The 122500-nt window shown below is 45.3% G+C and overlaps 1 protein-coding gene across 2 annotated transcripts; it reads left to right on the top strand.

Annotated features, from left to right (window-relative positions):
• The first annotated feature begins 5329 nt into the window (after window positions 1–5329).
• LOC117256539 (EMILIN-1-A-like) lies at window positions 5330–63773 on the top strand. Of its 2 annotated transcripts, none has more exons than XM_078172909.1 (14): window positions 5330–5847; window positions 27473–27598; window positions 37927–38150; window positions 38940–39181; window positions 39413–39586; window positions 39699–40676; window positions 41211–41517; window positions 43486–43728; window positions 43812–44060; window positions 51541–51732; window positions 60507–60623; window positions 60804–60821; window positions 61191–61325; window positions 61715–63773. In XM_078172909.1, the coding sequence occupies exons 1-14, from the start codon at window positions 5711–5713 to the stop codon at window positions 62035–62037; spliced, it is 3465 nt and encodes a 1154-aa protein (XP_078029035.1). In that variant the 5' UTR covers window positions 5330–5710; the 3' UTR covers window positions 62038–63773. The 2 variants fall into 2 exon arrangements, with proteins under 2 accessions (XP_078029035.1, XP_033481898.1); XM_033626007.2 differs by having other exon boundaries at window positions 5331–5847; window positions 41211–41544.
• Window positions 63774–122500: the final 58727 nt, after the last annotated feature.

Here is a 122500-nt window from a genome sequence, read left to right as displayed (position 1 = left end):
GGTGATGGTGGTGGTGATGATGATGATGATGATGATGATGATGATGATGATGATGGTGATGGTGGTGATGATGGTGATGATGATGGTGGTGATGATGGTGATGATGATGATGATGATGATGATGATGATGGTGGTGGTGATGATGATGGTGATGGTGGTGATGATGGTGATGATGATGGTGATGATGGTGATGATGATGGTGATGATGATGGTGGTGATGATGGTGATGATGATGATGATGATGGTGGTGGTGATGATGATGGTGATGGTGGTGATGATGGTGATGATGATGGTGATGATGGTGATGATGATGGTGATGATGATGATGATGATGATGATGATGGTGATGATGATGGTGATGATGATGATGATGATGATGGTGGTGGTGGTGGTGGTGATGATGGTGATGATGGTGGTGATGATGATGGTGATGATGATGGTGGTGATGATGGTGATGATGATGATGATGATGATGATGATGGTGGTGATGATGATGGTGATGATGGTGATGATGGTGATGATGATGGTGGTGATGATGGTGATGATGATGATGATGATGATGATGATGGTGGTGATGATGATGGTGATGATGATGATGATGGTGATGATGGTGATGGTGATGATGGTTCAGACTCTGTTGTCTTTCAGGATTTCCTTCAGCAGCAGCAGCAGTGGTTCTCTGTGTGTCTGTGGAAGAATATAAACAGAGAGAAGGGACGGGGTCACAGAGCAGCTGAGTGTAAGAAGCAGAACAGGGTTAACTGGGCTCTCAGGTATGTTCTCCTCCCCCCGCTCAGACTAAACATGAAGCTGTTTCTGTTTAAAGAACATCAACATGTGAACCTTCATAAATACTGCCGCCAGTTTTCCATCAGTCTGCTGAGAACAAAAACTGCATAATGCCGTCTCTCAGAACATGGTCTCTCAGAACGTCATCTCTCAGAACGTCATCTCTCAGGGTGTCTTAACTGTTATGATCCAAAGCAGCACAGACCACAACACGTTCTCATGTACAGCACGTCAGGAGGAAGAACTCTCTTCTTTAACTTCATGAAGGACTTGTCTGTCGCTCTAGTACTTGTATCATTAATACTTTTATTAGTTCTGATTATTGTTCTTTTTACTCCACTGATAAAACTGAAGGTGTGACATATAGAACGTTCAGAACCACGTGTGTTAAACATTAGAAACACAGTAAAATACTTCAGTTATACACACTGTCAGAACGCCTTCACGCATCTGAGTTCTTTCTCCTCCACTGCTGTTCTGTCCTCCTGCAGCTGACCACGTTCATGTTGTCACCTCCTCTTTCACTCCGTCACTTCCTCCTCATCCTCTTCCTGCTGCTGAAGATTGTCTGTCAGTCAGACACAAACGTTTCCTCCTCCGCTGATGAAATTCGGTTCATTTGAGGAGCTTGTGTTTTTGGTAAAGTCTGGAATTCCTGACCCACTTTTTCACTGCTGCAGGTTCCCAAACATTCCCAAACATTCCTGAAAACCATGACAGATATCAGACGGAGTTCACTCTGAACTAACGCTGCACACTGAAAATGTTCCACTGATGCATCAGTTCAGATTCAGTCTGTTTTCCTGTAGAACATAAACATCATGATGTCACTGAGACAGAAGAAAGAACGCCAGTCTCCTCTTCATCGATACACCTTCATCTTTTCTTTTTCAAATAAGAGATTACAGGGTTCTGCACATATCAGGTTCCATCGTTCTCCAGCCTGACAGAAAAAAGAACTGGACTGTCAGAAAGGAACCAGGCTAATGGAAAAAGGATCAGGACTAGAACTAGAATCAGGATGTGGAACCAAGATGTAGAACTAGAGCCATGCTGCTGGAGAGGACTGCTGTGTGTGCGTGAAGCTCTGTGGTGATCTACACACATGAACAATCCTGAAGAACGTCTGGCACCACGGTGCAGTTAGAACCTGGTCAGGTGGAAAATCAGGTCTCATAGTCACAAAGATTCCTCATACTCAGAGTCATCACCAGGGGTGACTCTGTTGTTCTCTGTGACCTTTGACCCCTCTGACGGCAGTCATAACACACAAATCAAGAGGAAGAGAACCTCCTGTCTTCCTCTGTGGTTTTACAACAGACTGTAGGAAACTTTATTGATCCTGCTGAGAGAAACAGGAAGTGAAATCATCACCATCATCATCATCAACTGCTGCATTCAGGGGCACCTGGATCATCCTGACTGTTTCACTTCCGGTTCCAGGTGACATCTCACCTGAGGCTCTGACTGAGGAATGTGAGTCTGGATTAAATAACAGTCTCATAAAACTGGGACCAGAGGAGAGTGTGTGTGTGGTCGGCCCCTCCTCCCCCCGGGCAGGGGGCGGGGCCACGTGATTTATGGGATGTGGTAAAGAATGTTTCCACTGCAGTGGCGGCGGCTTGTTCTCAACCTGCTGTTCAGATAAAAACATCAGAGTTTGTTCAGCCGGCGACAAGTCGGATGTTTCCAACAAAACAGACGTGTTATTACATCGTCTGTTATTATTATAGGTCGTGTGTGGAGGCCCCGCCCCTTCCTGTGTGTGGAGACTGAGGGATGTCTCATTAATGTCCTCACTGTCTCTCCAGAGAGACTGTTTTAGACGGGGGTCTGAGTGGGTCCACACACACACACACACACACACACACACACAGACCAACCTCTCTCGCTCTCCCTGTGCCATTTTCCACACGCTGCTTTTGAAATCTTCGGCAATCACCTGCCCCTCACATTACTCGTAGTTCACCTACTTGACTGGCTCGTGGAGTGATTAGAGGAGAGGAGGGGAGGGGGCAGTATTGCGCATGTGTGGCTTCCGGTTGCATTTGATTTGCAACACAAGACAACAAGAGTAAACTGACAAAAAGTGCATAATCGTTTTTATGTTTTTCATAATCGTTGAAAGCCCCAATTGTAATCTAGATTAAACTTCGATTAATTGAGCGGCCGTGGTCTGAGGAGGTCTGAGGGGGTCTTAGCTGGTCTGAAGGGGGTGTGAGGGGGTCTGATGGGGTCTGAGGTGGTCTAAGGGGGTCTGAGGGGGTCTGAGGTGGTCTGAAGGGGGTGTGAGGGGGTCTGATGGGGTCTGAGGTGGTCTGAGGGGGTCTGAGGTGGTCTGAAGGGGGTCTGAGGGGGTCTGATGGAGTCTGAGGTGGTCTGAAGGGGTCTAAGGTGGTCTGAAGGGGTCTTGTGGGACCCAGTTCTGAGTCTGTGGCCAGACCAAAATGAAGACCACATAGTGATGTACAGGAGGATCACTTCATGGTGAAGGTGGTTTTTATTTAGAGTCAAACTGAATCAGGGTTTAAAGCTCCGCCCAGTGAGCACGCTCAGTGACACAAAGCAAACACACCCTGAGAACAAGAGACCGAAACGGTTTGTTCTGTTGTTATCTTCATCAGAGAGGAAGAGGAAGAGCAGCCACTCGTCTTATCTACTGTGTGTGTGTGTGTGTGTGTGTGTGTGTTGGAGATCCTTCAGACCGGTTTATTTTCGGACTCTCAGATATGAAACTTCCTCTACAGGATGTTTTGTCCTCTTTGTCTATGAGACGTTTCAAGGTTTCAGATTCATCAATGTGAATAAACCTCACCTGTAACTGCTCACCTGTAGCTGTTCACCTGTAGCTATTCACCTGTAACTGCTCACCTGTAGCTGTTCACCTGTAGCTATTCACCTGTAACTGCTCACCTGTAGCTGCTCACCTGTAACTGCTCACCTGTAGCTGTTCATCTGTAGCTATTCACCTGTAACTGCTCACCTGTAGCTGTTCACCTGTAGCTGCTCACCTGTAACTGCTCACCTGTAGCTGTTCACCTATAGCTGTTCACCTGTAACTACTCACCTGTAGCTGCTCACCTGTAGCTGTTCACCTGTAGCTGCTCACCTGTAGCTGTTCACCTGTAGCTGTTCACCTGTAGCTGCTCAGCTGTAACTGCTCACCTGTAGCTGTTCACTTGTAGCTGTTCACCTGTAGCTGCTCACCTGCAACTGCTCACCTGTAACTGTTCACCTGTAGCTGTTCACCTGCAACTGCTCACCTGTAGCCGTTCACCTGTAGCTGTTAACCTGTAGCTGCTCACCTGTAGCTGTTCACCTGTAACTGTTCACCTGTAGCTGTTCATCTGTAGCTGCTCACCTGTAGCTGTTCATCTGTAGCTGCTCACCTGTAGTCGTTCACCTGTAGCTATTAACCTGTAGCTGCTCACCTGTAGCTGTTCACCTGTAGCTGCTCACCTGTAACTGCTCACCTATAGCTGTTCACCTGTAACTGCTCACCTGTAACTGCTCACCTGTAATTGTTCACCTGTAACTGTTCACCTGTAGCTGCTCACCTGTAACTGCTCACCTATAGCTGTTCACCTGTAACTGCTCACCTGTAACTGCTCACCTGTAATTGTTCACCTGTAACTGTTCACCTGTAGCCGTTCACCTGTAACTGCTCACCTGTAACTGTTCACCTGTAACTGCTCACCTGTAGCTGTTCACCTGTAGCTGCTCACCTGTAACTGCTCACCTGTAACTGTTCACCTGTAACTGTTCACCTGTAGCCGTTCACCTGTAACTGCTCATCTGTAGCCGTTCACCTGTAACTGCTCAGCTGTAGCCGTTCACCTGTAACTGCTCACCTGTAGCCGTTCACCTGTAACTGCTCACCTGTAGCCGTTCACCTGTAACTGCTCACCTGTAAGTTAAGATAAAGTTTTAATTTTAAAAAGTGCAACAGAATAAACAGGTTTTTATTTAACATGAGATGAAGATGATGATGATGATGATGAAGCAGCTGGGAGCTGAACTGGGAGCTTCTGATTGGTCGAACACTGTGGCACTGCGTCACACAGATGTTGATCCACAGATTCTGAATTTTACATTTAGTTTGAAAACTGTTCATAAAGTGTCTCTGAGGTAAAAAACTTAATAATAAATTAACTCAGGATTCTGTTCTTTTAAAATGTATTTGTGATTTCTTTCTGATAAAAAAGATTTCACTCTTAAAACAACATTAAAACTGATTTTGTATTTGAACCTAATTAAAGTGAAACACGGATCTGACGTCACAGAGATTCAACCACTGAACAAACTTTAAATAAACTTCAAAATTATTAAAAACTTCTTTCTTCTTATTAATGAGTGAAACAAACAGAAATAAATCTGCGGACTACTCTTTTATTCCACATCTCAGACTCAAACTGGGACCCAGTCAGACCAGTAAGGGTCATAGTGTGTTGCAGGTGTGGGCGCGGAGCCGCACGTGTCTGGTTTCTCCTCGGGGAGGGGCGGGGCCAGTGAGGAGGCGGTGATGAAGAGGAGGAGCAGCAGCTGGTCTCGGTTCAGTCTGTCGCAACGGTTTTCTTCTTCTTCTCTTTGTTTAACTGAGAAGTTCTGATCAACAAACTGCGGCTGCTGCAGGCGGATTAAACCCGGATTAAATCCGAATTAAAGGCTGAGGAGCAGCAGGAGCGGGACCTGAAGACCCGGGACCTGGAGACCTGGGACCCGGAGCGGATCAGAGGGGAGAGGAGTGTTTGGACCAGAATCCGGATCATGGTTCGGTAGGACGGACGGACGGACCGACGGACTCTGTGGAAACTTTTTTCTTTGTCTCCATGGAGACGGGAGTTTTTCCTGGCAATTAAGGAGTTGATCACACTGTGATCAGGTATTGATACCCTGTATTGATCGTGTATTGATCGGCGGGATGGGCGCGCTCCTCCTCCTGCTGCTGCTCGCGCTCTTGACCTGCGGACACGCCAAGAGCGCGTTCACGCAGCGACCATCCTACAGCCTGTACGCCGGCGGGCACGCGCACGGAGCTCGAGCTGCCAGCAGACACAGGTAGGCTGACACGTGCACGGAAAGATGATGAAGATGATGGTGGACATGAAGGAGGAGAGGGTGACGTCAGCATTTGATGACCTCACCACAGAGGTGTTTCTCTGTGTGTGTGTGTGTGTTACTGTGTGTGTATGTGTGTGTATGTATGTGTGTGTTACTGTGTGTGTGTATGTATGTGTGTGTGTTACTGTGTGTGTATGTGTGTGTATGTGTGAGTGTGTTACTGTGTGTGTATGTATGTGTGTGTGTGTTACTGTGTGTTATGTGTGTGTGTGTGTGTATTGATGTGTGTGTGTGTGTGTGTTACTGTGTGTGTGTGTCCTCTGAGGCCGACGCCCTCTCACAGTTCCAGTTGTGAAATAATAAACTTCCTGTTGTTGTTTTTGTCTCAGTTTAAACTTTAAACCTTAAAATTCACAGTTCAGATTTTTTCCATATTTTTGAGGTTTATTTCCACTTAAGCAGCAAAAAAACGAAAATACAAAATATTTTTATTTGTTTAGAAAACTGTTGGATGGACGAGACGAGATGTTCTTCAATGGGTGCGGTTACAATGATGGCTTCTCATTCAGAATGAAATAAATCTGAATGAAATCATTCTGAATTAAAGTCTTTCCAGGTAGTTTACAAGAGAAATATTCATTCTGAATGAGGATTTACACGGAGATCATTGTAATCGCCTTTATTTGGGTCTGTGCAAGGTTTGGGGCAGGGAAGGTTTCTGATTGGATAGGGGGCGGGGCGGATGGTATGTGTACCGGAAGAAAACACTGTAGTCCTCGCTCCGGATAACAAGATGCTTGACGACGCCGTTCTTAGTGCCTTTTTCGGGCTTGTTTTGCTTATATTCTTGAAGCAGCAGTTACGACCTTGTTCTGCTAATACTTAGTTTGTTGAGGAGGAGAAGGGGGGTATAAGGTTGAAGAAGGGAGACAGAAGACCGTGCTGTGGGGAATGGAAACCGGTGAGTGCAACGAGTCCGACTGCTCTATCTCAGCCCGTTGCTATGCACGCTGTATACGTCATCATGCCAGAAGGGCAAGGAAATGAGCATGCGCAGAAAGAACAGAATGGCAGGAATCGGGTAGGAGGTGTATACAAGATCAAAAAAATTCTTCCATTTGGGTTCTGAAAAGGAATATTCCACCCCTGTGCACCCGATTAGATCTTTCGGGTTGGCTGTTTTCATTCGGGTTGAGGTGTTTACAAGGAGAATTTCTATTCGGGTAGGGCTTCCAACCCGAATGCAAAAGAAATACATGGCTCCATGTAAACGCATGTATTGAGACTGTTAGAGAGACACAAACACGTTCTCGGTGTCAGAGCAGGAAGAGTCTGTTTATTTACAGCACAGACGCACAGACAGCACAGACAGCACAGACGCACAGACAGCATAGACGCACAGACAGTACAGACAGCACAGACGCACAGACAGTATAGATACAGACAGTATAGATGCACAGACAGTACAGACACACAGACAGTACAGACGCACAGACAGTATAGGCGCAGACAGCACAAACGCACAGATGCACAGACAGTACAAGTACATACAGTACAGATGCACAGACAGCACAGACAGTACAGACAGCACAGACAGTACAGACGCACAGACAACACAAATGCACAGACAGTACAGACAGCACAAATGCACAGACAGCACAGACGCACAGACAGCATAAACACACGGACTGCACAAGCAGCACAGACGCACAGACAGCACAGACAGCACAGACAGCACAAACGCACAGACAGCACAGATGCACAGACAGCACAAACGCACAGACAGCACAGACGCACAGATGCACAGACAGCACAGACACACAGACAGACAGTACAGATGCACAAACAGCACAGACACACAGACAGTACAGATGCATAGACGCACAGACAGCACAGACGCACAGACAGCACAGACAGTACAGATGCACAGACAGTACAGACGCACAGACAGCACAGACAGTACAGACACACAGACAGCACAGACAGTACAGATGCACAGACAGTACAGACGCACAGACGCACAGACAGTACAGACGCACAGATGCACAGACAGTACAGATGCACAGACAGCACAGACGCACAGACAGCACAAATGCACAGACAGTACAGACGCACAGACAGTATAGACGCACAGACAGTACAGACACACAGACAGTACAGACGCACAGACGCACAGACAGTATAGGCGCAGACAGCACAAACGCACAGATGCAGAGACAGTACAAGTACAGACAGTACAGATGCACAGACAGCACAGACAGTACAGACAGCACAGACAGTACAGACGCACAGACAGCACAAACGCACAGATGCAGAGACAGTACAAGTACAGACAGTACAGATGCACAGACAGCACAGACAGTACAGACAGCACAGACAGTACAGACGCACAGACAACACAAACACACAGACGCATAGACAGCACAAATGCACAGACGCACAGACAGCACAAATGCACAGACAGTACAGACAGCACAAACGCACAGACAGCACAGACGCACAGACAGCATAAACACACGGACTGCGCAAGCAGCACAGATGCACAGACAGCACAGACGCACAGACAGCACAGACAGCACAAACACACAGACAGCACCGACGCACAGATAGCACAAACGCACAGACAGCACAGACGCACAGACGCACAGACAGCACAGACGCACAGACAGACAGTACAGATGCACAAACAGCACAGACACACAGACAGTACAGATGCATAGACGCACAGACAGTACAGATGCACAGATAGCACAGACGCACAGACAGCACAGACAGTACAGACACACAGACAGCACAGACAGTACAGATGCACAGACAGCAAAAACGCACAGACAGCACAGACGCACAGATGCACAGACAGCACAGACACACAGACAGACAGTACAGATGCACAAACAGCACAGACACACAGACAGTACAGATGCATAGACGCACAGACAGTACAGATGCACAGACAGCACAGACGCACAGACAGCACAGACAGTACAGACACACAGACAGCACAGACAGTACAGATGCACAGACAGTACAGACGCACAGACGCACAGACAGTACAGACGCACAGATGCACAGACAGTACAGATGCACAGACAGCACAGACGCACAGACAGCACAAATGCACAGACAGTACAGACACACAGACAGTATAGACGCACAGACAGTACAGACACACAGACAGTACAGACGCACAGACGCACAGACAGTATAGGCGCAGACAGCACAAACGCACAGATGCAGAGACAGTACAAGTACAGACAGTACAGATGCACAGACAGCACAGACAGTACAGACAGCACAGACAGTACAGACGCACAGACAGCACAAACGCACAGATGCAGAGACAGTACAAGTACAGACAGTACAGATGCACAGACAGCACAGACAGTACAGACAGCACAGACAGTACAGACGCACAGACAACACAAACACACAGACGCATAGACAGCACAAATGCACAGACGCACAGACAGCACAAATGCACAGACAGTACAGACAGCACAAACGCACAGACAGCACAGACGCACAGACAGCATAAACACACGGACTGCGCAAGCAGCACAGATGCACAGACAGCACAGACGCACAGACAGCACAGACAGCACAAACACACAGACAGCACAGACGCACAGACAGCACAGACGCACAGACAGACAGTACAGATGCACAAACAGCACAGACACACAGACAGTACAGATGCATAGACGCACAGATAGTACAGATGCGCAGACAGTACAGACGCACAGACAGCACAGACAGTACAGATGCACAGACAGTACAGACGCACAGACAGTACAGACTCACAGACAGTACAGATGCACAGACAGCACAGACAGTACAGATGCACAGACAGTACAGACGCACAGACAGTACAGACTCACAGACAGTACAGATGCACAGACAGCACAGACAGTACAGATGCACAGACAGTACAGACGCACAGACGCACAGACAGTACAGACTCACAGACAGTACAGATGCACAGACGCACAGACAGCACAGATGCACAGACAGCACAGACAGTACAGACAGCACAGACAGTACAGACGCACAGACAGCACAAATGCACAGACAGCACAGACGCACACAGCATAAACACACAGACTGCACAAGCAGCACAGACAGCACAGACAGCACAAACGTACAGACAGCACAGATGCACAGACAGCACAGACGCACAGACTGACAGTACAGATGCACAAACAGCACAGACACACAGACAGTACAGATGCATAGACGCACAGACAGTACAGATGCACAGACAGTACAGACGCACAGACAGTACAGATGCACAGACAGCACAGACAGTACAGATGCACAGACAGCACAGACAGTACAGATGCACAGACAGTACAGACGCACAGATGCACAGACAGTACAGACGCACAGACAGTACAGATGCACAGACAGCACAGACGCACAGACAGCACAGACAGCACAAACGCACAGACAGCACAGATGCACAGACAGTATAGACGCACAGACAGTACAGACACACAGACAGTACAGACGCACAGACAGTATAGGCGCAGACAGCACAAACGCACAGATGCACAGACAGTACAGACAGCACAAATGCACAGACAGTACAGACAGCACAAACGCACAGACAGCACAGACGCACAGACAGCATAAACACACGGACTGCACAAGCAGCACAGACGCACAGACAGCACAGATGCACAGACAGCACAGACAGCACAAACACACAGACAGCACAGATGCACAGACAGCACAGACGCACAGACAGTACAGATGCACAAACAGCACAGACACACTGACAGTACAGATGCATAGACGCACAGACAGCACAGATGCACAGACAGCACAGACAGTACAGATGCACAGACAGTACAGACGCACAGACGCACAGACAGTACAGACTCACAGACAGCACAAACACACAGACAGCACAGACGCACGGACAGCACAGACAGCACAAACGCACAGACAGCACAAACGCACAGACAGTACAGATGCACAGACAGCACAGACGCACAGACAGTACAGACAGTACAGATGCACAGACAGCACAGACGCACAGACAGTACAGACAGTACAGATGCACAGACAGCACAGACGCACAGACAGTACAGACAGTACAGATGCACAGACAGCACAGACGCACAGACAGTACAGACGCACAGATGCACAGACAGTACAGACGCACAGACAGCACAAATGCACAGACAGCAGTCGACACAGGAGAACCATGATAAACTACACCCAAATGTAAAACAATAAGCTAACAGCTAACAGTTACAGATAACAGCTAATTTAGTTATTATTTATTTATTTTGAACATTTAAAAAAAATCTTGTAGAAACAAAAACATACAAAACAGAGACAAAATACTTAATAATTAAGAAACTCACAATGACAAACATAAGATAATATTTCCTGTCCAAAAAGGAGTAGGAAGAAGCAACATGCTTGTCTAGTCCTAGCCCTGCTCTCACACTATAGGCTACTAATCTATCACTAATCAAACTGTTTCGTACATACCCGCTCCTTTGCATTAACAACCCCACATTTACATCACTTCAGTTCTTTATACTTTATAGCCAATATTACCCCATACATGATACAAATACGGGAATATAAGATGAAAAAACCAACAATAGGATCACCCTGAGTGTGTTTTACCTCCCCTCTAATCATTTTTGTACCTTACAAAAATACTGTCTTTGTATCTCTTTTTAAAGTGTCTGATATCTTTACTTTGTTTGATTTCTTTACTCAGTGCATTCCACAAAATCACCCCACAAATTGATATGCACAGAGTGGTGCGAAAACGACCTTGTTTCAGATTTTATTTTCCTCTTAAGTTATACCCCCCTCTCTGTCCAACCACATGTTTTATATGGTGCCAGGTAGTAAATTACTCCTTGCTTTGTACATGATTTGAGCAGTTAAAGCCCACTAGATCTGTGTGTTACAGTTACAGCTAATAGTTACAGCTCACAGTGACAGCTAACAGTTACAGCTAACAGTGACAGAGAACAGATACAGCTAACACTGACAGCTAACGGATACAGCTAACTGACAGCTAACAGTTACAGCTAACAGTGACAGCTAACAGTTACAGCTAACAGTGACAGCTAACAGTTGCAGCTAACAGATACAGCTAACAGTGACAGCTAACAGTGACAGAGAATAGATACAGCTAACAGTGACAGCTAACAAATACAGCTAACTGACAGCTAACAGTTACAGCTAACAGTTACAGCTAACAGATACAGCTAACAGATACAGCTAACAGTTACAGCTAAGATACAGCGGGAACTGCCCATTGGTTCGACAGCCCATTGGTTCGACATCCCATTGTTCCGACCATATTGTAGCATCCCTTCACAGTGAAGCTAAGAGGCATGAACTCGTTTCGTTGCTCTTTATTCTCAAACTCAATACAGGCTACTGTGGGCCATAGCCAACGCCAAAAAAAACCCAAACCTGTCTGCTCGCAGTGTGCTCTTAACATTAGCGGCTCACTTCAACATCTCCCGCTCGTCCCCAACCAAACTACACACACCCTCCCAACTAGCAGAAACAACAACAACCCTCCCTCTTAGAGCCTCTGCCAATCACAAGTGGCTATCTCTCACAAATCACTGTCATAGGTAGCTGACATGACTGACAGGCTTCACAGCCTCTAAACACACACAACTTCACTGGCAATGACACGTTCAGTAACATCATGGAAAACTCAGTAACTGCAATCGCAGACCTTTTTAACTAGATGAACATAACATGTCTTACGGTGACAGCATAACGTAACATAACAGTTAACACCACGTCACCCAGTCCGTTACAATATTAAACTCATTGTTCCGAAGTCCATTCCGAAATCATCATGATGCCCTGTGGTTAAGATCTGGTTAGGTTTAGGCACAAAAACCACTTGGTTAGGGTCAGGAAAAGATCATGGTGTGGGTTAAAATGAAAAAGAAAGTGAAAACACATAAGCCGTGGGCCTGATCTGCCTCAAGCCGGTTGCGGCGGGCGTATGGTGAGCCGTTCAGCACCACGGACAGTCGGACTAATGGGATGTCGAACCAATGGGCTGTCGAACCAATGACATGGACCCAGATACAGCTAACTGACAGCTAACAGTTACAGCTAACAGATACAGCTAACAGTGACAGAGAACAGATACAGCTAACAGATACAGCTAAGTGACAGCTAACAGATACAGCTAACAGTGACAGCTAACAGATACAGCTCACAGTGACAGCTAACAGATACAGCTCACAGTGACCGCTAACAGTTACAGCTAACAGATACAGCTAACAGTGACAGCTAACAGATACAGCTAACAGTGACAGAGAACAGATACAGCTAACAGATACAGCTAATAGTGACAGCTAACAGATACAGCTAACAGTTACAACTAACAGATACAGCTAACAGTGACAGCTAACAGATACAGCTAACAATTACAGCTAACAGATACAGCTAACAGTGACAGCTAACAGTTACAGCTAACAGATACAGCTAACAGTGACAGCTAACAGTTACAGCTAACAGATACAGCTAACAGTGACAGCTAACAGATACAGCTCACAGTGACAGCTCACAGTTACAGCTAACAGATACAGCTAACAGTGACAGCTAACAGATACAGCTAACAGTTGCAGCTAACAGATACAGCTAATAGTGACAGCTAACAGATACAGCTAACAGTTACAACTAACAGATACAGCTAACAGTGACAGCTAACAGATACAGCTAACAATTACAGCTAACAGATACAGCTAACAGTGACAGCTAACAGATACAGCTCACAGTGACAGCTAACAGTTACAGCTAACAGATACAGCTCACAGTGACCGCTAACAGTGACAGCTAACAGTTACAGCTAACAGATACAGCTAACAGTGACAGCTTACAGATACAGCTAACAGTGACAGCTAACAGATACAGCTAACAGTTAGTCTACAGCTCACAGTGACAGCTAATAGTTACAGCTAACAGTTAGTCTACAGCTAACAGATACAGCTAACAGTTAGTCTACAGCTCACAGTGACAGCTAATAGTTACAGCTAACAGTTAGTCTACAGCTAACAGATACAGCTAACAGTTACAACTAACAGTGACAGCTAAATGTTACAGCTAACAGATACAGCTAACAGTTACAGCTAACACGGCCGTAAAGTATACCCCCGCACCCCCCACGAGGCGGGAGGGCCACGGAGTCCCTCCACCACTCGGTAAGAGTGACAGCTAACAGATAAAGAGCCAGTAACGTCGAAGCTTCCAGAGCACATTCGTTCATAACTTAGCGCTGCGGCTCGTGTACTGCTGGCGAGATTAACGGAAATAAAGCCTCACACATCCATAGAACAAACCAACCTGATCTCACAAAAATACGTGAAATGACCACGACCTCTTAACACCGAATTCTGTGGTGGCAGCACGTCATGGGTTGAAATTACGTGCCGGTACCACGGAAACAAATGCCAATATAAAGTCAGTGAGGATCCTCTCCCGTGGTGGACACACAAATTCCCTGATTCAACAACATCCTGTTGTGTTCTTCAAGTGTTCTTGATATTAAAACGGCAAATATATTCCTCTGTTATAATTTCCCAATAATAATAATAATAATAATAACATGATATTTCGGCTGTACTAGACATTTGATATATTCAAATATTCAGTCCCAAAAACGCTGTTTCTAGAGAACTTGCTAAAATATCTGAAATTAACCATCATCCTTGCTTTTTCTTGACATATTTCATCTAGGTGCAGTGTCATTACTAGTTTGGCTTTACTAGACATTTGATATATTGGGTAGATATATCTTTTTACAACCCTATTTAGAACCCTACTTTGCAAATCAGAAGAACTACAACTATGTTTCTGATATGAATCAAGCTGAATGGCGCGGTCCCAGGGAATTGTAGTTTTTAAAAAATATAAGTGTTTTTCCTAGATTTGGAAGTTGTAAATACTGAATTGAGAGCACACTGTGGACTTTAAGGGGATGGTAAACACATTTGTGAAATCAGATTTTAAATATCTAATTTCTAAATGGGTGGAAATGAATTGTATCCATATTTTACCCATATCTGACAGCACCCTCAGTTGTTGACTACACTCACATGATAGCTGAGGTCAAGAGCTCTCTATAACAGTTGGTCCCATGTCTGTACCCGCTTTAGTTGCTGAGTTATAAGCCCTCAAACATGCACTGAGGTCAAGGTTCAAAGGTCAATGGCTGAAAGCAGGAGCCATGTAGAATCTTCATACTGACATATGTTACTCTCCAGGTTGAGACCTTTCCAATGATGTATTTGGTTTAGCTCTACGACAAAGTTTAGATTTTTTCATTTTCTGGACACAAGCCATGCCAGGTGTAGTTTCAGAGAGCACTTTGAAGGCCCCGTGTATAAAATGAGTTTTGTTTGTTTCTTTTTACTGTAGATAGTTACTAACATGAGTCATCCTCAGACAATACAATACTACTAAAAAGTAAATCAATAATAACAATAATGAAATAAGCAAAAATAATATTAAAATCATATTGAAATGTTAAAATCTATTTACAGAGTGGAATGGTAGCCTAATAGATAACTTAGACACAATTTATTATTGTTTAGACACTTTATTATTGCTTAGATACTATTTAGCCTATTATTGTATTTACTTTTAGCATGTTCTACTTTTATCTACTGTGGGCTATATGTTTTAATTTATTTAATAACAAATTTATTTTATGTTAGGCCTACATCTTAATATTTTATGTTATTTATCATATTTTAGTTCTTAACTCCAGTGTTTCCTCAGTGGGAGCCGTGTGCGCTGGGGGGGGGGGGGGGGCTGGTTCTGTGGCGCTGGCTTGGGGTCCACTCTCCCCTGGTGGAGTGGAGGGTGGCCCGGGTTGCCAGGGGCGGACAGATCCATGTGATGGTGTTTCCTCTCTGGTTCTTTGTACTCAGCCTTATTTTTTTCTTCTTATTTATTTATTTATTTATTTATTAGTGCCGTTTGGATTCAGCCACAGCAGACGGATGGCAATCTGAAATGGAATGAAGCCCACAGACGGCGGACAGCAGCTACAAAACAGTAGTGGAACGTGCCCCATCCGCCAACAGCACAATGCTCTTAAAGCCTTACGCTATCAAAAGCTGGCAAAATACATTTATTTTATTTTATGGCCTTGACATTAATCATATTTAGTCATATTGTTGAGTTATCAAGGACACCTCCATGTTTTTGTGTGTGTACAGGAATGTTAAAGATATCATTGAGGAAAACAAGGTTGACGTGACGTTGTTGAATCAGGGAATCTGTGTGTCCACAAGGATCCCAAATGACTTTACATTGGCATTGTTTCCATGGTACCTGCACGTAATTTCAACCCATTACGTGCTGCCACCATGGAATGCGGTGTTAAGAGGTCGTGGTCATTTCACGTATTTCTGTGAGATCAGGTTGTGTTCATTAAAATATTGATCTTTGATTTTATGAATCAATATTTGGTCATTCCAATGAAGATCGATTTGAATTTGATGAATCAATTAACCCTAACCCTAACCCAGCCCTAGAGTTGTTCTTCTTCGTCTTCTCCTTCTTTGTCTTCTTCTCCTTCTTCTTCTTCTTGACGGCTTCTGCTGCCGACGTCTCCGACCTCCACCTGTGGGTCAGTGTGTGATGACCTGAAGTATGCGTTACATCGAACATGTGTGTTTGTAAGGACAGAAACACACATAGTGATGTCACTCTCTCTACAGGAAATGAGTCATTCGGGCGTTTGTTTCAATTTGCTGCTGGTGACATCAGGGCTGCTTCACTGCCAAGTTACAAGTAGCCTACAGTTATTTTAGAAGATATCTGAGTGTTTCTGTTGGTGAGGGTGAGGCATAGTGATGGAACAGGAGGAGGTGGAGGAGCAGGAGGTGGAGGAGCAGGTGGAGGTGGAGGAGGAGCAGGAGGTGGAGGAGCAGTTGGAGGTGAAGGAGGTTTGGCCGAGACCGTCCTCAGTTTGCAGACATCATTCTAACTTTAATAAGGAGATGTGAGTTTTTCTTTTCCACCCTGTGACGTAAACGTTTTTGTTGCCGACTCAATAAAATTTTATCTGTTGGATTAAAACTAAAATATAAAGATAAATATGTTCAAACTTTGAGGCAGCGTCAGACAGCGCCACCTAGCTGCACAGGTTCTTAATATAAAACAGAGGTGAGCTAAAAAAACTCACAACTGAGTGTGATTATTATTTTTATTACATAAAATAATTTAAGTATTATAGATAATTGATTAGTTCGCATCTAATTCAACGATAAAAAACAATCCAAGTAAAAACACTCAAAAGATAAAAGTCACGACAAAAACACTCTTAAAAACAAACAAACAAACAAATACAAAAACATGCAACAAAGAAAAAACACATACATGACAATCGGGTCAGTAACGTCGTCCATTTTATGGATTCCATTAAAATTAAATGAATACAATTGAATTTCAAGACAAAGAGACTCAGTCTGATCCAACATGGCTGACACACAGACACATTCATCATCATGATAACATCAGCAGCACGCGCTCAACATTTATCACACACACACACACACACACACACACACACACACACTCAGTATATACAACACAATGAGTGTGTGTGAAGCTGTCACGTGATCTGCATCATGTTTACAAACTGAGTAAATAAAGTGAATATATATAAACTGAAATATAAACTAAATATGAGCAGAATGAAAAAGTTTAAAGTTAAAAATAAAGTTTAAAGACACAGTTTAAAGACAGTTTAAAGTTTAAAGACACAGTTTAAGACAGTTTAAAGTTTAAAGGCAGTTTACAGACAGTTTAAAGTTTAAAGATGGTTTAAAGACACAGTTTAAAGTTTAAAGACACAGTTTAAAGACAATTTAAAGACACAGTTTAAAGTTTAAAGACACAGTTTAAAGACAGTTTAAAGACACAGTTTAAAGTTTAAAGACACAGTTTAAAGACAGTTTAAAGTTTAAAGACAGTTTAAAGACACAGTTTAAAGTTTAGACAGTTTAAAGACAGTTTAAAGTTTAAAGACAGTTTAAAGACAGTTTAAAGTTTAAAGGCAGTTTACAGACAGTTTAAAGTTTAAAGATGGTTTAAAGACACAGTTTAAAGTTTAAAGACACAGTTTAAAGACAATTTAAAGACACAGTTTAAAGTTTAAAGACACAGTTTAAAGACAGTTTAAAGACACAGTTTAAAGTTTAAAGACACAGTTTAAAGACAGTTTCAAGTTTAAAGACAGTTTAAAGACAGTTTAAAGTTTAAAGGCAGTTTACAGACAGTTTAAAGTTTAAAGATGGTTTAAAGACACAGTTTAAAGTTTAAAGACACAGTTTAAAGACAATTTAAAGACACAGTTTAAAGTTTAAAGACACAGTTTAAAGACAGTTTAAAGACACAGTTTAAAGTTTAAAGACAGTTTAAAGACAGTTTAAAGTTTAGACAGTTTAAAGACACAGTTTAAAGACAGTTTAAAGACACAGTTTAAAGTTTAAAGACAGTTTAAAGACAGTTTAAAGTTTAGACAGTTTAAAAACACAGTTTAAAGACAGTTTAAAGACACAGTTTAAAGTTTAAAGACAGTTTAAAGACAGTTTAAAGTTTAGACAGTTTAAAGACACAGTTTAAAGTTTAAAGACAGTTTAAAGACAGTTTAAAGTTTAAAGACAGTTTAAAGACAGTTTAAAGTTTAGACAGTTTAAAGACACAGTTTAAAGACAGTTTAAAGACACAGTTTAAAGTTTAAGGACAGTTTAAAGACAGTTTAAAGTTTAGACAGTTTAAAGACAGTTTAAAGTTGATAGACAGTTTAAAGACACAGTTTAAAGTTTAAAGATAGTTTAAAGACAGTTTAAGGTCTAGACAGTTTAAAGAAACAGTTTAAAGACAGTTTAAAGACACAGTTTAAAGTTTAGACAGTTTAAAATTTAAAGACAGTTTAAAGACACAGTTTAAAGACAGTTTAAAGACACAGTTTAAAGTTTAGACAGTTTAAAGTTTAAAGACAGTTTAAAGACAGTTTAAAGACAGGTTAAAGTTGAAAGATAGTTTAAAGACACAGTTTAAAGTTTAAAGACAGTTTAAAGACAGTTTAAAGTTTAGACAGTTTAAAGACACAGTTTAAAGTTTAAAGACAGGTTAAAGTTTAAAGACATAGTTTAAAGTTTAAAGACAGTTTAAAGACAGTTTAAAGTTTAGACAGTTTAAAGACACAGTTTAAAGTTTAGACAGTTTAAAGACACAGTTTAAAGTTTAAAGACAGTTTAAAGACACAGTTTAAAGTTTAAAGACAGTTTAAAGACAGTTTAAAGTTTAGACAGTTTAAAGACACAGTTTAAAGACAGTTTAAAGACACAGTTTAAAGTTTAAAGACAGTTTAAAGACAGTTTAAAGTTTAGACAGTTTAAAGACACAGTTTAAAGTTTAAAAACAGTTTAAAGACAGTTTAAAGTTGATAGACAGTTTAAAGACACAGTTTAAAGTTTAAAGACAGTTTAAAGACAGTTTAAAGTTTAAAGACAATTTAAAGACACAGTTTAAAGTTTAAAGACAGTTTAAAGACAGTTTAAAGTTTAGACAGTTTAAAGACACAATTTAAAGACAGTTTAAAGACACAGTTTAAAGTTTAAAGACAGTTTAAAGACAGTTTAAAGTTTAGACAGTTTAAAGACACAGTTTAAAGTTTAAAGACAGTTTAAAGACAGTTTAAAGTTTAGACAGTTTAAAGACACAGTTTAAAGTTGATAGACAGTTTAAAGACAGTTTAAAGTTTAAAGATAGTTTAAAGACAGTTTAAGGTTTAAACAGTTTAAAGAAACAGTTTAAAGACACAGTTTAAAGTTTAGACAGTTTAAAATTTAAAGACAGTTTAAAGACACAGTTTAAAGACAGTTTAAGGTTTAGACAGTTTAAAGAAACAGTTTAAAGACACAGTTTAAAGTTTAGACAGTTTAAAATTTAAATACAGTTTAAAGACAGTTTAAAGACAGTTTAAAGACAGGTTAAAGTTGAAAGATAGTTTAAAGACACAGTTTAAAGTTTAAAGACAGTTTAAAGACAGTTTAAAGTTTAGACAGTTTAAAGACACAGTTTAAAGTTTAAAGACAGTTTAAAGACAGTTTAAAGTTTAGACAGTTTAAAGACAGTTTAAAGACACAGTTTAAAGTTTAAAGACAGTTTAAAGACAGTTTAAAGTTTAGACAGTTTAAAGACACAGTTTAAAGACAGTTTAAAGACAGTTTAAAGTTTAGACAGTTTAAAGACAGTTTAAAGTTGATAGACAGTTTAAAGACACAGTTTAAAGTTTAAAGATAGTTTAAAGACAGTTTAAGGTTTAGACAGTTTAAAGAAACAGTTTAAAGACAGTTTAAAGACACAGTTTAAAGTTTAGACAGTTTAAAATTTAAAGACAGCTTAAAGACACAGTTTAAAGACAGTTTAAAGACACAGTTTAAAGTTTAGACAGTTTCAAGTTTAAAGACAGTTTAAAGACAGTTTAAAGTTTAAAGACAGTTTAAAGTTTAAAGACAGTTTAAAGTTTAGACAGTTTAAAGACAGTTTAAAGTTTAAAGACAGTTTAAAGTTTAAAGACAGTTTAAAGTTTAGACAGTTTAAAGACAGTTTAAAGTTTAAAGACAGTTTAAAGACAGTTTAAAGTTTAAAGACAGTTTAAAGACAGTTTAAAGTTTAGACAGTTTAAAGACACAGTTTAAAGTTTAGACAGTTTAAAGACAGTTTAAAGACACAGTTTAAAGTTTAGACAGTTTAAAGGCAGTTTAAAGACAGTTTAAAGACAGTTTAAAGTTTAGACAGTTTAAAGACACAGTTTAAAGTTTAAAGACAGTTTAAAGACAGTTTAAAGTTTAAAGGCAGTTTAAAGACAGTTTAAAGACAGTTTAAAGACAGTTTAAAGTTTAAAGACAGTTTAAAGACAGTTTAAAGACAGTTTAAAGTTTAGACAGTTTAAAGACACAGTTTAAAGTTTAAAGACAGTTTAAAGACAGTTTAAAGTTTAAAGACAGTTTAAAGACAGTTTAAAGACAGTTTAAAGTTTAGACAGTTTAAAGACACAGTTTAAAGTTTAAAGGCAGTTTAAAGACAGTTTAAAGACACAGTTTAAAGACAGTTTAAAGACAGTTTAAAGACAGTTTAAAGTTTAGACAGTTTAAAGACACAGTTTAAAGTTTAAAGACAGTTTAAAGACAGTTTAAAGTTTAGACAGTTTAAAGACAGTTTAAAGTTTAGACAGTTTAAAGACAGTTTAAAGACAGTTTAAAGTTTAGACAGTTTAAAGACACAGTTTAAAGTTTAAAGACAGTGTAAAGACAGTTTAAAGTTTAAAGACAGTTTAAAGACAGTTTAAAGACAGTTTAAAGTTTAGACAGTTTAAAGACACAGTTTAAAGTTTAAAGGCAGTTTAAAGACAGTTTAAAGACACAGTTTAAAGACAGTTTAAAGACAGTTTAAAGACAGTTTAAAGTTTAGACAGTTTAAAGACACAGTTTAAAGTTTAAAGACAGTTTAAAGACAGTTTAAAGTTTAAAGGCAGTTTAAAGACAGTTTAAAGTTTAAAGGCAGTTTAAAGACAGTTTAAAGTTTAGACAGTTTAAAGACACAGTTTAAAGTTTAAAGACAGTTTAAAGACAGTTTAAAGTTTAAAGGCAGTTTAAAGACAGTTTAAAGTTTAAAGGCAGTTTAAAGACAGTTTAAAGTTTAAAGGCAGTTTAAAGACAGTTTAAAGTTTAGACAGTTTAAAGACACAGTTTAAAGTTTAAAGACAGGTTAAAGTTTAAAGACACAGTTTAAAGTTTAAAGACAGTTTAAAGACAGTTTAAAGTTTAAAGACAGTTTAAAGACACAGTTTAACATTTAAAGACACAGTTTAAAGTTTAAAGACAGTTTGAAGACAGTTTAAAGTTTAAAGACACAGTTTAAAGTTTAAAGACAGTTTAAAGACAGTTTAAAGTTTAAAGACAGTTTAAAGACACAGTTTAAACTTTAAAGACAGTTTAAAGACAGTTTAAAGTTGAAAGATAGTTTAAAGACACAGTTTAAAGTTTAAAGACAGTTTAAAGACAGTTTAAAGTTGAAAGATAGTTTAAAGACACAGTTTAAAGTTTAAAGACAGTTTAAAGACAGTTTAAAGTTTAGACAGTTTAAAGACACAGTTTAAAGTTTAAAGACAGGTTAAAGTTTAAAGACACAGTTTAAAGTTTAAAGACAGTTTAAAAACAGTTTAAAGACAGTTTAAAGACACAGTTTAAAGTTTAAAGACACAGTTTAAAGTTTAAAGACAGTTTGAAGACAGTTTAAAGTTTAAAGACAGTTTAAAGACACAGTTTAAAGTTTAAAGACACAGTTTAAAGTTTAAAGACAGTTTAAAGACACAGTTTAAAGTTTAAAGACACAGTTTAAAGTTTAAAGACAGTTTAAAGACAGTTTAAAGTTTAAAGACACAGTTTAAAGACAGTTTAAAGACACAGTTTAAAGTTTAAAGACAGTTTAAAGACAGTTTAAAGTTAAAAGACACAGTTTAAAGTTTAAAGACAGTTTGAAGACAGTTTAAAGTTTAAAGACAGTTTAAAGACAGTTTAAAGACACAGTTTAAAGACAGTTCAAAGTTTAAAGACAGTTTAAATACAGTTTAAAGTTGAAAGACCGTTTAAAGACACAGTTTAAAGTATAAAGACAGTTTGAAGACAGTTTAAAGTTTAAAGACACAGTTTAAAGACAGTTTAAAGTTTAAAGACAGTTTAAATATAGTTTAAAGTTGAAAGACAGTTTAAAGACACAGTTTAAAGACAGTTTAAAGACACAGTTTAAAGACAGTTTAAAGTTTAAAGATAGTTTAAATACAGTTTAAAGTTGAAAGAGTTTAAAGACACAGTTTAAAGTTTAAAGACAGTTTAAAGACAGTTTAAAGTTTAGACAGTTTAAAGACACAGTTTAAAGACAGTTTAAAGACACAATTTAAAGTTTAGACAGTTTAAAGACAGTTTAAAGTTTAAAGATAGTTTAAAGACAGTTTAAAGTTTAGACAGTTTAAAGAAACAGTTTAGAGACAGTTTAAAGGCAGTTTAAAGTTTAGACAGTTTAAAATTTAACAACAGTTTAAAGACACAGTTTAAAGACAGTTTAAAGACAGTTTAAAGTTTAGACAGTTTAAAGACAGTTTAAAGTTTAGACAGTTTAAAGACACAGTTTAAAGTTTAGACAGTTTAAAGACACAGTTTAAAGACAGTTTAAAGACACAGTTTAAAGTTTAGACAGTTTAAAGACACAGTTTAAAGTTTAAAGACAGTTTAATGACAGTTTAAAGTTTAGACAGTTTAAAGACACAGTTTAAAGTTTAAAGACAGTTTAAAGACAGTTTAAAGTTAAAAGACACAGTTTAAAGTTTAAAGACAGTTTGAAGACAGTTTAAAGACACAGTTTAAAGACAGTTCAAAGTTTAAAGACAGTTTAAATACAGTTTAAAGTTGAAAGACCGTTTAAAGACACAGTTTAAAGTATAAAGACAGTTTGAAGACAGTTTAAAGTTTAAAGACACAGTTTAAAGACAGTTTAAAGTTTAAAGACAGTTTAAATATAGTTTAAAGTTGAAAGACAGTTTAAAGACACAGTTTAAAGCCAGTTTAAAGACACAGTTTAAAGTTTAAAGACAGTTTGAAGACAGTTTAAAGTTTAAAGACACAGTTTAAAGACAGTTTAAAGACACAGTTTAAAGACAGTTTAAAGTTTAAAGATAGTTTAAATACAGTTTAAAGTTGAAAGAGTTTAAAGACACAGTTTAAAGTTTAAAGACAGTTTAAAGACAGTTTAAAGTTTAGACAGTTTAAAGACACAGTTTAAAGACACTTTAAAGACACAATTTAAAGTTTAGACAGTTTAAAGACAGTTTAAAGTTTCAAAACACAGTTTAAAGACAGTTTAAAGTTTAAAGATAGTTTAAAGACAGTTTAAAATTTAGACAGTTTAAAATTTAACAACAGTTTAAAGACACAGTTTAAAGACAGTTTAAAGACAGTTTAAAGTTTAGACAGTTTAAAGACACAGTTTAAAGTTTAGACAGTTTAAAGACACAGTTTAAAGTTTAAAGACAGTTTAACGACAGTTTAAAGTTTAGACAGTTTAAAGACACAGTTTAAAGTTTAAAGACAGTTTAAAGACAGTTTAAAGTTTTGACAGTTTAAAGACACAGTTTAAAGTTTAGACAGTTTAAAGACACAGTTTAAAGACAGTTTAAAGACACAGTTGAAAGTTTAGACAGTTTAAAGACACAGTTTAAAGTTTAGACAGTTTAAAGACACAGTTTAAAATTTAAAGACAGTTTAACGACAGTTTAAAGTTTAGACAGTTTAAAGACACAGTTTAAAGTTTAAAGACAGTTTAAAGACAGTTTAAAGTTTTGACAGTTTAAAGACACAGTTTAAAGTTTAGACAGTTTAAAGACACAGTTTAAAGACAGTTTAAAGACACAGTTTAAAGTTTAGACAGTTTAAAGACACAGTTTAAAGTTTAGACAGTTTAAAGACACAGTTTAAAGACAGTTTAAAGACACAGTTTAAAGTTTAGACAGTTTAAAGTTTAGACAGTTTAAAGACACAGTTTAAAGTTTAAAGACAGTTTAAAGACAGTTTAAAGTTTAGACAGTTTAAAGACACAGTTTAAAGTTTAGACAGTTTAAAGACAGTTTAAAGTTTAGACAGTTTAAAGACACAGTTTAAAGACAGTTTAAAGACACAGTTTAAAGTTTAGAGAGTTTAAAGACACAGTTTAAAGACGGTTTAAAGACACAGTTTAAAGTTTAGACAGTTTAAAGACACAGTTTAAAGACAGTTTAAAGACACAGTTTAAAGACACAGTTTAAAGTTTAGACAGTTTAAAGACAGTTTAAAGACACAGTTTAAAGTTTAAAGACAGTTTAAAGACACAGTTTAAAGTTTAAAGACACAGTTTAAATACACAGTTTAAAGTTTCAAGACAGTTAAAAATTTAAAGACAGTTTAAAGACATAGTTTAAAGTTTAAAGACACAGTTTAAAGACACAGTTTAAAGTTTAAAGACACTTTAAAGTTTAAAGACACAGTTTAAAGACACAGTTTAAAGTTTAAACACACAGTTTAAAGTTTAAAGACAGTTTAAAGACACAGTTTAAAGACACAGTTTAACCCTATGGGTCCGAACGACGCATAGTGCATCCAAATTCACACCTGTTCTTCTCTTTCGACCGACCGTTTGTCATAGCGAGAAGCCACGCATATCATGTGAAACAGTGGAACCGTAGCTTTCGGACAAGACCAAGCACTTGTCGGTAGTCCAATGTTTTCACAGTGAAAAGAAATGAAAAAATTAGCCTTAAATTATGTATAACAAAGCTTTCATACAGCTTTGCACACACATTACTCTTGGATGGATTACTTGCGAATGCACAGAAATGCCACGCGTATCACATGAAAGTGCAGGACCAGAGCTTTCCAGTGATACCAAACATCATTGTGTTGTCATCCCATCACGCTGTAAATACAGATCAGATATCTACAAAATAAAAACCTGACGAATTTCTTTACAATCCATTATACAGATCTTATCAGTCACTTCATATAGTGAGGAATAATATTATTACTATTTTTCTATTATCTTAGATGTAAATATTTCATGTTTCTTTCAGATAAAACACATTTTTGACTTTTGAATGAGTCAATGGACTTTGTTGCAATAATGAAAAAATACTGGCAATCATGTCCACCTGGCACAAACCACATGTTTTGGACAGCTGTGAAGTGACAGAATTTCCCACCATCATGGTTCTTATATTGCCAGATTCCAGAGAGTCTCCCCTCTTCATATATGGCAGAATATGTCAAGTTTCAACTTGCTATGGTGAGATACAGATAAAAATGTAAGAATTAGTAACACGGATTTGTTTGTTTTTTTCATTGATATAAAAATTAATATAAAATACAGGCACATAGAAGGACATGAAGTGATGGCAAATCTGGGTAGCCCAGATTGTACTGAAAAAAAAAACAAAAACAAGATATAGCATGTGTATTTTATACACACTTTATAATGACTGTGATATGAGCTTAAAAGTAAAAGCAGGAAAAATACCCCAAAAAGGCCTAGGGCCCAAAGGGTGAAAGACACAGTTTAAAGTTTGAAGACACAATTAAAAATGTAAAGATACAGTTTAAAGACACAGCTTAAAGTTTAAAGACACATTTGAAGTTTGAAGAAGTCATCCGGAGTCCTGAAACATCAGCTGCATATTTAAACCACTGGAAACATCTGCACATGCTCAGTTGTGACCTCATTGGACCCAAACACATGTTTGTCATTAACGTGGTGGAGCTGCAGCTGACCGACAGAAAACATCAGGAAACGTGACCGACAAACATCTATTAACCCTTCATATCATACGTGACCATCCGTAACCCTTTATTAACACTTTATTAACCCTTTTTAACCCTTTACATGCACATAATATTTTGTTATTATTGACTTTATTTTTTAAAACCTCTCATATTAAAAAAAAAGAAAAAAAGGATGCCTTTCTTTTTGACTGAAGCACCTGACCCACAAAATGTCTGCACTGTGTGGGCAGGGCTTTACCTGGCCTCACCTGTGAACAAAGATGGATGACCCCTTCCACTGCCAACTCTTTATCCAAAACAAAACAGGAGGTACATTTTTTCGTAGACATTTAATTGTAGAAATCAGTGGAGCAGATGAAAGGCTCAGTACTTCATACATTCATAGGACTGAACTGAATCATCTGAAGAATACATTGATCACAGTGGGTCAGCTCAGGTTTTTACTCCTTCTAACAGTTTTTAAACAAGTTTTATTCACCTGTTAGTTTCTTTAAAAGTTTGATCATGAAATAAAAACTTTTGATTTTATTGTAGCTGAGATTCTGCTCAATAAAAAAAAAAAGTCATGTGACTGAAAATACTGACATTTGTTCAAACTTTACAAAAACATCACCGTTATCGTGCTCTGAGATGCCCTTGGCCCATAGATGGTTAAATTTAACATAAAGGAAACAAACTTAAACATGGTTTAGGTGGATGGTGAAGTCACTGATGAGTAGAAACTTTCTTTGTCAGAGATCTACAGATAGATATTAAATTAAAAATATTGAAGATAAATATTAAATATAAATAATAAAGATAAATATTAAAGATAATATCAAAGATAAATATTAAAGATGAATGTTTCTGTGAACCTACACAGAGAAACACCAGTTCATACAGCAAGCTGATTGGCTGAGTCCTGTCAGAGGGTGGAGCTGTATGTACATGAAGGATCCATCAGACAAATCAGATCGATCAGAACTCCTGTCTGAGGCACACTGTTCTGTTTCCATTGATCACATGATTAATCATTGATCACGTGATTAATCATTGATCACATGATCATTGATCACCTAATCAATCAACACTCTAGTAAACCACAAACATTCTTTTCTATCAGATCTTTACTGATCTGGGATGTTTGTTGTTTGTTGTTGTGTAGCCGAACCTTTAATGTCTTCAACTGTCTTTTTACAGTTGTCATGTGACAAAATCCTCTGTGTGTGTGTGTGTGTGTGTGTGGTAACCAGAAACTGGTGTGCATTTGTGGTGACGAAGACGGTGAGCTGTGTGGTCGAGGACGGAGTAGAGACCTACGTGAAGCCTGATTATCATCCATGCAGCTGGGGGAGCGGACAGTGCAGCAGAGTGGTGGTGTGAGTACACACAATGAAACGCACACACTGACACCCACTGTAACATACACACACACTGTAAAGCTGCAAACACACTGGCGCACCACGTGATGCCTCAAGCACACACTGGACACCTTATGCTGCAGCTCGTCAACAGATGACCACACGAAGTTCATCTGACTTTTACTGACAGATGTGTGGCTTCATTGCTGCATTGTTAACACCTTTAATTAAAGTTGATGTCTCACCTGAAGAGCCAATCTCCTCAGCTGTGACTCAACAAGAAGTGTCTTTTTGACCATAGTCGCTATAATGACGGCACTGTGGGTCATTTAGCTCGGGATATTTCTCACCTCAACAATGCGTCTCTCCTCATCCATTCTTCATCACACACACAAGACTCAGCAACAGGTACAGAGTTCTGTTTATATGGTGAGGAAAGGAGTCGAGCTGCTACGGGAGCAGAGAAGAAGAGCTGCTACAGGAGCTCTTCTTCTAAGGGACCAGAGAAGAAGAGCTGCTACAGGAGCAGAGAAGAAGAGCTGCTACAGGAGCAGAGAAGAAGAGCTGTTACAGGAGCTCTTCTTCTAAGGGACCAGAGAAGAAGAGCTTCTATGGGAGCAGAGAAGAAGAGCTGCTACAGGAGCAGAGAAGAAGAGCTTCTACGGGAGCAGAGAAGAAGAGCTGCTACAGGAGCTCTTCTTCTACGGGAGCAGAGAAAAAGAGCTGCTACAGGAGCAGAGAAGAAGAGCCTCTACAGGAGCAGAGAAGAAGAGCTGCTACAGGAGCAGAGAAGAAGAGCTACTACGGGAGCAGAGAAGAAGAGCTGCTACAGGAGCAAAGAAGAAGAGCTGATATGGGAGCTGATTTGTACAAGTACAGCTCGAGTGGAGGGAAAGTGCCTTGTATTCAGGGGCTGTTGCGTCCTGGAACACTGACACATCTTACTGCCGTCAGTGTGGGGTTGTATGCTGAAAATAATGGGGGTGTATTTTTTGTCGTGCGGCGTCAGGTGTGTTCTGACCTTAACACACACACTGCATCTCTCTGTCTCAATTTCGCTCTCTCACTGTTAATTTATCATGTTGATCTGTACGGCATCTATTGCATGTCTGTCTGTCCTGGAAGAGGGATCCCTCCTAGGGCTGTGCAGTTGCTGTTTGGTAAAATTATTGGGACTAAGTTTATGGGTTTCAGTAATGTGACTGATAAAAAAAAATGTACATAATTGTTGATCTGCTGTAGCCACATCTTTAAAGGGTTAATTGTGGGTGCGTGCCACAGGTATTCTTGTGTTCACGGCGACAGCTTGTTATATTCAGACCTTCGACAGGCGCACACAGCCTGTTGGTGTGTAGCAACTGCAAGCTGCAGTCAGCCTGCTAACGATGTTTGAATCATAAATAAATGGTCGTGTGTTGCCGTTTACCACACTATCCCGATGTACTTAGTTAAATTATAATTTGTGGTTTATAGGCGTTCAGCCTCTAACGTGAGTGTTACGTAGCACTCTCGGCTAGCTCCCGGTAGCATTCTCAGTAATCGATATTAGCTGAGACTTACCGGTAGTTAAATACTACTGTAAGCTAACGTGAACGATAGCGTGGTAAACGGCGACTTTACTCCATAATCTGTTGCAGAACATTGCGTTGTGTTGTGTTTGTTGTGTTTCGTGACTTTTATGTCTTATAAGCGGCACGTGTAGTAAGTAAACACGGGCTATGTCTTAACAACTCCGCAATGCCGTCTAGGGACTGCTTTGCGCATGCTCCTAGAGCGCTAAGCTTTCTGGGAAATGTAGTTACTGTGGTTACTTTGAGTTTGCTGTGTTATGTTTAAGACATTATTACTTATAAATTCATGTTATACAGTACAGACCAAAAGTTTGGACACACCTTCTCATTCAATGCGTTTTCTTTATTTTCATGACTATTTACATTGTAGATTCTCACTGAAGGCATCAAAACTACGAATGAACACATGTGGAGTTATGTACTTAACAAAAAAAGGTGAAATAACTGAAAACATGTTTTATATTCTAGTTTCTTCAAAATAGCCACCCTTTGCTCTGATTACTGCTTTGCACACTCTTGGCATTCTCTCCATGAGCTTCAAGAGGTAGTCACCTGAAATGGTTTTCCAACAGTCTTGAAGGAGTTCCCAGAGGTGTTTAGCACTTGTTGGCCCCTTTGCCTTCACTCTGCGGTCCAGCTCACCCCAAACCATCTCGACTGGGTTCAGGTCCGGTGACTGTGGAGGCCAGGTCATCTGCCGCAGCACTCCACGCTCCTTCTTGGTCAAATAGCCCTTACACAGCCTGGAGGTGTGTTTGGGGTCATTGTCCTGTTGAAAAATAAATGATCGTCCAACTAAACGCAAACCGGATGGGATGGCATGTCGCTGCAGGATGCTGTGGTAGCCATGCTGGTTCAGTGTGCCTTCAATTTTGAATAAATCCCCAACAGTGTCACCAGCAAAACACCCCCACACCATCACACCTCCTCCTCCATGCTTCACAGTGGGAACCAGGCATGTGGAATCCATCCGTTCACCTTTTCTGCGTCTCACAAAGACACGGCGGTTGGAACCAAAGATCTCAAATTTGGACTCATCAGACCAAAGCACAGATTTCCACTGGTCTAATGTCCATTCCTTGTGTTTCTTGGTCCAAACAAATCTCTTCTGCTTGTTGCCTCTCCTTAGCAGTGGTTTCCTAGCAGCTATTTGACCATGAAGGCCTGATTGGCACAGTCTCCTCTTAACAGTTGTTCTAGAGATGGGTCTGCTGCTAGAACTCTGTGTGGCATTCATCTGGTCTCTGATCTGAGCTGCTGTTAACTTGCGATTTCTGAGGCTGGTGACTCGGATGAACTTATCCTCAGAAGCAGAGGTGACTCTTGGTCTTCCTTTCCTGGGTCGGTCCCCATGCGTGCCAGTTTCGTTGTAGCGCTTGATGGTTTTTGCGACTCCACTTGGGGACACATTTAAAGTTTTTGCAATTTTCCGGACTGACTGACCTTCATTTCTTAAAGTAATGATGGCCACTGGTTTTTCTTTAGTTAGCTGATTGGTTCTTGCCATAATATGAATTTTAACAGTTGTCCAATAGGGCTGTCGGCTGTGTATTAACCTGACTTCTGCACAACACAACTGATGGTCCCAACCCCATTGATAAAGCAAGAAATTCCACTAATTAACCCTGATAAGGCACACCTGTGAAGTGGAAACCATTTCAGGTGACTACCTCTTGAAGCTCATGGAGAGAATGCCAAGAGTGTGCAAAGCAGTAATCAGAGCAAAGGGTGGCTATTTTGAAGAAACTAGAATATAAAACATGTTTTCAGTTATTTCACCTTTTTTTGTTAAGGACATAACTCCACATGTGTTCATTCATAGTTTTGATGCCTTCAGTGAGAATCTACTATGTAAATAGTCATGAAAATAAAGAAAACGCATTGAATGAGAAGGTGTGTCCAAACTTTTGGCCTGTACTGTATGTAAAACAACATTTTTGTTTGCTTATATATTTAAAGGAATAGTTTACATACTTTTATTTATTTTCCTAAACAGATACAGAATGATAGTTAATGGAAGAAATAATTAACCAGCTTAAAGAAATCCATGTTCTGTTTATTGAAAAAATGAAAGCTGCTATTTAGTAGTCACAGGTTTACTGATATGACATTACATGTAACCTTTTGCATCTGTTTCTGATTGTTTCAGATTTATGACCTGTGGTCATTTTGATATTAAAATAAAGAAGACAAAAGAGTGAGTTATAACATTTTGTGTGCTGCCTGTCAAGCTTTTTCGGAGGGCTAAAATTTAAAAGATCTGAACAATTGTCTCTAAATTTCATATTGTGGATTGGCATTGCTCTAGATTGCTAAAACACGATTAAATCACTAGGGGGGGGTTTCGTCCTTGGCACGTGTCTGACGTCGATCGCTACCACGTTATTTTAATATTTTGCATCACATGCAAAAGTGAGTGTCTCCGGCTTGTCAGCACACCGACACCGCTGCGCTGACAATCTGGAGACGTGTTGCTCCTCCTCACTTCAAGTCGCTGTCATTAACTTTTAACCTGCAAAGGCGGCAGTGCCACAACATTGTGGGAATTTATGAAAGCCCTTGTGAACATTTCAATAGTTACACATTAAAACAATATTTAATTGTAAATACTCTATTGAACTCCGAAGCATGAGCAAACGGGCTGTGTCACTTCGGATCAAAGAGATGCGCCCTGTCACTGTCAGTGCAGGGCTGACAGGTCACCCTCTGCTGAGAAGAGAGAGAGGAGAGGAGATGGATTGTAGGTCTGTTTGTAAATGGGGCTTCTCTGACAGTCATGTATTTCTCCAAAAAACATCTCTTAATGCACGGTAGAGTGCCATTTTTTTCTTTTTTCTTTTTTTTCTCAAAATTGCCTTGATATCCAGCAAATCGTCTGGCAACCCTCCAATCGCCAATATACAATTTGATCGCTGATCGTCCCAGGCCTAATCCCTCCTCAGTTGCTCTGTCTGAGCTTTCTACCATATGTTTCCCCGTTAAAGGGTTTTTTTGGGGGAGTCTTTCCTGATTAGCTGTGAGGGTCCAAAGGACAGAGGACAAAGAGACACTGGGACAGGGGACAGAGGGTAAGAGGGCAGAAGGAAAGGGGGCAGAGGGTAAGATGACAGAGGGACAGGGGACAGAGGGACGGGGGAAAGAGGACAGAGGGTAAGAGGGACAGAGGGATGGGAAAGACAGAGGGACAGGGGAAGAGGACAAAGGGTAAGAGAGACAGAGGGATGGGAGAAAGTGGACAGAGGGACAGAGGGACGGGGGAAAGAGGACAGAGGGATGTCTTATGCTGTAAAGCCTCTGAGGCAAACTGTGATTTGTGATATTGGGCATTATAAATAAAATTGAAATTGACATTGGTAACACACTGACACACACACACACACACACTGTGACACACTCTGTGACACAATTTCAATTTGATTTATTTCTCAAGGGGGCAGTCTACATTAATGAACATTTTCATAAATTAAAACGGAAATGCATCCAATTGCAGCTAAGGGCTGGTTTCCATTGCTAGTCCCCCCACCAGATGGTGCAGGCAAAAGTTCCTAAAAAAGTGAATACATTAACCATAATATAGATGAAGCAATTACAGTAAATAAAAACATGATCACAATTTCACAGTTTCACAGTCATATTACACATTATGCCTGTAAGCTTATGTCCTGCTTTTAAGTGCAACCGAGTAATAGTCAGATGGGGGAGAAGGGACTGTTTGGGGTGTAAAGATGGAGTGTGAGACACCCTAGCTGCAGCTGTTGTTAAGGATGGCCTGATTGATATGAAATTACAGAGATTGAATATAATTTTTTTTTGAGATTTCTTTAATGTGGGTCTTGAAGGTGAGGGTGTAGTCTAGGGTGACTCTTAGGTACTTGAATTCATTTACTAATTCAAGCTCCTCTCTTCCCAAAAAGACACCAGAATGTGTGAGATCCGTAGTTTTTTTGGAGAAGTACATGTAGACAGTCTTTTTTGTGTTTAATAGCAAACATGATTTCTTAGAGCCATTAATGAATGTGAGTCAATTCCATTGTAAGTGTATGAGCAGTCTCTTGAGCAGTTTTTGCTGATGTTAAATATAACTGCGTCATCTGCATACATTTGTGGGTATTTTTGCATGCATTCGACGAATCATTGAGGATTGAACCTTGCGGGACCCCTACAGGGCAGTTGAGGAATGATGACTTAACCCCCTCAACAACAATAACACTGTTTTCTGTCAGTTAGGTATGAACTTATCCACTTGGTAGCCTGTGCTGAGAAATTAAAAAGAGAAAGTTTGTTTAATAGAACTGTATGATCAACTGTGTTGAATGCCCTTTTTGAATCCAAGAATACTGCACCAACACACGCTGCCTTATCAAGATACTGTTTAGTTTTTTCTAAAAATAAAGTAATGGCTGTCTCCGTCGAATGATGTGCCCGGAAGCCAAATTGCACAGGATGTAATGGAGTATGGCCGAGGTTTAGGTGCTCACTCAGTTGTGTCAGTACCCACTTCTCAATTATTTTGGAGGTAACTGGAAGGATGTGAATTGGCCTATAGTTATTCATGTCTGTCCTGCATCCAGACTTGAAGATGGGATTAACTATGGCCATCTTCCAAGATGATGGAACAACTGAGTGTCTGATGGATAAGTAAATCAGGTGTGTGATCAGGCATACAAGGTAATCTTTGTGTGCTTTTAAAAACACGGTGTCAAGTCCGTGCATGTCCTTGGCCTTGGAATTACTTAGAGTATTGATGATGTTTGCAATTTCAATTTCTGTGATCAGCTCTATGTTAAATACAGGCAGGGCATGATTGATAGAATGGTAGCCACACTCCGGAGAGGAAAAAAGCTTGGAGATCTCTTCTACTGATTTTATGAAGAAGGTGTTTAATTCTGTGGCCAGGACATCTGGACTTCTCACCAGTTTATTGTCAGTATTAAGTTCCAGTTCTGTGTCATTTTGTTTATTCTGTTTACCTGTAAGCTTATTGATGTTTTGACAGATTTTTTCCCATTACCTTTTGCACTTTTGATCACAGCTATGAAGAAGTTTGCTTTGGCCTTTCACATTGTCTGAGTTACTTTATTTCTTGTAGAAGTGAATTTAAGTCGGTCTATAGTTAAACCAGATTTCAGAAAATTCGTAAGTAGATGATCTCGCTCTTTCGTCAGCTTTAGAAAGTCGGGGGTTAGCCATGGCAGTGTCCACTTTATTTTCTTTTGGCTCACTCTTCTGGAGAAAGACTCAATAACACATTTTAAAAATGAATCTGTGCTGTTGTTAATTTCCTCACAGGAGGTGATCTTGTTCCAGTTCAGGCCATCAAGGTCAATTTAAGATTTTCTTGTTGGCTCTGTGGTATGATATTAAAATTAATTTTATTACTGAAAAAATATTGTGACGAGTTTGTAAAACATGATTTGGTGAGCTTTCAGGAAATGGCATTATGGTCTGATTGTCCAGTCAGGAGGTTATGGGTTTTGACAATTCGTTCCGGTTTGTTAGAGAAGAGCAGATTAATTCTGGTTCTGGATCGAGTGGTAATTCTGGTAGGTTTCTCTATGAGTTGAGACAGATTAAAGTGCTCAGTCAACTGTTTCAAATTTTTCCTGTCTGCTGTACTATCCCAGTTTATGTTGAAATCGCCAAATATTAGTATTTCTTTTTTGTGATCACAGCTTTAAGTTGTTCATAGAAATCTATGTTGGCTGTGGGTTTTCTGTACATATAACTGTAAAAGACATCTCAGAAGAGAGTGTAATATTTACCCCAACACATTCAATAGTGTTATCGGTGGGCCATGTAATCTGTTCACATTTCAGGGTGTTTCTAACATACAATAAAACTCCACATCCCTGCTCCTGGTTCCTTTCTTTCCTAAAAACATTGTAACCAGGCAGGATTACAGCAGCTTTTGGTGATGAGTGAGTTAGCCACGTTTCAGAGAAACCCATAAAATCAATATTAGAGTCAGACAGTAAACACTCTAGTTGCTCTCTTTATGGAACTGAGCTATAATAATAATAATAATAATAATAGTAATAGTAATACAATGTATTTTTATTGCATTTTACATTCCAAGGAATCTCAAAGTGCTATAAAACAAATGATAACAACAACAGTGTAGTACAATCAACTACAATTAAAACAGAAAAGCTATGGCTAAGCCACACCCCCCTCCACTCACCCAGACAAAATATCAACATTCAGTGACCGGCGCTATGGCAGGTGTCACAGTACATGGCATTTCGCAGGAGGCAATTGATGATTTTTCAATCAATTCAATCAATTTTATTTATAAAGCCCAATATCACAAATCACAATTTGCCTCACAGGGCTTTACAACATATGACATCCCTCTGTCCTTAGGACCCTCACAGGTTTTGGAGAAATAACGATCAGATGTCATTGAGAAGTAACCAAAAGGGCCTAAACTACGCACTGGATATATTCATCATTTTATTGTTGAGAAGGTCGATGAAAAGCTGAAATTATAAGCCAAAATTTACAGGTCCCAGTGTAAGCGTGATAAACCGCATATGGACACATTAATAACTCCTGGTTCAACTTTGTTTATCTCTTTTGTCACTCTATAAGTCAGAAAATAGTCTACACACAACAGTAATAGAGAAAATCTTCACCATGTAGTTAGGAATAAAAAGATATAGGCTATCAGGCTTTGAATTATTGTGAACAAGCTTTTGGAAACTGGAAATTTTGGTGCATCAAAGTGCCACTGAAGTTAAGGTTTTTGGCTCAGAATATGACAAAAGGATAACAGCCTTTTTACCATCTTTACCAAGAGTGTCTCTCCGTTAGTTTGGTGCTACAGTATTTACACTGAATCATTCAGCACAACGTTTACCAACCTTTGTTATCTCTGCCATTACAGATAAGTTAATGAAGCTAAGCTCCAGAAGTTAACGTTAGCTTAACTAGAGCCCTTTGGACAACAGCTAACAATGATGTACAATCACCAAAGTACAAAACTAGAACAAAATAGGCTAATGAACTCCCAGCAAACAAGGTGACATGATGAACAATGCAGCTAGGAGCTAACATTAGGCTAACTTTAGCTAACGTTAGCTAGAGATGTTAAAGATAACTTTATATTTCTTTCCAGCAAAGTGACAATATGTTGCCTCAAACACAATGTTGACTTACCGTAATGCATTTCAATGGATGTCCAGGCAGAGAATGTCAGAGTGTATGGGAATGGCTATATGCACTGTGATTGGCTCATCGCATTTGAGGGCAGGGCTCAGCCATAGGTCAATTATACTCCAGATATTGATTATTTATAAATAAAATTGATTGATTGATTGATTGATTAATATTGAGGTGCCCACCGAGGAGCCCTTTTTTACAGTGTGGATCCCAAATTATTTTAGCTTGATTCAATGTAGAAAAAATGTTTGTTAACCCGTGTTTTTTAGTCACTGAATTCCTATCAGGAGTTTTGATGTTATACATGTGATTGAGTATACATCTTGAGACGGTACCGTAGTTAACTGCTGGGCTTGTAGCCAACCACGCGGCTCCATTGAGAGCCGCAGGTGGTGTTGATTCCTCGGGTAGCACTGGTGGTGGAGGAGGCCTCTCAGCTGATGGGGTATTAACCGTTCGCGTGACCCCACTGAGGGCCGCTGGTGGTGGTGTTAGCTCCCCAGCTAGCACCGATGGTGGAGGGGGCCTCTCAGCTGCTGGGCTAATAGCTGTTAGCACATACACTGTAACACACACTGGTTTCACTTACCGTGACTGAAGACGTTTGACACCAGATGACGTTTGACACCAACAGACGTTTGACACCAGCAGACATTGGACACCAGCGGAGGTTCGACACCAGAAGACATTTGACACCAGCAGACGTTTGACACCAGCAGACATTTGACGCCAGAGGTTTGACACCAGCATATGTTTGACACCAGATGACATTTGACACCAGATGACGTTTGACACCAGATGACGTTTGACACCGGAAGACGTTTGACAGAAGCAGAGGTTCGACACCAGCAGACGTTTGACACCAGATGACATTTGACACCAGATGACGTTTGACACCAGCACATGTTTCACACCAGATGACATCTGACACCAGATGACGTTTGACACCGGAAGACGTTTGACAGAAGCAGAGGTTCGACACCAGCAGACATTTAACGCCAGAGGTTTGACACCGGCATACGTTTGACACCAGCAGAGGTTCGACGCCATTCAATTTTTCATTTTTTTTTTCTGCAAGTGATTTAGCACCAGGTTCTCCACAAACATGCAGTGTGTGATAGGAGAGGGGCGACCATCGACCGGCTGCACCCCAGCCCTGTCACGAACGGCTCTGCTCACCAACTGAGCCCGGTTATCCGGGGCCAACCAAAGATCCGCGGCGCTGAGGTATCATTACGGCTAGGTGGGATTCTGTCTTAGAGGCGATCAGTCATAATCCCACAGATGGTAGCTTCGCACCATTGGCTCCTCAGCCAAGCACATACACCAAATGTCTGAACCTGCGGTTCCTCTCATACTGAGCAAGTTAACTATTGCAACAACACATCGTTAGTAGGGTAAAACTAACCTGTCTCACGACGGTCTAACCTGTCTCACCAGAGGACGTTTGACACCAGCAGACGTTTGACACCACAAGAGGTCTGACACCAGAGGACATTCAGATCAGTTATTTTATTTTATTCTTTGATAAAGACTCACAGTGACTGAAGAGGTCTCACTGAATGAAGACGTCTTTGTCCTATAGGTCATCAGTTATGTCTCATGTCTCTGCAGGTACCGCACCTACATGAGACCCCGCTACAAAGTGGCCTACAAAATGGTAACAGAGATGGAGTGGAAGTGTTGCCACGGTTACAGTGGAGAGGACTGCAACGATGGTCCAGTTGGAGGAGCAGGAACTCAGCCCAGACTGGGACAAGGAGGACAGAGGGGAGAGACGAACTATGGACAGGGGGGAGGAGGAGGATATGGACCTGGACAGAGTGGAGGACACAGTGGTGAGTGGATTCTTGTGTGTGTGTGTGTGTGTGTGTGTGTGTGTGTGTCTGTCTGTCTGTCTGTCTGTTCTGATTGAAGGACGAACACAAACAGCTGCTGGTTGTTCTTTAAGTGTGAACTGTTTGGTGTCTGTGTCTCTGCATGTCTATATTTACAGTGTCTTCCGTCTCGCCCTCTCAGTGATCATCGACAGACACTTTACTCACATGACCAAAAGAGAGAGAGATCAACATGTTTTTAAATTACAATGAAACAAATAAATGCTCAGTGCATTTAATCACATATGAATTTAAACATGTTAAATACTCATGTAAATAATTAGTATTTTATTCTGAGTACCTTCTTCAGTCATCAGAGAAATCATCATCATCATCATCATCATCATCCTCTCATTGATCGCAGTGCAGACCGAGCGATGCAGCTTTGACATTAAAAGAAAAAACACTGTGACCTCAAAAGCGACAAAAACGTTAAACCATACAAAGATTCTTTAAACATTAACAGAAACCATCGTTGAACGGACTGACTGAGGTGAAACATTTCAGTTACTGCTCAGGACCAGGATGTTGGGCTGAACCCATGTGATCCAAAACTTAAATAAACTGGTACTGGTTCTTATTCATCTCAGTGGTCCGACTCTTCTGTATAAAAGAAACAGGAAGTAATCTGACCTCTACTGGAGACCAGCATGAATGATGGTACTCATGTGTAGCCCCACCTTCCTCTCCATGTGACTGTAGAAGCTTCTGTGATTGGAGCTCTGAAGTTGCTGCCTCCTTTTTTTCCAGGACGAGTTGAGAATGAGAAGATGAGGCAGCTGGAGGAGAAGATCCAGAGTTTGACCAAAAACCTCCAGGACCTTCAGTCCACCCTGAGCAACATGAACAGACTGGGCGTCAGTGCAGGAGGAGGAGGAGGAGGAGGTACCTCCTCAGGAGGAAGAAACCCCGCTGATGCAGCTCAGCCGGAGATTAAAGAGACGATTCACAGCATTCAGACCAAACTGGACCAGCTGGACAACCGTACACAGGTGAGTCCTACTTCCTGCTTTGTCTCAGTACCGTTACATTATTTAAATAGGAATACTCGCTGTACTCTGAGCGTGAATTATAATCTTTATTTTCCTGTACGTCAAGCTGTCGGAGACAATCAGCTTCACCTCACATCTGATAATGGGTGGACAGGTCCATTTAATGGGCTGGTGGTAAAGACGGTTTGTCTTCCTTCTGGGACAGTTAAAACTGTGTCTCTGCTCCAACAGGCTCATGATAAAACTCTGGTCAGCATCAACAACCACCTGGTGAATGGGAAAGGGAATGACCTGGATGGAGGTCTGTCTGGAGGAGGACTGAGCGGAGGGAGGCTGAATTCACTGAAGGAGGAGATCCTGAGGGAGTTGGAGAGGAGGGTGTCGCTATCCTGCTCCTCCTGTCAGGTATTGTTAATGGTTAATCTCTCTCTGTGTATTCTGACTGAAGTGTGTGAAGAAGAAATAAAACATGAAAAGCTGAAGTCAAACGTTTTCGGGTTTATGGTGTCTTTTCCAGGCTGGTGTGGAGGATCTGCGCCGGCAGCAGCAGGAGGACAGGGAGAGTATCCGAGGTCTGCAGAAGCAGTTGAATGCCATGGATGTTCGGTATCGGCAGGGCTTGGACGGGCTGCGACGGGAAGTGATGGATCTGAAAGGATGCTGTGATACTCTTGATGACCTCCAAAACCGCATCACTGATGCTGAGCGCAAGATCAGCTCGGCCTCAGAGAACTTTGATGTTCTGCAGAACCGTGTGGACAAAGAGCTCAGTGGAGGAGGCAGCAGCAGCAACAGGGAGAATGGTGGCTTCAGAGGAGGAGGATTTACTGGTGGCGATGGAATCAGGGAAAGAGGGAGGGATGTTGTGGTGACGGAGGACAGACTGGACAATCAGCTAAAGGACCTGGAACAGCGGATCAACAACACTGTGCAGCGGACAGAGCAGAGCTGCTCACACCTGGAAAACGATCTGAAGGACTACATTCACAGAGAACTGGGGGACCTGAGAACGGTCTTCCTGGACCGCTTCGATGACCAGGCCTTCAGGATCGCAGACGTGGAGCTGGACGTGGGGCTGGTGAAGGACAGGGTGAGCGACCATGACAACCGGCTGTCCAACCTGGAAAACAAGACATCCCTCCTGAGCTGGAGTCTGGAGGAGTGCGGCTGTGGAGGGTCTGAGGGAGGAGGAGGAGAAGGGGGAAGAGGAGGGGGTGACTGGGTAGGTGGAGGAGGACGTTCAGAAGAACGTCCAGGAGGAGGATCTACAAGTGGAGGGTCAACAAGTAGAGGGTCAACAGGTGGAGGGTCTACAGGTGGAGGGTCTACAGGTGGAGGATCTACAGGTGGAGGGTTACCTGGTTCAGGAGGAGACAGAGAGAGTGCAACAGAGAAATCACTGGAGTGGAGAGTGATCGCCAACGAGGATCAGATTCGACACTTTAACACTCGACTCAAAGACCTGTCGGTTTCTGGAGACTCTCTGCTCGACAAGGTGAGATTTAACGTTCGCAGATTTTTTATAACGTGACAAATTAAAGTTTCACTGAAGAACGAACCTGAAAATACACGAACAAGGATTTTTTTTTTTCCAAAGTGAAACTGCAGCGACGAATCAAAGACAACATAGAAGAGAAGGTCAAAAAGAGAAATTCTTATTGGTTAAATCTAACCATGTGAACATATTAAAATCAGCATGTGGTTATTTACTTTAATATTTAACGATTGTACAAGAAGACAAAAAGTGACTAATTTTTCATCTTCATCCTGAGCGGATATTTTTATATCACAAATGTTAAATCAGTCCTGAACAGAAACTGTCTTTAAACTGATGTAAATTTAAACTATAAAAAACTCTCTACTATTTATATACGATTTTGAGCACAATAACTGTGACCATTAATATCATTAATAATAATGATAATAATAATAATAGTGAACTGTGATCATTATTATTATCATTATCATTATTACTGATAAACTGTGATCATGATTAATAACAATCATATTGTTAATAATGGTCACGCAGGTGGTGGACCTGAGCCATGACGTCCGTAAGATCAAAGCTCTGACTGGAGATCATGGCGAACACTTTAACCGGATCGTGACGGAGGTGGAGCTGCTGGGACACGACTGTGAGCTGTGCAGGAAGGTGGAGGATGAGCTTCGGAGGCTGAAGAATCATTCCCAAGATGCACTGGGGCACGTGCAGAGCCACATCAACAGACTCCAGATCAGATTGGACTCAGGGAGGGACAGCTGTTTCCAGATGTGTTCACAGCTGGAGGACGACGTCCGCCTGCTAAGAGATGATGTTAGGAGGTGCACCGGCCAATGTAAGACCAGCTCGGACACGCCCACAGGTCAGATCAACCAATCACATGACTGCCAATTAGACCCCTGCCCCCAGAGTTAATCGGCAATGACAGCAGCAGATTTATTGTGTCAATCTGAATTTACCATATTGACCGTTCAGCAGTGTTAGGGTTACGACTGTAACCACACGAGCTCCATCTATGGTCATGTGATGCCCACGCTGACGCTGACTTCATTACCATTGTGTTTTTTTTGTTTGTTTTTTACAGGATCACATCTGATGTGTGATATGAAATTTAATAAAGACAATAATTATTGATTATAAATATTGATTATAATTATTGATTAGTCATCTCCATTGATTGTTGACTGAATCAGACGAGTCTTTTACTCACACGTCTCATGCAGAAGGTCAGATGTCAATCTGTCCAGTTGTCTGCAGTGTTTTTCTGCAGCGTCGTGTCTCACAGTTGTCTCATGGGTGTCTCAGCTGTGTCTCACCATCTGAAGTGTTTATTTACGCTTCCAGTCTGTTTTTTTTTCACCAATGTGTGAACAGGAGGTTGAAAATATCGTGAATTAGATTTCAGGTTTTTCTAAAATCCTGGAGCATTTTCTTAAAATGTAAGTTCAGATTTTGGCCTTTAAACTTCCAGCTCAGTTAAACAGATTTATCTCGTCTCTCTGTTTAATTCTTCTTCTTTTTCTGTAAATTCAAATGTCTTTTTTTACAGAAACTTTATTAACCTGGATCAAATATGTCTCTGGGCCTTTGGTTCCCTAGGGCTTGTCTTGTCAGGCTCAGTTCAATCATCAATCTCCACCAGTTCAAATCTCAGTAGCAGGGCCGCCCCTCCCTAAACACAGAACATGCGCTGTGCGTAGGGCCTCATCTTCCATGGGGGGCCACATTTTGTGCGAGGGGACGCAATTGCGCTATGCGCAATGGATGCACACATGCGGTACCGTGAGGTGCGCGTAGAATCAGCTTGAGGAAGGAGAGAAGAGTCCTGACTGCCCATGCGTCGCTGCAATGATTGACAGCACTCGACATCTGAACAATAAGAGGGGTGCGCTGGCAGGCACTTGCAGAGCTGCAGCAGGTGAAGAGTTGTCGACATGTCGTCCAAAAGAGCCTCAGGAGTATGTGCGGGGTTGGGAGGGTGGGCGGGCTCCACGGAGGGGGAGACCCGAGCTTCGGGGGTATGTGCGGGGCCAGGAGGTCGGATGCTCCCAGAGAGGGGAGAGGGAGAAATATAGCTAAATAAGATGAAAATAGAAAAGAATGTCTCTGTATTTTATTTCTGTTTTCAGTGTTTAATTAAGGTGGGAGAGGCGGAGGGCTGAGGGAGATTGGACACCTCCAGAGAGGGGAGAGGGAGAAATATAACAAAATAAGATTAAATAGGAACAACCTGTCTCCCTCTTTTATTTTATTTTCAGTGTTTAATCAAGGGTGGGGGATTGAGGTGGTGGAAGTTACTTTATTTTGATGAGTAATTGATGGCTATTTGTGACTCAGATTTGTTTATTTATTTATTTCAGTTTGAAGTTATTTTTATTTAGTATTTATTTATTTCAGGTTGAATTTTTTATTTTATTTGACTCATACAGCCAAACTACTGTATCTACAGTACATTTGTTATTGCCAGTAAAGGTTGTCAAGTTAAATGGCAAGTTGTTGTTTGGTCATTTTGTACCTATGATACATTTGGGATGGGGGCCTCCAAATAAAATTTTGCTTAGGGTCCCAATTTGGTCAGGGGCAGCCCTGCTCAGTAGTATAAATCCAGCCTGCTCTTCTTTGGTTCACTCATTAAAAATAGATGCCGTTAATGATTCTGGTTTTTAAACAGCTTTTAATTCATAAAAATGTTCTCCCTGTGATTTTGAGCTGAAGACGAGCTGATAAAAGTTTTAATGTAAGCTCATGTTTTTTTCTGTATGAAAAGGTCATTAAGGTTCTTTGCAAACTAAACTCCCATTAGGTGGTGGAACTGGTGGCACTGGTGGCGCTGGTGCTGGTGGTAGCAGTGGACGTGGACCTGGGTTGGATGCTGAGAAGCCTCTAGATGGCCACAGCGTGATCGGAGGCTCCATCAACAACAACCAGCTGAAGACGCTGCAGGGTGAACTGTCTGAGGTCATCCTCACCTTCAGCTCCATCAACGACACCCTTAAGGGACTCGAACACACGGTACAGAAACACGGCAGCGTCATCACCGACCTTGGTGAGTCCAACTCGGTAACACAGACTGTCTGAATTCATGACTTCACGTGTCCTGGCTGACGGTCATCGTTTGATCTCTGACAGGAAACACAAAGGATAAGATCATTTCTGAGCTGGACAAAATCCAGCAGGAGGTGACGGAGCACATCGAGGACAGCCGCGACCGTCTGGACGGGATGGATGGGGACGTGCGGCGGTTTGAGAACACGCTCTTGGTGGAGATGGGAGACTGTAAGAGGTCTGGAGACGGTCTGGAGAAGAGGCTTTCGAAGCTGGAGGGAGTCTGTGGGCGGCTGGATGGCGTCTCTGATTCCATTCTGAAAATTAAAGAAGGTAAAGTTTTATTTTATTTAAAACGTCACGATAAAACTTAAAATGTTCGTCCACGTACACAGACTGGATTCATTGTGAGAGATGGATACCAGAGGACAGAGTCAGATCAGAGGGTTGGCGGGGAACACAAAGTTCTCAGCATCACAAAGATTTGTGTCATGTGACGTGTCTCTTGTTGTGACGTGTCTCTTGTGATGTGTCTCTTGTTGTGAAGTGTCTCATGTTGTGACATGTCGCTTGTGACGTGTCTCTTGTTGTGACTTGTCTCATGCTGGGACGTGTCTCTTGTTATGAAGTGTCTTTTCTTGTGACGGAACTCTTGTTGTGACGTGTCTGATGTTGTGAAGTATCTCTTGTGACGGAACTCTTGTTGTGACGTGTCTCATGTTGTGACGGAACTCTTGTTGTGACGTGTCTCATGCTGTGATGTGTCTCTTGTTGTGACGTGTCTCTTCTTGTGACGGAACTCTTGTTGTGACTTGTCTCATGTTGTGACATGTCACAGGCAGGAATGATTTCCTGTGGCGCTCAGTTGTACATCTTAGTGGTATGAGTCTCCCACTGAAAGTACTCTTGTGCCTGACCAGCACATGGTGGAGTGGGTGTGAGACATTGTCCAAGACAGTTCGTAGCTTAGACAGCATCCTCCTCTCTGACATCACCATCAGAGAGTCACACTCCGTTCCCACAACGTCACTGGCCTTGCGGATCAGTTTGTTGAGTCTTTTGGCGTCCGCCACCCTCAGCCTGCTGCCCCAGCACACAACAGCATAGAGGATAGCACTGGCCACCACAGACTCATAGAAAATCCTCAGCATAGTCCGGCAGATGTTGAAGGACCTCAGTCGCCTCAGAAAATAGAGACGGCTCTGGCCCTTCCTGTAGAGAGCGTTAGTGTTCTTAACCCAGTCCAGTTTATTGTCAATGTGTACCTCCAGGTACTTATAGTCCTCTACAATGTCCACACTGACCCCCTGGATGGAAACAGGGATCACCGGTGTCTTGGTCCTCCTCAGATCCACAGCCAGTTCCTTTGTCTTTGCCACGTTGAGCTGCAGTTGGTTCTGCTCACACCATGTGACAAAGTTATCCACAGCTGCCCTGTACTCATCCTCATCACCCTTGGTGATACATCCAACTATAGCAGAGTCATCAGAAAACTTCTGAAGATGGCAGGTCTCAGTGCAATAGCTGAAGTCTGTGGTGTAGAGGGTGAAGAGGAAGGGAGAGAGGACAGTCCCCTGCGGGGCCCCGGTATTGCTGACCACTCTGTCTGACTCACAGCGCTGCAAGCGCACATACTGTGGTCTGCCAGTCAAGTAGTCTACAATCCAGGACACCAGGGGGGCATCCACCTGCATTGCTGTCAGCTTGTCATTCAGTAGAGCTGGACGTATGGTGTTGAACGCACTAGAGAAGTCAAAAAACATGACCCTCACAGTGCTCGCCGGATGATCCAAATGGGCGTAGACACGGTTGAGCAGGTAGATGATGGCGTCCTCAACTCCAAGTCGGGGCTGATAGGCGAACTGGAGGGGGTCCAAAAGTGGCTTGACCATGGGCCGGAGCTGCTCCAAGACGAGTCTCTCCACGGTCTTCATGATGTGGGAGGTCAATGCCACGGGTCTGTAGTCCTTGGAGCCACTGGAATGCGACGTCTTTGGCACAGGAACGAGGCAGGATGTCTTCCACAGCAAGGGGACCCTCTGGAGACTCAGGCTCATGTTGAAGACATGCTGAAGTACTCCACATAGCTGGGGGGCACAGGCTTTGAGCACCCTGGGGCTGACACCATCAGGGCCTGCAGCCTTATTTGAGTGGAGTCTCATCAGCTGTCTTCTCACATGGTCAGCAGTGAAGCACAGTGTCAATCAATCAATCAATCAATTTTATTTATAAAGCCCAATATCACAAATCACAATTTGCCTCACAGAGCTTTACAGCATACGACATCCCTCTGTCCTTATGACCCTCGCAGCGGATAAGGAAAAACTCCCCAAAAAAACCCCTTTAACAGGGGAAAAAAACAGTAGAAACCTCAGGAAGAGCAACTGAGGAGGGATCCCTCTTCCAGGACGGACAGACGTGCAATAGATGTCGTACAGAACAGATCAGCATAATAAATTAACAGTAATCCGTATGACACAATGAGACAGAGAGAGAGACAGAGAGAGAGATGCAGGTAATGACAGTAACTTACAACAACATTATTGAAAGTAATAATATTATAGTTATAGTTCTGGCTACTGTGGTACAATATGTTGAAAGTATGTATTAATATCTGGCAGTATACATGTGTGACAGTAGTCATATGTGTATAATAACAGTAGAAGTATGACTAATGACTAATGATGGCAGCAGCAGCAGGAGGCATCTGGCAGGACCACGGCAGCAGCACAACCACACACGTCACGCTGTCCAGGCACCGCTGCGATATGAGTTAACCTGAGAGACAGTGGAGCACAAAGGCTCCGGAGAAGAAGCCGAGTTAGTGACATCCAGAATGGCCGAGTTAGCAAGATGCAGTAATAGAATACGAGAAAGAGAGAGAGAGGAGAGAAGGTGCCCGGTGTATTATAGGGGGGTCCTCCGGCAGACTAGGTCTAAGTCAGCCTAACTAGGGGCTGGTACAGGGCAAGCCTGAGCCAGCCCTAACTATAAGCTTTATCGAAGAGGAAAGTCTTAAGTCTAGTCTTAAATGTGGAGACGGTGTCTGCCTCCCGGACCATAACAGGAAGATGATTCCACAGGAGAGGAGCCTGATAGCTGAAGGCTCTGGCTCCTGATCTACTTTTGGAGACTTTAGGGACCACGAGTAACCCTGCGTTCTCAGAGCGCAGTGTTGTGGTGGGATAATATGGCACTATGAGCTCACTAAGATATGACGGAGCTTGACCATTTAGAGCTTTATAAGTTAACAGTAGGATTTTAAATTCAATTCTGGATTTTACAGGGAGCTAGTGCAGAGAAGCTAAAACAGGAGAAATATGATCTCATTTCTGAGTTCCTGTTAGTACACGTGCTGCTGCATTCTGAATTAGCTGGAGAGTTTTTAAGGACTTACTAGAGCTACCTGATAATAGAGAGTTACAGTAATCCAGCCTTGAGGTAACAAAAGTGTGGACCAATTTTTCTGCATCTTTTTGGGTCAGGATAGGCCTAATTTTCGCAATATTACGCACATGAAAAAATGCAGTCCGTGGGGTTTGTTTCAAATGAGAATTAAAAGACAAATCTTGATCAAATGTTACTCCGAGGATTCTGACAGTAGTGCTAGAGGCCAGAGCAATGCCATCTAGAGAAACTATGTCATCAGATAAAGAGTCTCTGAGTTGTTTGGGGCCAAGAACAATAACTTCAGTTTTGTCTGAATTTAACATCAGGAAATTGGTGCTCATCCAGGTTTTTATGTCTTTAAGGCAGTTATGGAGTTTAATTAATTGATTACTTTCTTCTGGCTTCATCGATAAATACAACTGTGTATCATCCGCATAACAGTGGAAATTTATAGAGTGATTTCTGATGATGTTACCTAAAGGAAGCATATATAGAGTAAATAGGATTGGTCCGAGCACAGAACCTTGCGGAACTCCAAAACAAACTTTGGTATGTAAGGATGATTCATTATGAACGTCAACAAACTGAAAACGATCAGATCAATAAGATTTAAACCAGCTTAGTGCAGAACCTTTTAGGCCAATTAAGTGATCCAGTCTCTGCAGCAGACCTTGATGGTCAGTTGTGTCAAACACCGCAGTAAGGTCTAATAAAACAAGTACAGAGACGAGTCCTTTGTCTGGAGCAATCAGAAGGTCATTTGTAATTTTAACTAATGCTGTCTCAATGCTATGATGCACTCTAAATCCTGACTGAAATTTCTCAAATAAATTATTATCATGGAGAAAATCACACAGCTGGTCTGCGACTACTTTCTCAAGGATCTTTGACATAAAGGGAAGATTAGATATTGGTCTATAGTTGGCTAACACCTCTGGATCCAGGGTGGGCTTTTTTAGTAGAGGTTTAATTACAGCTACCTTAAAAGACTGTGGTACATAGCCTGTTAATAAGGATATATTGATCATATCTAATATATGAGTGTTAACTAAAGGAAAGACCTCCTTAAGTAGCCTAGTTGGGATGGGGTCTAAGAGACACGTTGATGATTTAGATGAAGAAATCACTGCGGTCAATTCTTGAAGAGAAATTTGGGAGAAGCAATCCAAATATATATTAGGTCTTACAGCTGTGTTTGAGGTTAGATAGGTACTATCTGAGGACAGGAGGTCATGAATTTTGCCTCTAATAGTTAGAATTTTGTCATTAAAAAAGCTCATAAAATCATTACTGCTAAGGGCTAAAGGAATACAAGGCTCAATAGAGCTTTGACTCTCAGTCAGCCTGTCTACAGTGCTGAAAAGAAACCTGGGGTTGTTCTTGTTTTCTTCTATTAATGCTGAGTAATAGTTTGCTCTGGCATTGCGGAGGCCCCTCTTATAAGTTTTGAGACTGTCTGTCCAGATTAAACGAGATTCTTCCAGTTTGGTCAATCGCCAGTTCCTTTCAAATTTTCGCGATATTTGTTTTAACTTACGGGTTTGCGAGTTATACCAAGGAGCAAACTTTCTTTGCTTTTTTAACTTCTTTTTAAGAGGAGCTACAGAGTCAAGTGTTGTTCGCAGCGAGCCTATGGCGCTATCCAAAAAATGATCAAAGTTGGTACAGGAAACCTCTGTTACTGAGGGACTTGGTATTGAATTTAACCACGGAGTAATCTTTTTCTTAAATTTTGCGACAGCACTATCTGATAAACATCTAGCATAGTAACTGTTGCTGAGTGGCGTGTAATCGAGTAAAAAGAAATCAAAAGTAATCAGATAATGATCCGATAGCGAGGGATTCTGTGGAAAGACTTTTAGATTATCAATTTCAATTCCATACGTCAGAACTAGATCGAGGGTATGGTTAAAACAATGAGTGGGTTCATGTACACCCTGACTGAAGCCAGTGGAGTCTAATAATGAGATAAACGCGGTAGCCAGGGAGTCATTATCAACGTCGACATGAATGTTAAAATTGCCTACAATAATAACTTTACCTGATTTAAGAACTAAACTGGATAAAAACTCTGAGAATTGAGATACAAATTCAGAATACGGGCCAGGAGCACGGTACACTATAACAAATAAAAGTGGCTGCGAGGTTTTCCAGGTCGGATGTAAAAGACTAAGAACGAGGCTTTCAAATGAATTATAATCTAGTTTAGGTTTAGGGCTGATTAACAGACTAGAGTTAAAAATGGCTGCAACTCCCCCTCCTCGGCCACTGCCTCGAGGAATGTGGGTATTATTATGACTGGGAGGAGTGGATTCATTGAGACAATTGTGGAGGTGACGACATGTGGGGGAGGGGTGTAGTCCTCATGATGGAGAGAGCAGTCAGTCTGACCACGGGGGGAGGAGGTGTGAGGAGGAGGAGGAGGAGGGGGGGTCAAGCAGGAGGGTGTTGAGGTGTGAGAGGGAGGAGTGGGGGAGGAGGGCAGAGTGGGAGATGGTTGACCAAGACAGACAGCAGAAGAGTCGGGGGGGGATGGGCAGGTCCAGCAGTGTCAAATCTGTTAAAAAACAGATTCAGTTCATTGGTCCTGTCCATGCTGCCTTCAACTCCTCTGTGGTTGTTGGTCCTGAAGCCAGTGATGGTCCTCATTCCACTCCAGACCTCTGTCATGTTGTTCTGCTGGAGTTTCCTCTCCAGTTTCCTCCTGTACCTCTCCTTAGCCTCCCTGATCTTCATCTTCAGCTCCCCCTGTATTGTTTTCACCTCCTCCCTGTTACCAGCTCTGAAGGCCCTCTTCTTTGCATTGAGGATGGTTTTGATGTCCTTTGTTACCCACGGTTTGTTATTTGGGTAACAATGGACAGTCCTGGCTGGGACAGTGGAGTCCACACAGAAACTGATGTAGTCTGTGATGCATTCTGTGAGCCCGTCGATGTCCTCCCCATGTGGCTCACAGAGTGCCTGCCAGTCTGTCGCACCAAAACAGCCCTGCAGTGTCTCATAAGTCTCCTCCGACCATCTCCTCACTGTCCTCATGGTTGCAGGCTGGCTCTTGACTAGTGGTACATAGCAGGGGTTGAGGTGCACCAGGTTGTGGTCTGACCTACCCAGAGGGGCGAGGGGGAAGCAGCTGTATGCATCTTTGGCGTTTGCATACAGCAAGTCTAGTGTTCTCTCCTGTCTGGTAGGTTACGTCTCTTGTGATGTGTCTCATGCTGTGACATGTCTCTTGTTGTGATGTTTCTCATGTTGTGACTTGTCTCATGTTGTGACGTGTCTCTTGTTGTGATGTGTGTCTTGTGATGTGTGTCATGTTGTTACGTGTCTCTGGTTGTGACGTGTCTCTTGTGACTTGTCTCATGTTGTGACGTGTCTCTTGTTGTGACATGTCTCTTGTTGTGACTTGTCTCTTCTTTTGACAGAACTCTTGTTGTAACGTGTCTCATGCTGTGATGTTTCTCATGTTGTGACATGTCTCTTCTTGTGACGGAACTCTTGTTGTGACTTGTCTCATGTTGTGACGTGTCTCTTGTTGTGATGTGTCTCATGCTGTGACGTGTCTCTTGTGATGTTTCCTATGCTGTGACGTCTCTTCTTGTGACTTGTCTCTTGTTGTGACTTGTCTCATGTTGTGACGTGTCTCTTGTTGTGATGTGTCTCTTGTGACTTGTCTCTTGTTGTGACGTGTCTCTTGTTGTGATGTGTCTCATGCTGTGATGTGTCTCTTGTTGTGACGTGTCTCATGTTGTGACCTGTCTCTTGTTGTGACGTGTCTCATGTTGTGACGTGTCTCTTGTTGTGACGCGTCTCATGTTGTGACGTGTCTCATGCTGTGACGTGTCTCCTGTTGTTATGTGTCTCATGCTGTGACGTGTCTCATGTTGTTACGTGTTTCATGCTGTGACGTGTCTCATGCTGTGACGTGTCTCATGTTGTTACGTGTTTCATGCTGTGACGTGTCTCCTGTTGTTACGTGTCTCATGCTGTGACGTGTCTCATGTTGTTACGTGTTTCATGCTGTGACGTGTCTCATGCTGTGACGTGTCTCATGTTGTTACGTGTTTCATGCTGTGACGTGTCTCCTGTTGTTACGTGTCTCATGCTGTGATGTGTCTCTTGTTGTGACATGTCTCATGTTGTGATGTTTTTGTTGTGACGTGTCTCATGCTGTGACGTGTCTCATGTTGTTACATGTCTCATGCTGTGATGTGTCTCATGCTGTGACATAAGTACAAAGTCCCTGATTGGATGATCTGAGATCTGGGATTCGTAATTACCTTCTCTGGTCAACTTTAGAGTAAACTTTAATCAGCGGTCCTTGAACACATGAACATATGAGTCACTGACCACATGTCATATGTCCTGTGTCCTCTTGTGGACTGTCTCATAATGTGTTCCATGTTTTCATGTGTCCTGTTCTCAGGACTGAACCACCACGTGTCGAGTTTGTGGACATGTGTCTCTGGTCTGAATGATTCAGTAGTTCATCATGGAGGAATCATGGACGTCATTCAGAAGAACCAGGATGATGTCTACGGCAGGATGAAGAACCTGAACTCGAGCCTGAACCAGGTCCTCAAAGACCTTCAGACTTTTTCTGAACACGAAATGACAGGTGAGCTAGACGGTTTGATTTTTGTCTTCTGTTCCTCAGCCTCACACTGATACTCTGATACAACTGTCTAAATACAAACATTGGTTTACAATAATAATAATAATAATAATAATAATACTAGTAACAATAATAAATTTTATTTGAAGGTGCCTTTCTTGGCACTCAAGGACACTGTACAGATACACAAAATGACATTAAAAAGAGATTAAAAAGAAACAACAACAAATTAAAATACAACAACAAAACAATAGAAAGTGACAGAGCAATTGGCATCAGATGGAATGGGCAGTTTTAAACAGATGTGTTCTATGAATCCTGGATGACCAGCAGTGGCGGTGCATAAGCACCAAATGTGTTCGTCTCGCGCATGCACAGGTTAAGAAGCTATAACAACAAAGTCACCTGTGACCCCCTGATGACCCCGGACAGCTATATCATCAATCAGTTCAATCAATTTTATGTATAAAGCCCAATATCACAAATCACAATTTGCCTCACAGGGCTTTACAGCATACGACATCCCTCTGTCCTTTGGACCCTCACAGCTGATCAGGAAAAACTCCCCAAAAAACCCTTTAACGGGGAAAAAATGGTAGAAACCTCAGGAAGAGCAACTGAGGAGGGATCCCTCTTCCAGGACGGACAGACGTGCAATAGATGTCGTACAGAACAGATCAACATGATAAATTAACAGTAAACCGTATGACACAATGAGACAGAAAGAGAGACAGAGAGAGACAGAGACAGAGAGAGATGCAGGACAGATGGTAATGACAGTAGCTTACAACAACATTAATGAAAGTAATATTATAATTATAGTTCTGGCTACTGTGGTGCAATATGTTGAAAGTATATATTAATATCTGATAGTATACATATGTGACAATAATCATATGTCTATAATAACAGTAGAAGTATGACTAATGACTAATGATGGCAGCAGCAGCAGGAGGCATCTGGCAGGACCCCGGCAGCAGCACAACCACACACGTCACGCTGTCCAGGCACTGCTGTGATATGAGTTAATCTGAGAGACAGTGGAGCACAAAGGCTCCGGAGAAGAAGCCGAGTTAGTGACATCCAGAATGGCCGAGTTAGCAAGATGCAGTAATAGGATACGAGAGAGAGAGAGAGAGAGAAGGAGAGAAGGTGCCCGGTGTATTATAGGGGGGTCCTCTGGCAGACTAGGCCTAAGTCAGCCTAACTAGGGGCTGGTAAAAGGCAAGCCTGAGCCAGCCCTAACTATAAGCTTTATCAAAGAGGAAAGTCTTAAGTCTAGTCTTAAATGTGGAGACGGTGTCTGCCTCCCGGACCGTAACAGGAAGATGATTCCACAGGAGAGGAGCCTGATAGCTGAAGGCTCTGGCTCCTGATCTACTTTTGGAGACTTTAGGGACCACGAGTAACCCTGCGTTCTCAGAGCGCAGTGTTCTGGTGGGATAATATGGCACTATGAGCTCTCTAAGATATGACGGAGCCTGACCATTTAGAGCTTTATAAGTTAACAGTAGGATTTTAAATTCAATTCTGGATTTTACAGGGAGCCAGTGCAGAGAAGCTAAAACAGGAGAAATATGATCTCATTTCTGAGTTCCTGTTAGTACACGTGCTGCTGCATTCTGAATTAGCTGGAGAGTTTTTAAGGACTTACTAGAGCTACCTGATAATAGAGAGTTACAGTAATCCAGCCTTGAGGTAACAAAAGCGTGGACCAATTTTTCTGCATCTTTTCGGGTAAGGATAGGCCTAATTTTCGCAATATTACGCAGATGAAAAAATGCAGTCCATGAGGTTTGTTTCAAATGAGAATTAAAAGACAAATCTTGATCAAATGTTACACTGAGGTTTCTTACAGTAGTGCTAGAAGCCAGAGCAATGCCATCTAGAGAAACTATGTCATCAGATAAAGAGTCTCTGAGTTGTTTGGGGCCAAGAACAATAACTTCAGTTTTGTCTGAATTTAACATCAGGTAATTGGTGCTCATCCAGGTTTTTATGTCTTTAAGGCAGTTATGAAGTTTAGTTAATTGATTACTTTCTTCTGGCTTCATCGATAAATACAACTGTGTATCATCCGCATAACAGTGGAATAAATAAGATTAAATAAGATTTAAACCAGCTTAATGCAGAACCTTTTAGGCCAATTAAGTGTTCCAGTCTCTGCAGCAGACTTTGATGGTCAGTTGTGTCAAACACCGCAGTAAGGTCTAATAAAACAAGTACAGAGACGAGTCCTTTGTCTGGAGCAATCAGAAGGTCATTTGTAATTTTAACTAGTGCTGTCTCAATGCTATGATGCACTCTAAATCCTGACTGAAATTGCTCAAATAAATTATTATCATGGAGAAAATCACACAGCTGGTCTGCGACTACTTTCTCAAGGATCTTTGACATAAAGGGAAGATTAGATATTGGTCTATAGTTGGCTAACACCTCTGGATCCAGGGTGGGCTTTTTTAGTAGAGGTTTAATTACAGCTACCTTAAAAGACTGTGGTACATAGCCTGTTAATAAGGATATATTGATCATATCTAATATATGAGTGTTAACTAAAGGTAAGACCTTCTTAAGTAGCCTAGTTGGGATGGGGTCTAAGAGACATGTTGCTGATTTAGATGAAGAAATCACTGCGGTCAATTCTTGAAGAGAAATCAGGGAGAAGCAATCCAAATATATATTAGGTCTTACAGCTGTGTTTGAGGTTAGATAGATACTGAGGACAGGAGGTCATGAATTTTGCCTCTAATAGTTAGAATTTTGTCATTAAAAAAGCTCATAAAATCATTACTGCTAAGGGCTAAAGAAATACAAGGCTCAATAGAGCTGTGACTCTCAGTCAGCCTGGCTACAGTGCTGAAAAGAAACCTGGGGTTATTTTTGTTTTCTTCTATTAAAGCTGAGTAATAGTTTGCTCTGGCATTGCGGAGGCCCCTCTTATATGTGTTGAGACTGTCTGTCCAGATTAAACGAGATTCTTCCAGTTTGGTTAAAAGCCAATTCCTTTCAGATTTTCGCGATATTTGTTTTAACTCACGGGTTTGCGAGTTATAGCAAGGAGCAAACTTTCTTCACTTTGTTAACTTCTTTTTAAGAGGAGCTACAGAGTCGAGTGTTGTTCGCAGTGAGCCTATGGCGTTATCAACAAGATGATCAATTCGGGAGAGGTTAAAGTCGGTACGGGAAACCTCTGTTACTGAAGGACTTGGTATTGAATTTAACCACGGAGTAATCATTTCCTTAAATTTTGCGAAGGCAGTATCTGATAAACATCTAGTATAGTAACTGTTGCTGAGTGGCATGTAATCGAGTAAAAAGAAATCAAAAGTAAACAGATAATGATCCGATAGCGAGGGATCCTGTGGAAAGACTGTTAGGTTATCAATTTCAATTCTATATGTCAGAACTCGATCAAAGGTATGGTTAAAACAATGAGTGGGTTCATGTACACCCTGACTGAAGCCAGTGGAGTCTAATAATGAGATAAACGCGGTAGCCAGAGAGTCATTATCAACGTCGACATGAATGTTAAAATCGCCTACAATAATAACTTTATCTGATTTAAGAACTAAACTGGATAAAAACTCTGAGAATTCAGAAACACATTCAGAATACGGGCCAGGAGCACGGTACACTATAACAAATAAAAGTGGCTGCGTAGTTTTCCAGGTCGGATGTAAAAGACTAAGAATGAGGCTTTCAAATGAATTATAATCTAGTTTAGGTTTAGGGCTGATTAACAGACTAGAGTTAAAAATGGCTGCAACTCCCCCTCCTCGGCCGCTGCCTCGAGGAATGTGAGTATTATTATGACTGGGAGGAGTGGACTCATTTAGACTAACATATTCATCTGGACACAGCCAGGTTTCAGTGAGACTGAGTAAATCAGTATGATTATGTGATATTAATTTGTCTACTAACACTGCTTTAGACGATAGAGACCTGATATTTAACAGTCTGCATTTAATTCTCCTGTTTTGTCTTTCTGTCACAGAAGAGGTTGTAATTTTTATGAGGTTGTTATGCACAACTCGTCTTTGTTTAATTGTAGATTTAAATAATTTAGGTGGACGGGGGACAGACACTGTATAAAACTATGGGTGAGTCACTGCACTAGAAGCTCAGAGAAGTGTATAGGACTGCGACTCCGAGTCCTGATCTCAACTCTGGGTTGTCAGGGATTTGAATTACTAATAAAATTTGCCAGGTTTCTAGAAATGAGAGCAGTTCCATCCAAAGCGGGATGAATGCCGTCTCTCCCATTAAGACCAGATTTTCCCCAGAAAGTTTGCCAATGATTAACGAAACCCACATCTTGCAGTGTCTTCAGAGGATCTGTTTCTGCTCAATCTTCTTGTAAGGCAAAGAGAATTCTGAGTGACTGAATGCACTGGCGGTCATCCAGGATTCATAGAACCGTAGTTACATACGTAACTGTTGTTCTATTTCATCCTTCCTGACAGCCAGAGGTGGTGCATGAGCCCTGGATGACCCATACCAACAGAGTCACAAGGAATCTGAAGCACATACCTCATTGAATGGAAACAGAGGATCTTGGTAGGAGGACAACGCCCAGTGGGTGAAGAGTGGCAATATTCACTGGTTAAAACCTGGCGAAGGTGACGCCCACGAGGCTGCAGCACATATGGCCTCCAGGTGCACCCCTCTCAGGGCCGCCCATGATGTGGAGGCACTCTTCACAGAGTGGCACCTCACCCCAGATGGCAGGGGGCTACCATCTGCCTTATATGCGTAGGTGATGACGTCCACCATCCAGTGGGACAATGCTGTTTGGAGAGAGCACAACCTTTCTTAGGACCATCATGACACGCGACTTGTTGTCCTCTTCTCCCTCTGGCGGGTCAAACGGTGCCAGCTGGATAGGCTGACTGAGGTGCGAACTCGACAAAACCCTGGGCAGGAATGCAGTATTTGGCTATAAGGTGACCCCTGAACCATCCGAGTTCCATCTCAGACATGAATTATTGACTGACAAGGCATGAAGCTCCCCTACATGCTTTGCTGAGATGATGGCGAGGAGGAAGGCAGTCTTTGCTGACAACCATCTCAGTTCAGCCTGTGCCATTGGCTCAAAGGGAGTCAAGGATAGAGCATTCTGCAACAAGGGCAGGTCCCATGCTGGAGCTCTCTGCGTTTGTGGGGGAAGTAGTCTCAGAGCTCCTTTTAAAAAGAGGGACACCAGCCAGTGACACCCCACCTTGTTGTTATCGACTCAAACGTGTCAAGACGAAATGTGGCTACGTACACCTTCAGGGTAGAGAAGGACCGACCGCCATCCAGGAGAAATTGTAACAACTCCAGAATAGTAGGCACAGAGCAGTGCCCCCTGTTCTCATACTGCGCCCGGGTAGATGGTGCCCTGGTTTTCTGAACAGTGTTACGGATGGTGTCTATACACTTACTGAGCAGCGGGTCAGACCCTGTAGAGACCAAATCCACAGTTGAAGGCAGCAAGGGTTGTGATGCCAAACCTGTCCCCCTAGCTGGGACAGGGGGTCTTTCCTGTTGGGGAGGCGCCATGGCGAGCTGCAACACAGCCTGTGAAGCAGAAGAAACCATGTCCTTCCCGACCAGAAGGGGGCCACAAGAAGCAGTCTGTGGCCCTGTTGAAGAACTCTCTGAAGTGTTGCCATAATCAGAGGGACCGGCTGGAAAGCATAGAGGAGTCTCTCTGGCTGCTCATGTGTGAGGGCATCCTGCCCCAGAGGGCTGGTCTCCTCTGTCCAGGGGAACCAGAGGGGACAATTGGTCATCTCTGCAGAGGCGAAAAGATCCACTTTTGCCCTACGAAAGAGGTGAAGCTGCTGCTCCCCAGTGGTAGGCTTGTAGTGGGAGAGGAAGTCTGCTACCTCATTCTACTTCCCTGGAAGATACATTGGACTCAGGCTGGCTAGGTGGGGGCTGGCCAATTTAGAAGAACCCAGGTCACCTGTAGCAACTGCGCGCACCTGGTGCTCCTTTAGTGATTTACATGGGAGATGATCGCGATGTTGTTCGACCGAACAAGTACATGCCTCCTCCTCAGGTATGGGAGAAAGTGCTTGAGCGCTAGGTGCACAGCCCGTAGCTCTAGCACATTGACATGGTCCGTGCAGACTGAAGCAGACCACTGCCCTCAAGCTGTTCTGTTCTGCCACACTGCACCCCACCGTGAGAGGGAGGCATTTGTTGTGACGGTCTCCCGACAGGACGGAGCAGAGCCCATGGGCATGCCCTGCAGCACCCACCGCTGAGACGATGGACAGGTCTTCATGGTGACAGTGTCCAGAGCCAAACCTAGGAAGGTGGTGCTCTGGGAGGGGACTACACAGCTTATCTTGAGGTTCACCGTGAGACCCAGCCGGGCCATGTGAGTTAAAAAAGCGCAGCTGTATCCTGAGCAGCCTGAGACTGGGATGGTGCACACACCAGTCAGTGCCATATGGGACAATTTTTATGCCCCACGACTGCAGGGGCGAGAGGGCTGCAGCCACACATCTGGTGAACACCTGTGGGGAGAGGGAGAAGCCAAAGGGAAGCACCCTGAAGTGAAAGTGGTGGCCTTGAAATGCAAAACGAAGGAATTGCCTGTGCTGAGGTATGATGGGGACATGAAAATAGGCATCTTTCAGGTCAATGGATGTAAACTACTCCCCTCTGGCAGTCTCACGCAGGACCTGTGCTGTGCTGAGCATGTGGGAAGGCCTGACCTTCAGGAACCTGTTGAGTCCCCTTAAATCAAGGAGCAAAGTCCGCCGTCCTTCTTTTCCACAAGAAAGTACATAGAGTAGTATCCCCCCCAGCTGTGACACACAATGAACAACATCTACTGTGAATGGGAGCAAAAACACTGCCTTTACCAACAAAGGTTTCAACAAAAAAACAACTAAAATTAGTAAATGAGGTCAAGAGGGAACGCTGCTGCCAACTGTAGAAAACAAAAATTAATTCTAAATACCTAATGCTGTAACTATAAAAACAGCCTAGGTACGACCCAGTCCTTACCAGAATCAATCAGTTGGCTCAAATGAAAGCACTGCTACTGACTGAATAAAATCTAAATCTAATCCAAATAAGGAATGCTGTGATAAACACATCAGCATAGGTACGACAGAGTCGATATCACAATAAATCAAGTTAGCTGAAGTGAAAGCACTGTTACTTAACAAGATATAACAAGATATAACAAGACACACCTGTGCTGGGAGACGAAGCGAAAACACTGCCATCACCAACAGGTTGTCATGATTAATAAAAGTAGGTTGCTTCTGTAAACTATTAAACAAAACAGGTACAACTATAAGTTGCCACAACATAAAGTAAGGTAGCTCGAGTGGACACATTGCTGCTAACTGTAAATGAGTTTTAACAGAGCACACCTATGCTGAGAGAGGGAGCTGGAACTCTGTCGCCACCAACAAAGTAACAATATCTGCTTCTGATGATGATGATCCGAAGGGAGGAGTGTCCACGATGCCGGTGAAACAGCCACACCCCCCCGTCCCGGAGGGACAGCTTGCGGCAGCTCTTGGAGGGCGAGCACCTCGCCGCTGTGACTGACAACGTACGGTCACAAGGCTACTGGCAACAAGCTGCTAACACAGTAGCTTTGGCTCCAGCGGGCTATAGTACGTAAAGTACAATAAGCTTAAGCCGATACTACTACCATAGTATACCTGCGACAGTGAGAAGAGAAAAGGAACAGAACCTATGACGACACTGGGAAATTTAGGCTGTCCGGGGTCATCAGGGGGTCACAGGTGACTTTGTTGGTATAGCTACTCGACCTGTGCATGTGTGAGACAGAGACATTCAGTGCTTATGCACTGTGTCTGGTGGCCTGAAAAGATGAAATAGAACTGAGATATGTTGAGAGAAGTTTTCTAAATCTCTATGAAAATAATAAATGGTGCATTGTTTTGTTTTTTAGGCGCCGTGCTGGTCAACAGAGGTTTGAATTCACAGCTGTTTCTGTTAACTAACTGCAGAGCCAGAAGGCGCTTTGTTGTTAACCCCGATAACCATCTAAAAACAAAACATCCAAAGCTGTCAAAGTCTGGTGTACATGTGGAATGTAAAATAATCAGTTCATCAAAGGGTTAATCTGACAGCTGAGTTCAGGACTAAAGAGATGCTGCGTTCAGGCAATAAATCCAACACTAAAATAATCACAATACAAATACTGTTAAAAACATTACGTCTCTCTTTGTACACCTGATCAATGACATTGCACGTGTCAATCACCTGATGATATACGCTGATGATCTGGTGTTGCAATAATACAGATGATGTGTTATAATGATGGAAAGGTTCAGAGTGGATGAAGACAGGAGGGAGGTGGTCGGGAGATACCACCGTGAATCATCATCGTTTAATGATAAACTCATCATGTCTGATTCTGAGACCCGACTGACACATGTAGACAATGAAAAGTAGCGATCCAAGCATTTCACTATCTGATGGTCCTTTGATGATGATGATGAGGGTGATGGTATGAAGATAAAACAACTGACATGTTGCTTTGCTGTGATAACTGTGTGCTAAAATGCTAATATGCTAACATGCCAACACAGAAGCAGTGATCGGTCACAACTGCTCAGAAGCTTTTAACCTCTTAAACTCATCATATTCAAACCAAAACAACTTTATTTAAATCAGGCGCAGACTCAGAGGTTCCCACATATAACATGTGGATGAAATGAGGAGGTTTAAAAGGTTTGTGTAAGCCAATCAGCAGCTCAGACCGTCACGTTTATATCGTTGTCATCATCACACAGGCCTGCCTGGACCCCCAGGACCCCCCGGAGAAAGAGGCTTCAATGGGCTGCCAGGTCCCCGAGGGCCCCTGGGACCTCCTGGACGGCCAGGTGAAAGCGGAACACGAGGTCTGCCCGGTACGTCGGATGATTTACATATTTATATGGAAGGAGAAGTAAAATGAAAACCGGATCGTCTGTAGACAAAGTTGATCTGTTCAGATGCTAAACTTTATCACTTGTTCGCATTTTTATCAACCCAAACATACTGTTGGTTGCTCACTGTGATTTTTATTTTATGCCTCTGTTTTTGCACAGGTCCCAAAGGTGAAACAGGTATGGATTTAAAAATAAAATAAGGTTTCACAGCGGGCTGAAACAGATGATAAGATTTCAGTTGTTTGTTTGTTTGTTTGTTTGTTTGTTTGTTTGTAACAGTCTGTCTTTGCTGCTCCTCAAATCGCTCGCAGGGTTAGGGGTACCTCAGAGGACATGGTTAGGGGCACTTCAGAGAACATTAAATTCATAAACTCATAAAAAGTACATTACATTTCTTTTTGTAATTTTAAAGAAAATTTGAAAAAAAAAAAAAATAGACTAAAATGTAGATGTGTTCAGGAGCAGACATTCCTTCCAGAGAAACACAGATTATCCACAACAATGTATTTGATCAATAACCGAATTATACCGACTGTGTGTTTTCAGGTCTGCCTGGTGCGGATGCTCACATTCCCCGACTGTCATTCTCCGCGGCTCTCACCGTTCCCATGGAGCGAGCCGGAACCATCGTTTTCGACAAGATCTTTGTCAATGAAGGAGATTTCTACGACCCGAGAACAGGTAAAAATGAGAGACTTCGCAGGTCATCTGCTAATCAGAGGGTCAATCCCTGGCTCATGTCCCATAGGGTTGGTGGTTCGGTCCACAGCTCCTGATGTCCCACAGGGTCGGTTGTTTGGTCCCCTGTTTCTCCTGTCCCCCAAAGGTTTTTTCACCATTTACACTTCATCACATTGACACCTGATGAGTCGTGTAGATGATGGCCAACAGGGATGGAACATGCACTTGTTAAAGTGTTGGGGTCGTTAAAATGACCTCTCTACAGGAAGTGTTAGAATTAATGGTTGTAAAAACAGATGACCTGCCCTCAGTGACTGATGAATGTGCTTCTTTTCCAGTGTGTTTTAGTTTGATGTTTTTAGTCACTTACGTGTTTCCTGTCACTTCAGGTATTTTCACCGCCCCTGTAGATGGACATTACTTCTTCAGTGCCATCCTGACGGGTCATAAGAATGAGAAGATTGAGGCGGTTCTGTCTAAGTCGAACTACGGCATGGCGCGGGTGGATTCTGGAGGCTACCAGCCTGAAGGTCTGGAGAACAACCCTGTGGCCGAGGCTAAAACCACTCCAGGATCTCTGGCTGTCTTCAACATCATCCTGCCTCTGCAGACTCGGGACACAGTCTGCGTCGACTTGGTGATGGGTAAACTGGCGCACTCTGTGGAGCCCCTCACCATTTTCAACGGTGTGTTGCTGTATGAAGACATGTGACCATGTCATGACAAAACCACAGGAGGCTGCACTATATAAAGTATGATGTCACTTCCTCTTTGAAGAATGATGCTGAACAGATGAACAGATTTGTGTTTCCATATTCAAACAGATGACATGTTCTTGTTTTATGATATAAATCTAAAGAGTCACTTCACGTGTGGATGACATGAGGTCATATGATGTTAAATCAGAGCAGGACTGTGAGGACAGATGTTTCTGTAAACCAGGGTCACCTGATGACTTTTAGACCTGCCTCCTCCTGATGCTTGAAACTGTTGTAGTTAGGAATTACAGTGTTAACACTCTGAAGCGACCCCTAAAGGCTGCAGAGTTCATTACAGCCACAGCATGAACAAACTGATCCTCAGAGAGTCATCAAAGCTACGAAGATCAGCGTCTGAATGTTCACTGATCATCTGACTGGGAGATGTTGAGATATCAGATCATAGACTGAGATGTTGGACGGACAGAAAGATGGACGCTCATTGCCGTTCTCGAGACACGCCCCCGGTAGCTCGGACGTTGTCACAGCAACATGTGTCAGTGCGGCTCTAGATATGATGAAAACAAAGAAAGCTTTATAAAAGCAGAATGTGTTTGCTGTTGGATTTTATGACTGAGATGAGTTCACATTGTGAATGTTTCATATTAAGCTGCAGTGTTTCTTGTTTTGTTTGTATGTTCTGCCAAGTATTTAAGGCATCGTCAGATAATTTCAGTCTGATGGACAAATGTTACAAGACAAAGCTGAAAATACACCATTTTCTTATTGTCAGTAAATCCCATGAAACGTCTGGTGGTGGATAAAATATTTGGATCATATCAATCAATCAATTTTATTTATAAAGCCCAATATCACTAATCACAATTTGCCTTACAGGGCTTTACAGCATACGATATCCCTCTGTCCTTAGGACCCTCACAGCTGATCAGGAAAAACTCCCCAAAAAACTTCAACAGGGGAAAAAAAACGGTGTGAAAACCAGCACACAAACTTAATTTCAGGTAAAATCCTGCAGAGTAAATGTTACTTAATACAAGTCTTATCAACCAAATGTACTTAAAGTATTAAAAGTCCAACAATGCAGCTCTGAGGTTAAAGGGCTTTTTTGGGGGAGTTTGTCCTGATGAGCTGTGAGGGTCCTAAGGACAGAGAGATGTCATATGGTGTAAAGCCCTGTGAGGCAAATTGTGATTTGTGATATTGGGCTTTATAAATGAAATTGAAAAATATGAGGCGGTCATACACAAGATGTGTTAGTGAAATTAATTCATTCATTAATGTTTTGAGTGTGAAAATGGGATCTATTGACAAAAATAGAAATATTTTGTATTATCACATAAAGATTTTCAGACTAATATTAAACACATGAAGCTGAGAACGATGGACAACATGTTACTGCCTGAGAAGGACAAAGGGTATGCATCATGTATTTCAACAGATGAAGACATCAAAGATTTCCGTTGGCCGTCAGTTATAGACGTGATGTGAGGTCGTGTTTGTCTCGACTCTTAACAGTTTACAGATAAACTGATGGACAAAAGGATCACAGATATTTATAATATGATATGTATGTTCACTGACACTTAAGCAGCTCTGAACAGCAGTGGATTTAACAGACTTTATTCTCTTAAAGGTTTTAGTTCCAGTTTTCATATTAACTTGTCCTTTACACTTCACACTATTGTATTGACAAATAATTTTCACTGTCATTAAACACAAGTCAAACCAGGTACGTTGTTGAACCGTCTCTGCTTTGTGTTTTACCATGTGATAACTGTAGGTATATAGTACTGTATTAGTAACGTTTGAAAAGAAGCAGAATGAAATGAGTCGGTGTGGTGTCATGAAATCAACGTCATACATGTGAGTTTAAGATTCATTTCTTCGAAATCAGTGCTGCACTTAACGTAATTATTAAGGTCGTACTAAATGGACTTAAACGGGAGATTGTTTTGTTTATCACTGTTTTTAAAATGAAGTTTACGTTTGAAGTCAGTGTGGATACTGAGTCCTTAAAATATTATGAAGAAACTGAGCAGCAGATGAAGAACCTGTGACATGACACAAAATCACTTCAGGTCCATTTAGTAGCTTTTCTAGAGCTTTCTGTTTGTAAGTTATGTCTGAAAGGCAAAGAACAGTAACAGGAATGTAAAACAACTGCTGTCATGACAGATGATTGTTCATCAGTATGAAAATCTGGTTTTATAAAATTTGGATAAGATAAAGAAGTTGTGTTTGTTGAGCTTAGGGTTAGGGTTAGGATTTTATCATGAGAAGTTGGCCTTTTTTGCCTGGCTTTACCTAAAAGTTGAATTTTTTTTACAACATTTGCTATGTTGGGCCTGCCATCCATTCATGTGTATTGGGGCCATTTTGCCAGTAAGCCAATATCGCAGTGCCAGTATCCAGGTATGCAGTTATTCATGGTAGTTGCATTTTTGGGCACCAGGGGGCACTTGATCAAGACTCTGGAGGCCAATATCTCAGTATCGTCCAGTTTATCTTTATTAGACCCTAACAATATCAATCTTGGGCCCACAGGATCCACTCATTTAAAATGCATTGGAGTTGTCTGCAATGCTTTCTATGGGCCGCCAGAGTGACTCTAGGGACCCACAGTGACCTGCATGTCCCCCAGAATAAAAATGCTTCATGTAACCAATTTCATGGTCTACAAGGCTCCCCAAAAACCCCTGATAATCTCTGGGTGGGCCAAAATACAGATGCATTTCATGGCCTTCTCAGTGGTCTGCAAGGTACCCAAATAGGCACTGAACAACCCTGAGTTGCCCCTAGGGCCCAAAAATATAACAGTTGTTTTTTTGCCATCTGAGTGGTCTGCAAGGGTTAGGGGTGGGGGTTGGGGTTGGGGTTATGGGTTTGTGTGAAATTATTTTGCTCTGGCCTACTGTACTGTGCAAAGAAAAAGAAGAAGAGGGGGGGGAAAAGAAGGGGAAGGAGGGAATAAAGGAAATTGAGATAAATGTAGGAGGGAAAGAAAGAAAGCGAGAGAAAGAGAAAAAAAAAAAAAAAAAAAAAAAAAAAAAAAAAAAAAAAAAATTGTTTTGTCTGGGAATTGAATCCTGGTCCAGTGGGTGATAAGCTGTGATGTTAACCTCTAGGCTAAGGGGCCTGTGCAAAAGAAGGGGAGGAGGGAGTTAAATGTAACTAAAAAGGGCAAAGAACAAAATAAAAAAATGTGGAGATGTATGGTGGGGTAAACTGGGAATCGAACCCTGGTCTATTGGTTGATAGGCCGGGGTATTAGCCTCTGGGCTAAGGGGTCTGGACTGAAAAGGAAGGGGGGAGTTATATATACCAAAGCTGGGTAGAAAAATAAAAGTCAAGGAAAAGTGGAGATGTTTAGTGGGTACAACCGGGAAGCGAACCCCGGTCTGCCGTGTGAAAGCCATGGTTTTTGCCTCTAAGCCATATGGTCTGGATGATTTATGGGAAGGTGTATCTAAAAGAAGATAAGATGAAGAAAAAATAAATTAAAAAAAAAAAAATAAATAAAAAAAATAAATAAATAAATAAATAAATAAAGTAGAAGGAGAGGGTGTGTGAGAAGGTGGGGGTTGAGAAAGAAGGAAGTTAGTCATCGTTTAGGCCTCCGGGTACAGTTGTTGCAAGTTTGTGTATCCATATTTTTTCTGCTCTTTTCCTTTGTCCGATGGTCCAGTGGTCGTTGTTTTCCAGTCCGGTGATTATGAGGTGGGTGGGTGAGTGTAGTTGAAAGTGCTGTACCAAGGGGGTGGAAAGTCGACCTTCCCTAATGTTGTATAGGTGCTGAGACAGGCGGGTGTGAATGGAATGTTTGGTTTCGCCTATATAGTGTTTGTGACAGAGTGTGCATGTGATGATATAAATGACATTGGTAGTGGTGATGGAGAGGTGACCTATGGTGGGAGATGCGGTGTTGGTATGTGGGTTCTGAATAAATTTTCTATTTTTATAATGGTGGCTGTATTGAAGTGGGGGTGTGGGTCTATGGTCTGTGAATTTGGATCTGGTGAGAATAGACTGAAGGTTCTTGTGTTTCCTGTATGCTGAGATGATTTTATGGTGTTGAAAAGGGTTAGGGTTAGGGTTAGGGTTAGGGTTAGGATTGGGTTAGGGTTGGGGTTCAGGGGTCAAATGTAGACCTATAAAGCACTGGCCTACCGACTGGGTTGCCCAGACTGTAATAAAAAGTGAAGTGAAGAAGTGGATGAAATGAACTGTGTGGATAGTGTGGTGGAGAGGGCAAGCGCCTGTCACGCGGGGGAGCCGGGTTCGATCCCCGCCAGGAGCAGTCGCTCCTTTATGTTGGGGCAATATAGGAGCCAGGATCAACTCTGTGATGTGCCAACCAAGCTGTCAGATATGTTTAGCTCAGTTGGCAAGACCCAGCACCTCACCCAGGGGGCCCGGGTTCGAATCCCAGCGGAGCAGCTTCCAGCGCAAGGGCCCAGGAACCACATCTGTCCTTTCTACACTTTTTGTGTTTACCTGGGTCCATGGCAAGTGAGGGTATGTAGTGAGGTGAGTGTCCGATAAATCAGTGGATGGGTAAATAAATGGATTAATAAAAGTATAATAAAAAAAAAAAAAAAAAAAAAAAAATGGTGGAAAATAGTAATACAAATAATGATGGACCCAGTGTGTCTGGGTTTATGGGAGGAACAGTTCATGAGGTGTATATGTGTGAGCGGGAGGGAGAGAGAAAAAAACAGGGGGGCTGATAACAACAAAGAAAGGGGGGAAAAATGTAAAAGAAGGAATAAAGAAATAAAAATGAGAAGTAGACCCAGAGGATTTTTTCAGAATTAATAAATTGGAATAGAAGGCAGTAATGGCAATAATAAGGTGAACAGCAAAATAAATAAAACAATTAAAACACATACTTTAAGGGCTCATTCAGTGAATTTTGACAAAGAATGCTATTGTATGAAGTGCCTGATTTGAAATGGCATGAAAGGGGCAAGGTGGTTGAAAAACAGTTTATTGTTGTTGATGACAGTGTCCTTGTGGTCAGCTTTGGGTGTGGTTGCTGTGGAGGGGGGAGAGAGAGTGAAGAGGCGTTGAGGATGGGAAGGGGGGAAGGGGCGAAAGGGCGAGAGAGGGGTAGAGAGAGGGGAGGAAAGGGTAAGGGGCGAGAAAAGGAGAAGAGGGAGTTAGGATTAGGCAGTGGAAGGGGAATGGTTAGGGTAAGGGTAGGGGTCTGGGGCAGGGTTGGGTAAAGGTTGGACGGGGAGGGGGAAGTAGGAGAGGGGGGGAGAAAGGAAAAGGAAAAGGCAGTGGGGAGGGAGGGGGGACGGAGAAGAAAGGGAAGGGGGAGAAGAGAGCAAGGGAGGAGGAAAAGGAAAAGGGGGACTTAGGATTGGGCCCTGGGTGGGGAGTGGTTAGGGTAAGCGTAGAGGTGTGGTGGGGGTTAGATGGAAGTTGGGGGAAGAAGGGAAGGTGAAGAGGGGGAGAAAGAAGGGGAAGGGACGGAAGGGGAGGGGGAGGGGGAGGAGGGGCGAGTGAGGGGGAAAGAGAGAGGGAAAGGAGAGGGGGGGTAGCTGGAAGCTGCTCCTGGTCCTCCATCACCGAATATGGGATGGAGGGGGTTAGGGGATGTCGTTGAGCCCCCCAGGTGTTAGAGTCCCCAGCCTCTCGATCCAAATCTTCTCAGCTCTCCTCCTCTGCCGCGTGGTCCAGTGGCTGTTAGATTCTAGACCTGATATGATGAGAGAATCTGGAGAGTGGTGTTGAAAGTGGGTGACCAGAGGGGTAGTGAGTGAGTTGAGCCTGATGTTGCGTAAGTGTTGTTTGAGTCTGGTAAGGAGTGTGTGTTGTGTTTCTCCGATGTAGTGTCTATTGCAGAGGGTACATGTAATTATATAAACAATATTGCTGTGGTGAAGGGAGAAGGAGCCATGTGGTGGGAAGGATAAATTTCTGTATGGGTTAGTGATGAATTTCCTGTTGCGGTAGTGTTGACTCTCAGGGGTTTTGGGGGGTTGGCTGTGTGTGGTGAATTTGGATTTGACCAAGATGTTTTGGAGGTTGGGGTTCTTTCTGAATGCGGAGATGATTTTGTGGTTTTGAATGACGGGATGGTCAGGTTGGGTGCTGGTGAAGTTGCATTTTATTTTTTGGTGTAGTCCGGTTATGCGGTGTGAAAATGTAGAGACTAGGGGGAGGAGTTTTGTTGTGGTTGTGTGTGGGGAACTGGTGTGTAGGATGTTCCCCCCATCCGCCGGGACATGGGTGGGGTTGGGATTCAAACCCTGGTTCGGGTAGGGGGATGGGGAAGTTTGGGTGGGGTACAGACCCTGATTCGGGTAGGGGAGCGATGAGTCTTTGGGTGGTGGGGGCGCTGGGGGGGGAAACTGGTTGGTGGCTGTTTGTGTAGGTGGTGTGTCGTGGGTGTAGGATGAGCGAGTGGGAGCGAGAGAGGCCAAGGTGCTGTTTTTGATGTGTCTCAGAAATCTCTTTGAATATTTTCGTTTGCGGAGGGAGTTGAATAAGGTGCGGGTGGACTGGTCAAAATCTGATTGCAGGGATGAAATGCGGTAGAATCTGATGATCTGAGATTTTATGATACCTTTAAAGGTGTGTTTGGGGTGATAACTAGATTTATGGAGGAGCGCATGGGTGTCTGTGGTCTTGAAGTATACTTTGGTTAGCATGCGTTTGGATGTTTGGTCTGTGGACTGAAAAAAAACTGTGGTGTCTAGGAAATGGACCTGATGTGGGTCTATGGTGGATTTAATTTTTATGGATGGGTGGTGGTTGTTGAGGATGTGGATGAAGTCGTTGAATGCTGCTCTATCGTGGGGCCAGGTACCTATTATGTCGTCCAAATATCGGAGGAAGAGGGACGGTTGTAGGGGGCACTTGGCCAAAGCTTCTCGCTCCCACTCGCTCATGTAGATGTTTGCATAGGAGGGTGCAAATCGTTGACCCATGGCCGTTCCGTGTACCTGAAGGTAGTGGTTGTCATTGAAAGTGAAATCATTGTTCTTTAAGCAGAGAGTGAGAAGTTGGATTAGTTCGTGGTCCGGTCTGGTTGGATCTGGATATTTATTGAAAACTGACTGTATGACTTGGATGCCTAAATCCGTGTTTATGTTGGTGTAGAGACTGTCGATGTCGATAGTGAAAAGGTATGTCTGTTGTGGAACAGCCATGGGTCTGATGATATCTATGAAATGATAGGTGTCCTTGATGTAGGTGGGATGTTTGGTGGAGAGGGGATTGAGAAAATGATCTATGTATTGTGATATGTTGTATGTGGCGCTATTGCAGTCGGAGACTATGGGTCTACCGGGAGGAACTTCAAAGGGCAGAGTCCAGGTGGTGGGATCTTTGTGGATTTTAGGCAGGAGGTAGAAGTGTCTCGGGCGGGGGTTATTGGGTCCAATTAGGTGATCTCTTTGTTTAGCTGAGATATATTTTTTGATATGGAGGGAGTGTACGATGTTTCTGATCTGTGTTTGTGTGTTGTGCTGGATGGTATGTTCTATGGGTTTGTAGTAGGTATTGTCTGCAAGTTGCCGGTTGGCTTCAAAGAGATACTGATGTCTGTCAAGTATTACGACTTTGGAGCCTTTATCCGCTGGTTTTATTACAATATTTGGATTGTGGATGAGTTGTTTAAGGGCCCTGCGTTCGGCACCCGACAGATTGTCTACGGAATCCGCCGGGGGACGATATGTATGGAGGCTTTGTCTGTCCAAATTGATTAGATTTTTGGTTTGAGTTTTGATCTGGGAGTGTGTTGGTTCCCAGCTGGATGGGTTGGTGAAAGGTTGATAACGGTGGTCAGGTTGTGCGTGAAAATGATCTAAGATTTTGATGCGTCTGTGGTAGTTATGGATGTCCCTTTGAAGTTCCTCCCAGTCGTAGTTTGTAGGGCGGGGGATGAAGGATAGTCCTCTTTCGAGGAGTTGAATTTGGGCGGTGGAGAGAGTGAGGAGCGAAGACAAGTTAAGGATGTTGGACTCTGCGTTTAGTTGTGATTTTATGCGGTGTTCCTGGGTGGATCTGAGAGGGGGAAGAGGAGGGTGCTGGGTGTCCAAGGTTACTTTGGTGTTTGTATTGTTGGTGTTAGGGATTGAGGGCGGATTGAGAGTGAAGTTGGGGGTGGCCGGGTTAGGGTCTATGTTGAGTGTAAATTTAGTTGGTCACACCAGTATTTGAATATTTGTTGGGCCGTAGCTGCGGTCCAGTGGATGTTGTCTGATTCGGTCGTGAATGTGTCATGGGGGATTTCCGCAAGGAATGGAAAGTGTGTGGCGATGGTGTTGTTGATTAGTTTGAGGTTGCTCTGTTGGGTTTGTGTGAGTTGTGGAGAGAAGTTAATGATGGGGAAATAAATGTCTGCATTGGGGAAGGTGGTTCTAGCTTGTCTGTAGAGAGCTTTGAGTTGTTTAATTGAGGTTTGTTTGGGATCCTGATCCTTGTTGTTTAGTCCTATGGAGAAGATGAGGATTTTAGTGGAGGGGCTGACTGGGGTTTTTTCGCAGGTTTTTAGGAAATGATATAAATTCGCACCGGGGTAGCTGTCGAGTTGAATTTGTGGGTTGTAATGAGGCGGGATTCTGTTTATGTTTGAATCGCCTAGGATAATGATTGGCTTGCGGGGTCTGAAGTGCCAGTCATGTAGTTTTCGGTGGGGTCTGGCAAGGTGATAGGTGGGTTTGAAATGTATTTTACCCGAGGGTGTGTTACGTGTATTGGGGGTGAGGTTAGGGGGGCTAGGGATGGAGGTGGGAGTGGCGAGTGGAGTGACTGGGGTTCTGGCTGTGGGGTCGGGGGGGCTGGGGGGGCTGGGCGGCAAGGCCTCATATAGTTGTTGAGGGGAGGGCTCAGAACGGGCTCTCTGTGCGGCCATGTTGGCCCTCGGAGTCCCACTCATCATGTTGGTTGTGCCCTCCCTGGGTGTTTTTTTATGTTTATTATGTTTGTCATCAGTTTGGATTGCGGAGGCCTGCCGCCCGGCCCCGTCGGCTTCCCCACCAGGGTGACCTGTCGGGGAGAGAAAGGATGTGATGGAGTCTTGGGTGAGAACTGCAACATTAGATTTATTGTAGGTTGTGTTGAGAGAAATAGATTCCAGGTCTGGAAAAGTGGTTGTGTTTACCTGAGGGGGAGTGTGGATTTGAACCCCAACCTCCCGTGTGGCAGACCGATGTCTTGCCGGAAGGCCACCGGAGTGGATGTTGGGAGGTGAGGGTGCACTGTCTTTGGTCTGTTGCTGTGGGGGGGTAAGAGAGGTTAAATTGTGTAGAGTGGATGTTTTATTTGTAATGACCGGGAGGACAGGTGAGAGTTGTGGGTCTGAGAGGTTGACTTGTGGTTTGGGTGTTTCTTGTGGTTGTTTATGGGTCTGACGTATTTGTGTTCTCTGGGTCAGAGGAGTCGATGCTGTGAGGGGAGGAGAGGCTGAGGCCACAGTTGGTGGCTGGGCCGTGGGATCGAGGGATACTGGTATGGTGGCGTGGGTAGGGTATAGTGGGTATGGAGATGGCAATTCTCCAGTGGGTGCGCCAGTGGCAGATAGGGGTCCAGCTGGAATAGTGGACTCCTGTTGATGTGCTGCTGTGGGAGAGTTATCCCCTGGCACTGAGGTGTTGGGTTTTATCAATGGGTGACTATTGTTTTGTGTGTTGCCCTGGGTAGGGCCGGGTGAGGGTTTGGGGTGACAGGCGGTTGCCCTCTTCCGTGGTGCTGGGGTAGGGGAAGCAGTGGCTGCAGGGGTGGACCTTTGTGGTAACCCGTTTGTGGGGTGGTAGGTAGGAGTGGTGTGTGTGGATGGGGTCAGTTGGGTAGTAGGTACTGGTGATATGTGACGGGAGATTTCCTCTACCAGGGAGCTGCGGGGGCCTAGGTAGAGGGAAAGTTTATGGGGGGCTTGGGGGGTTGGTAGGGGTGGGAAACAATCTTCTTCCTTGGTTTCTGTAATGGTAGGAAGGCCACGTATGGTTGTGTTGGATGTGGGGCGAGAGGGCGGGGGAGGGGGTGGCTGGAGAGCGGGCGGGGGAGGGGGTGGCTGTGGGGTGGCAGGCGGCTGACTGTGTATGAGAAGTCCTAATGTGTGTTCAACTGTATGTATGGTCTCTGTTGTAAGTTTGTGTGCGTAGCGTTTTTTTGCCCAACCGATGGCTATCTGGAGGGCTAATGGGTCCTTGGGGGTATGGCTGAGTGATGCAATGGTGGATGAGTAGTGTTCCTGTAAGATGACCATAGTGTTTTGCATCCAGGTGGTGGTGTTGTTTGCAATTTTGGTGCGTGTGTCTTGTGTGGGAGCTGCCGGTTTGATGAAATCTGTAAGCCTATTGACCTGTCGTAACATACCAGGGGGGAAGAGGTTTGTAGTGATGGCCTTATCAATGATGTGTTTGTGGTGAGTGGCTTGAATAAACTTGAAATACTGTTTACTAATGTGTCTTGTTTCTGCAGAAGGGGGTTCAGAGAGAGTATGGGTGGGTGTGTGGATGTGTGTTGGATGTGTGTGTGGGTGTTTGGCCTGTGTGTAGTGTGTATGTGTGGGCCTGTATGTACGATGTGTGACAAGAGACATGAGTGGTTTAGGTGTAAAGTTGTGTGTATGTGTTCTGTGTGTTGGCTGTCCATTCATATTGTTAGCTGTTGTGCACTGCCTGGTTCCTGTGGAGAAAAAAGTTTCTAAATTAATCAGATGGAGGGGTTCCTACCGTGGTGCACCTTTGGATGGGGTCTCCGTCCGCTGTCCCAGTGGTCGTGTCGGGGTCCGAGTTCGGGTTTGTTGCAGATGGTGATTGTTGTATCTCTGTGGATGAGAGTAGGAAGACACGCTTCTCGGGTGGTGAGGACGAGCAGGTACAGGAGGTATAACGAGGGACCGACAGGCAGCAACCTCCTCCAAAGATTAAAAGCTTAACTTTATTTAAATCGATTAAAACAATAAAACCAATAAAAGCCGGCGGTTTAGGCTTCTAAAGGTATAAAAGGTCGATAAAAGGAACTGGGTTAAGTGCAAAAGAGCTAAGAATAACCTGACGTTTCGCAGCGTATGTTGCTTCATCAGAGGTGAGGTGAGAATGGACAGTCAGGGTGTATATATAGAGATGTTTGGAGGGGTAAAGGTCGGCCCACCCCTGGGGCCGGTGTCAGCCAATCGCTGGGCTAGTGTAGAGGTAGTAGTAGGTGATTGGCTAATTGACATTTGAAATTTGGAGGGAAAGTACATGCCTGGTTATGATTGGATCCCAAGGAGGGAGGGGTAGATTGGATGAATTTGGTGTATGGTAGCGAGGGTGAATGGTGAGGGAATCATAGGTGATGTAAACTAGACAGTGGCGCAAAGACAAGGCAACGGTCTCTCACCTGGGACGGCGGGGTTCGATACCCTGCCCGCACAACTGTATCCCTCCCTGCTCCAGTCCCCGGCAGAGGGGGAGCAAAAACACATTATTAGTTGTTGTCAAGATGAAAAGGACAATTTTGTCAGGAGTGAGGGTATCCAGTCGGTGGCACTGGCTGGGTTAGGATTGGGTTAGGGTTGGGGTTCAGGGGTCAAATGTAGACCTATAAAGCACTGGCCTACCGACTGTGTTGCCCAGACTGTAATAAAAAGTGAAGTGAAGAAGTGGATGAAATGAACTGTGTGGATAGTGTGGTGGAGAGGGCAAGCGCCTGTCACGCGGGGGAGCCGGGTTCGATCCCCGCCAGGAGCAGTCGCTCCTTTATGTTGGGGCAATATAGGAGCCAGGATCAACTCTGTGATGTGCCAACCAAGCTGTCAGATATGTTTAGCTCAGTTGGCAAGACCCAGCACCTCACCCAGGGGGCCCGGGTTCGAATCCCAGCGGAGCAGCTTCCAGCGCAAGGGCCCAGGAACCACATCTGTCCTTTCTACACTTTTTGTGTTTACCTGGGTCCATGGCAAGTGAGGGTATGTAGTGAGGTGAGTGTCCGATAAATCAGTGGATGGGTAAATAAATGGATTAATAAAAGTATAATAAAAAAAAAAAAAAAAAAAAAAAAATGGTGGAAAATAGTAATACAAATAATGATGGACCCAGTGTGTCTGGGTTTATGGGAGGAACAGTTCATGAGGTGTATATGTGTGAGCGGGAGGGAGAGAGAAAAAAACAGGGGGGCTGATAACAACAAAGAAAGGGGGGAAAAATGTAAAAGAAGGAATAAAGAAATAAAAATGAGAAGTAGACCCAGAGGATTTTTTCAGAATTAATAAATTGGAATAGAAGGCAGTAATGGCAATAATAAGGTGAACAGCAAAATAAATAAAACAATTAAAACACATACTTTAAGGGCTCATTCAGTGAATTTTGACAAAGAATGCTATTGTATGAAGTGCCTGATTTGAAATGGCATGAAAGGGGCAAGGTGGTTGAAAAACAGTTTATTGTTGTTGATGACAGTGTCCTTGTGGTCAGCTTTGGGTGTGGTTGCTGTGGAGGGGGGAGAGAGAGTGAAGAGGCGTTGAGGATGGGAAGGGGGGAAGGGGCGAAAGGGCGAGAGAGGGGTAGAGAGAGGGGAGGAAAGGGTAAGGGGCGAGAAAAGGAGAAGAGGGAGTTAGGATTAGGCAGTGGAAGGGGAATGGTTAGGGTAAGGGTAGGGGTCTGGGGCAGGGTTGGGTAAAGGTTGGACGGGGAGGGGGAAGTAGGAGAGGGGGGGAGAAAGGAAAAGGAAAAGGCAGTGGGGAGGGAGGGGGGACGGAGAAGAAAGGGAAGGGGGAGAAGAGAGCAAGGGAGGAGGAAAAGGAAAAGGGGGACTTAGGATTGGGCCCTGGGTGGGGAGTGGTTAGGGTAAGCGTAGAGGTGTGGTGGGGGTTAGATGGAAGTTGGGGGAAGAAGGGAAGGTGAAGAGGGGGAGAAAGAAGGGGAAGGGACGGAAGGGGAGGGGGAGGGGGAGGAGGGGCGAGTGAGGGGGAAAGAGAGAGGGAAAGGAGAGGGGGGGTAGCTGGAAGCTGCTCCTGGTCCTCCATCACCGAATATGGGATGGAGGGGGTTAGGGGATGTCGTTGAGCCCCCCAGGTGTTAGAGTCCCCAGCCTCTCGATCCAAATCTTCTCAGCTCTCCTCCTCTGCCGCGTGGTCCAGTGGCTGTTAGATTCTAGACCTGATATGATGAGAGAATCTGGAGAGTGGTGTTGAAAGTGGGTGACCAGAGGGGTAGTGAGTGAGTTGAGCCTGATGTTGCGTAAGTGTTGTTTGAGTCTGGTAAGGAGTGTGTGTTGTGTTTCTCCGATGTAGTGTCTATTGCAGAGGGTACATGTAATTATATAAACAATATTGCTGTGGTGAAGGGAGAAGGAGCCATGTGGTGGGAAGGATAAATTTCTGTATGGGTTAGTGATGAATTTCCTGTTGCGGTAGTGTTGACTCTCAGGGGTTTTGGGGGGTTGGCTGTGTGTGGTGAATTTGGATTTGACCAAGATGTTTTGGAGGTTGGGGTTCTTTCTGAATGCGGAGATGATTTTGTGGTTTTGAATGACGGGATGGTCAGGTTGGGTGCTGGTGAAGTTGCATTTTATTTTTTGGTGTAGTCCGGTTATGCGGTGTGAAAATGTAGAGACTAGGGGGAGGAGTTTTGTTGTGGTTGTGTGTGGGGAACTGGTGTGTAGGATGTTCCCCCCATCCGCCGGGACATGGGTGGGGTTGGGATTCAAACCCTGGTTCGGGTAGGGGGATGGGGAAGTTTGGGTGGGGTACAGACCCTGATTCGGGTAGGGGAGCGATGAGTCTTTGGGTGGTGGGGGCGCTGGGGGGGGAAACTGGTTGGTGGCTGTTTGTGTAGGTGGTGTGTCGTGGGTGTAGGATGAGCGAGTGGGAGCGAGAGAGGCCAAGGTGCTGTTTTTGATGTGTCTCAGAAATCTCTTTGAATATTTTCGTTTGCGGAGGGAGTTGAATAAGGTGCGGGTGGACTGGTCAAAATCTGATTGCAGGGATGAAATGCGGTAGAATCTGATGATCTGAGATTTTATGATACCTTTAAAGGTGTGTTTGGGGTGATAACTAGATTTATGGAGGAGCGCATGGGTGTCTGTGGTCTTGAAGTATACTTTGGTTAGCATGCGTTTGGATGTTTGGTCTGTGGACTGAAAAAAAACTGTGGTGTCTAGGAAATGGACCTGATGTGGGTCTATGGTGGATTTAATTTTTATGGATGGGTGGTGGTTGTTGAGGATGTGGATGAAGTCGTTGAATGCTGCTCTATCGTGGGGCCAGGTACCTATTATGTCGTCCAAATATCGGAGGAAGAGGGACGGTTGTAGGGGGCACTTGGCCAAAGCTTCTCGCTCCCACTCGCTCATGTAGATGTTTGCATAGGAGGGTGCAAATCGTTGACCCATGGCCGTTCCGTGTACCTGAAGGTAGTGGTTGTCATTGAAAGTGAAATCATTGTTCTTTAAGCAGAGAGTGAGAAGTTGGATTAGTTCGTGGTCCGGTCTGGTTGGATCTGGATATTTATTGAAAACTGACTGTATGACTTGGATGCCTAAATCCGTGTTTATGTTGGTGTAGAGACTGTCGATGTCGATAGTGAAAAGGTATGTCTGTTGTGGAACAGCCATGGGTCTGATGATATCTATGAAATGATAGGTGTCCTTGATGTAGGTGGGATGTTTGGTGGAGAGGGGATTGAGAAAATGATCTATGTATTGTGATATGTTGTATGTGGCGCTATTGCAGTCGGAGACTATGGGTCTACCGGGAGGAACTTCAAAGGGCAGAGTCCAGGTGGTGGGATCTTTGTGGATTTTAGGCAGGAGGTAGAAGTGTCTCGGGCGGGGGTTATTGGGTCCAATTAGGTGATCTCTTTGTTTAGCTGAGATATATTTTTTGATATGGAGGGAGTGTACGATGTTTCTGATCTGTGTTTGTGTGTTGTGCTGGATGGTATGTTCTATGGGTTTGTAGTAGGTATTGTCTGCAAGTTGCCGGTTGGCTTCAAAGAGATACTGATGTCTGTCAAGTATTACGACTTTGGAGCCTTTATCCGCTGGTTTTATTACAATATTTGGATTGTGGATGAGTTGTTTAAGGGCCCTGCGTTCGGCACCCGACAGATTGTCTACGGAATCCGCCGGGGGACGATATGTATGGAGGCTTTGTCTGTCCAAATTGATTAGATTTTTGGTTTGAGTTTTGATCTGGGAGTGTGTTGGTTCCCAGCTGGATGGGTTGGTGAAAGGTTGATAACGGTGGTCAGGTTGTGCGTGAAAATGATCTAAGATTTTGATGCGTCTGTGGTAGTTATGGATGTCCCTTTGAAGTTCCTCCCAGTCGTAGTTTGTAGGGCGGGGGATGAAGGATAGTCCTCTTTCGAGGAGTTGAATTTGGGCGGTGGAGAGAGTGAGGAGCGAAGACAAGTTAAGGATGTTGGACTCTGCGTTTAGTTGTGATTTTATGCGGTGTTCCTGGGTGGATCTGAGAGGGGGAAGAGGAGGGTGCTGGGTGTCCAAGGTTACTTTGGTGTTTGTATTGTTGGTGTTAGGGATTGAGGGCGGATTGAGAGTGAAGTTGGGGGTGGCCGGGTTAGGGTCTATGTTGAGTGTAAATTTAGTTGGTCACACCAGTATTTGAATATTTGTTGGGCCGTAGCTGCGGTCCAGTGGATGTTGTCTGATTCGGTCGTGAATGTGTCATGGGGGATTTCCGCAAGGAATGGAAAGTGTGTGGCGATGGTGTTGTTGATTAGTTTGAGGTTGCTCTGTTGGGTTTGTGTGAGTTGTGGAGAGAAGTTAATGATGGGGAAATAAATGTCTGCATTGGGGAAGGTGGTTCTAGCTTGTCTGTAGAGAGCTTTGAGTTGTTTAATTGAGGTTTGTTTGGGATCCTGATCCTTGTTGTTTAGTCCTATGGAGAAGATGAGGATTTTAGTGGAGGGGCTGACTGGGGTTTTTTCGCAGGTTTTTAGGAAATGATATAAATTCGCACCGGGGTAGCTGTCGAGTTGAATTTGTGGGTTGTAATGAGGCGGGATTCTGTTTATGTTTGAATCGCCTAGGATAATGATTGGCTTGCGGGGTCTGAAGTGCCAGTCATGTAGTTTTCGGTGGGGTCTGGCAAGGTGATAGGTGGGTTTGAAATGTATTTTACCCGAGGGTGTGTTACGTGTATTGGGGGTGAGGTTAGGGGGGCTAGGGATGGAGGTGGGAGTGGCGAGTGGAGTGACTGGGGTTCTGGCTGTGGGGTCGGGGGGGCTGGGGGGGCTGGGCGGCAAGGCCTCATATAGTTGTTGAGGGGAGGGCTCAGAACGGGCTCTCTGTGCGGCCATGTTGGCCCTCGGAGTCCCACTCATCATGTTGGTTGTGCCCTCCCTGGGTGTTTTTTTATGTTTATTATGTTTGTCATCAGTTTGGATTGCGGAGGCCTGCCGCCCGGCCCCGTCGGCTTCCCCACCAGGGTGACCTGTCGGGGAGAGAAAGGATGTGATGGAGTCTTGGGTGAGAACTGCAACATTAGATTTATTGTAGGTTGTGTTGAGAGAAATAGATTCCAGGTCTGGAAAAGTGGTTGTGTTTACCTGAGGGGGAGTGTGGATTTGAACCCCAACCTCCCGTGTGGCAGACCGATGTCTTGCCGGAAGGCCACCGGAGTGGATGTTGGGAGGTGAGGGTGCACTGTCTTTGGTCTGTTGCTGTGGGGGGGTAAGAGAGGTTAAATTGTGTAGAGTGGATGTTTTATTTGTAATGACCGGGAGGACAGGTGAGAGTTGTGGGTCTGAGAGGTTGACTTGTGGTTTGGGTGTTTCTTGTGGTTGTTTATGGGTCTGACGTATTTGTGTTCTCTGGGTCAGAGGAGTCGATGCTGTGAGGGGAGGAGAGGCTGAGGCCACAGTTGGTGGCTGGGCCGTGGGATCGAGGGATACTGGTATGGTGGCGTGGGTAGGGTATAGTGGGTATGGAGATGGCAATTCTCCAGTGGGTGCGCCAGTGGCAGATAGGGGTCCAGCTGGAATAGTGGACTCCTGTTGATGTGCTGCTGTGGGAGAGTTATCCCCTGGCACTGAGGTGTTGGGTTTTATCAATGGGTGACTATTGTTTTGTGTGTTGCCCTGGGTAGGGCCGGGTGAGGGTTTGGGGTGACAGGCGGTTGCCCTCTTCCGTGGTGCTGGGGTAGGGGAAGCAGTGGCTGCAGGGGTGGACCTTTGTGGTAACCCGTTTGTGGGGTGGTAGGTAGGAGTGGTGTGTGTGGATGGGGTCAGTTGGGTAGTAGGTACTGGTGATATGTGACGGGAGATTTCCTCTACCAGGGAGCTGCGGGGGCCTAGGTAGAGGGAAAGTTTATGGGGGGCTTGGGGGGTTGGTAGGGGTGGGAAACAATCTTCTTCCTTGGTTTCTGTAATGGTAGGAAGGCCACGTATGGTTGTGTTGGATGTGGGGCGAGAGGGCGGGGGAGGGGGTGGCTGGAGAGCGGGCGGGGGAGGGGGTGGCTGTGGGGTGGCAGGCGGCTGACTGTGTATGAGAAGTCCTAATGTGTGTTCAACTGTATGTATGGTCTCTGTTGTAAGTTTGTGTGCGTAGCGTTTTTTTGCCCAACCGATGGCTATCTGGAGGGCTAATGGGTCCTTGGGGGTATGGCTGAGTGATGCAATGGTGGATGAGTAGTGTTCCTGTAAGATGACCATAGTGTTTTGCATCCAGGTGGTGGTGTTGTTTGCAATTTTGGTGCGTGTGTCTTGTGTGGGAGCTGCCGGTTTGATGAAATCTGTAAGCCTATTGACCTGTCGTAACATACCAGGGGGGAAGAGGTTTGTAGTGATGGCCTTATCAATGATGTGTTTGTGGTGAGTGGCTTGAATAAACTTGAAATACTGTTTACTAATGTGTCTTGTTTCTGCAGAAGGGGGTTCAGAGAGAGTATGGGTGGGTGTGTGGATGTGTGTTGGATGTGTGTGTGGGTGTTTGGCCTGTGTGTAGTGTGTATGTGTGGGCCTGTATGTACGATGTGTGACAAGAGACATGAGTGGTTTAGGTGTAAAGTTGTGTGTATGTGTTCTGTGTGTTGGCTGTCCATTCATATTGTTAGCTGTTGTGCACTGCCTGGTTCCTGTGGAGAAAAAAGTTTCTAAATTAATCAGATGGAGGGGTTCCTACCGTGGTGCACCTTTGGATGGGGTCTCCGTCCGCTGTCCCAGTGGTCGTGTCGGGGTCCGAGTTCGGGTTTGTTGCAGATGGTGATTGTTGTATCTCTGTGGATGAGAGTAGGAAGACACGCTTCTCGGGTGGTGAGGACGAGCAGGTACAGGAGGTATAACGAGGGACCGACAGGCAGCAACCTCCTCCAAAGATTAAAAGCTTAACTTTATTTAAATCGATTAAAACAATAAAACCAATAAAAGCCGGCGGTTTAGGCTTCTAAAGGTATAAAAGGTCGATAAAAGGAACTGGGTTAAGTGCAAAAGAGCTAAGAATAACCTGACGTTTCGCAGCGTATGTTGCTTCATCAGAGGTGAGGTGAGAATGGACAGTCAGGGTGTATATATAGATGTTTGGAGGGGTAAAGGTCGGCCCACCCCTGGGGCCGGTGTCAGCCAATCGCTGGGCTAGTGTAGAGGTAGTAGTAGGTGATTGGCTAATTGACATTTGAAATTTGGAGGGAAAGTACATGCCTGGTTATGATTGGATCCCAAGGAGGGAGGGGTAGATTGGATGAATTTGGTGTATGGTAGCGAGGGTGAATGGTGAGCGAATCATAGGTGATGTAAACTAGACAGTGGCGCAAAGACAAGGCAACGGTCTCTCACCTGGGACGGCGGGGTTCGATACCCTGCCCGCACAACTGTATCCCTCCCTGCTCCAGTCCCCGGCAGAGGGGGAGCAAAAACACATTATTAGTTGTTGTCAAGATGAAAAGGACAATTTTGTCAGGAGTGAGGGTATCCAGTCGGTGGCACTGGCTGGGTTAGGATTGGGTTAGGGTTGGGGTTCAGGGGTCAAATGTAGACCTATAAAGCACTGGCCTACCGACTGGGTTGCCCAGACTGTAATAAAAAGTGAAGTGAAGAAGTGGATGAAATGAACTGTGTGGATAGTGTGGTGGAGAGGGCAAGCGCCTGTCACGCGGGGGAGCCGGGGTCGATCCCCGCCAGGAGCAGTCGCTCCTTTATGTTGGGGCAATATAGGAGCCAGGATCAACTCTGTGATGTGCCAACCAAGCTGTCAGATATGTTTAGCTCAGTTGGCAAGACCCAGCACCTCACCCAGGGGGCCCGGGTTCGAATCCCAGCGGAGCAGCTTCCAGCGCAAGGGCCCAGGAACCACATCTGTCCTTTCTACACTTTTTGTGTTTACCTGGGTCCATGGCAAGTGAGGGTATGTAGTGAGGTGAGTGTCCGATAAATCAGTGGATGGGTAAATAAATGGATTAATAAAAGTATAATAAAAAAAAAAAAAAAAAAAAAGGTGGAAAATAGTAATACAAATAATGATGGACCCAGTGTGTCTGGGTTTATGGGAGGAACAGTTCATGAGGTGTATATGTGTGAGCGGGAGGGAGAGAGAAAAAAACAGGGGGGCTGATAACAACAAAGAAAGGGGGGAAAATGTAAAAGAAGGAATAAAGAAATAAAAATGAGAAGTAGACCCAGAGGATTTTTTCAGAATTAATAAACTGGAATAGAAGGCAGTAATGGCAATAATAAGGTGAACAGCAAAATAAATAAAACAATTAAAACACATACTTTAAGGGCTCATTCAGTGAATTTTGACAAAGAATGCTATTGTATGAAGTGCCTGATTTGAAATGGCATGAAAGGGGCAAGGTGGTTGAAAAACAGTTTATTGTTGTTGATGACAGTGTCCTTGTGGTCAGCTTTGGGTGTGGTTGCTGTGGAGGGGGGAGAGAGAGTGAAGAGGCGTTGAGGATGGGAAGGGGGGAAGGGGCGAAAGGGCGAGAGAGGGGTAGAGAGAGGGGAGGAAAGGGTAAGGGGCGAAAAAAGGAGAAGAGGGACTTAGGATTAGGCAGTGGAAGGGGAATGGTTAGGGTAAGGGTAGGGGTCTGGGGCAGGGTTGGGTAAAGGTTGGACGGGGAGGGGGAAGTAGGAGAGGGGGGGAGAAAGGAAAAGGAAAAGGCAGTGGGGAGGGAGGGGGGACGGAGAAGAAAGGGAAGGGGGAGAAGAGAGCAAGGGAGGAGGAAAAGGAAAAGGGGGACTTAGGATTGGGCCCTGGGTGGGGAGTGGTTAGGGTAAGCGTAGAGGTGTGGTGGGGGTTAGATGGAAGTTGGGGGAAGAAGGGAAGGTGAAGAGGGGGAGAAAGAAGGGGAAGGGACGGAAGGGGAGGGGGAGGGGGAGGAGGGGCGAGTGAGGGGGAAAGAGAGAGGGAAAGGAGAGGGGGGGTAGCTGGAAGCTGCTCCTGGTCCTCCATCACCGAATATGGGATGGAGGGGGTTAGGGGATGTCGTTGAGCCCCCCAGGTGTTAGAGTCCCCAGCCTCTCGATCCAAATCCTCTCAGCTCTCCTCCTCTGCCGCGTGGTCCAGTGGCTGTTAGATTCTAGACCTGATATGATGAGAGAATCTGGAGAGTGGTGTTGAAAGTGGGTGACCAGAGGGGTAGTGAGTGAGTTGAGCCTGATGTTGCGTAAGTGTTGTTTGAGTCTGGTAAGGAGTGTGTGTTGTGTTTCTCCGATGTAGTGTCTATTGCAGAGGGTACATGTAATTATATAAACAATATTGCTGTGGTGAAGGGAGAAGGAGCCATGTGGTGGGAAGGATAAATTTCTGTATGGGTTAGTGATGAATTTCCTGTTGCGGTAGTGTTGACTCTCAGGGGTTTTGGGGGGTTGGCTGTGTGTGGTGAATTTGGATTTGACCAAGATGTTTTGGAGGTTGGGGTTCTTTCTGAATGCGGAGATGATTTTGTGGTTTTGAATGACGGGATGGTCAGGTTGGGTGCTGGTGAAGTTGCATTTTATTTTTTGGTGTAGTCCGGTTATGCGGTGTGAAAATGTAGAGACTAGGGGGAGGAGTTTTGTTGTGGTTGTGTGTGGGGAACTGGTGTGTAGGATGTTCCCCCCATCCGCCGGGACATGGGTGGGGTTGGGATTCAAACCCTGGTTCGGGTAGGGGGATGGGGAAGTTTGGGTGGGGTACAGACCCTGATTCGGGTAGGGGAGCGATGAGTCTTTGGGTGGTGGGGGCGCTGGGGGGGGAAACTGGTTGGTGGCTGTTTGTGTAGGTGGTGTGTCGTGGGTGTAGGATGAGCGAGTGGGAGCGAGAGAGGCCAGGGTGCTGTTTTTGATGTGTCTCAGAAATCTCTTTGAATATTTTCGTTTACGGAGGGAGTTGAATAAGGTGCGGGTGGACTGGTCAAAATCTGATTGCAGGGATGAAATGCGGTAGAATCTGATGATCTGAGATTTTATGATACCTTTAAAGGTGTGTTTGGGGTGATAACTAGATTTATGGAGGAGCGCATGGGTGTCTGTGGTCTTGAAGTATACTTTGGTTAGCATGCGTTTGGATGTTTGGTCTGTGGACTGAAAAAAAACTGTGGTGTCTAGGAAATGGACCTGATGTGGGTCTATGGTGGATTTAATTTTTATGGATGGGTGGTGGTTGTTGAGGATGTGGATGAAGTCGTTGAATGCTGCTCTATCGTGGGGCCAGGTACCTATTATGTCGTCCAAATATCGGAGGAAGAGGGACGGTTGTAGGGGGCACTTGGCCAAAGCTTCTCGCTCCCACTCGCTCATGTAGATGTTTGCATAGGAGGGTGCAAATCGTTGACCCATGGCCGTTCCGTGTACCTGAAGGTAGTGGTTGTCATTGAAAGTGAAATCATTGTTCTTTAAGCAGAGAGTGAGAAGTTGGATTAGTTCGTGGTCCGGTCTGGTTGGATCTGGATATTTATTGAAAACTGACTGTATGACTTGGATGCCTAAATCCGTGTTTATGTTGGTGTAGAGACTGTCGATGTCGATAGTGAAAAGGTATGTCTGTTGTGGAACAGCCATGGGTCTGATGATATCTATGAAATGATAGGTGTCCTTGATGTAGGTGGGATGTTTGGTGGAGAGGGGATTGAGAAAATGATCTATGTATTGTGATATGTTGTATGTGGCGCTATTGCAGTCGGAGACTATGGGTCTACCGGGAGGAACTTCAAAGGGCAGAGTCCAGGTAGTGGGATCTTTGTGGATTTTAGGCAGGAGGTAGAAGTGTCTCGGGCGGGGGTTATTGGGTCCAATTAGGTGATCTCTTTGTTTAGCTGAGATATATTTTTTGATATGGAGGGAGTGTACGATGTTTCTGATCTGTGTTTGTGTGTTGTGCTGGATGGTATGTTCTATGGGTTTGTAGTAGGTATTGTCTGCAAGTTGCCGGTTGGCTTCAAAGAGATACTGATGTCTGTCAAGTATTACGACTTTGGAGCCTTTATCCGCTGGTTTTATTACAATATTTGGATTGTGGATGAGTTGTTTAAGGGCCCTGCGTTCGGCACCCGACAGATTGTCTACGGAATCCGCCGGGGGACGATATGTATGGAGGCTTTGTCTGTCCAAATTGATTAGATTTTTCGTTTGAGTTTTGATCTGGGAGTGTGTTGGTTCCCAGCTGGATGGGTTGGTGAAAGGTTGATAACGGTGGTCAGGTTGTGCGTGAAAATGATCTAAGATTTTGATGCGTCTGTGGTAGTTATGGATGTCCCTTTGAAGTTCCTCCCAGTCGTAGTTTGTAGGGCGGGGGATGAAGGATAGTCCTCTTTCGAGGAGTTGAATTTGGGCGGTGGAGAGAGTGAGGAGCGAAGACAAGTTAAGGATGTTGGACTCTGCGTTTAGTTGTGATTTTATGCGGTGTTCCTGGGTGGATCTGAGAGGGGGAAGAGGAGGGTGCTGGGTGTCCAAGGTTACTTTGGTGTTTGTATTGTTGGTGTTAGGGATTGAGGGCGGATTGAGAGTGAAGTTGGGGGTGGCCGGGTTAGGGTCTATGTTGAGTGTAAATTTAGTTGGTCACACCAGTATTTGAATATTTGTTGGGCCGTAGCTGCGGTCCAGTGGATGTTGTCTGATTCGGTCGTGAATGTGTCATGGGGGATTTCCGCAAGGAATGGAAAGTGTGTGGCGATGGTGTTGTTGATTAGTTTGAGGTTGCTCTGTTGGGTTTGTGTGAGTTGTGGAGAGAAGTTAATGATGGGGAAATAAATGTCTGCATTGGGGAAGGTGGTTCTAGCTTGTCTGTAGAGAGCTTTGAGTTGTTTAATTGAGGTTTGTTTGGGATCCTGATCCTTGTTGTTTAGTCCTATGGAGAAGATGAGGATTTTAGTGGAGGGGCTGACTGGGGTTTTTTCGCAGGTTTTTAGGAAATGATATAAATTCGCACCGGGGTAGCTGTCGAGTTGAATTTGTGGGTTGTAATGAGGCGGGATTCTGTTTATGTTTGAATCGCCTAGGATAATGATTGGCTTGCGGGGTCTGAAGTGCCAGTCATGTAGTTTTCGGTGGGGTCTGGCAAGGTGATAGGTGGGTTTGAAATGTATTTTACCCGAGGGTGTGTTACGTGTATTGGGGGTGAGGTTAGGGGGGCTAGGGATGGAGGTGGGAGTGGCGAGTGGAGTGACTGGGGTTCTGGCTGCGGGGTCGGGGGGGCTGGGGGGGCTGGGCGGCAAGGCCTCATATAGTTGTTGAGGGGAGGGCTCAGAACGGGCTCTCTGTGCGGCCATGTTGGCCCTCGGAGTCCCACTCATCATGTTGGTTGTGCCCTCCCTGGGTGTTTTTTTATGTTTATTATGTTTGTCATCAGTTTGGATTGCGGAGGCCTGCCGCCCGGCCCCGTCGGCTTCCCCACCAGGGTGACCTGTCGGGGAGAGAAAGGATGTGATGGAGTCTTGGGTGAGAACTGCAACATTAGATTTATTGTAGGTTGTGTTGAGAGAAATAGATTCCAGGTCTGGAAAAGTGGTTGTGTTTACCTGAGGGGGAGTGTGGATTTGAACCCCAACCTCCCGTGTGGCAGACCGATGTCTTGCCGGAAGGCCACCGGAGTGGATGTTGGGAGGTGAGGGTGCACTGTCTTTGGTCTGTTGCTGTGGGGGGGTAAGAGAGGTTAAATTGTGTAGAGTGGATGTTTTATTTGTAATGACCGGGAGGACAGGTGAGAGTTGTGGGTCTGAGAGGTTGACTTGTGGTTTGGGTGTTTCTTGTGGTTGTTTATGGGTCTGACGTATTTGTGTTCTCTGGGTCAGAGGAGTCGATGCTGTGAGGGGAGGAGAGGCTGAGGCCACAGTTGGTGGCTGGGCCGTGGGATCGAGGGATACTGGTATGGTGGCGTGGGTAGGGTATAGTGGGTATGGAGATGGCAATTCTCCAGTGGGTGCGCCAGTGGCAGATAGGGGTCCAGCTGGAATAGTGGACTCCTGTTGATGTGCTGCTGTGGGAGAGTTATCCCCTGGCACTGAGGTGTTGGGTTTTATCAATGGGTGACTATTGTTTTGTGTGTTGCCCTGGGTAGGGCCGGGTGAGGGTTTGGGGTGACAGGCGGTTGCCCTCTTCCGTGGTGCTGGGGTAGGGGAAGCAGTGGCTGCAGGGGTGGACCTTTGTGGTAACCCGTTTGTGGGGTGGTAGGTAGGAGTGGTGTGTGTGGATGGGGTCAGTTGGGTAGTAGGTACTGGTGATATGTGACGGGAGATTTCCTCTACCAGGGAGCTGCGGGGGCCTAGGTAGAGGGAAAGTTTATGGGGGGCTTGGGGGGTTGGTAGGGGTGGGAAACAATCTTCTTCCTTGGTTTCTGTAATGGTAGGAAGGCCACGTATGGTTGTGTTGGATGTGGGGCGAGAGGGCGGGGGAGGGGGTGGCTGGAGAGCGGGCGGGGGAGGGGGTGGCTGTGGGGTGGCAGGCGGCTGACTGTGTATGAGAAGTCCTAATGTGTGTTCAACTGTATGTATGGTCTCTGTTGTAAGTTTGTGTGCGTAGCGTTTTTTTGCCCAACCGATGGCTATCTGGAGGGCTAATGGGTCCTTGGGGGTATGGCTGAGTGATGCAATGGTGGATGAGTAGTGTTCCTGTAAGATGACCATAGTGTTTTGCATCCAGGTGGTGGTGTTGTTTGCAATTTTGGTGCGTGTGTCTTGTGTGGGAGCTGCCGGTTTGATGAAATCTGTAAGCCTATTGACCTGTCGTAACATACCAGGGGGGAAGAGGTTTGTAGTGATGGCCTTATCAATGATGTGTTTGTGGTGAGTGGCTTGAATAAACTTGAAATACTGTTTACTAATGTGTCTTGTTTCTGCAGAAGGGGGTTCAGAGAGAGTATGGGTGGGTGTGTGGATGTGTGTTGGATGTGTGTGTGGGTGTTTGGCCTGTGTGTAGTGTGTATGTGTGGGCCTGTATGTACGATGTGTGACAAGAGACATGAGTGGTTTAGGTGTAAAGTTGTGTGTATGTGTTCTGTGTGTTGGCTGTCCATTCATATTGTTAGCTGTTGTGCACTGCCTGGTTCCTGTGGAGAAAAAAGTTTCTAAATTAATCAGATGGAGGGGTTCCTACCGTGGTGCACCTTTGGATGGGGTCTCCGTCCGCTGTCCCAGTGGTCGTGTCGGGGTCCGAGTTCGGGTTTGTTGCAGATGGTGATTGTTGTATCTCTGTGGATGAGAGTAGGAAGACACGCTTCTCGGGTGGTGAGGACGAGCAGGTACAGGAGGTATAACGAGGGACCGACAGGCAGCAACCTCCTCCAAAGATTAAAAGCTTAACTTTATTTAAATCGATTAAAACAATAAAACCAATAAAAGCCGGCGGTTTAGGCTTCTAAAGGTATAAAAGGTCGATAAAAGGAACTGGGTTAAGTGCAAAAGAGCTAAGAATAACCTGACGTTTCGCAGCGTATGTTGCTTCATCAGAGGTGAGGTGAGAATGGACAGTCAGGGTGTATATATAGATGTTTGGAGGGGTAAAGGTCGGCCCACCCCTGGGGCCGGTGTCAGCCAATCGCTGGGCTAGTGTAGAGGTAGTAGTAGGTGATTGGCTAATTGACATTTGAAATTTGGAGGGAAAGTACATGCCTGGTTATGATTGGATCCCAAGGAGGGAGGGGTAGATTGGATGAATTTGGTGTATGGTAGCGAGGGTGAATGGTGAGCGAATCATAGGTGATGTAAACTAGACAGTGGCGCAAAGACAAGGCAACGGTCTCTCACCTGGGACGGCGGGGTTCGATACCCTGCCCGCACAACTGTATCCCTCCCTGCTCCAGTCCCCGGCAGAGGGGGAGCAAAAACACATTATTAGTTGTTGTCAAGATGAAAAGGACAATTTTGTCAGGAGTGAGGGTATCCAGTCGGTGGCACTGGCTGGGTTAGGATTGGGTTAGGGTTGGGGTTCAGGGGTCAAATGTAGACCTATAAAGCACTGGCCTACCGACTGGGTTGCCCAGACTGTAATAAAAAGTGAAGTGAAGAAGTGGATGAAATGAACTGTGTGGATAGTGTGGTGGAGAGGGCAAGCGCCTGTCACGCGGGGGAGCCGGGGTCGATCCCCGCCAGGAGCAGTCGCTCCTTTATGTTGGGGCAATATAGGAGCCAGGATCAACTCTGTGATGTGCCAACCAAGCTGTCAGATATGTTTAGCTCAGTTGGCAAGACCCAGCACCTCACCCAGGGGGCCCGGGTTCGAATCCCAGCGGAGCAGCTTCCAGCGCAAGGGCCCAGGAACCACATCTGTCCTTTCTACACTTTTTGTGTTTACCTGGGTCCATGGCAAGTGAGGGTATGTAGTGAGGTGAGTGTCCGATAAATCAGTGGATGGGTAAATAAATGGATTAATAAAAGTATAATAAAAAAAAAAAAAAAAAAAAAGGTGGAAAATAGTAATACAAATAATGATGGACCCAGTGTGTCTGGGTTTATGGGAGGAACAGTTCATGAGGTGTATATGTGTGAGCGGGAGGGAGAGAGAAAAAAACAGGGGGGCTGATAACAACAAAGAAAGGGGGGAAAATGTAAAAGAAGGAATAAAGAAATAAAAATGAGAAGTAGACCCAGAGGATTTTTTCAGAATTAATAAACTGGAATAGAAGGCAGTAATGGCAATAATAAGGTGAACAGCAAAATAAATAAAACAATTAAAACACATACTTTAAGGGCTCATTCAGTGAATTTTGACAAAGAATGCTATTGTATGAAGTGCCTGATTTGAAATGGCATGAAAGGGGCAAGGTGGTTGAAAAACAGTTTATTGTTGTTGATGACAGTGTCCTTGTGGTCAGCTTTGGGTGTGGTTGCTGTGGAGGGGGGAGAGAGAGTGAAGAGGCGTTGAGGATGGGAAGGGGGGAAGGGGCGAAAGGGCGAGAGAGGGGTAGAGAGAGGGGAGGAAAGGGTAAGGGGCGAGAAAAGGAGAAGAGGGAGTTAGGATTAGGCAGTGGAAGGGGAATGGTTAGGGTAAGGGTAGGGGTCTGGGGCAGGGTTGGGTAAAGGTTGGACGGGGAGGGGGAAGTAGGAGAGGGGGGGAGAAAGGAAAAGGAAAAGGCAGTGGGGAGGGAGGGGGGACGGAGAAGAAAGGGAAGGGGGAGAAGAGAGCAAGGGAGGAGGAAAAGGAAAAGGGGGACTTAGGATTGGGCCCTGGGTGGGGAGTGGTTAGGGTAAGCGTAGAGGTGTGGTGGGGGTTAGATGGAAGTTGGGGGAAGAAGGGAAGGTGAAGAGGGGGAGAAAGAAGGGGAAGGGACGGAAGGGGAGGGGGAGGGGGAGGAGGGGCGAGTGAGGGGGAAAGAGAGAGGGAAAGGAGAGGGGGGGTAGCTGGAAGCTGCTCCTGGTCCTCCATCACCGAATATGGGATGGAGGGGGTTAGGGGATGTCGTTGAGCCCCCCAGGTGTTAGAGTCCCCAGCCTCTCGATCCAAATCCTCTCAGCTCTCCTCCTCTGCCGCGTGGTCCAGTGGCTGTTAGATTCTAGACCTGATATGATGAGAGAATCTGGAGAGTGGTGTTGAAAGTGGGTGACCAGAGGGGTAGTGAGTGAGTTGAGCCTGATGTTGCGTAAGTGTTGTTTGAGTCTGGTAAGGAGTGTGTGTTGTGTTTCTCCGATGTAGTGTCTATTGCAGAGGGTACATGTAATTATATAAACAATATTGCTGTGGTGAAGGGAGAAGGAGCCATGTGGTGGGAAGGATAAATTTCTGTATGGGTTAGTGATGAATTTCCTGTTGCGGTAGTGTTGACTCTCAGGGGTTTTGGGGGGTTGGCTGTGTGTGGTGAATTTGGATTTGACCAAGATGTTTTGGAGGTTGGGGTTCTTTCTGAATGCGGAGATGATTTTGTGGTTTTGAATGACGGGATGGTCAGGTTGGGTGCTGGTGAAGTTGCATTTTATTTTTTGGTGTAGTCCGGTTATGCGGTGTGAAAATGTAGAGACTAGGGGGAGGAGTTTTGTTGTGGTTGTGTGTGGGGAACTGGTGTGTAGGATGTTCCCCCCATCCGCCGGGACATGGGTGGGGTTGGGATTCAAACCCTGGTTCGGGTAGGGGGATGGGGAAGTTTGGGTGGGGTACAGACCCTGATTCGGGTAGGGGAGCGATGAGTCTTTGGGTGGTGGGGGCGCTGGGGGGGGAAACTGGTTGGTGGCTGTTTGTGTAGGTGGTGTGTCGTGGGTGTAGGATGAGCGAGTGGGAGCGAGAGAGGCCAGGGTGCTGTTTTTGATGTGTCTCAGAAATCTCTTTGAATATTTTCGTTTACGGAGGGAGTTGAATAAGGTGCGGGTGGACTGGTCAAAATCTGATTGCAGGGATGAAATGCGGTAGAATCTGATGATCTGAGATTTTATGATACCTTTAAAGGTGTGTTTGGGGTGATAACTAGATTTATGGAGGAGCGCATGGGTGTCTGTGGTCTTGAAGTATACTTTGGTTAGCATGCGTTTGGATGTTTGGTCTGTGGACTGAAAAAAAACTGTGGTGTCTAGGAAATGGACCTGATGTGGGTCTATGGTGGATTTAATTTTTATGGATGGGTGGTGGTTGTTGAGGATGTGGATGAAGTCGTTGAATGCTGCTCTATCGTGGGGCCAGGTACCTATTATGTCGTCCAAATATCGGAGGAAGAGGGACGGTTGTAGGGGGCACTTGGCCAAAGCTTCTCGCTCCCACTCGCTCATGTAGATGTTTGCATAGGAGGGTGCAAATCGTTGACCCATGGCCGTTCCGTGTACCTGAAGGTAGTGGTTGTCATTGAAAGTGAAATCATTGTTCTTTAAGCAGAGAGTGAGAAGTTGGATTAGTTCGTGGTCCGGTCTGGTTGGATCTGGATATTTATTGAAAACTGACTGTATGACTTGGATGCCTAAATCCGTGTTTATGTTGGTGTAGAGACTGTCGATGTCGATAGTGAAAAGGTATGTCTGTTGTGGAACAGCCATGGGTCTGATGATATCTATGAAATGATAGGTGTCCTTGATGTAGGTGGGATGTTTGGTGGAGAGGGGATTGAGAAAATGATCTATGTATTGTGATATGTTGTATGTGGCGCTATTGCAGTCGGAGACTATGGGTCTACCGGGAGGAACTTCAAAGGGCAGAGTCCAGGTAGTGGGATCTTTGTGGATTTTAGGCAGGAGGTAGAAGTGTCTCGGGCGGGGGTTATTGGGTCCAATTAGGTGATCTCTTTGTTTAGCTGAGATATATTTTTTGATATGGAGGGAGTGTACGATGTTTCTGATCTGTGTTTGTGTGTTGTGCTGGATGGTATGTTCTATGGGTTTGTAGTAGGTATTGTCTGCAAGTTGCCGGTTGGCTTCAAAGAGATACTGATGTCTGTCAAGTATTACGACTTTGGAGCCTTTATCCGCTGGTTTTATTACAATATTTGGATTGTGGATGAGTTGTTTAAGGGCCCTGCGTTCGGCACCCGACAGATTGTCTACGGAATCCGCCGGGGGACGATATGTATGGAGGCTTTGTCTGTCCAAATTGATTAGATTTTTCGTTTGAGTTTTGATCTGGGAGTGTGTTGGTTCCCAGCTGGATGGGTTGGTGAAAGGTTGATAACGGTGGTCAGGTTGTGCGTGAAAATGATCTAAGATTTTGATGCGTCTGTGGTAGTTATGGATGTCCCTTTGAAGTTCCTCCCAGTCGTAGTTTGTAGGGCGGGGGATGAAGGATAGTCCTCTTTCGAGGAGTTGAATTTGGGCGGTGGAGAGAGTGAGGAGCGAAGACAAGTTAAGGATGTTGGACTCTGCGTTTAGTTGTGATTTTATGCGGTGTTCCTGGGTGGATCTGAGAGGGGGAAGAGGAGGGTGCTGGGTGTCCAAGGTTACTTTGGTGTTTGTATTGTTGGTGTTAGGGATTGAGGGCGGATTGAGAGTGAAGTTGGGGGTGGCCGGGTTAGGGTCTATGTTGAGTGTAAATTTAGTTGGTCACACCAGTATTTGAATATTTGTTGGGCCGTAGCTGCGGTCCAGTGGATGTTGTCTGATTCGGTCGTGAATGTGTCATGGGGGATTTCCGCAAGGAATGGAAAGTGTGTGGCGATGGTGTTGTTGATTAGTTTGAGGTTGCTCTGTTGGGTTTGTGTGAGTTGTGGAGAGAAGTTAATGATGGGGAAATAAATGTCTGCATTGGGGAAGGTGGTTCTAGCTTGTCTGTAGAGAGCTTTGAGTTGTTTAATTGAGGTTTGTTTGGGATCCTGATCCTTGTTGTTTAGTCCTATGGAGAAGATGAGGATTTTAGTGGAGGGGCTGACTGGGGTTTTTTCGCAGGTTTTTAGGAAATGATATAAATTCGCACCGGGGTAGCTGTCGAGTTGAATTTGTGGGTTGTAATGAGGCGGGATTCTGTTTATGTTTGAATCGCCTAGGATAATGATTGGCTTGCGGGGTCTGAAGTGCCAGTCATGTAGTTTTCGGTGGGGTCTGGCAAGGTGATAGGTGGGTTTGAAATGTATTTTACCCGAGGGTGTGTTACGTGTATTGGGGGTGAGGTTAGGGGGGCTAGGGATGGAGGTGGGAGTGGCGAGTGGAGTGACTGGGGTTCTGGCTGCGGGGTCGGGGGGGCTGGGGGGGCTGGGCGGCAAGGCCTCATATAGTTGTTGAGGGGAGGGCTCAGAACGGGCTCTCTGTGCGGCCATGTTGGCCCTCGGAGTCCCACTCATCATGTTGGTTGTGCCCTCCCTGGGTGTTTTTTTATGTTTATTATGTTTGTCATCAGTTTGGATTGCGGAGGCCTGCCGCCCGGCCCCGTCGGCTTCCCCACCAGGGTGACCTGTCGGGGAGAGAAAGGATGTGATGGAGTCTTGGGTGAGAACTGCAACATTAGATTTATTGTAGGTTGTGTTGAGAGAAATAGATTCCAGGTCTGGAAAAGTGGTTGTGTTTACCTGAGGGGGAGTGTGGATTTGAACCCCAACCTCCCGTGTGGCAGACCGATGTCTTGCCGGAAGGCCACCGGAGTGGATGTTGGGAGGTGAGGGTGCACTGTCTTTGGTCTGTTGCTGTGGGGGGGTAAGAGAGGTTAAATTGTGTAGAGTGGATGTTTTATTTGTAATGACCGGGAGGACAGGTGAGAGTTGTGGGTCTGAGAGGTTGACTTGTGGTTTGGGTGTTTCTTGTGGTTGTTTATGGGTCTGACGTATTTGTGTTCTCTGGGTCAGAGGAGTCGATGCTGTGAGGGGAGGAGAGGCTGAGGCCACAGTTGGTGGCTGGGCCGTGGGATCGAGGGATACTGGTATGGTGGCGTGGGTAGGGTATAGTGGGTATGGAGATGGCAATTCTCCAGTGGGTGCGCCAGTGGCAGATAGGGGTCCAGCTGGAATAGTGGACTCCTGTTGATGTGCTGCTGTGGGAGAGTTATCCCCTGGCACTGAGGTGTTGGGTTTTATCAATGGGTGACTATTGTTTTGTGTGTTGCCCTGGGTAGGGCCGGGTGAGGGTTTGGGGTGACAGGCGGTTGCCCTCTTCCGTGGTGCTGGGGTAGGGGAAGCAGTGGCTGCAGGGGTGGACCTTTGTGGTAACCCGTTTGTGGGGTGGTAGGTAGGAGTGGTGTGTGTGGATGGGGTCAGTTGGGTAGTAGGTACTGGTGATATGTGACGGGAGATTTCCTCTACCAGGGAGCTGCGGGGGCCTAGGTAGAGGGAAAGTTTATGGGGGGCTTGGGGGGTTGGTAGGGGTGGGAAACAATCTTCTTCCTTGGTTTCTGTAATGGTAGGAAGGCCACGTATGGTTGTGTTGGATGTGGGGCGAGAGGGCGGGGGAGGGGGTGGCTGGAGAGCGGGCGGGGGAGGGGGTGGCTGTGGGGTGGCAGGCGGCTGACTGTGTATGAGAAGTCCTAATGTGTGTTCAACTGTATGTATGGTCTCTGTTGTAAGTTTGTGTGCGTAGCGTTTTTTTGCCCAACCGATGGCTATCTGGAGGGCTAATGGGTCCTTGGGGGTATGGCTGAGTGATGCAATGGTGGATGAGTAGTGTTCCTGTAAGATGACCATAGTGTTTTGCATCCAGGTGGTGGTGTTGTTTGCAATTTTGGTGCGTGTGTCTTGTGTGGGAGCTGCCGGTTTGATGAAATCTGTAAGCCTATTGACCTGTCGTAACATACCAGGGGGGAAGAGGTTTGTAGTGATGGCCTTATCAATGATGTGTTTGTGGTGAGTGGCTTGAATAAACTTGAAATACTGTTTACTAATGTGTCTTGTTTCTGCAGAAGGGGGTTCAGAGAGAGTATGGGTGGGTGTGTGGATGTGTGTTGGATGTGTGTGTGGGTGTTTGGCCTGTGTGTAGTGTGTATGTGTGGGCCTGTATGTACGATGTGTGACAAGAGACATGAGTGGTTTAGGTGTAAAGTTGTGTGTATGTGTTCTGTGTGTTGGCTGTCCATTCATATTGTTAGCTGTTGTGCACTGCCTGGTTCCTGTGGAGAAAAAAGTTTCTAAATTAATCAGATGGAGGGGTTCCTACCGTGGTGCACCTTTGGATGGGGTCTCCGTCCGCTGTCCCAGTGGTCGTGTCGGGGTCCGAGTTCGGGTTTGTTGCAGATGGTGATTGTTGTATCTCTGTGGATGAGAGTAGGAAGACACGCTTCTCGGGTGGTGAGGACGAGCAGGTACAGGAGGTATAACGAGGGACCGACAGGCAGCAACCTCCTCCAAAGATTAAAAGCTTAACTTTATTTAAATCGATTAAAACAATAAAACCAATAAAAGCCGGCGGTTTAGGCTTCTAAAGGTATAAAAGGTCGATAAAAGGAACTGGGTTAAGTGCAAAAGAGCTAAGAATAACCTGACGTTTCGCAGCGTATGTTGCTTCATCAGAGGTGAGGTGAGAATGGACAGTCAGGGTGTATATATAGATGTTTGGAGGGGTAAAGGTCGGCCCACCCCTGGGGCCGGTGTCAGCCAATCGCTGGGCTAGTGTAGAGGTAGTAGTAGGTGATTGGCTAATTGACATTTGAAATTTGGAGGGAAAGTACATGCCTGGTTATGATTGGATCCCAAGGAGGGAGGGGTAGATTGGATGAATTTGGTGTATGGTAGCGAGGGTGAATGGTGAGCGAATCATAGGTGATGTAAACTAGACAGTGGCGCAAAGACAAGGCAACGGTCTCTCACCTGGGACGGCGGGGTTCGATACCCTGCCCGCACAACTGTATCCCTCCCTGCTCCAGTCCCCGGCAGAGGGGGAGCAAAAACACATTATTAGTTGTTGTCAAGATGAAAAGGACAATTTTGTCAGGAGTGAGGGTATCCAGTCGGTGGCACTGGCTGGGTTAGGATTGGGTTAGGGTTGGGGTTCAGGGGTCAAATGTAGACCTATAAAGCACTGGCCTACCGACTGGGTTGCCCAGACTGTAATAAAAAGTGAAGTGAAGAAGTGGATGAAATGAACTGTGTGGATAGTGTGGTGGAGAGGGCAAGCGCCTGTCACGCGGGGGAGCCGGGGTCGATCCCCGCCAGGAGCAGTCGCTCCTTTATGTTGGGGCAATATAGGAGCCAGGATCAACTCTGTGATGTGCCAACCAAGCTGTCAGATATGTTTAGCTCAGTTGGCAAGACCCAGCACCTCACCCAGGGGGCCCGGGTTCGAATCCCAGCGGAGCAGCTTCCAGCGCAAGGGCCCAGGAACCACATCTGTCCTTTCTACACTTTTTGTGTTTACCTGGGTCCATGGCAAGTGAGGGTATGTAGTGAGGTGAGTGTCCGATAAATCAGTGGATGGGTAAATAAATGGATTAATAAAAGTATAATAAAAAAAAAAAAAAAAAAAAAGGTGGAAAATAGTAATACAAATAATGATGGACCCAGTGTGTCTGGGTTTATGGGAGGAACAGTTCATGAGGTGTATATGTGTGAGCGGGAGGGAGAGAGAAAAAAACAGGGGGGCTGATAACAACAAAGAAAGGGGGGAAAATGTAAAAGAAGGAATAAAGAAATAAAAATGAGAAGTAGACCCAGAGGATTTTTTCAGAATTAATAAACTGGAATAGAAGGCAGTAATGGCAATAATAAGGTGAACAGCAAAATAAATAAAACAATTAAAACACATACTTTAAGGGCTCATTCAGTGAATTTTGACAAAGAATGCTATTGTATGAAGTGCCTGATTTGAAATGGCATGAAAGGGGCAAGGTGGTTGAAAAACAGTTTATTGTTGTTGATGACAGTGTCCTTGTGGTCAGCTTTGGGTGTGGTTGCTGTGGAGGGGGGAGAGAGAGTGAAGAGGCGTTGAGGATGGGAAGGGGGGAAGGGGCGAAAGGGCGAGAGAGGGGTAGAGAGAGGGGAGGAAAGGGTAAGGGGCGAGAAAAGGAGAAGAGGGAGTTAGGATTAGGCAGTGGAAGGGGAATGGTTAGGGTAAGGGTAGGGGTCTGGGGCAGGGTTGGGTAAAGGTTGGACGGGGAGGGGGAAGTAGGAGAGGGGGGGAGAAAGGAAAAGGAAAAGGCAGTGGGGAGGGAGGGGGGACGGAGAAGAAAGGGAAGGGGGAGAAGAGAGCAAGGGAGGAGGAAAAGGAAAAGGGGGACTTAGGATTGGGCCCTGGGTGGGGAGTGGTTAGGGTAAGCGTAGAGGTGTGGTGGGGGTTAGATGGAAGTTGGGGGAAGAAGGGAAGGTGAAGAGGGGGAGAAAGAAGGGGAAGGGACGGAAGGGGAGGGGGAGGGGGAGGAGGGGCGAGTGAGGGGGAAAGAGAGAGGGAAAGGAGAGGGGGGGTAGCTGGAAGCTGCTCCTGGTCCTCCATCACCGAATATGGGATGGAGGGGGTTAGGGGATGTCGTTGAGCCCCCCAGGTGTTAGAGTCCCCAGCCTCTCGATCCAAATCCTCTCAGCTCTCCTCCTCTGCCGCGTGGTCCAGTGGCTGTTAGATTCTAGACCTGATATGATGAGAGAATCTGGAGAGTGGTGTTGAAAGTGGGTGACCAGAGGGGTAGTGAGTGAGTTGAGCCTGATGTTGCGTAAGTGTTGTTTGAGTCTGGTAAGGAGTGTGTGTTGTGTTTCTCCGATGTAGTGTCTATTGCAGAGGGTACATGTAATTATATAAACAATATTGCTGTGGTGAAGGGAGAAGGAGCCATGTGGTGGGAAGGATAAATTTCTGTATGGGTTAGTGATGAATTTCCTGTTGCGGTAGTGTTGACTCTCAGGGGTTTTGGGGGGTTGGCTGTGTGTGGTGAATTTGGATTTGACCAAGATGTTTTGGAGGTTGGGGTTCTTTCTGAATGCGGAGATGATTTTGTGGTTTTGAATGACGGGATGGTCAGGTTGGGTGCTGGTGAAGTTGCATTTTATTTTTTGGTGTAGTCCGGTTATGCGGTGTGAAAATGTAGAGACTAGGGGGAGGAGTTTTGTTGTGGTTGTGTGTGGGGAACTGGTGTGTAGGATGTTCCCCCCATCCGCCGGGACATGGGTGGGGTTGGGATTCAAACCCTGGTTCGGGTAGGGGGATGGGGAAGTTTGGGTGGGGTACAGACCCTGATTCGGGTAGGGGAGCGATGAGTCTTTGGGTGGTGGGGGCGCTGGGGGGGGAAACTGGTTGGTGGCTGTTTGTGTAGGTGGTGTGTCGTGGGTGTAGGATGAGCGAGTGGGAGCGAGAGAGGCCAGGGTGCTGTTTTTGATGTGTCTCAGAAATCTCTTTGAATATTTTCGTTTACGGAGGGAGTTGAATAAGGTGCGGGTGGACTGGTCAAAATCTGATTGCAGGGATGAAATGCGGTAGAATCTGATGATCTGAGATTTTATGATACCTTTAAAGGTGTGTTTGGGGTGATAACTAGATTTATGGAGGAGCGCATGGGTGTCTGTGGTCTTGAAGTATACTTTGGTTAGCATGCGTTTGGATGTTTGGTCTGTGGACTGAAAAAAAACTGTGGTGTCTAGGAAATGGACCTGATGTGGGTCTATGGTGGATTTAATTTTTATGGATGGGTGGTGGTTGTTGAGGATGTGGATGAAGTCGTTGAATGCTGCTCTATCGTGGGGCCAGGTACCTATTATGTCGTCCAAATATCGGAGGAAGAGGGACGGTTGTAGGGGGCACTTGGCCAAAGCTTCTCGCTCCCACTCGCTCATGTAGATGTTTGCATAGGAGGGTGCAAATCGTTGACCCATGGCCGTTCCGTGTACCTGAAGGTAGTGGTTGTCATTGAAAGTGAAATCATTGTTCTTTAAGCAGAGAGTGAGAAGTTGGATTAGTTCGTGGTCCGGTCTGGTTGGATCTGGATATTTATTGAAAACTGACTGTATGACTTGGATGCCTAAATCCGTGTTTATGTTGGTGTAGAGACTGTCGATGTCGATAGTGAAAAGGTATGTCTGTTGTGGAACAGCCATGGGTCTGATGATATCTATGAAATGATAGGTGTCCTTGATGTAGGTGGGATGTTTGGTGGAGAGGGGATTGAGAAAATGATCTATGTATTGTGATATGTTGTATGTGGCGCTATTGCAGTCGGAGACTATGGGTCTACCGGGAGGAACTTCAAAGGGCAGAGTCCAGGTAGTGGGATCTTTGTGGATTTTAGGCAGGAGGTAGAAGTGTCTCGGGCGGGGGTTATTGGGTCCAATTAGGTGATCTCTTTGTTTAGCTGAGATATATTTTTTGATATGGAGGGAGTGTACGATGTTTCTGATCTGTGTTTGTGTGTTGTGCTGGATGGTATGTTCTATGGGTTTGTAGTAGGTATTGTCTGCAAGTTGCCGGTTGGCTTCAAAGAGATACTGATGTCTGTCAAGTATTACGACTTTGGAGCCTTTATCCGCTGGTTTTATTACAATATTTGGATTGTGGATGAGTTGTTTAAGGGCCCTGCGTTCGGCACCCGACAGATTGTCTACGGAATCCGCCGGGGGACGATATGTATGGAGGCTTTGTCTGTCCAAATTGATTAGATTTTTCGTTTGAGTTTTGATCTGGGAGTGTGTTGGTTCCCAGCTGGATGGGTTGGTGAAAGGTTGATAACGGTGGTCAGGTTGTGCGTGAAAATGATCTAAGATTTTGATGCGTCTGTGGTAGTTATGGATGTCCCTTTGAAGTTCCTCCCAGTCGTAGTTTGTAGGGCGGGGGATGAAGGATAGTCCTCTTTCGAGGAGTTGAATTTGGGCGGTGGAGAGAGTGAGGAGCGAAGACAAGTTAAGGATGTTGGACTCTGCGTTTAGTTGTGATTTTATGCGGTGTTCCTGGGTGGATCTGAGAGGGGGAAGAGGAGGGTGCTGGGTGTCCAAGGTTACTTTGGTGTTTGTATTGTTGGTGTTAGGGATTGAGGGCGGATTGAGAGTGAAGTTGGGGGTGGCCGGGTTAGGGTCTATGTTGAGTGTAAATTTAGTTGGTCACACCAGTATTTGAATATTTGTTGGGCCGTAGCTGCGGTCCAGTGGATGTTGTCTGATTCGGTCGTGAATGTGTCATGGGGGATTTCCGCAAGGAATGGAAAGTGTGTGGCGATGGTGTTGTTGATTAGTTTGAGGTTGCTCTGTTGGGTTTGTGTGAGTTGTGGAGAGAAGTTAATGATGGGGAAATAAATGTCTGCATTGGGGAAGGTGGTTCTAGCTTGTCTGTAGAGAGCTTTGAGTTGTTTAATTGAGGTTTGTTTGGGATCCTGATCCTTGTTGTTTAGTCCTATGGAGAAGATGAGGATTTTAGTGGAGGGGCTGACTGGGGTTTTTTCGCAGGTTTTTAGGAAATGATATAAATTCGCACCGGGGTAGCTGTCGAGTTGAATTTGTGGGTTGTAATGAGGCGGGATTCTGTTTATGTTTGAATCGCCTAGGATAATGATTGGCTTGCGGGGTCTGAAGTGCCAGTCATGTAGTTTTCGGTGGGGTCTGGCAAGGTGATAGGTGGGTTTGAAATGTATTTTACCCGAGGGTGTGTTACGTGTATTGGGGGTGAGGTTAGGGGGGCTAGGGATGGAGGTGGGAGTGGCGAGTGGAGTGACTGGGGTTCTGGCTGCGGGGTCGGGGGGGCTGGGGGGGCTGGGCGGCAAGGCCTCATATAGTTGTTGAGGGGAGGGCTCAGAACGGGCTCTCTGTGCGGCCATGTTGGCCCTCGGAGTCCCACTCATCATGTTGGTTGTGCCCTCCCTGGGTGTTTTTTTATGTTTATTATGTTTGTCATCAGTTTGGATTGCGGAGGCCTGCCGCCCGGCCCCGTCGGCTTCCCCACCAGGGTGACCTGTCGGGGAGAGAAAGGATGTGATGGAGTCTTGGGTGAGAACTGCAACATTAGATTTATTGTAGGTTGTGTTGAGAGAAATAGATTCCAGGTCTGGAAAAGTGGTTGTGTTTACCTGAGGGGGAGTGTGGATTTGAACCCCAACCTCCCGTGTGGCAGACCGATGTCTTGCCGGAAGGCCACCGGAGTGGATGTTGGGAGGTGAGGGTGCACTGTCTTTGGTCTGTTGCTGTGGGGGGGTAAGAGAGGTTAAATTGTGTAGAGTGGATGTTTTATTTGTAATGACCGGGAGGACAGGTGAGAGTTGTGGGTCTGAGAGGTTGACTTGTGGTTTGGGTGTTTCTTGTGGTTGTTTATGGGTCTGACGTATTTGTGTTCTCTGGGTCAGAGGAGTCGATGCTGTGAGGGGAGGAGAGGCTGAGGCCACAGTTGGTGGCTGGGCCGTGGGATCGAGGGATACTGGTATGGTGGCGTGGGTAGGGTATAGTGGGTATGGAGATGGCAATTCTCCAGTGGGTGCGCCAGTGGCAGATAGGGGTCCAGCTGGAATAGTGGACTCCTGTTGATGTGCTGCTGTGGGAGAGTTATCCCCTGGCACTGAGGTGTTGGGTTTTATCAATGGGTGACTATTGTTTTGTGTGTTGCCCTGGGTAGGGCCGGGTGAGGGTTTGGGGTGACAGGCGGTTGCCCTCTTCCGTGGTGCTGGGGTAGGGGAAGCAGTGGCTGCAGGGGTGGACCTTTGTGGTAACCCGTTTGTGGGGTGGTAGGTAGGAGTGGTGTGTGTGGATGGGGTCAGTTGGGTAGTAGGTACTGGTGATATGTGACGGGAGATTTCCTCTACCAGGGAGCTGCGGGGGCCTAGGTAGAGGGAAAGTTTATGGGGGGCTTGGGGGGTTGGTAGGGGTGGGAAACAATCTTCTTCCTTGGTTTCTGTAATGGTAGGAAGGCCACGTATGGTTGTGTTGGATGTGGGGCGAGAGGGCGGGGGAGGGGGTGGCTGGAGAGCGGGCGGGGGAGGGGGTGGCTGTGGGGTGGCAGGCGGCTGACTGTGTATGAGAAGTCCTAATGTGTGTTCAACTGTATGTATGGTCTCTGTTGTAAGTTTGTGTGCGTAGCGTTTTTTTGCCCAACCGATGGCTATCTGGAGGGCTAATGGGTCCTTGGGGGTATGGCTGAGTGATGCAATGGTGGATGAGTAGTGTTCCTGTAAGATGACCATAGTGTTTTGCATCCAGGTGGTGGTGTTGTTTGCAATTTTGGTGCGTGTGTCTTGTGTGGGAGCTGCCGGTTTGATGAAATCTGTAAGCCTATTGACCTGTCGTAACATACCAGGGGGGAAGAGGTTTGTAGTGATGGCCTTATCAATGATGTGTTTGTGGTGAGTGGCTTGAATAAACTTGAAATACTGTTTACTAATGTGTCTTGTTTCTGCAGAAGGGGGTTCAGAGAGAGTATGGGTGGGTGTGTGGATGTGTGTTGGATGTGTGTGTGGGTGTTTGGCCTGTGTGTAGTGTGTATGTGTGGGCCTGTATGTACGATGTGTGACAAGAGACATGAGTGGTTTAGGTGTAAAGTTGTGTGTATGTGTTCTGTGTGTTGGCTGTCCATTCATATTGTTAGCTGTTGTGCACTGCCTGGTTCCTGTGGAGAAAAAAGTTTCTAAATTAATCAGATGGAGGGGTTCCTACCGTGGTGCACCTTTGGATGGGGTCTCCGTCCGCTGTCCCAGTGGTCGTGTCGGGGTCCGAGTTCGGGTTTGTTGCAGATGGTGATTGTTGTATCTCTGTGGATGAGAGTAGGAAGACACGCTTCTCGGGTGGTGAGGACGAGCAGGTACAGGAGGTATAACGAGGGACCGACAGGCAGCAACCTCCTCCAAAGATTAAAAGCTTAACTTTATTTAAATCGATTAAAACAATAAAACCAATAAAAGCCGGCGGTTTAGGCTTCTAAAGGTATAAAAGGTCGATAAAAGGAACTGGGTTAAGTGCAAAAGAGCTAAGAATAACCTGACGTTTCGCAGCGTATGTTGCTTCATCAGAGGTGAGGTGAGAATGGACAGTCAGGGTGTATATATAGATGTTTGGAGGGGTAAAGGTCGGCCCACCCCTGGGGCCGGTGTCAGCCAATCGCTGGGCTAGTGTAGAGGTAGTAGTAGGTGATTGGCTAATTGACATTTGAAATTTGGAGGGAAAGTACATGCCTGGTTATGATTGGATCCCAAGGAGGGAGGGGTAGATTGGATGAATTTGGTGTATGGTAGCGAGGGTGAATGGTGAGCGAATCATAGGTGATGTAAACTAGACAGTGGCGCAAAGACAAGGCAACGGTCTCTCACCTGGGACGGCGGGGTTCGATACCCTGCCCGCACAACTGTATCCCTCCCTGCTCCAGTCCCCGGCAGAGGGGGAGCAAAAACACATTATTAGTTGTTGTCAAGATGAAAAGGACAATTTTGTCAGAGTGAGGGTATCCAGTCGGTGGCACTGGCTGGGTTAGGATTGGGTTAGGGTTGGGTTCAGGGGTCAAATGTAGACCTATAAAGCACTGGCCTACCGACTGGGTTGCCCAGACTGTAATAAAAAGTGAAGTGAAGAAGTGGATGAAATGAACTGTGTGGATAGTGTGGTGGAGAGGTCAAGCGCCTGTCACGCGGGGAGCCGGGGTCGATCCCCGCCAGGAGCAGTCGCTCCTTTATGTTGGGGCAATATAGGAGCCAGGATCAACTCTGTGATGTGCCAACCAAGCTGTCAGATATGTTTAGCTCAGTTGGCAAGACCCAGCACCTCACCCAGGGGGCCCGGGTTCGAATCCCAGCGGAGCAGCTTCCAGCGCAAGGGCCCAGGAACCACATCTGTCCTTTCTACACTTTTTGTGTTTACCTGGGTCCATGGCAAGTGAGGGTATGTAGTGAGGTGAGTGTCCGATAAATCAGTGGATGGGTAAATAAATGGATTAATAAAAGTATAATAAAAAAAAAAAAAAAAAAAAGGTGGAAAATAGTAATACAAATAATGATGGACCCAGTGTGTCTGGGTTTATGGGAGGAACAGTTCATGAGGTGTATATGTTGTGAGCGGAGGGAGAGAGAAAAAAACAGGGGGGCTGATAACAACAAAGAAAGGGGGGAAAATGTAAAAGAAGGAATAAAGAAATAAAATGAGAAGTAGACCCAGAGGATTTTTTCAGAATTAATAAACTGGAATAGAAGGCAGTAATGGCAATAATAAGGTGAACAGCAAAATAAATAAAACAATTAAAACACATACTTTAAGGGCTCATTCAGTGAATTTTGACAAAGAATGCTATTGTATGAAGTGCCTGATTTGAAATGGCATGAAAGGGGCAAGGTGGTTGAAAAACAGTTTATTGTTGTTGATGACAGTGTCCTTGTGGTCAGCTTTGGGTGTGGTTGCTGTGGAGGGGGGAGAGAGAGTGAAGAGGCGTTGAGGATGGGAAGGGGGGAAGGGGCGAAAGGGCGAGAGAGGGGTAGAGAGAGGGGAGGAAAGGGTAAGGGGCGAGAAAAGGAGAAGAGGGAGTTAGGATTAGGCAGTGGAAGGGGAATGGTTAGGGTAAGGGTAGGGGTCTGGGGCAGGGTTGGGTAAAGGTTGGACGGGGAGGGGGAAGTAGGAGAGGGGGGGAGAAAGGAAAAGGAAAAGGCAGTGGGGAGGGAGGGGGGACGGAGAAGAAAGGGAAGGGGGAGAAGAGAGCAAGGGAGGAGGAAAAGGAAAAGGGGGACTTAGGATTGGGCCCTGGGTGGGGAGTGGTTAGGGTAAGCGTAGAGGTGTGGTGGGGGTTAGATGGAAGTTGGGGGAAGAAGGGAAGGTGAAGAGGGGGAGAAAGAAGGGGAAGGGACGGAAGGGGAGGGGGAGGGGGAGGAGGGGCGAGTGAGGGGGAAAGAGAGAGGGAAAGGAGAGGGGGGGTAGCTGGAAGCTGCTCCTGGTCCTCCATCACCGAATATGGGATGGAGGGGGTTAGGGGATGTCGTTGAGCCCCCCAGGTGTTAGAGTCCCCAGCCTCTCGATCCAAATCCTCTCAGCTCTCCTCCTCTGCCGCGTGGTCCAGTGGCTGTTAGATTCTAGACCTGATATGATGAGAGAATCTGGAGAGTGGTGTTGAAAGTGGGTGACCAGAGGGGTAGTGAGTGAGTTGAGCCTGATGTTGCGTAAGTGTTGTTTGAGTCTGGTAAGGAGTGTGTGTTGTGTTTCTCCGATGTAGTGTCTATTGCAGAGGGTACATGTAATTATATAAACAATATTGCTGTGGTGAAGGGAGAAGGAGCCATGTGGTGGGAAGGATAAATTTCTGTATGGGTTAGTGATGAATTTCCTGTTGCGGTAGTGTTGACTCTCAGGGGTTTTGGGGGGTTGGCTGTGTGTGGTGAATTTGGATTTGACCAAGATGTTTTGGAGGTTGGGGTTCTTTCTGAATGCGGAGATGATTTTGTGGTTTTGAATGACGGGATGGTCAGGTTGGGTGCTGGTGAAGTTGCATTTTATTTTTTGGTGTAGTCCGGTTATGCGGTGTGAAAATGTAGAGACTAGGGGGAGGAGTTTTGTTGTGGTTGTGTGTGGGGAACTGGTGTGTAGGATGTTCCCCCCATCCGCCGGGACATGGGTGGGGTTGGGATTCAAACCCTGGTTCGGGTAGGGGGATGGGGAAGTTTGGGTGGGGTACAGACCCTGATTCGGGTAGGGGAGCGATGAGTCTTTGGGTGGTGGGGGCGCTGGGGGGGGAAACTGGTTGGTGGCTGTTTGTGTAGGTGGTGTGTCGTGGGTGTAGGATGAGCGAGTGGGAGCGAGAGAGGCCAGGGTGCTGTTTTTGATGTGTCTCAGAAATCTCTTTGAATATTTTCGTTTACGGAGGGAGTTGAATAAGGTGCGGGTGGACTGGTCAAAATCTGATTGCAGGGATGAAATGCGGTAGAATCTGATGATCTGAGATTTTATGATACCTTTAAAGGTGTGTTTGGGGTGATAACTAGATTTATGGAGGAGCGCATGGGTGTCTGTGGTCTTGAAGTATACTTTGGTTAGCATGCGTTTGGATGTTTGGTCTGTGGACTGAAAAAAAACTGTGGTGTCTAGGAAATGGACCTGATGTGGGTCTATGGTGGATTTAATTTTTATGGATGGGTGGTGGTTGTTGAGGATGTGGATGAAGTCGTTGAATGCTGCTCTATCGTGGGGCCAGGTACCTATTATGTCGTCCAAATATCGGAGGAAGAGGGACGGTTGTAGGGGGCACTTGGCCAAAGCTTCTCGCTCCCACTCGCTCATGTAGATGTTTGCATAGGAGGGTGCAAATCGTTGACCCATGGCCGTTCCGTGTACCTGAAGGTAGTGGTTGTCATTGAAAGTGAAATCATTGTTCTTTAAGCAGAGAGTGAGAAGTTGGATTAGTTCGTGGTCCGGTCTGGTTGGATCTGGATATTTATTGAAAACTGACTGTATGACTTGGATGCCTAAATCCGTGTTTATGTTGGTGTAGAGACTGTCGATGTCGATAGTGAAAAGGTATGTCTGTTGTGGAACAGCCATGGGTCTGATGATATCTATGAAATGATAGGTGTCCTTGATGTAGGTGGGATGTTTGGTGGAGAGGGGATTGAGAAAATGATCTATGTATTGTGATATGTTGTATGTGGCGCTATTGCAGTCGGAGACTATGGGTCTACCGGGAGGAACTTCAAAGGGCAGAGTCCAGGTAGTGGGATCTTTGTGGATTTTAGGCAGGAGGTAGAAGTGTCTCGGGCGGGGGTTATTGGGTCCAATTAGGTGATCTCTTTGTTTAGCTGAGATATATTTTTTGATATGGAGGGAGTGTACGATGTTTCTGATCTGTGTTTGTGTGTTGTGCTGGATGGTATGTTCTATGGGTTTGTAGTAGGTATTGTCTGCAAGTTGCCGGTTGGCTTCAAAGAGATACTGATGTCTGTCAAGTATTACGACTTTGGAGCCTTTATCCGCTGGTTTTATTACAATATTTGGATTGTGGATGAGTTGTTTAAGGGCCCTGCGTTCGGCACCCGACAGATTGTCTACGGAATCCGCCGGGGGACGATATGTATGGAGGCTTTGTCTGTCCAAATTGATTAGATTTTTCGTTTGAGTTTTGATCTGGGAGTGTGTTGGTTCCCAGCTGGATGGGTTGGTGAAAGGTTGATAACGGTGGTCAGGTTGTGCGTGAAAATGATCTAAGATTTTGATGCGTCTGTGGTAGTTATGGATGTCCCTTTGAAGTTCCTCCCAGTCGTAGTTTGTAGGGCGGGGGATGAAGGATAGTCCTCTTTCGAGGAGTTGAATTTGGGCGGTGGAGAGAGTGAGGAGCGAAGACAAGTTAAGGATGTTGGACTCTGCGTTTAGTTGTGATTTTATGCGGTGTTCCTGGGTGGATCTGAGAGGGGGAAGAGGAGGGTGCTGGGTGTCCAAGGTTACTTTGGTGTTTGTATTGTTGGTGTTAGGGATTGAGGGCGGATTGAGAGTGAAGTTGGGGGTGGCCGGGTTAGGGTCTATGTTGAGTGTAAATTTAGTTGGTCACACCAGTATTTGAATATTTGTTGGGCCGTAGCTGCGGTCCAGTGGATGTTGTCTGATTCGGTCGTGAATGTGTCATGGGGGATTTCCGCAAGGAATGGAAAGTGTGTGGCGATGGTGTTGTTGATTAGTTTGAGGTTGCTCTGTTGGGTTTGTGTGAGTTGTGGAGAGAAGTTAATGATGGGGAAATAAATGTCTGCATTGGGGAAGGTGGTTCTAGCTTGTCTGTAGAGAGCTTTGAGTTGTTTAATTGAGGTTTGTTTGGGATCCTGATCCTTGTTGTTTAGTCCTATGGAGAAGATGAGGATTTTAGTGGAGGGGCTGACTGGGGTTTTTTCGCAGGTTTTTAGGAAATGATATAAATTCGCACCGGGGTAGCTGTCGAGTTGAATTTGTGGGTTGTAATGAGGCGGGATTCTGTTTATGTTTGAATCGCCTAGGATAATGATTGGCTTGCGGGGTCTGAAGTGCCAGTCATGTAGTTTTCGGTGGGGTCTGGCAAGGTGATAGGTGGGTTTGAAATGTATTTTACCCGAGGGTGTGTTACGTGTATTGGGGGTGAGGTTAGGGGGGCTAGGGATGGAGGTGGGAGTGGCGAGTGGAGTGACTGGGGTTCTGGCTGCGGGGTCGGGGGGGCTGGGGGGGCTGGGCGGCAAGGCCTCATATAGTTGTTGAGGGGAGGGCTCAGAACGGGCTCTCTGTGCGGCCATGTTGGCCCTCGGAGTCCCACTCATCATGTTGGTTGTGCCCTCCCTGGGTGTTTTTTTATGTTTATTATGTTTGTCATCAGTTTGGATTGCGGAGGCCTGCCGCCCGGCCCCGTCGGCTTCCCCACCAGGGTGACCTGTCGGGGAGAGAAAGGATGTGATGGAGTCTTGGGTGAGAACTGCAACATTAGATTTATTGTAGGTTGTGTTGAGAGAAATAGATTCCAGGTCTGGAAAAGTGGTTGTGTTTACCTGAGGGGGAGTGTGGATTTGAACCCCAACCTCCCGTGTGGCAGACCGATGTCTTGCCGGAAGGCCACCGGAGTGGATGTTGGGAGGTGAGGGTGCACTGTCTTTGGTCTGTTGCTGTGGGGGGGTAAGAGAGGTTAAATTGTGTAGAGTGGATGTTTTATTTGTAATGACCGGGAGGACAGGTGAGAGTTGTGGGTCTGAGAGGTTGACTTGTGGTTTGGGTGTTTCTTGTGGTTGTTTATGGGTCTGACGTATTTGTGTTCTCTGGGTCAGAGGAGTCGATGCTGTGAGGGGAGGAGAGGCTGAGGCCACAGTTGGTGGCTGGGCCGTGGGATCGAGGGATACTGGTATGGTGGCGTGGGTAGGGTATAGTGGGTATGGAGATGGCAATTCTCCAGTGGGTGCGCCAGTGGCAGATAGGGGTCCAGCTGGAATAGTGGACTCCTGTTGATGTGCTGCTGTGGGAGAGTTATCCCCTGGCACTGAGGTGTTGGGTTTTATCAATGGGTGACTATTGTTTTGTGTGTTGCCCTGGGTAGGGCCGGGTGAGGGTTTGGGGTGACAGGCGGTTGCCCTCTTCCGTGGTGCTGGGGTAGGGGAAGCAGTGGCTGCAGGGGTGGACCTTTGTGGTAACCCGTTTGTGGGGTGGTAGGTAGGAGTGGTGTGTGTGGATGGGGTCAGTTGGGTAGTAGGTACTGGTGATATGTGACGGGAGATTTCCTCTACCAGGGAGCTGCGGGGGCCTAGGTAGAGGGAAAGTTTATGGGGGGCTTGGGGGGTTGGTAGGGGTGGGAAACAATCTTCTTCCTTGGTTTCTGTAATGGTAGGAAGGCCACGTATGGTTGTGTTGGATGTGGGGCGAGAGGGCGGGGGAGGGGGTGGCTGGAGAGCGGGCGGGGGAGGGGGTGGCTGTGGGGTGGCAGGCGGCTGACTGTGTATGAGAAGTCCTAATGTGTGTTCAACTGTATGTATGGTCTCTGTTGTAAGTTTGTGTGCGTAGCGTTTTTTTGCCCAACCGATGGCTATCTGGAGGGCTAATGGGTCCTTGGGGGTATGGCTGAGTGATGCAATGGTGGATGAGTAGTGTTCCTGTAAGATGACCATAGTGTTTTGCATCCAGGTGGTGGTGTTGTTTGCAATTTTGGTGCGTGTGTCTTGTGTGGGAGCTGCCGGTTTGATGAAATCTGTAAGCCTATTGACCTGTCGTAACATACCAGGGGGGAAGAGGTTTGTAGTGATGGCCTTATCAATGATGTGTTTGTGGTGAGTGGCTTGAATAAACTTGAAATACTGTTTACTAATGTGTCTTGTTTCTGCAGAAGGGGGTTCAGAGAGAGTATGGGTGGGTGTGTGGATGTGTGTTGGATGTGTGTGTGGGTGTTTGGCCTGTGTGTAGTGTGTATGTGTGGGCCTGTATGTACGATGTGTGACAAGAGACATGAGTGGTTTAGGTGTAAAGTTGTGTGTATGTGTTCTGTGTGTTGGCTGTCCATTCATATTGTTAGCTGTTGTGCACTGCCTGGTTCCTGTGGAGAAAAAAGTTTCTAAATTAATCAGATGGAGGGGTTCCTACCGTGGTGCACCTTTGGATGGGGTCTCCGTCCGCTGTCCCAGTGGTCGTGTCGGGGTCCGAGTTCGGGTTTGTTGCAGATGGTGATTGTTGTATCTCTGTGGATGAGAGTAGGAAGACACGCTTCTCGGGTGGTGAGGACGAGCAGGTACAGGAGGTATAACGAGGGACCGACAGGCAGCAACCTCCTCCAAAGATTAAAAGCTTAACTTTATTTAAATCGATTAAAACAATAAAACCAATAAAAGCCGGCGGTTTAGGCTTCTAAAGGTATAAAAGGTCGATAAAAGGAACTGGGTTAAGTGCAAAAGAGCTAAGAATAACCTGACGTTTCGCAGCGTATGTTGCTTCATCAGAGGTGAGGTGAGAATGGACAGTCAGGGTGTATATATAGATGTTTGGAGGGGTAAAGGTCGGCCCACCCCTGGGGCCGGTGTCAGCCAATCGCTGGGCTAGTGTAGAGGTAGTAGTAGGTGATTGGCTAATTGACATTTGAAATTTGGAGGGAAAGTACATGCCTGGTTATGATTGGATCCCAAGGAGGGAGGGGTAGATTGGATGAATTTGGTGTATGGTAGCGAGGGTGAATGGTGAGCGAATCATAGGTGATGTAAACTAGACAGTGGCGCAAAGACAAGGCAACGGTCTCTCACCTGGGACGGCGGGGTTCGATACCCTGCCCGCACAACTGTATCCCTCCCTGCTCCAGTCCCCGGCAGAGGGGGAGCAAAAACACATTATTAGTTGTTGTCAAGATGAAAAGGACAATTTTGTCAGGAGTGAGGGTATCCAGTCGGTGGCACTGGCTGGGTTAGGATTGGGTTAGGGTTGGGGTTCAGGGGTCAAATGTAGACCTATAAAGCACTGGCCTACCGACTGGGTTGCCCAGACTGTAATAAAAAGTGAAGTGAAGAAGTGGATGAAATGAACTGTGTGGATAGTGTGGTGGAGAGGGCAAGCGCCTGTCACGCGGGGGAGCCGGGGTCGATCCCCGCCAGGAGCAGTCGCTCCTTTATGTTGGGGCAATATAGGAGCCAGGATCAACTCTGTGATGTGCCAACCAAGCTGTCAGATATGTTTAGCTCAGTTGGCAAGACCCAGCACCTCACCCAGGGGGCCCGGGTTCGAATCCCAGCGGAGCAGCTTCCAGCGCAAGGGCCCAGGAACCACATCTGTCCTTTCTACACTTTTTGTGTTTACCTGGGTCCATGGCAAGTGAGGGTATGTAGTGAGGTGAGTGTCCGATAAATCAGTGGATGGGTAAATAAATGGATTAATAAAAGTATAATAAAAAAAAAAAAAAAAAAAAAGGTGGAAAATAGTAATACAAATAATGATGGACCCAGTGTGTCTGGGTTTATGGGAGGAACAGTTCATGAGGTGTATATGTGTGAGCGGGAGGGAGAGAGAAAAAAACAGGGGGGCTGATAACAACAAAGAAAGGGGGGAAAATGTAAAAGAAGGAATAAAGAAATAAAAATGAGAAGTAGACCCAGAGGATTTTTTCAGAATTAATAAACTGGAATAGAAGGCAGTAATGGCAATAATAAGGTGAACAGCAAAATAAATAAAACAATTAAAACACATACTTTAAGGGCTCATTCAGTGAATTTTGACAAAGAATGCTATTGTATGAAGTGCCTGATTTGAAATGGCATGAAAGGGGCAAGGTGGTTGAAAAACAGTTTATTGTTGTTGATGACAGTGTCCTTGTGGTCAGCTTTGGGTGTGGTTGCTGTGGAGGGGGGAGAGAGAGTGAAGAGGCGTTGAGGATGGGAAGGGGGGAAGGGGCGAAAGGGCGAGAGAGGGGTAGAGAGAGGGGAGGAAAGGGTAAGGGGCGAAAAAAGGAGAAGAGGGACTTAGGATTAGGCAGTGGAAGGGGAATGGTTAGGGTAAGGGTAGGGGTCTGGGGCAGGGTTGGGTAAAGGTTGGACGGGGAGGGGGAAGTAGGAGAGGGGGGGAGAAAGGAAAAGGAAAAGGCAGTGGGGAGGGAGGGGGGACGGAGAAGAAAGGGAAGGGGGAGAAGAGAGCAAGGGAGGAGGAAAAGGAAAAGGGGGACTTAGGATTGGGCCCTGGGTGGGGAGTGGTTAGGGTAAGCGTAGAGGTGTGGTGGGGGTTAGATGGAAGTTGGGGGAAGAAGGGAAGGTGAAGAGGGGGAGAAAGAAGGGGAAGGGACGGAAGGGGAGGGGGAGGGGGAGGAGGGGCGAGTGAGGGGGAAAGAGAGAGGGAAAGGAGAGGGGGGGTAGCTGGAAGCTGCTCCTGGTCCTCCATCACCGAATATGGGATGGAGGGGGTTAGGGGATGTCGTTGAGCCCCCCAGGTGTTAGAGTCCCCAGCCTCTCGATCCAAATCCTCTCAGCTCTCCTCCTCTGCCGCGTGGTCCAGTGGCTGTTAGATTCTAGACCTGATATGATGAGAGAATCTGGAGAGTGGTGTTGAAAGTGGGTGACCAGAGGGGTAGTGAGTGAGTTGAGCCTGATGTTGCGTAAGTGTTGTTTGAGTCTGGTAAGGAGTGTGTGTTGTGTTTCTCCGATGTAGTGTCTATTGCAGAGGGTACATGTAATTATATAAACAATATTGCTGTGGTGAAGGGAGAAGGAGCCATGTGGTGGGAAGGATAAATTTCTGTATGGGTTAGTGATGAATTTCCTGTTGCGGTAGTGTTGACTCTCAGGGGTTTTGGGGGGTTGGCTGTGTGTGGTGAATTTGGATTTGACCAAGATGTTTTGGAGGTTGGGGTTCTTTCTGAATGCGGAGATGATTTTGTGGTTTTGAATGACGGGATGGTCAGGTTGGGTGCTGGTGAAGTTGCATTTTATTTTTTGGTGTAGTCCGGTTATGCGGTGTGAAAATGTAGAGACTAGGGGGAGGAGTTTTGTTGTGGTTGTGTGTGGGGAACTGGTGTGTAGGATGTTCCCCCCATCCGCCGGGACATGGGTGGGGTTGGGATTCAAACCCTGGTTCGGGTAGGGGGATGGGGAAGTTTGGGTGGGGTACAGACCCTGATTCGGGTAGGGGAGCGATGAGTCTTTGGGTGGTGGGGGCGCTGGGGGGGGAAACTGGTTGGTGGCTGTTTGTGTAGGTGGTGTGTCGTGGGTGTAGGATGAGCGAGTGGGAGCGAGAGAGGCCAGGGTGCTGTTTTTGATGTGTCTCAGAAATCTCTTTGAATATTTTCGTTTACGGAGGGAGTTGAATAAGGTGCGGGTGGACTGGTCAAAATCTGATTGCAGGGATGAAATGCGGTAGAATCTGATGATCTGAGATTTTATGATACCTTTAAAGGTGTGTTTGGGGTGATAACTAGATTTATGGAGGAGCGCATGGGTGTCTGTGGTCTTGAAGTATACTTTGGTTAGCATGCGTTTGGATGTTTGGTCTGTGGACTGAAAAAAAACTGTGGTGTCTAGGAAATGGACCTGATGTGGGTCTATGGTGGATTTAATTTTTATGGATGGGTGGTGGTTGTTGAGGATGTGGATGAAGTCGTTGAATGCTGCTCTATCGTGGGGCCAGGTACCTATTATGTCGTCCAAATATCGGAGGAAGAGGGACGGTTGTAGGGGGCACTTGGCCAAAGCTTCTCGCTCCCACTCGCTCATGTAGATGTTTGCATAGGAGGGTGCAAATCGTTGACCCATGGCCGTTCCGTGTACCTGAAGGTAGTGGTTGTCATTGAAAGTGAAATCATTGTTCTTTAAGCAGAGAGTGAGAAGTTGGATTAGTTCGTGGTCCGGTCTGGTTGGATCTGGATATTTATTGAAAACTGACTGTATGACTTGGATGCCTAAATCCGTGTTTATGTTGGTGTAGAGACTGTCGATGTCGATAGTGAAAAGGTATGTCTGTTGTGGAACAGCCATGGGTCTGATGATATCTATGAAATGATAGGTGTCCTTGATGTAGGTGGGATGTTTGGTGGAGAGGGGATTGAGAAAATGATCTATGTATTGTGATATGTTGTATGTGGCGCTATTGCAGTCGGAGACTATGGGTCTACCGGGAGGAACTTCAAAGGGCAGAGTCCAGGTAGTGGGATCTTTGTGGATTTTAGGCAGGAGGTAGAAGTGTCTCGGGCGGGGGTTATTGGGTCCAATTAGGTGATCTCTTTGTTTAGCTGAGATATATTTTTTGATATGGAGGGAGTGTACGATGTTTCTGATCTGTGTTTGTGTGTTGTGCTGGATGGTATGTTCTATGGGTTTGTAGTAGGTATTGTCTGCAAGTTGCCGGTTGGCTTCAAAGAGATACTGATGTCTGTCAAGTATTACGACTTTGGAGCCTTTATCCGCTGGTTTTATTACAATATTTGGATTGTGGATGAGTTGTTTAAGGGCCCTGCGTTCGGCACCCGACAGATTGTCTACGGAATCCGCCGGGGGACGATATGTATGGAGGCTTTGTCTGTCCAAATTGATTAGATTTTTCGTTTGAGTTTTGATCTGGGAGTGTGTTGGTTCCCAGCTGGATGGGTTGGTGAAAGGTTGATAACGGTGGTCAGGTTGTGCGTGAAAATGATCTAAGATTTTGATGCGTCTGTGGTAGTTATGGATGTCCCTTTGAAGTTCCTCCCAGTCGTAGTTTGTAGGGCGGGGGATGAAGGATAGTCCTCTTTCGAGGAGTTGAATTTGGGCGGTGGAGAGAGTGAGGAGCGAAGACAAGTTAAGGATGTTGGACTCTGCGTTTAGTTGTGATTTTATGCGGTGTTCCTGGGTGGATCTGAGAGGGGGAAGAGGAGGGTGCTGGGTGTCCAAGGTTACTTTGGTGTTTGTATTGTTGGTGTTAGGGATTGAGGGCGGATTGAGAGTGAAGTTGGGGGTGGCCGGGTTAGGGTCTATGTTGAGTGTAAATTTAGTTGGTCACACCAGTATTTGAATATTTGTTGGGCCGTAGCTGCGGTCCAGTGGATGTTGTCTGATTCGGTCGTGAATGTGTCATGGGGGATTTCCGCAAGGAATGGAAAGTGTGTGGCGATGGTGTTGTTGATTAGTTTGAGGTTGCTCTGTTGGGTTTGTGTGAGTTGTGGAGAGAAGTTAATGATGGGGAAATAAATGTCTGCATTGGGGAAGGTGGTTCTAGCTTGTCTGTAGAGAGCTTTGAGTTGTTTAATTGAGGTTTGTTTGGGATCCTGATCCTTGTTGTTTAGTCCTATGGAGAAGATGAGGATTTTAGTGGAGGGGCTGACTGGGGTTTTTTCGCAGGTTTTTAGGAAATGATATAAATTCGCACCGGGGTAGCTGTCGAGTTGAATTTGTGGGTTGTAATGAGGCGGGATTCTGTTTATGTTTGAATCGCCTAGGATAATGATTGGCTTGCGGGGTCTGAAGTGCCAGTCATGTAGTTTTCGGTGGGGTCTGGCAAGGTGATAGGTGGGTTTGAAATGTATTTTACCCGAGGGTGTGTTACGTGTATTGGGGGTGAGGTTAGGGGGGCTAGGGATGGAGGTGGGAGTGGCGAGTGGAGTGACTGGGGTTCTGGCTGCGGGGTCGGGGGGGCTGGGGGGGCTGGGCGGCAAGGCCTCATATAGTTGTTGAGGGGAGGGCTCAGAACGGGCTCTCTGTGCGGCCATGTTGGCCCTCGGAGTCCCACTCATCATGTTGGTTGTGCCCTCCCTGGGTGTTTTTTTATGTTTATTATGTTTGTCATCAGTTTGGATTGCGGAGGCCTGCCGCCCGGCCCCGTCGGCTTCCCCACCAGGGTGACCTGTCGGGGAGAGAAAGGATGTGATGGAGTCTTGGGTGAGAACTGCAACATTAGATTTATTGTAGGTTGTGTTGAGAGAAATAGATTCCAGGTCTGGAAAAGTGGTTGTGTTTACCTGAGGGGGAGTGTGGATTTGAACCCCAACCTCCCGTGTGGCAGACCGATGTCTTGCCGGAAGGCCACCGGAGTGGATGTTGGGAGGTGAGGGTGCACTGTCTTTGGTCTGTTGCTGTGGGGGGGTAAGAGAGGTTAAATTGTGTAGAGTGGATGTTTTATTTGTAATGACCGGGAGGACAGGTGAGAGTTGTGGGTCTGAGAGGTTGACTTGTGGTTTGGGTGTTTCTTGTGGTTGTTTATGGGTCTGACGTATTTGTGTTCTCTGGGTCAGAGGAGTCGATGCTGTGAGGGGAGGAGAGGCTGAGGCCACAGTTGGTGGCTGGGCCGTGGGATCGAGGGATACTGGTATGGTGGCGTGGGTAGGGTATAGTGGGTATGGAGATGGCAATTCTCCAGTGGGTGCGCCAGTGGCAGATAGGGGTCCAGCTGGAATAGTGGACTCCTGTTGATGTGCTGCTGTGGGAGAGTTATCCCCTGGCACTGAGGTGTTGGGTTTTATCAATGGGTGACTATTGTTTTGTGTGTTGCCCTGGGTAGGGCCGGGTGAGGGTTTGGGGTGACAGGCGGTTGCCCTCTTCCGTGGTGCTGGGGTAGGGGAAGCAGTGGCTGCAGGGGTGGACCTTTGTGGTAACCCGTTTGTGGGGTGGTAGGTAGGAGTGGTGTGTGTGGATGGGGTCAGTTGGGTAGTAGGTACTGGTGATATGTGACGGGAGATTTCCTCTACCAGGGAGCTGCGGGGGCCTAGGTAGAGGGAAAGTTTATGGGGGGCTTGGGGGGTTGGTAGGGGTGGGAAACAATCTTCTTCCTTGGTTTCTGTAATGGTAGGAAGGCCACGTATGGTTGTGTTGGATGTGGGGCGAGAGGGCGGGGGAGGGGGTGGCTGGAGAGCGGGCGGGGGAGGGGGTGGCTGTGGGGTGGCAGGCGGCTGACTGTGTATGAGAAGTCCTAATGTGTGTTCAACTGTATGTATGGTCTCTGTTGTAAGTTTGTGTGCGTAGCGTTTTTTTGCCCAACCGATGGCTATCTGGAGGGCTAATGGGTCCTTGGGGGTATGGCTGAGTGATGCAATGGTGGATGAGTAGTGTTCCTGTAAGATGACCATAGTGTTTTGCATCCAGGTGGTGGTGTTGTTTGCAATTTTGGTGCGTGTGTCTTGTGTGGGAGCTGCCGGTTTGATGAAATCTGTAAGCCTATTGACCTGTCGTAACATACCAGGGGGGAAGAGGTTTGTAGTGATGGCCTTATCAATGATGTGTTTGTGGTGAGTGGCTTGAATAAACTTGAAATACTGTTTACTAATGTGTCTTGTTTCTGCAGAAGGGGGTTCAGAGAGAGTATGGGTGGGTGTGTGGATGTGTGTTGGATGTGTGTGTGGGTGTTTGGCCTGTGTGTAGTGTGTATGTGTGGGCCTGTATGTACGATGTGTGACAAGAGACATGAGTGGTTTAGGTGTAAAGTTGTGTGTATGTGTTCTGTGTGTTGGCTGTCCATTCATATTGTTAGCTGTTGTGCACTGCCTGGTTCCTGTGGAGAAAAAAGTTTCTAAATTAATCAGATGGAGGGGTTCCTACCGTGGTGCACCTTTGGATGGGGTCTCCGTCCGCTGTCCCAGTGGTCGTGTCGGGGTCCGAGTTCGGGTTTGTTGCAGATGGTGATTGTTGTATCTCTGTGGATGAGAGTAGGAAGACACGCTTCTCGGGTGGTGAGGACGAGCAGGTACAGGAGGTATAACGAGGGACCGACAGGCAGCAACCTCCTCCAAAGATTAAAAGCTTAACTTTATTTAAATCGATTAAAACAATAAAACCAATAAAAGCCGGCGGTTTAGGCTTCTAAAGGTATAAAAGGTCGATAAAAGGAACTGGGTTAAGTGCAAAAGAGCTAAGAATAACCTGACGTTTCGCAGCGTATGTTGCTTCATCAGAGGTGAGGTGAGAATGGACAGTCAGGGTGTATATATAGATGTTTGGAGGGGTAAAGGTCGGCCCACCCCTGGGGCCGGTGTCAGCCAATCGCTGGGCTAGTGTAGAGGTAGTAGTAGGTGATTGGCTAATTGACATTTGAAATTTGGAGGGAAAGTACATGCCTGGTTATGATTGGATCCCAAGGAGGGAGGGGTAGATTGGATGAATTTGGTGTATGGTAGCGAGGGTGAATGGTGAGCGAATCATAGGTGATGTAAACTAGACAGTGGCGCAAAGACAAGGCAACGGTCTCTCACCTGGGACGGCGGGGTTCGATACCCTGCCCGCACAACTGTATCCCTCCCTGCTCCAGTCCCCGGCAGAGGGGGAGCAAAAACACATTATTAGTTGTTGTCAAGATGAAAAGGACAATTTTGTCAGGAGTGAGGGTATCCAGTCGGTGGCACTGGCTGGGTTAGGATTGGGTTAGGGTTGGGGTTCAGGGGTCAAATGTAGACCTATAAAGCACTGGCCTACCGACTGGGTTGCCCAGACTGTAATAAAAAGTGAAGTGAAGAAGTGGATGAAATGAACTGTGTGGATAGTGTGGTGGAGAGGGCAAGCGCCTGTCACGCGGGGGAGCCGGGGTCGATCCCCGCCAGGAGCAGTCGCTCCTTTATGTTGGGGCAATATAGGAGCCAGGATCAACTCTGTGATGTGCCAACCAAGCTGTCAGATATGTTTAGCTCAGTTGGCAAGACCCAGCACCTCACCCAGGGGGCCCGGGTTCGAATCCCAGCGGAGCAGCTTCCAGCGCAAGGGCCCAGGAACCACATCTGTCCTTTCTACACTTTTTGTGTTTACCTGGGTCCATGGCAAGTGAGGGTATGTAGTGAGGTGAGTGTCCGATAAATCAGTGGATGGGTAAATAAATGGATTAATAAAAGTATAATAAAAAAAAAAAAAAAAAAAAAGGTGGAAAATAGTAATACAAATAATGATGGACCCAGTGTGTCTGGGTTTATGGGAGGAACAGTTCATGAGGTGTATATGTGTGAGCGGGAGGGAGAGAGAAAAAAACAGGGGGGCTGATAACAACAAAGAAAGGGGGGAAAATGTAAAAGAAGGAATAAAGAAATAAAAATGAGAAGTAGACCCAGAGGATTTTTTCAGAATTAATAAACTGGAATAGAAGGCAGTAATGGCAATAATAAGGTGAACAGCAAAATAAATAAAACAATTAAAACACATACTTTAAGGGCTCATTCAGTGAATTTTGACAAAGAATGCTATTGTATGAAGTGCCTGATTTGAAATGGCATGAAAGGGGCAAGGTGGTTGAAAAACAGTTTATTGTTGTTGATGACAGTGTCCTTGTGGTCAGCTTTGGGTGTGGTTGCTGTGGAGGGGGGAGAGAGAGTGAAGAGGCGTTGAGGATGGGAAGGGGGGAAGGGGCGAAAGGGCGAGAGAGGGGTAGAGAGAGGGGAGGAAAGGGTAAGGGGCGAGAAAAGGAGAAGAGGGAGTTAGGATTAGGCAGTGGAAGGGGAATGGTTAGGGTAAGGGTAGGGGTCTGGGGCAGGGTTGGGTAAAGGTTGGACGGGGAGGGGGAAGTAGGAGAGGGGGGGAGAAAGGAAAAGGAAAAGGCAGTGGGGAGGGAGGGGGGACGGAGAAGAAAGGGAAGGGGGAGAAGAGAGCAAGGGAGGAGGAAAAGGAAAAGGGGGACTTAGGATTGGGCCCTGGGTGGGGAGTGGTTAGGGTAAGCGTAGAGGTGTGGTGGGGGTTAGATGGAAGTTGGGGGAAGAAGGGAAGGTGAAGAGGGGGAGAAAGAAGGGGAAGGGACGGAAGGGGAGGGGGAGGGGGAGGAGGGGCGAGTGAGGGGGAAAGAGAGAGGGAAAGGAGAGGGGGGGTAGCTGGAAGCTGCTCCTGGTCCTCCATCACCGAATATGGGATGGAGGGGGTTAGGGGATGTCGTTGAGCCCCCCAGGTGTTAGAGTCCCCAGCCTCTCGATCCAAATCCTCTCAGCTCTCCTCCTCTGCCGCGTGGTCCAGTGGCTGTTAGATTCTAGACCTGATATGATGAGAGAATCTGGAGAGTGGTGTTGAAAGTGGGTGACCAGAGGGGTAGTGAGTGAGTTGAGCCTGATGTTGCGTAAGTGTTGTTTGAGTCTGGTAAGGAGTGTGTGTTGTGTTTCTCCGATGTAGTGTCTATTGCAGAGGGTACATGTAATTATATAAACAATATTGCTGTGGTGAAGGGAGAAGGAGCCATGTGGTGGGAAGGATAAATTTCTGTATGGGTTAGTGATGAATTTCCTGTTGCGGTAGTGTTGACTCTCAGGGGTTTTGGGGGGTTGGCTGTGTGTGGTGAATTTGGATTTGACCAAGATGTTTTGGAGGTTGGGGTTCTTTCTGAATGCGGAGATGATTTTGTGGTTTTGAATGACGGGATGGTCAGGTTGGGTGCTGGTGAAGTTGCATTTTATTTTTTGGTGTAGTCCGGTTATGCGGTGTGAAAATGTAGAGACTAGGGGGAGGAGTTTTGTTGTGGTTGTGTGTGGGGAACTGGTGTGTAGGATGTTCCCCCCATCCGCCGGGACATGGGTGGGGTTGGGATTCAAACCCTGGTTCGGGTAGGGGGATGGGGAAGTTTGGGTGGGGTACAGACCCTGATTCGGGTAGGGGAGCGATGAGTCTTTGGGTGGTGGGGGCGCTGGGGGGGGAAACTGGTTGGTGGCTGTTTGTGTAGGTGGTGTGTCGTGGGTGTAGGATGAGCGAGTGGGAGCGAGAGAGGCCAGGGTGCTGTTTTTGATGTGTCTCAGAAATCTCTTTGAATATTTTCGTTTACGGAGGGAGTTGAATAAGGTGCGGGTGGACTGGTCAAAATCTGATTGCAGGGATGAAATGCGGTAGAATCTGATGATCTGAGATTTTATGATACCTTTAAAGGTGTGTTTGGGGTGATAACTAGATTTATGGAGGAGCGCATGGGTGTCTGTGGTCTTGAAGTATACTTTGGTTAGCATGCGTTTGGATGTTTGGTCTGTGGACTGAAAAAAAAACTGTGGTGTCTAGGAAATGGACCTGATGTGGGTCTATGGTGGATTTAATTTTTATGGATGGGTGGTGGTTGTTGAGGATGTGGATGAAGTCGTTGAATGCTGCTCTATCGTGGGGCCAGGTACCTATTATGTCGTCCAAATATCGGAGGAAGAGGGACGGTTGTAGGGGGCACTTGGCCAAAGCTTCTCGCTCCCACTCGCTCATGTAGATGTTTGCATAGGAGGGTGCAAATCGTTGACCCATGGCCGTTCCGTGTACCTGAAGGTAGTGGTTGTCATTGAAAGTGAAATCATTGTTCTTTAAGCAGAGAGTGAGAAGTTGGATTAGTTCGTGGTCCGGTCTGGTTGGATCTGGATATTTATTGAAAACTGACTGTATGACTTGGATGCCTAAATCCGTGTTTATGTTGGTGTAGAGACTGTCGATGTCGATAGTGAAAAGGTATGTCTGTTGTGGAACAGCCATGGGTCTGATGATATCTATGAAATGATAGGTTCCTTGATGTAGGTGGGATGTTTGGTGGAGAGGGGATTGAGAAAATGATCTATGTATTGTGATATGTTGTATGTGGCGCTATTGCAGTCGGAGACTATGGGTCTACCGGGAGGAACTTCAAAGGGCAGAGTCCAGGTAGTGGGATCTTTGTGGATTTTAGGCAGGAGGTAGAAGTGTCTCGGGCGGGGGTTATTGGGTCCAATTAGGTGATCTCTTTGTTTAGCTGAGATATATTTTTTGATATGGAGGGAGTGTACGATGTTTCTGATCTGTGTTTGTGTGTTGTGCTGGATGGTATGTTCTATGGGTTTGTAGTAGGTATTGTCTGCAAGTTGCCGGTTGGCTTCAAAGAGATACTGATGTCTGTCAAGTATTACGACTTTGGAGCCTTTATCCGCTGGTTTTATTACAATATTTGGATTGTGGATGAGTTGTTTAAGGGCCCTGCGTTCGGCACCCGACAGATTGTCTACGGAATCCGCCGGGGGACGATATGTATGGAGGCTTTGTCTGTCCAAATTGATTAGATTTTTCGTTTGAGTTTTGATCTGGGAGTGTGTTGGTTCCCAGCTGGATGGGTTGGTGAAAGGTTGATAACGGTGGTCAGGTTGTGCGTGAAAATGATCTAAGATTTTGATGCGTCTGTGGTAGTTATGGATGTCCCTTTGAAGTTCCTCCCAGTCGTAGTTTGTAGGGCGGGGGATGAAGGATAGTCCTCTTTCGAGGAGTTGAATTTGGGCGGTGGAGAGAGTGAGGAGCGAAGACAAGTTAAGGATGTTGGACTCTGCGTTTAGTTGTGATTTTATGCGGTGTTCCTGGGTGGATCTGAGAGGGGGAAGAGGAGGGTGCTGGGTGTCCAAGGTTACTTTGGTGTTTGTATTGTTGGTGTTAGGGATTGAGGGCGGATTGAGAGTGAAGTTGGGGGTGGCCGGGTTAGGGTCTATGTTGAGTGTAAATTTAGTTGGTCACACCAGTATTTGAATATTTGTTGGGCCGTAGCTGCGGTCCAGTGGATGTTGTCTGATTCGGTCGTGAATGTGTCATGGGGGATTTCCGCAAGGAATGGAAAGTGTGTGGCGATGGTGTTGTTGATTAGTTTGAGGTTGCTCTGTTGGGTTTGTGTGAGTTGTGGAGAGAAGTTAATGATGGGGAAATAAATGTCTGCATTGGGGAAGGTGGTTCTAGCTTGTCTGTAGAGAGCTTTGAGTTGTTTAATTGAGGTTTGTTTGGGATCCTGATCCTTGTTGTTTAGTCCTATGGAGAAGATGAGGATTTTAGTGGAGGGGCTGACTGGGGTTTTTTCGCAGGTTTTTAGGAAATGATATAAATTCGCACCGGGGTAGCTGTCGAGTTGAATTTGTGGGTTGTAATGAGGCGGGATTCTGTTTATGTTTGAATCGCCTAGGATAATGATTGGCTTGCGGGGTCTGAAGTGCCAGTCATGTAGTTTTCGGTGGGGTCTGGCAAGGTGATAGGTGGGTTTGAAATGTATTTTACCCGAGGGTGTGTTACGTGTATTGGGGGTGAGGTTAGGGGGGCTAGGGATGGAGGTGGGAGTGGCGAGTGG

Source organism: Epinephelus lanceolatus, chromosome 2, assembly GCF_041903045.1.
Source record: "Epinephelus lanceolatus isolate andai-2023 chromosome 2, ASM4190304v1, whole genome shotgun sequence".
NCBI classification, from domain to species: domain Eukaryota; kingdom Metazoa; phylum Chordata; class Actinopteri; order Perciformes; family Serranidae; genus Epinephelus; species Epinephelus lanceolatus.
The sequence above is the reverse complement of the archived record's forward strand: the minus strand, read 5'-3'. Positions and strand labels throughout refer to the sequence as shown.

What these genes read in the sequence shown, in the direction of transcription:
- LOC117256539 (XM_033626007.2), top strand. Translation starts at nt 5,711, where the DNA reads ATGGGCGCGCTCCTCCTCCTGCTGCTGCTCGCGCTCTTGACCTGCGGA. An exon ending in ACAGAGTGGAGGACACAGTG is followed by an intron (nt 38,151 to 38,939) that starts GTGAGTGGATTC and finishes CTTTTTTTCCAG; the next exon opens with GACGAGTTGAGAATGAGAAG. An exon ending in TATCCTGCTCCTCCTGTCAG is followed by an intron (nt 39,587 to 39,698) that starts GTATTGTTAATG and finishes TGTCTTTTCCAG; the next exon opens with GCTGGTGTGGAGGATCTGCG.